Source organism: Antechinus flavipes, chromosome 3, assembly GCF_016432865.1.
Source record: "Antechinus flavipes isolate AdamAnt ecotype Samford, QLD, Australia chromosome 3, AdamAnt_v2, whole genome shotgun sequence".
Taxonomy (NCBI): domain Eukaryota; kingdom Metazoa; phylum Chordata; class Mammalia; order Dasyuromorphia; family Dasyuridae; genus Antechinus; species Antechinus flavipes.
The window spans coordinates 494390516-494534694 of record NC_067400.1 but is presented as its reverse complement, the minus strand read 5'-3'; the positions used below and the strand labels follow the sequence as shown (position 1 = coordinate 494534694).

At 33.4% G+C, this 144179-nt stretch overlaps 1 protein-coding gene across 2 annotated transcripts; it reads left to right on the top strand.

The window, feature by feature from the left end:
* The first annotated feature begins 55715 nt into the window (after positions 1-55715).
* Positions 55716-143909, top strand: PGR (progesterone receptor). Of its 2 annotated transcripts, XM_051986850.1 has the most exons (8): positions 55734-60967; positions 62350-62501; positions 90317-90433; positions 122033-122338; positions 134864-135008; positions 136543-136673; positions 142808-142965; positions 143367-143909. In XM_051986850.1, exons 1-8 carry the CDS (start codon positions 59256-59258, stop codon positions 143520-143522), a joined length of 2877 nt encoding a protein of 958 aa, XP_051842810.1. In that variant the 5' UTR covers positions 55734-59255; the 3' UTR covers positions 143523-143909. The 2 variants fall into 2 exon arrangements, with proteins under 2 accessions (XP_051842811.1, XP_051842810.1); XM_051986851.1 differs by lacking the exons at positions 142808-142965; positions 143367-143909 and having other exon boundaries at positions 55716-60967; positions 136547-136634.
* The last annotated feature ends 270 nt before the right edge of the window (positions 143910-144179 follow it).

The following is a 144179-nucleotide window of genomic DNA, read 5'->3' as shown; positions in this document are numbered from 1 at the left end:
CCTCTAAAATCAAGTAGATGATAGCTGTAATACTGGTGTGTAAAGAAAGACAAAAGAGATATATGTGCGTCCAGAAAGTAATGATTATTTGTCAAATGGTAAAATATAGAAAAGTTTGTTGTATATTTAACACCTAGAATACACTCACATATTTGGCCTCCAGAAAACTATTCCACATTTTAGTATGGCATGTATTATCATTCACTAAAAAAGATTATTTGTGAAATTCACTGATGTAATTACTTTTATTAGTCATAGATAAGAACATCAGTTAAAAAAAAACAAAGTAAAAAAGATCCCCCTATAAACATGACACTCCCTTTTATATTACCACATCACCAGTGGAGAAGAATAGAAACAGAGAATATGTGTGATCCAAACAATGCACATACCTATAGCTCAGGTGGTTCCAGAATACATATGAACAGAGAACATCCAAATGCACTAAACTAGAGAATAGTTAAAAGTTCTCTGGTGATGTTATTATCTACTTTCTACTGTTTTCTACTGGACCGTGGCATACTTTGCTGATCTCTAGGTGCATCATCTGTGCTAAGTACTACATTTCTTTGCATTAGGAATTGCATTTACAATTTCCAGTGGGTATTGCCTTGTTTCTTCTTGTGTTTCTGTTGCTAAGCTAATACTTGCTACTAAATGTGAGTTCTATTTGGCTATTCATAGATTCTCTGGTTTTTAGTTGGGCAGAAAAAACAGGAAACCTTTCTCTGGGCAACCTGGAGAGATAAACTTTTTTTAGTAATTTTAGATTCAGATTATCTCAGACTCTACATCAACACATCTGACCAGGTATGCAACAAATTCTAATCAGACTATTATGGACTAATATTAAATCTATCTTTTTGGCAGCTTAAATCTGATGATAACTTGACGTTCATTGTACCAGACAGCTATTTGATTTGAGGTTAGAAAATTATTTATAATTATACTTTAAATTTATGATTAGGAATCCTATACCTCAAAAATTCATTTTTAATAATCTACCCCCCAAAAAACAAAAGAAAACTACAAATGTAAAGTGGCATCTGGCAGTACAAAGCTTACCAAACTCTTAAGAGCCTCCCAATCATAATGTGAAAGAGACTAAGCAAAAATTAAAGCTATGCAAAGAGGATAAGACCATAACCTTCACCATGATTTACCTCCATACCTTTCTTAAGTACATCCCCAGAAACAAATCCATTTTAGCTTTTATACTGTATGTTTTCAGTTGTTTCTTACTTGTACACAATAAATAAAAGAGCACAGTAAAAGAAAGGAATAAGACAATTTTTTTTAAATGCCGGAGAAGCATAAAAGTAAATTAGACAAAGATTATTAGAAGATGTGGACTTTAAAATAAGATTAAAATAACAGGAAGGAAATAGTTTGACAGGCTAAAGGAAAATATTTCATTATCATTATCATTATTCCACATCACACTTTCATACTTTGCAATTTTCAGAGGAATTTTACATTCACTGTCCTATTTGAATCAAATTACAACATGGATGGAGGTGATGAAAGAAACTTAAATTAAAAATAGTGGAAATACATATCTAAAAAGAAGATTCTACAGAGTATTGAAGAAATTTCCTAAAAGTTAAGAAGGGAGGAAAGAACAATCAATTATTTCACTCTGAAGGGTGTTTGTCTTACTAAATTTCTCTTCTTTCAGCCTAGTAGATCCTTTTCTCTTTCTTTCCTTTTCTTATTATATTGGACTTAGAAAAGGGAGAAGGAACAGGAAAAATCTATTATTTCTGCTCAGCAGTACTTTCTATTGGCTAGGTCTTTAGCTCACCACCATCCATAAGACATGTGAGTTCCTTGAGAATAGGCAGAAAAACAACTACTATCTGGAATATTGGTATAGATTACATTGTATTTTTATTTCCTTTTTAAAAAAAGCTTTTTATTTTCAAAACATATGCATGGATAATCTTTCAACATTGACCCTTACCAAGCCTTTGTTCCAAATTTTCGCCTCCTTTCCCCCCACCCTAGTTGGCAAATAATCCAAAATATTTTAAACATGTTAAAATATATGTTAAATCCAATATATGTATACATATTTATACAATTATCTTGCTGCACAAGAAAAATCAGACCAAAAAGAAAAAGAGAAAGAAAACAAAATGCTAGCAAATAACAATAAAAAGAATGAAAATACTATGTTGTGATCTACACTCAGTTCCCACAATTCTCTCTCTGGATGTACATGGCTCTCTTCATCACAAGATAATTGGGACTGGCCTGAATTATCTCATTGTTGAAGAGAGCCATGTTCATATAATTGATCATCATATAGTCTTGTTGCAGTATATAATAATCTTCTGGTTCTGCTCATTTCACTCAGCATCAGTTTATGTAAGTCTCTTCAGGTCTCTCTGAAATCATCTGGCTAATAATTTCTTATAGAACGATAATATTCCATGACATCCATATACCTTAATTTATTCAGCCATTCTCCAGTTGATGGGCATCCATTCAGTTTCCAGTTTCTTGCAACTACAAAAAAGACCGCCACAAACATTTTTGCACGTGTGGGTCCCTTTCCCTCCTTTAAGATCTCACTGGAGGAAGAAGCCAAGATGTCGGAGAAGAAACATGCATCATTCTAAAGGGAAACTTACCTCACTACTGGTTACCAAATACAGCCTCAGAAATAGTGGACTGGTAAAATCCATGAATATTGGGAGTACAACAGATCACCAGTGAAGATAATCTGGAAGATTGCCAGAAAAGGTTTGTCTTGATTGGCGGGAGTAGGTCAGCACAGGCAGGGAGGCAGAACACAAAGGCTAGCATACTGAGCAGACAGGGGCGTGGGTGGTCTCCATGGGCGGCAATTTTGCAGGGAGGACTCTCCCACAGGTTAGCTGCTCTGCTTCGGTTGCAAAGTAGTAGATCAGCAGAGAAGTTAAAGACAAAGGTAGAGAGTACTCCAAAAAAAATGCCAGAATCTAACAGGATCTGGCTATACCCACCCAGCATGGGAAGTGACTTCACACAGACCACAGAACAGCTATGCAGCCACATTCTGCAGCAAGGGGCTTTGCCCAGGGCAGTCACAATTCTGCACAGCTGGGGGGTGGGGGGGGGAAGGCAGCCACAAATCTGCACAGCAGAGGGCTCTATTCAATATTGTGTTAAAAATGCTAGCTTCAGCAATAAGAATTGAGAAAGAGATTAAAGGAGTTAGAATAGGTAATGAGGAAAACAAATTATCACTCTTTGCAGATGATATGATGATATACTTAGAGAACCCCAGAGATTCTACTAAAAAGCTATTAGAAATCCACACCTTAAGCAAAGTTGCAGGATATAAAATAAACCCACATAAGTCATCAGCATTCTTATATATCATGAGCAAAATCCAAGAGTTAACAAAGAGAAATTCCATTTAAAGTAACTACCGATAGTATAAAATGTTTGGGAAGCTATCTGCCAAGGGAAAATCAATAACTATATGAGCAAAACTACAAAACACTTTCCACACAAATTAAGTCAGATCTAACCAATTGGAAATACATTAAGTGCTCTTGGAAAGGGTGAGCAAATATAATAAAGATGACAATGCTACCTAAACTAATCTATTTATTTAGTGCTATACAAATCAGACTCCCAAAAAACTATTTTAATGACTTAGAAAAAATAACAAAATTCATCTGGAAGAACAAAGGGTCAAGTCTTTCAAAGGTACTAATGAAAAAAAAAATCAAATGAAGCTAGCCTAGCTGTACCAGATCTAAAACTATTATAAAGCAGTGGTTACCAAAACCATTTGGAATTGTCTAAGAAATACACTAGTTGAGCAGTGGAATAGGTTAGGTTCAAAGGACAAAATAATCAATAACTTTAATAATCTAGTGTTTTACAAACCCAAAGACCCCCAGCTTTTGGGATAAGAATTCACTGTTTGACAAAAACTGCTGGGAAAATTGGAAATTAGTATGGCAGAAAGTAGGCATTGACCCACACTTAACACCATACACAAAGATAAGGTCAAAATGGGTTCATGATCTAGGCATAAAGAATGAGATTATAAATAAATTAGAAGAAGATAGGATAGTTTTATCTCTCAGACCTGTGGAGGAGGAAGGAATTTGTGAGTAAAGAAGAACTAGAGATCATTATTGATCACAAAATAGAAAATTTTGATTATATCAAACTGAAATGCATTTGTACAAAATTAATGCAGACAAGATTAGAAGGGAAACAATAAACTGGGAAAACATTTTTATAGTCAAAGGTTTTGACAAAGGCCTCATTTCCAAAATATATAAAGAATTGACTCTTAATTTATAAGAAATCAAGCCATTCTCCAATTGATAAATTGTCAAAGGATATGAACAATTTTCAGATGAAGAATTGAAACTTTCTAGTCATATGAAAGAGTGTTCCAAATCACTATTGATCAGAGAAATGTAAATTAAGACAACTCATGAGATACCACTACACACCTGTCAGATTGGCTAGGATGACAGGAAAAGATAATGAATGGTGAATGTTGAAGGGGGTGTGGAAAAACAGGGTCATTAATACATTTGTTGGTGGAATTGTGAACGAATCCAGCCATTCTGGAGAGCAATTTGGAACTATGCTCAAACAATTATCAAATTGTGCTTATCCTTTAATCCAGCAGTGTTACTACTGGGCTTATACCCCAAAGAAATCTTAAAGAAGGGAAAGGGATCTGTATGTGCACGAATGTTTGTGGCAGCTCTCTTTGTAGTGGCCAGAAACTGGAAAGTGAGTGGATGCCCATCAATTGGAGAATGGCTGAATAAATTGTAGTATATGAATATTATGGAATATTGTTGTTCTATAAGAAATGACCAGCAGGATGAATACAGAGAGGCTTGGACAGACCTCCATGAACTGATGCTGAGTGAAAAGAACAGGATTAGACCACCATTATATATATATTATATACTTCAACAACAATACCATATGATAATCAATTCTGATGGAAGTAACTCCCTTCAACAATGAAATGAACCAAATCAGTTCCATTTATTCAGTAATGAATAGAACCAGCTACACCCAGCAAAAGAACTCTGGGAAATGAGTGTGAACCACTACATAGAATTTCCAATCCCTCTGATTTTGTCTGCATGCATTTTTTATTTCCTTCACAGGTTGATGGTACATTATTTCAAAGTCCGATTCTTCTTGTGCAACAAAACAACTATATGGATATATATACATATAATGTATTTAATATATATACTTTAACATATTAAAATGTATTGCTTTAACTGCTATCTGGGAGAGAGTATGGAAGGAAGGAGGGGAAAAATTGGAACAAAAGGTTTTGCATTTGTCAATGCTGAAAAATTACCCATGCATATATGTTGTAAATAAAAAGCTATAATAAAAAAAGGAAAAAAAAAAAGATCTCATTGGCATATAAGCCCAGTAGAAACACTGCTGGATCAAAGGGTATGCACAGCTTGATAACCCTTTGAGCCTAGTTCCAAATTGTTTTCCAGAATGACAGGATCCATTCACAACTCCATCAACAATGTATCAGTGTCCCAGTTTTCCCACATTCCCTTCAACATTTATCATTATCATTTCCTGTCATCTTAGCCAATCTGCAAGGGGTATAATGGTACCTCAGTGTTGTCTTAATTTACATTTCTTTGCTTAATAGTGATTTAAAGTACCTTTTCATATTTTTAATTTCTTCATCTGAAAATTCTTTTTTTTCATATCGTTTGACCATTTATTAATTGGAGAATGGCTTGAATTCTTATAAACTTAAGTTAATTCTCTATATATTTTAGAAATGAGACTTTTATCAGAATTCCTAAATGTAAAACTGTTTCCCCAATTTACTTCCCTCCTCATCTTGTCTGTATTTGTTTTGTTTGTACAAACACTTTTTAACTTAATATAATCAAAATTATCCATTTGGTACTCAATAACGAGTTCCAGTTCTTCTTTGGTCACATATTCCTTCCTTCTTCATAGATCTGAGATCTAAATTATCCTATGTTTTTTTCTAATTTGCTTATATTATTCTTTATGTCTAAATCATGAACATCATTTGACCTTATCTTGATATATGGTGTTAGGTGTGGGTCAATGCCCAGTGCCTTCCATGCTACTTTCCAATTTTCCCAGCACTTTTTGTCAAATAGTGAGTTCTTATCCCAAAAGCTGCAGTCTTTGGGTTTGCTAGTTATTGACTATTTTGTCCTGTGATCCTAACCTATTTCACTGATTAAATACTCTTTCTCAGCCAGTACCAAATAGTTTTGATGATTGCTGCTTTATAACATAGTGTCAGGTTTGGCATAGCTACATTCATTAGCATTTTTAAAAATTCTCTTGAAATTCTTGATTTTCTTCTTTCAGATTAACTTTGTTATTATTTTTTCCAGATCTGTAAAATAATTTTTTAGGCGTTTGATTAGTAAGGCATTAAACAAGCAGATTAATTTAGGTAATATTATCATTTTTGTTATATTTGCTTGTCTTACCCATGAGCACGTGATATTTTTCCAGTTAGGTCTCACTTTGTTTTTTGTGGAAAGCGTTTTGTAGTTGTGTTCATATAGTTCATGACTTTCCCTTGCCATATAGATTCCAAAATATATTATTGACAGTTATTTTGAATGGAATTTCTTTTTGTATCTCTTGCTGCTAGACTTTCTTGGTAATATAAAAAATGTTAAGGATTTATGTGGATTTATTTTATGTCCTGAAACTTTGCTAAAGTTGTGGATTATTTCTAGTAGTTTTTTAGTTGATTCTCTAGAGTTCATTAAAAATACCATCATATCATCTGCAAAGACTGATAATTTGGTTTCTTCTTTACGTACTCTAATTCCTTTAATTTCTTTTTCTTTTCTTAATGCTAAAGCTAACATTTTTAATACAATATCAAATAATAATAGTGATAGTGGGCAACCTTGTTTCACCCCTGAACTTATTGGGAATGGTTCTAGTTTGTCCCCATTATATATGACATTTGCTAGTTTTAAATAGATGGTATTGATCATTTTAAGGAAAGTCCATTTATTCCTATATTCTCTAGTGTTTTTAATAGCAATAGATGTTGGATTTTGTCAAATGTTTTTTCTGCACCTATTGAGAAAATCATATGATTTTTGTTAGTTTGGTTATTGATATAGTCAATTATGCTAATAATTTTCCTAATATTGAATCAACCCTGCATTCCTGGTATAAATCCTACTTGGTCATAGTGTATTATTCTGAGAATGACTTTCTGTAATCTCATTGCTAATATTTTATTTAAGATTTTTGCATCAATATTCATTAGAAAAATTGGTCTATAATTTTCTTTCTCTGTTTTCACCCTATGTAGTTTAGGTATAAACATCATATCTGTGTCACAACAGGAATTTGGTAGGAGTCCTTCTTTCCCTATTTTTCCATCAAGAGATTACTAATTTCAATTTATCCACAACTTCAACATTTATCATTTTCCTTTTTTTTATATTAACCAATCAATTAACCAATTAACCCAACTACATGGGGGAATGGTACCTCAGAGTTGTTAATTTGTTAATTTGTATTTCTCTAATCAATAGTGGTTTAGAACATTTTAAAATATGATTATATACAGATATCTTTGATTTATTTGACCACTTGTCAATTGGGGAATAACTTGTATTATTATAAATTTGACTCAGTTCACTTTATATTTGAAAAATGAGGACTTTACCCAGAGACAGAGACACTCATTGCAAAAATTTTGTCTACTTTTCTGTTTTCCTTCTAATTTTGATTGCATTTGTTTTAAGCAAAAATTTTTGATGTTTTATAATCAAAATTACCTATCCTACATTTTCTAATGCTCTATATCTTAATTTGCTTCTGGCATTATCCCTTATTGTAGTGGGCTGGAACTCTGGAAAGGTGTACTTGAATCAAAGACAGCAGAGTGCTTATAGTTAAACACCTACTCAGTGTGAGACAATGGTTCTCTAGTTAAACATATACTTAATGTGATATAATGATGTAATCACTCTAGTTGGCATATACTTAATATGATATGATAACGTAATGGTTACAATTGACACATGCTCAATTGCTGTAGTAATGTAATCATACTGAGGTATTTAAAGGCTGAGAGGACTGGGAACTGAGAGTCTTAGCCACAGACACAAAGATGACTCAGGACTCCATCTTTGACCATCCTCGTGGTGGCTCTCCTGCCTTCACCACTTCTCCACCTAAGACCAAGGTCCATCCAGAGATTCTTTAGAAAGGTAGTCTGCACATTTGGAACCCAAGAGGTGAAGCCCAAGATGTAAGGCCCTACACTCAGAAGTTCTACTGAAGTGATCTAAGCTCAGTGGAGAAGTCCCTGTGACCTGGAAATAGGGTGAGTACAAAAATAAACAAACAGGAAACTTTGGTAAGGTCTAAACTAGTTAGTCACTTTTGTTTTTTGGCTGAAGTGGGACAACTACTAAGAGAAGAGACTCCCTCACCCTAAGGAAAGTATATAGCATGAATAATTAAATTAATAGAGAAGCAAGGTTTATTGGAACTCAGAAGCAGATCACTGGACTCTTAAATATATTAGAGTGCATGTCCCCTTGGCTTTCTAAGGAAGAAAAATTAGAGCTAGATATGTGGGAAATAGTGGGAGAGCAACTAATTGAATATTACAAAGCTATGAGTCCTGATTCAATTCCTGAGGAAACATTCCTTGTGTACAATATAATACAATTGGCTTTAAACAATCCTACAAGTTCTAAAAAAAAGGAAAAGTTTTAAGGTAGACAGCCAGACAAGTAAGTATAAGGAGAAAAAGAAGGAGGGGGATGGTTTTGACAAAGCAGCTGAAAAGAACAGAAGTGATGAACTTAAGGGGTATGGTGCTTCTGACTTTCACAGCTCAGTTTCATCTTCCCCTACATCCCAGCAGGTGCCCTTAGGGCATTCCCTATCTCTTGAATTTTCTTTCTCAATTTCACCTTTGTGGGTGAAAGGAAGAGGAGGAGGGAGGAAGAGCAGTGATACCATCAGCACCATCTATGCAGCAGCTTTGTCCACATGCTATGACATGATTAGAAAAGGTACTAGTTAAATAAAGCTAAAGAGGAAGAATGGGATATATCAGATTTGAGAATAGAAGCATACCCTGTGATTCAGATCAAGAGAGGAGAAGATACAGTCCTTTTAATCTGGAAATTTTCAAAGATCTGAAAAAGGCTTGCACTGTTCATGGGTTTACATTGTCTTATGTTAAGATGGTATTAGAGAATTTGGCTTTTGAAGTTTTAACTTCTAATGATTGGAAATCTATAACAAAGACATGTTTAGAAACTGGAGAAAGCTTGTTGTGGCTTTTGGAATATAGTGAACGCTAGAATACAAGCCCATTGAAATAGGCAAACTGGATTTAATATACCAGTCACCTTAGATCAACTAGCAGGTTTAGGTCCTTATACAGACACTTTAGCGCAAATTACCCTTTGAGTATTACCCTTACCATATGAGCGAATTGCTTCTACTGCTATCAAGAGATAGTGCTACCCCCTTTGAGATGGCTATTTGAAGGTGAAGCAGGAGTTTTTACTCCTTCTATAATTGAAAAATCCCCATCAATCTATGGGGAATAGACATCTTATAAGATGGGGAAGAGACATATATATATATATATATATATATATAAATTTAGTACTTCAGCTTTTTATGCAGGGCTGCTGTTGAAGGCCTGCGTCCATTTTCACCTGTTCCCATTCAAAGGAAAACCGATACACCAATGTGGGTAGAACAGTGGCCCTTACAAAGTGAAAAAATTTAGGTCTTATTATAGTACAGAAACAACTTGAAACTCAAGAGGCTTTGAGAGAAGTTGAACTGACTTTATCCAATGTGGTTGAAAAAGTTACTCAAAAAATCCTTGGAAATATCAGTTTTTGTTACACAAGAGGCATCCACGGCAGTCCTTCATCAAGGACTCAGTATGATAGAGTGGGTGACCCTCCAAGCACAATCAGAACAAAGTCTTATTCCTTACCCAGTGCTTGTGGCTAGAATTTTATTAAAGACCATTAAAGTGAATAGTATAATTATCTGGGATAAAACCTGACAAGATATACACCATACCAATGCACAAATTAATGCATGCTGTGAAACCATCCCAGAGTGGCAAATTTTATTGGCCACAGCTGCAAGTGTTAGATACGGGTCTCCATAAAAGATAGCCCAACTATTACATAATTGGCAATGGTTTTTTGAAAAAAAGGTTTCTAAGGTTCCTCTTAAAGGACCAACCATCTTTACAGATGCATCCAAACAAAATATTTGTGCTGTATACTCTCATGACTTAAATATAAAGAGAATAATCAAAACTCCTTTTCAGTCAACTCAATAGAATAAATTATATGCTTACTTATTACTTATTATCCAGGAGACGTAAAAATAATATCTGATTCAGTGTACTCAGTAGGTGTGGTACAAAGAATTGCCACAATCCAAATTAAATTTATAGCTTCTAATATGTATCAGCACTTCAAGGAATTTCAAGAGCAATGAGAAAGTTTCCAGGTAAAATTTATATCTTGCATGTCCACTCTCATAGTGGACTTCCAGGTCCTATTTTTGATGGAAATTCAAAGGCTGATAGCCTCCTAACCATGTTAGCAATACTTCTTTATTTCAGGTAGCCCAAGAATCTCATTCTAAATATCATCAGGCTGCTTGAGCTTTATGTTTGCAATTTAGGATAACAAAAGAGGAAGCAAGGAGCTTGCTTTCCTTTCCATGCTCCTACACTCCCTCCAGGGAAGAACCTTCAAGTGCTTTATTGGTTTGAGACTCAATAAAATTTGGCAAATGAATGTGACCCTTTATAAATCTTTTGGCCATCTGTCTTCTATCCATGTAGTAGTAGACACCTTTTCAGGATTCACTTTTGCAATGACAGCAACAAAAAAGACTGCCCGCGTGGTCACTGAATTCCTTATACAAGTTTTTGCAATTATCAGTGTGCCACAAGCAATAAAAACAGATAATGGACCTGCATATACTTCTAAACATTTTGCACACTTTTGTGCACAGATCAAGATTCTACACAACACTGGCATACCCTTTAATCCTCAAGAACAAGCAATAGTAGAGAGGAGAAGCAGAGACATCAAGATGCTCCTCCAAAAACAAAAGAAAGGGGGAGCCACAGGTAACCCTAGAGAACTTTTAAATTTAACTCTTTACACTATTAATTTTTTTGATTTTTGATAAAGATGCACTGGCTCTGGCAGACAGGTTTCATAACCCACTGGAAGGGCAGTGTCCAGTGCAAGCAGTTCCACTATCTTTAGATAATCGCCAGGTGATGTGGAGAGATTCAGAAAGTGGTGAATGAAAGGGACCAGATAATGGGGGAGAGGGTTTGCTTGTATCTCTACAAATGGAGAAGGAATCAGGTGGACGCCAACAAGCTTTATTCTCCTTGTCCATTGGGAGAGAGACTGAGCAGACCCTTGAAACAAAGGAAAAGACCCAAGAAACATTGGGTGCTTCTATCTCTAACTACATGCGCCACTGAAAAAACATGGCTGTTAACCCTATGTATATGACAATTGACTCATGAACATCAAAAATTATCAATAAGACTGTTGCAGGACTTCAAAATCTGCATGAATTATTGGGTTCCCTGACACATCTAGTAATAGACAATAGATTGGTTTTGGACTACCTCTTGGCTGCTGGAGAAAACGTATGTGTGATTGTTATTTATATACCCTCCTTCTAGGACTTATGAATGTATAATTCCTCATGTTGATTTATGATGCTTGTTACATCACTACTAGCCTGTGTTATATTACTATGTGCTTGTGTAATACCTTCCATGCTGATGGATTCATGTATACCTGTTTCAAGATAGACCCTTCAGCCCAGAGGAAACCTGCTAACAATGTCTGATTTGATTCCCAATTTCACTTTGGTGTTTTCACCTCTCTTCCTGAGAAGTCATGGAGAGCGTGACCACCTGTGTTCAAAAACAAAAGAAAGTGGGAGATGTAGAGGGCCTGAACTCTGGAAAGGTGTATTTGAATCAATGACAGCAGAGTTAAGCACCTACTCAGTGTGAGTAATGAAATAATGGTTCTCTAGTTAAAACATATATTTAATTTGATCTAATGATGTAATCGCTCTAATTGGCATATACTTAGTGTGATATGGTGATGTAATGACTCTATTGTTGGCACATGCTCAGTTGCTGTAGTGATGTAATTGTGTTGAGGTATTTAAGGTCTGAGAGGACTGGGAACTGAAAGTCTCAGACAAAGACACAAAGGAGACTCAGGACTCTATCTTTGACCAGCTTCATGGTGGCTCTCCTGCTTTCATCACTTCTTCACCTAAGATCAAAGCCCATCCAGAGATCCTACAGAAAGCTAGTCTGGACATTACATCTTATATGTGAAGCATGCACCAATTTTTATCTTACCTTGGTATATGGTATGAAATACTGAGTTTTTGTCATGCTGTTTTCCCAGTTTTCTCAGCAGTTTATATCAAATAATTCATTTTTATTCCAAAAGACTAGATCTTTTGGCTTATTATATACTAGATTACTACAGTCATTATATTATATTACAATGTATATTGTATATGTGTATAAAGGTACATGTACATATATGTACAATGTATATTACAGTACAATATATTATAATATAATATTCTATTTCACTGATCAACCATTTTATTTCTTAGCTAATAGTATATAGTTTTGATGATTACTGCTTTATAACACAGTTTAAGATTTGGCATATTTTCCCCTTCAATTACCTTGATATTCTTGTTTTTTTCTTCCAGATAAATTTTGTTATTATTTTTTCTAGCTCTTTAAAATAATTTTTGGCACTTAGTTCGGTTTGTCACAAAATAGATCAGTTTAGGTAGAATTGGAATACACATGAGTAATTGGTATTTTCTAATTGTTTAGTTTTGAATTTATTTGTGAGAAAGGTGTTCCTATATTAGTCTTGGCAGATAGACTCCAAGTATTTGATGTTATCTGAAGTTATTTTAAAAAGAACTCCTATCTCTAGCTTATGGATTTTGTTGCAAATATATAGAAATGCCTTTCCAAGCATTTCTAATACAATTGAATAATGTATTTGATAGAGAGCAACTTTGATTTGTTCAGCTTCTGGTTGTATTGAGAAACCTAGATTATTCCCATTATAGAAAATGCTTGTTGATAGTTTTAGATAAATATTACTTATAATTTTAAGGTACATTTCATTTATTCTTATGTCTTCTACTGTTTTTAATAGGAATGGATATTATATTTTAATGAAAGACTTTTTTTGCTGCATCTATTGAAATAATTATATGGTTTTGTTATTGATATTGTCAATTATAAATAAGAGGAGAGGGAAAAGACTGAGGAAAGGATGCCAGAGGCAGAGGATACCGATAAGATGTGAAATTCAGTACTGCTAAGATGTGCAGTAAAGAAGTGTCTGGGGCATGATTGAGAATTCCTGCGGATTGCAGCCAAGTAGAAAGTATGCTTACAAAGCCAATATCACTAATGAAGTAAATTAATACTGATCAAATATTCACCTTCCAGATTATAGAGCAAGATATAGAGAATTTTTTAAACAACCTAATTTCAGAAGAAACTGAGAAAGATCTGTATGAATCTGTAAAGGAAAAAAAAATAGATCATGGTCATTCACAAATGAATTTGATTAGAGATGCAAAAAACAATGTCAATATTACAGAAATACTATTCAAAAACAACAATAGAAAACATCTTATCTATTTTTTCCTCTGATATGATCCTGACACATAAACCATGAGGAATCAAAACAGCAAAAGATAAAAATAGAAAAATTTCCCTAACGAACACAGATACAAAAATTTTAACCAAAATGTTAGGAAAGATGTGAAAACAATGCCATATTGGGTTGGATTTATGCCATGAATTCGGGTTGATATAATATTAGAAAATTGTAAGCTTAATTTCCATGTTAGTAATAAAATAAATCATAAGCTTATGTCAATTGATGTAGAGAAAAGGTTTTTGATAAAACCCAACATCCACTTCTGTTAAAAGTGCCAGAATGCACAAAAATAAATTGACCTTTTCTTTAAATTCTAAATATTACAAATCTAAAGCCAAGAGCTATGTAATGGGGATAAATTAGATTCATTTTTAGATTCAGAGGTGAAATAAAGGTACCATTGTGACACAGTATTTAATATATTAGAAGACACAATAACAATAAGAAAAATAAACTGAAGGAATAACCATAGATAAAGAAGAAATAAAATCACTTTACAGATGATATAAGAGGAAACTTAGAGAATCCTGGAAACTCAACTAAAAATTAAGTAAAACATTAACTTATGCAAACTGGTAAAATAACTCAAATCCACATATGCCATTTGCATATAACACCAGTAAAATATAGAAAGATCTAATTAAAAGAGAAATTGTTTTTAAATTTAAATAGTTTTATTTATTTTGTTAACCATACTCAATCAAATGTAAAATAATTCTAGCATTCATTTTTTATGTTAAATTCCCCATTCTTTTTCTTTTGCCCTCCCCTCACCCCAATTATTTGAGAAGGCAAGCAATATGATACCTATTATATAGGTAGTCATCACAAAATATAGTTATATATTAGCCATGTCATAAAAGAAAAAAAGCCAAAAAAAAAGTAAAGCTTAAAAATATACTTGAATTTACACTTATTGTTCATGAAATCTCTCTGGGAAGTTGGACATCACTTTTTATTATGGGTCCTTTGTCATTTTCTTAGGTCATTTTCCTGATCAGAATAGCTATGTCTACCTGTCAAGACAAACCCAAAAAATTTATCAACACAATTACAAAACACTTCTCACACAAATAAAGTCAGATCTAAACAATTGGGAAAAAAATGTTCATGGTTGGACCAAGCTAATATAATAAAAATGACAGTTCTGCCTAAATTGGTCTACTTGTTCAATGTCACACCAATCAAACTACCAAAACATTATTTTATAGAACTAGAAAAAAAATAGCAAAATTCATCTGGAGGAACAAAAGATCAAGAATATCAAGGGAATTAATGAAAAAAATACAAAGAATGGTAGCTTAGCAATACCAAATCTAATACTATTTTATAAAGCAGCAGTCATTACAACCATTTGGTACTATTTAAGAAATAGAGTGGTGGATCAGTGGAATAGATTAGATACACATGACACAGTAATCAAGGCCCATAGCAATATAGTTTTTGATAAAGCCTCATACTCCAGCTTCTGGAATAAAAACTCATTATCTGACAAAAATTGGGAAAACTAGATAATAATATGTCAGAAATTCAGTATAGATCTACATCTCACAACACATATCAAAATAAGGTCTAAATGAATACATGATCTGGGCACAAAGGATGATACCATAAACAAATTACAACAAGAGTTAATTTACCTATGAGATCAGATCTTCAGAGAAAGGAGGAATTTATGACCAAAGAAAAAGAGAGAGCATTATGAAAGGTAAAATGGACAACTTTGATTACATTAAATTAAAAAGGTTTTGGAACAAACAAAAGCTACAGAAACAAGATTAAAAGGGAAGTAAGTACAAACCGGGGAAAAATTTTTACAGCCAGTATTTCTGATAAAGGTCTCATTTGTAAAATATATAAAGAATATGTCAAATTTATGAATACAAGTGATTGATAAATGGTCAAAGGATATGAAAAGACAATTTTCAAATGATGAAATTAAAGATATCTGTGGTTATATGAAAAATATTATAAATCACTATTGATTATGAAATTTAAATTAAAACAACTCTTAGATACCGCCTCACACTTCTCAGATTGGCTAAGATGACAGGAAAAGATAATGATAAATGTTGGAGAGAAAATGGTGGAGGATGATAAATAATAATTGTTGGAGAGGAGAGTATGAATATGAATGTATTCTAATTGATAACATCAATTAAGGGGTAGAAAACGAATTGTACTAGGAGAAGAGGAAAGGGGAGGTAAAATTTTTTAAATCTACTCCTCTATTAAGTTAGCTTTTAAAGAGCTATATCAGAACAATGTTGTGACTAATCTGAATTTCAGAGGACCTAATGTTAAACAGTCCTTACTGTCATATATGGCCAATGTGTTGGTTTATTTTACTTCATTATGGAGGGTCAGATGGAAAACACTGTGAGAAACATCTATTAAAACTTTTTCCCTCTATAATTGGACTCAATTTGATATATAAATTCTGGTATGCTTACTTTTAAAAATCAGTTACCTCACTATATAGTCCTTTCTGGTAATAAACACATTTTCACTATTCCACACTGTTTTCTTTAATTATACTACAGAACATTTCTCCTCCCAAAGTTGCTCTCAGCAATTGAAGACAAGATTTTTTGGAAACTGAAAAGGATAAATCTCAAATCAAAGAAATAATTATTAGAACCATTCACATAGAGAAAGCTTTGTGAAGTATTCAGAATGTGAGGACCAAAAACCAAAATAAAACAAAAACAACTCCTATATTCAAGAAGAAAATAGTATTTTGTTGAAAGTTATGTTATGAGCAAGCAACAAGATTAAAGGCATACTGTATTTGAGTACCAGTTCTATCATTCATTTGGCATACTAATGGACCAATACATACTTAAAAGTCATTTCATAGAGAGGGAAAAGCATGTTATGTATTAAATAAAGCTCTGATGGAAAGAATCCACTTCATGAATGCACACACACACACACATTTAGAAGAAAAAATTATAATAAAGCAATTATGTAGAGAAGAAAAAAAAAAAAACACTGATTTTGGAACCAGATCTGTATTCAATTCCCACTTAATAATTTGAATAGACACCTGTTCAACATCATTTTGTCTCATAGAAATCTTTTTATGAATTTATATGATGTTGAATTCAAAAATGTAAATGTAATTTCTCTATTGTCTAACAAGTGATGTGAATTTTGAAATAAATTATATAAGACAGTAATAAATTAGCATAATAGGGAGGTGAGAAAGTTGAAAAGCCATTAAATGAGTTTGTTCCTGAATGCTATGTAAGGTCATATATATGTGGCAAGCTAGTTCATATAAATGCACATTCAACCATGCAGCACAACTCTTTTTTATTATTTTATTTTTTATTAAAACTTTTTATTTATAAATATGCATGAGTAATTTTTCAACACTGACCCTTGCAAAACCTTTGGTTCCAAATTTTCCCCTACTTCTCCCCACCCTCTCCTCTAGATGGTAGTCAGTCCAATATATGTGAAATATATTAAAATATGTTAAATTCAATATATGTGTACATCGTTATGCAGTTATATTGCTGCACAAGAAAAATAGGATCAAGAAGGAAAAAAAAACCTGAGAAGGAAAACAAAATGCAAGCAAACGGTAACAGAAAGAGTGAAAATGCTATGTGCTAATGCCGAACTTAGGGCAAAATCTCATAGGAATACTGTTGAATGCTATCTACAAATGTCATCCTTTAAGAGTGCAAGTGGCTTCATTAAGATTGGTAGCCGTTGCTGCCTTCTTGATCTTGCATCCCAATTGTCTTGACTTCTTTACTGCTATAACAATTTCGCTCTGCCATTTACTATCTTGGGAAAGAAAGATGGAAAGAGACTAAAATAGTTTCTCTAGTCATGGAACAGGGACTTACTTATTCCCAAATCCAAACCTAGAATATCTTTCATTCTTTATACCTTTTAAAAATATTTATCTTAATTGAGAACTGTTATCTTTTTATGAAAAGTTCAACATATCGTTTCAACTTGCACAAACACAAACCAAAAAGTCCCTAAAATAATAAAAGAAAACAAATGAGTTGCCACAGTCAGATGATACCAGTGAACAATTTTATAATTATGACTATTTAAAAGTAGGCCTATCATATTGGTCTGATCAGCCACATTCATAGACATTATAACTCAGTTCTAACATAATGATGTCATTTTAGTCTCCTTCCAAAATGGGCAACAACCAGAGCAATTTTAATTTGCATTTCTCTAACCAATAGTAATTTGGAGCATTTTTTCATATGAGTAGAAATAGCTTTAATTTCTTCATCTGAAAATTGTCTGTACATATCCTTTGACCATTTATCAATTGGGGAATGGCTTGTATTCTTAAGAATTTGATTCCATTCTCTATATATTTTAGAAATGAGTCCTTTATCAGAAGCATTGGATATAAAGTTTTTTACCCAGCTTTCTGCTTCCTTTCTAATATTGGCTGCACTGATTTTGTGTGTGCCAAATCTTTTTAATTTAACGTAATAAAAATTATCCATTTTGCATTTCAGAATGTTCTCTAGTTCTTCTTTGGCCATAAATTCCTTCTTTCTTCAAAGATTTGATAAACTATCACTTGCTCTCCTTATTTGCATAAAGAAATACAACTTTGCAGAGCCAGGATGGTGGAGAAGGCACACGTGACTTTCTAGGTTTTCTGACACTCTCATGACCAACGCTTAATTCAGCCTCAAAAATAGTGATTGGCGGGTAAAATGCAGGAAGAAAAGAAGTACAACAACTCACCAGCGGAAGATAATCTGGAATTTCGCCAGAAAAGGTTTATCCTGAGGGGCCAGGTTGAAGATCAGCACAAGCAGGGAGAGAACTAGAGGCTAACATATTGTGCAGACCGGGCAGGAGTGGTCTCTGTGGTTAGAAAAATTACAGAAACAACACTGGCATAGACTGATTTCTCTGCCCTGTTTACAAAACAGTAGATCAACAGAGAATTCAAAGCCACTCTTAAAAAATGCCACATCCTAACAGGATCTGGCTTTACCCACCCAAAACCAACCGGAAGTGACAGCACAGATCACAACACAACCTTACAGCCCCAATCCCGCAGTACAGGGTTTTTCCTTGGGGCAGTTGCAAACCTGCACAGCAGGGGAGCACAGCCCAGGGCAGCCTCTAATATGCACAGTGGGGGATTCGACCTGGGGCAATAGAACTTACACAGGGCGATTTGCTTCCGGGCAGAGACACTTCCTGTATGATACAGGCTATTCCCTGGTCAACTACTAATACCTACAACCCCACAGGGGGCTTTGGCTTTGGGTAGTGACAGTTTCACTGCTTAGTCTCTAACCTTAGGGAAATTCTAAACCTCACAGTGGGGTTCTCCACTGGGCACTTCTGTAGCTGGGTTGTGCTGAATCACCTCCGGTTGGGGGAGGGGGAAACTTTTATCCAGAGCACTCCCATACCTATAAGTCTGAAACCTATTTACATCTTTTCCCGGCTTGCAGAGAAAGCTGGTAACCCCCAGACCCTAAAGGCTTTAAAAAATGAGTAAAAAAATCAAAAGGATGATGGATAGCTTCTATACAGAAAAAGAGCAGGTTTGCAACACCAAGGAGACTAACAGCAAACAGTCTCCAGACAATGCCCCAAAGAGGAATGTTACCTGTCTCCTTTTACATGAGGCTCTCCTAAAAGAGACCATTAAAAGTTTCAAAAGAGAGTTAGAAGAAAAATGGGGAAAGGAAAGAAAACCTTTGAAAGAAAGTAACAACTTGCTGAAATATGAATGGGAAAAAATAAAAAATTTCCAGGAAGTGCCGGGTAACAGAATTTGTGAATTGGAAAAAGTAAAAAAAAAAAAAAAAAAATCAGGAAAGTAAGAATTATGAATTGGAAAAGATAAAGAATTTACTAGAATATAGGATTTATGAATTGAAAGACAAAGAATTCACAAGAAAGTAGGATTTGTGAATTGGAAAAAAAATAATTCACTAAAAAAAATTTGTGAAATGGAAAAAAATTCCATAGAGCAAAACAACTCATTTAAAAACTCAATTGGACATATGCAAAAAGTAAAAAAAGCTAATGAAGAAAATAACTCATTAAAAATCAGAACTGAACAAATAGAAACCAATGATTCATTGAGAGAGCAAGAATCAGTCAAGCAAAACCAAAAAAAAAAAAAATGATAAATTGGAAAAAACTATGAAATATCTACTTGGAAAAATGACAGACTTGGAAAATAGATCTAGGAGAGATAATCTGAGGATTATTGGATTTTCTGAAAATTATGATGAAAAAAAGAGCCTAGATAGTATTTTACAGGAAATCATCAAGGAGAACTGTCCAGAGGTAATAGAATCAGAAGGTAAAATAGGCATTGAAAGAATTCATCGAACACCTTCTGAAAAAGACCCTAAAATAAAAACTCCAAGGAATATTGTAGCCAAATTTCAGAACTATCAGATTAAGGAAAAAATATTACAAGCAGCTAGAAAAAAACAATTCAAATACCAAGGTGCCACAATAAGGATCACCCAAGATCGGACTGCCTCCACATCTTTGGAAAAAACTGAATGGAGACAGAACGGAATATACTTTCGTCTCAGCAGTTCATGGAACCGATACAAAAACTGACCACATGTTAGGACATAAAGACCACAAAATTAAATGCAGGAAGGCAGAAATAGTAAATGGTTTTTTTTTCATATCACAATGTGATAAAAACTACATTCAACAAAAAGTTAGGGATAAATAGGCCAAAAAGTAATTGGAAACTAAACAATCTCATCTTAAAGAATGATTGGGTGAAACAGCAAATTATAGACACAATTAATAATTTCACTCAAGACAATGAAAACAATGAGACATCATACCAAATTTGTGGGATGCAGCCAAAGTGGTAATAAGAGGAAATTTTACATCCTTAGAGGTTTACTTGAAAAAAGTAGAGAAAGAGAAGATCTATGAATTGAGCCTGTAACTAAAAAAGCTAGAAAAAAGACCAAATTAAAACCCCCCAATCAAATACTAAATTTGAAATTCTAAATTAAAAGGAGAAATTAATATTGAAAGTAAAAAAAACTATTGAACTAATAAATAAAATTAAGAATTGGTTTTATTGAAAAAAGCAATAAAACAAATAAGCCTTTGGTAAATCTGATTAGAAAAAGAAGAGAGGAAAATCAAATTAGTAGTCTTAAAAATGAAAAGAGAGAACTTTCCACCAATAAAGAGGAAATTAGAGAGATAATAAGGAGTTACTTTCCCAACTTTATGCCAATAAATTTGATAACCTAAGTGAAATGGATGACTATCTCCAAAAATATAGGCTTCCTAAATTAACAGAGGAGGAAGGAAATTGCTTGAATAGTCCCATTTCAGAAAAAAAAAATTAGAACAAGCTATTAATCAACACCCTAAGAAAAAATCCCCAGGACCAGATGGATTTACATGTGAATTCTACCAAACATTTAAAGAACAATTAGCCCCAATGCTATATAAATTATTTGATAAAATAGGGAATGAAGGAGTCCTACCAAATTCCTTTTATGACACAGACATGGTACTGATACGTGAACCAGGTAGGTTGAAAACAGAGAAAGAAAATTATAGACCAATCTCCCTAATGAATATTGATGCTAAAATCTTAAGTAAGATATTAGCCAAAAGACTACAGAAAATCATCCCCAGGATAATACACCATGACCAAGTAGGATTTATACCAGGAATGCAATGCTGGTTCAATAGTAATAACCAAATTAACAAAAACCATATGATCATCTCAATAGATGCAGAAAAAACATCTGATAAAATCCAACATCTATTCCTATTAAAAACATTTGAGAGTATAGGAATAAATGGACTTTTCCTTAAAATAATTAGTAGCATTTATTTAAAACCATCAGTAAGCATCATATGTAATGGGGACAAACTGCAACCATTCCCAATAAGATCAGGAGTGAAACAAAGTTGCCCACTATCACCATTACAATTCAATATTGTATTAGAAATGCTAGCTTTGGCAATAAGAGTTGAGAAAGAGATTAAAGGAATTAGAGTAGGCAATGAGGAAACCAAATTATCACTCTTTGCTGATGATATGATGGTATACTTAGAGAACCCCAGAGATTCTACTAAAAAGTTATTAGAAATAATCCACAACTTTAGCAAAGTTGCAGGATACAAAATAAACCCACATAAGAAATCAGCATATCACTGACAAAATCCAACACTCAGAGTTACAAAGTGAAATTCCATTTAAAGTAACTACTATAGTATAAAATACTTAGGAATCTATCTGCCAAGAGAAAATCAGAAACTTTATGAGCAAAACTACAAAACACTTTCCACACAAATAAAGTCTGATCTAACCAACTGGAAAAATATTAAATGCTCTTGGATAGGGCAAGCAAATATAATAAAGATTACAATATTACCTAAACTAATCTATTTGTTTAGCACTATAGCAATCAGACTCCCAAAAAACTATTTTAATGACCTAGAAAAAATAACAATAAAGTTCATCTGGAAAAACAAAAGGTCAAGAATTTCAAGGGAATTAATAAAAAAAAATCAAATGAAGGTGGCCTAGCTGTACCAGATTTAAAATTATATTATAAAGCAGTGGTCACCAAAATCATTTGGTATTGGTTAAGAAAAAATTAGCTGATCAATGGAATGGCTTAGGTTCAAAGGACAAAACCGTCAATAACCTTAATACTCTAGTGTTTGACAAACCCAAAGACCCCAGTTTTTGGGATAAGAACTCATTGTTTGACAAAAATTGCTGGGAAAATTGGAAACTAGTATGGCAGAAACTAGGCATTGACTCACACTTAATACTGTACACCAAGATAAGGTCAAAATGGATTCATGACTTAGGCATAAAGAATGAGATTACAAATAAATTAGAGGACCACAGGATAATTTACTTCTCAGACCTGTGGAAGAGGAAGGAATTTATGATCAAAGAAGAACTAGAGATTATTACTGATCACAAAATAGAAAATTTTGATTATATCAAATTGAAAAGTTTTTGTACAAACAAAACTAATGCAGACAAGATTAGAAGGGAAGCAATAAACTGGGAAAACATTTTTGCAGTCAAAGGTTCTGATAAAGGCCTCATATCCAAAATATATAGAGAATTGACTCTAATTTATAAGAAATCAAGCCATTCTCCAATTGATAAATGGTCAAAGGATATGAACAGATAATATATAGATCTAGCCATATGAAAAGATGCTTCAAGTCATTACTAATCAGAGAAATGCAAATTAAGACAACTCTGAGATACCACTACACCTGTCAGACTGGCTAGAATGACAGGGAGAAATAATGCGGAATGTTGGAGGGGATGTGGGAAAACAGGGACACATACATTGTTGGTGGAATTGTGAATACATCCAGCCATTCTGGAGAGCAATTTGGAACTATGATCAAAAAGTTATCAAACTGTGCATACCCTTTGACCCAGCAGTGTAACTACTGGGTTTATATCCCAAAGAGATCTTAAAGAAGGGAAAGGGACCTGTATGTGCAAGAATGTTTGTGGCAGCCCTCTTTGTAATGGCCAAAAACTGGATATTGACTAGATGCCCATCAATTGGAGAATGACTGAATAAATTGTGGTAAATGAATAATATGGAATATTACTGTTCGGTAAGAAACGACCAACAAGATTTCGGAAAGGCCTGCAGAGACTTAATGAGCAGTATCAGAAGATCATTCTATACTTCAACAATAATACTATATGATGATCAATTCTGATGGACCTGGCCAAGTTCAGTAATGAGATGAACCAAATCAATTCTAATGGAGCAGTAATGAACTGAACCAGCTATACCCAGTGAAAGAACTCTGGGAGATGACTAAGAATCATTACATCGAATTCCCAATCCCTATATTTTTGCCTGCCTGCATTTTTGATTTCCTTCACAGGCTAACTGTACAATATTTCGGAGTCTGATTCTTTTTGTACAGCAAAATTATGGTTTGGACATGTATATTTATTTTGTATTTAATTTATACTCTAATATATTTAATATGTATTGGTCACCCAGCCATCTAGGGGAGGGGGTGGGGGAAAGGAGGGGAAAAATTGGAACAAAAGGTTTGGCAATTGTCAATGCTGTAAAATTACCCATGCATATAACTTGTAAATAAAAAGCTATTAAAATTTTAAAAAATAAAAAAAGAAATACCCCTTTACTCCTAAATCACCTACCTATTTTGAACTTATTTTGATATGGGGTGTGAGATGCTAATTTTGTGACAAACTAATTTTCAGTGTTTCCAGAATTTTTTGTAAAATAGTGAGTTCTTATCCCAGAAGCTAAAATCTTTGAATTTATTAAACAGTAGATTAATAAAATCATTGATTATTGTGTCTTGTATTTCTAACCTATTCCACTGATCCACCACTCTATTTTTCAGCGAAGATCAGATGGTTTTAATGACTATTGCTTCATAACATAATTGTAGGTCTGGTACTGCTGGGATACCATCTTTTGTATTTTTTTTTCCCATTAATTTCCTTGATATTCTTAACCTTTTCTTTTTCCAGATGACTTTTATTTTTTTCCAACTCTATAAAATAATTAGCTGTTTGATTAGTATGGCACTGAATAAGTAGACTAATTTGGGCAGAATTGTCACTATTATATTAATTCAGCCTACTCTTGAGCAATTGATATTTTTTAAATTGTTTAGGTCGGACTTTGTGTGAAAAGTGTTTTGTAATTGTGTTCATATAGTTCCTAGATTTGTTTTGGCAGGTAGACACCCAAATATTTTATCTATTTTAAATTGAATTTCTCTTTCTATCTTTTCCTACTGGGATTCATAAGTAACATATAGAAAGGCTGATGATTTATTTGGATGTATTTTATATCTTGCAACTTTGCTAAGGTTGTTAATTGTTTTAAATAGATTTTAGTTGATTCTCTAAGTATACTATGACATCATCTAAAGAGTGATAATTTTACTTCCTTATTGCCTACTCTAATTCTTTCAATTTCTTTTTCTTGTTAAAGACAACATTTTTTAGTATAATGTTGAATAGTAATGATAATAGGCATCCTTGTTTTACCCCTGATCTTACTGGGAATACATCTAGCTTCTCCCCATTACATATGCTTGCTGATGATTTTAAATACATGCTGTTTATCATTTTAAGGAAAACTCAATTTATTCCTATAATTTTTATTGTTTTTAATAGGAATGGTTTCTATATTTTGCTAAAAGCTTTTTTCTGCATCTCTTGAGATTATCATATAATTTCTGTTAGGTATATTATTGATAATGGTCAATTATGCCAATAGTTTTCCTTATATTGAGCCATCCCTGCATTTCTGGTATAATTGGTTATTATCCAACTATTAAGTTGCTGTAATCTCATTGCTAATGTTTTATTTAAATTTTTTGCATCAATATTCATTAGGGTGATTGTTCTACAATTTTCTTCCTCTGTTTTGGTTCTTCCTGGTTGAGGTATTATCATATTTGTATCATAAAAGAAATTTGGCAAAACTCTTTCTTTACCTATTTTTCAAATAGTTAACATAGTATTGGAATTAATTGTTCTTTAAATGTTTGGTAGAATTCACTTGTAAATCCGCTTGGTCCTGGAGATTTTTTTCTTAAGGAGTTCGCTGCTGACTTGTTCAATTTTTTTTTCTAAAATGGGTTTTTTTAAAGTAATTTATTTCCTCTTTTGTTAATCTGGGCAATTTGTATTTCTGTAAATATTCATCCATTTCAGTAAGATTGTCAGATTTGTTGCCATACAATTGGGCAAAATAGCTCCTAATTCATTTCTTTTTCATTGGTGGTAATTTTATCCTTTTCAATTTTGAGGCTTGTAATTTGATTTTCTTTTTCTAATCAAATTAACCAAATTTTGTCTATTTTGTTTGTTTTTTTCCTCATAAAATGTTTTGTTTATTTTTCAATAGTTTTCTTTCAGCTTTATTAATCTCTCCTTTAATTTTCAGAGTTTCTAATTTGATATTTAATTGGAAGTATTTATTTTGGTTTTTTTCCCAAGCTTTTTGAATTGCATGTTCAATTTATTGATCTCCTCTTTGTTTTCTTCCTGGAAGCATCTGGAGATATAAAATTTCTTCTAAAAACTGCATTGGCTGCAGCCCATAAGCTTTGGTATGTTGTCTCATTATTGTCATTGGGTTAAATTGTTAATTGTTTCTATGATTTGTTGTTTGCCTGTTCATTCTTTAGGATTAAATTATTTAATTTCCAATTGGTTTATAGTCTGTCTTTCCCTGGTCTTTATTGAATGCAATTTTATTGCATTGTAATGTTAAAAAAATTTTACTATTTCTGTTTTTCTGCATTTTATTGTGAGGTTTTTGTGCCCTAATATATGGTCAATTTTTCTGTGTTGGTGCCATGTACTGCTGAGAAAAAGGTATATTTCTTTCTATTTCCATTCTGTTTTCTCTGGAAGCCTATCATATCTAAGTTCTTTGAGACTTTATTAACCTCCCTAACTTCTTTCTTGTTTATTTTGTGGCTTTTATTTTTGCTAATTCGTGACTTTTAAAGTTGAGCTCTGCTCCTGGGGCACAGGAGGTTCTATGCCAATATTTCCGTGCAGCTTTCAGCATTGGCTTTGAGAACAGGGATCTCTTGTGTTTGGTGTCTTGTTCACAGTATTAGGGATAGCTCGAACTAGTTCTACTTGTTGTTGCCTGGTTTCCAGAGATGGTAATTTGCTTTCTGTGCTGAGATTGGAGGCTGATATTGTTTTACTAAGCCAGGATAGAGTGTCTTGGCTGATGATCCACTGTGATTAATATCCTTCCTATGGCTTTCCCCTATAATATCTGACTGGGGCTTCATACCCTGTTCACTCCAATGACACTGACCTTTCTTTAAGTCCTTCCAACATATTTTTAACTGGAAAATTGTTTCTTTCCATCTCTTTGTATGCTCTGTCATTCCAATTTCTATTCTGAGGCTTGGTTTTATGTGATTTTCAAGGGAAATTGGGAAAGTTTTAGAAGCTTCCTAGTTTCACTCCATCATCTTGGCTCTGCCCCTGGAACTTCCTATATCTACTTTCTAGATTCTACTAACTTCATAAGCCATCCTTTATTTCTTTGACTTTTGAATACAAGTGAAGCCTCTTCTTTGGAACTACTGCCCCAAGTTTTATTCAGACTAGCAGATCAGCTCCCCAGAGTTCAGCTGATGTACCCCTCTTTATGGTTCTAGCTATAGTCCTGGAAGATTAAAAAGGTTTTCTAAACCTATAACTCATAAGACCTCCTCAATGTATTATCTGCTATGATTTTCAATATTAATTAGTCCAATAATTAATTAAAGATTTAGCTTTTAGGGAGGTGATATAATAAAGGTAATAAAACAATCTCCCTCCCACCAAAAAAAGAAAATGTTTTTCTCTAAGGAAAATGGAACTAAGCTTAGAAAGCACATATACCTAAGGGATAATTACCAGCTCTTTTCCCCTTTTCACCGATGAAAATCTCCCTTAGAGTCTTGAAGCAGCCTTGATTTTCTTATTAGCAATTTGGAGAATTTTTATGTATTTATGAATATTTTGCATTTATTTTGAGAAGATGTATATGTACGTGTATGTGTGTGTGTTTGTAGAAAGACACATAGAGAATTTATCTTTGATACCAAACTCTTACCAGAGAAATTTGATACAAATATTTTTCCCATTTCACTTTTTTCTTGTCTTAGATGCATTAATTTTGATTGGGTTGAAATGTTTCAGTTTCTGTGATAGAGAGATGTTTCTAATTTTTATAATATTATCTTTAAAATTAAGCCATAAATCCACTTAGAATGTATTTTGGAACACGGTGTAAGGTTTTGATCTAAACCTAATTTCTGTCAGACTGCTTTGTAATTTTCTCAGTTTTGATGAAATAAACTTTTTCCCTAGGAAAACTAGGGAAACTTTTTCTTAGGAGACTCATATTCTCCATTTTATCAAATACTGGGTTACTGAAGTCTATTGTTTCTGAATCCCCCTTGGCTAGTCTTTTTCACTAGTCTCTCTTTTCCTCAACCAAAACCAGTGGCAGAACAAGCATCCTTGTATCTCCCTCCAAGTCTCTCACCCAGTTAAGTTAATGATAGTCTATTTCAAGTGTTAAGTCCTTTAGGAAAGATTAATTAATCCCCTACCACTTAAAGTGTCTTGATTGGGTGGGACACTGGGGGTTGAACAAGTAAAGACTGAAAGAAACAACTCCTGACCTCCCTGGATATAGTAGTGAGGAACGGAATCCTAACCTATGTCACTTTCCCATAAAACATGACATCAACATACCTTGATCCTGAATGGACAAGTGATCCTTGCTGTGCTCATTCAGGAGAGTGACCTTCATGGAGGGGCTGAGATCTTCCAACAACACTACCTCCACGACTACTATCACTAACCACAGAAAAGCTGCCACCTTTGCAGTAGTCAAAATGGGAAGTAAACGATTAATGTCATGGGCCAGAACTCTGAACTTGAAACAAAGTCTTCTTATAAGGTGCTAAGTCAGTGGAATTGATAGAGACAATGATTATTCAGCACAGTGCTTAACAGTTCTCTAGTTCAGTACATGTACTTAGTACTTAATATAGTTCTACAAGATTCACACCTTTGATAAGAGAGCACATAAGCTCAGACAAACTCAGCCAGAATTAGAACTAGGGAAGATAGAAAAGTGGTGGCAGGCTCTTCTTCTCCGCTTCTCCATTGAAACCAAGACTCTGGAAGGCCCCCAGAAAACTAGCCGAACCCCAAGTAAAGGAGACAAGACTTTGAAAGAGATAATAAAGGAGTTGGACTTTAACACCTGGCTGCATTTGTGGTGATTACTGAACTGAAATGAAGGCTGCCTCCAGAAATCCCAAGAAAACTTCAACAGAGAATATTACATTTTAGAGAGAATATTACATTATAATCTGTGAAAACAAGCAAACAAAGCTTGACCCTATGTACCTCCATCTGATGAAACAATGTAGCCTTCTATCCTCCCTGGGATTCCCAGATGAAATCTCCCTTGATCTGCTCAAGCAAGAAAAAGTCCAGATTTCTCTACAAAGGGAAACAGCACTTCCCTGCTCAGAGGATATAGATTATGCCCAAATGATACAAAACTCTGAGAACAAGAAATAAGACTCTCACTTGCATTTGGGAGTTATCTTTCTGGAAGCAGCTCCCCAAAGGACTTTGGGCCAAGTTCACAGCCTACAATGCTTATAGCCCTTAGAGGAATGACTCTATACAAAAATTGAAGAGAATTCTGGTTGGTGCAGTGGTCAGCTTCTACTTGATTTGAAACCCAGGCAGATCCGGGACCAGGCATCTATATCACTCCCAGCCAGGTAACCAGACTTTCTCTATACCAAATATCATCAGCCTCTTACCCTCAGTGAGGCTCCATCCCAAGGCCATGAAAAGACTCATCTTTAACACTAGAATCTGGCCCCTTCCCCAGAAGTCTGTTCCAATGCTGATTACCTTTATGTTATTGACCTAATGTCCCTGACCTAGTCACTTCCCTTTTCTTAGCCGCAGGGTTCTTCTCTCTATACTGAGAGGCTTCTACTAAGTGATCTTTGAGGTCTCCTTACTGTAATCCGTTGTAGTTCTTTTAAAATTGGAAAATAAATGGACGTTCTCATGGAAGAAAAAGAGTTTGACGTAATTTTCCTGTGACTTTACCAGGTCATCTGGGTCAGAAGTGTCACATCTTGATAGTGTCTTTACAATAAGATAGATTTTCTTTTTTGAGACTGAGTTATTTTAGATCTCTAGTCTTTTGATAGCTTTGATTTTTTAAATTTTTGAGAGCAATCCTCTATTTCTTTTGTCTTCCCAGTTTTGTTAACTAGAATGTTGCCTAATGTGTTCTGATTTATTATGACTTTTCTATGATTTCACTTTGCTCATGCGGCTATCTTTTCTGCTCTTATTTTAGATTAGCTAATATTTTTAGTCTTTACAAAGAACCAGCTTTTTATTTTTTTCATTTATTTTTTTTCTAAGTTATCTACTTCTCCTCTAACTTTTATTACTTTTTTTGTGCTCAGTTAAGGCTTATTTGTTGATTTTCTCACTTTGCAATATGTTCAATTCCTCAATATCCCCCCACCCCCCCTTCATTTTTTAATGTATGATGGTGAGGATGTGATTTTCTCCTTAGAGACTTATTTAGCTACAACCTAGAATTGTTTTTTCATCATTATCATTTTCTGTTATATGGTTATTATTTCTATGACCTGTTCTTTGTTCAATTCTCTATTCATTCTTGACTCTCCATTTAGATCTGTATTTTGCTTACTCTTTTTTATAGTTCTGTATCTTTCCTGATCCCTGAGCCAATTTCTATTTTTGTTGCATTGTATAAAAATGATGCATAATCTATGTTCACCCTTTTTAACATTTGTTTGCAAACCTCTGTCCCCTTTTATATGGTTGATTTTTTGTAAAATCTTTCATATAGTGCTAGATATATACATTCTTTTGCTGTTCTATATAAGACAACTCTTCTTCAGAAACTGTTTACTTCTATATTTTTCCTTTTGTTAATCTTTCTGTTGGACTGATTTTCAACTGATATCAGTCTCTTGTCCCTACTGTGCTAATATTTGTTTCCTTGGAGCTTGGATAATGTTTTCTTTATGAATTGGATGCCAAAATATTTGGAACATATATGTTCATTTTATTAACAATGGTTTGTTATCTATGGTTTCAGATAATTTCCTTGTTAATCTATTTTTCTATATGAACACTTTTATTTTGATTTTTTGATCATCTGATTTATCTGATAGCAAAATAATAAGGTCTATTTTTTGGATTCACTGATGCAGCAGTAGTACTTGCTTGGCACAGTAATCCTATCTATTGCAACGTGAGGCAATATCTTATTTGCTGCTGTTTGTTACTGCAAAGCTTTATCTAGCATTTTGATAGATCTTCCAAACATCCTTATGCATGCCTTATTCCTTTTTAACTGGTACATTTCTAAACTTTGCTAGAATATGGAGAAGGGGGTGGCAGTATTTCTAGCCTCCTGTAACATGCTGCCATCTCTCACGGCCCTAACACCCCAGATATTTTTAAGGATTATTTCTGACCAATTTTCTCTCGTATAAACGATCTTCTCACCTACAGCCTCTTTCATTATAATCTAATCTGACCTAATCAACATCTTTTTTAAAATTTTCATTTATTTTTCTCAATTACATCAAAAAGAATTGTTTTTTTTATAATTTTGAATTTCATTTCTTATTTTCCCCTTTTATCATTCTAGCCAGTTTAATAGATGTAAGATAGTACCAGAAGGTTGTTTTAATTTGTCTTTCTCTAATCAATAATGATTTGGAGTATTTTTTCATATAGTCAATTTTAGCATTGATTTTTTCTTCTAAAAACTGCTTCTTTATATCTTTTGACCATTTATCCCCTGGGATATGACTTGTTCTTTTAAATTTGACTCAATTTACATCTTTTTTATCTGAAAAGATTACCAATAAAAATTTCTCACTATTTTTTGCTTTCATTTTAAACTTTTCTATCTTAGTTTTGTGAAAAACATTTTTAAAAGGTATTTTAATCAAAATTAATCATTTTATGAAATGATTCATGACAATTTCAATAGACTTGTGATGGAAAGAGCCATCTGCATCAACAGAGAATACTATGAAGGCTGAATGTGGATCCCAGTATAGTATTTTCACTTTTGTTGTTTGCTTGGGTTTATTTTCCTTTATCATTTTCCCCTTTTGATCTGATTTTTCATGCACAGCATGATAAATGTGGAAATATGTTTAGAAAAATTGCACATGTTTAACCTGTATTTGATTACTTGTTGTCCAGAGAAGGGTATGGGGAGAGGCTAGGAGAAAAATTTAAAACACAAGTTTTGGAAGGGTAAATGTTGAAAACTAACTCTGCATGTATTTTGAAAAAAAAAAAACTATTAAAAATTGTTCATTTTATATCCCACAGTACTCTCAATCTCTTGTTTATTCATAAATTCTTTTCCTATTCATATACCTAGTAGACATGTTCCATGTTCTTATTTACCTATATCTCTCTTAATAACTAAGTCATATATCCATTATGACCTAATCTTAGCAAATAATATGAGATATTGGTCTATATCTATTTTCTACCAAACTGTTTTTGTTTTCCCAACACTTTTTAGCAAAGAGTTCTTACCCCACAAGCTTAAATTTTTGTGTTTATCAAATACAATGTAACTATAATCATTTACTGTTGTATAGTGTTGTATAATACTGCTTAAGATCCCCTGATCTTTTTTATACTTTTTCATTAATTCCTTGGATAGTCTTTTTTTTTTTTTTGGTTCTTCCAAGTGAATTTTATCATTTTTTTCTAGCTCCAATAAATAATTTTTGGTAGTTTAATTGGGAAGGCACTAAATAGTTTATATTTTTTGTTATTTATGTGTGATTTATATTTATTTACTTATTCGTCATTATATGTGATTTCATTTGTATAAAATAGCTTTATAATTATGTATATATATATGTACACATATATGTATATATATGTACACATACATATATGTACATATATATATATATATATACACATATATATATGTGTATATATATATATATATATATATATATATATATATGTAGTTTCTGGATTCATCTTGGAATGTACCGTGTTTCCCTGATAATAAGACACTGTCTTATTATTTTTTTTGAACAGAAAGGCTTATTTCAGAGGAAGGCTTATTTTAATGAACATTGACAGAAATTTTAATAAATAGGTAAATGTGAACAAAAAAAAGTATCTTTATTCAATAATGATCATGTCATCTTCTTCAGCAACATTATCATAAGTGTCCGTACCCTGAATTCCATCCTGGATGTCTTGCGCCTCTATTTCCTTCAGAAAAAGTGGACCCAATCTGTCATGTCCAGCAATATAGCTCTCTTTAAATGAACATGTCTTGTCCAGGTAACCTGCTCGTAGTGCCTTGGCGACACAGCTGTCAGTAATTTTATCCCATGACTTCTTCACCCAAGTCACGACTTCTTGCAGACAGGGCTTCACAAAGTTTCCATGCTGATTTCTTTCCATTCTATTTTCAATGTAGTCATTGACTTCCATGCGCAAATGGTCCTTGAATGGCTTGTTTATTGCAATATCAAGGGTCTGGAAATAGGTAGTCATTCCTGCAGGAATCATTACTTGATCTATTCTTCTCTTTGCAAGGAAATTCTTCATTTCTTTAGCTCGGTGAGTGCTGGCTGAGTTCTTCTTTTATCCTCCATCATGCCCCCTGAGTTCTTCTTTTTTCCTCCATCATGCCCCTTTTATCCTCCATCATGCCCCCTCACTCCCGCTTACATACCAGGTTTTTATGTTGTCCTGCCTCAGCTCTCCTCAGCAGCACTGCTCTCAATGGCGCCAGCAAGCAAATCACTGGGGAAGAACAGGATGACGCGCTCACTGCTGCAGCTCTGATTGGATGCAGCTCAGGGCGTGGTGTGCATTTCACCCGGGGGCGGGAGGGGGGGGGAGGTACAGTGCATACAGAGGGTACCGTAATGTAGCATGTAGCACAGGGGATCACCTTCACTACAGTAGCAATATCAATAGGACTTATTTTCAGGGGAGGGCTTATTTTAGAGGAAACTTACACAGTAAGGAGAGGGCTTATTTTCGGGATAGGTCTTATTATCGGGGAAACACGGTATATATGCCAGATATTTTATATTCTATGGTTATTTTAAATTAAATAACTTATACTATTTCTTCTTGCAGAATTTTATTTTATATAGAAATGCTGATGACTTATTTTTTTTATCTCACTTTCATAAAATATCAACTGTTTCAACTAATGTTAAACTAACTAATCCTAACTAATGTTAGGATTTTCCAAGTATGTCATTATATCTTCAAAAATAATTTTGTTTCCTCATTGCTTATTATGATTGCATTCATTTCTATTTCTTCTTTTATTCCGCTATGCTTAGCATTTATAGAATAATATTAAATAATACCATTGATAATGGAGATCTTTGTTTCACTACTGATGTTATTGAGAATGTTTTCACCTTATCTAGCTTATTAAAATAATTCTAGCTAGTAATTTTTGAGACTATTTATCATTTTAAAGAAAAATTCATTTATACCTATGCTTGTCAAAAGCTTTCTCTATATCTATTAAGATAATCATATGTTTTTGATGCTTTTATTTAGACATAATCATCAGTTAATAGCTTTCCTTATATTCCTTATATTGAACCAGTCTTACATTCCAGATGTAAATCCCATTCAGTCATAATGTGTAATCTTTGTAATATACTATTGTTATCTCTCAACTAATGTTTTATTTAAAAATTTTACATCAATTTTCACTCATCAAATTGATCTAGAATTTTCTTTCTAAGCAAAGAATAAAAACAAGAGGAAGAAAACAAAATAAAGAGCATATTAATCTCTTAAACAAATTTTTAAAAATTTAAAAGCTAGAAAAAAAGAACAAATTAAAAATTCCCAATTAAATACCAACTTGGAAATTTTGAAAATTAAAAATGAGATTAACAGAATTGAAAGTCAGAAAATCATTCAGTTAAACTAGGAGTCGGTTTTATGAATCATTGGTTGATTTGACTAAAAAGAGAAAAGAACACCAAATCAATAAAATGAAAAATGAAAAGGGTAAATACAATCTTAATGACAAAGCAATTTTTAGAAATTATTTTGCCCAATTATGTGCCAATAAATATAACAATTTAAATGTGATGGAAAAAATATAAGCTGCTCAGATTAACAGAAAACAAAACTGGATATCTAGATATTTTAGAAAATAGAAATTGAACAAGTCACAAATGAGCTTCCCAAGAAAATGCATCAGAACGAGATGGATTTATAGGTGATTTCTAAAATCACTTAAAGATCAACTATTTCAAAGACTAAATAAATTATTTGAATAATAGGAAAAAAATGAGTCCTTCTAAACTTCTTTTTTTAAAAAAAATAAATATGATGCCATATTGTTTAGGTCACAGTAATATTTCTTTTGCTTTTTAATATAAAGTGTTCCAAGACCTCATGTTTTTTAATGCTGCCAATACTTATGTGATTCTAACTCTGATTTTGCCATATTTAAATTTTCTTTTCCTTGCAGCTTATAACATTTTCTCCTTAATCTGGATCTTAAGTTATTAAAGATAAAAACTATACCAAAACTTGGAACTTGGAACACACTGTATATCTGAATTCATTCCTTATATATATTGAACATCAAATTTTAGACAAATAGGTTTCAAAAATTCTTTGCAAGACAACTGTTTCTATTCTAACTGAATTGATTTAATTTTTGTAAAGATTTTCAATTTTATGCAATCAAAATTGTCTGTTTAATCTGTAGAATCATTTTTGTTTAATCAAGGAATCTCTGTTTCTATACCATTGTGAAAGATAGTTCAATTCATTTTAATAAACCTTAAATACCTACTTTTGTGTCAGACACTGCACTGAACACTAAGGATAAAAACAGAGACAAAAGATATTTCATACCTACATTTAGTTTGCAATCTAAGAGGAGGAAGGAGAATGCAAATATATACAAAGCAAGCTACATAAAAGTATAAAGTACTGGATTAAGATGCTTTGGGAAAGTCTTCCTACAAATGGTGAGAACTTATGTGAGATTTAATGGAAACTAGGCAAGTCAGCAGATAAGAATTGAGGAGGGAGAACACTTTCAGTATGGGGAATAGCCACGAAAAAAAATGCAGAGCCAAGAGACAGGATTTTTTTTTTTAATGGAACAGCTAGGAAATCAGTTCCAGTGGATCAAAGAATGCATGGCAGAAAGAAAGGTATAAGAAGCCTGAGGGAGATGTTATGAAAGACTTTAAATGCAAAGTAGAGTATCTTTATTTGATCTTGAAGGTAATAGGGAGCCACTGAAATATATGAATATGACTGAATTTACACTATAGGAAAATCATTTGGCAGATTATTGGAATAAGTAAAGAGTTGTTGCAATAATCCAAGCATAAAGTGATGGAGGTCTACACTATAGTAGTAGTAGAAATGTCAGAGGCGAAGGAGGTATATTTGAGACATGTTGCAAAGGTAAAATCTACAGGTATTAGTAACAAAGAATATAGAGAAATCATGGAGAATCAGAAATAAGAAAAGGCTACTGTACTGTGTTTGATAACTAAGTGATTACTGATAACTTTAAAGAGAAGTGTTGCTAGAAAAACATTCAGAAGTCAGATTGCAAGAGGTTAAAAAGAAAGTGAAAAGAAAAAATGGAGGTAATTATTATGGCCTTTTTGAGTTCAGCAGACTATATGGTAATGGGATGGAAGGATCTAATAAAGGACTTTTTGAAGTTGAGATATGGGCATGTTAGTAGGTACTGGGGAAAGTCAATAAAGATTGAAAATAAGTAATGGATTGGAGATGACAAAGAGGAAAATCTTTTGGAACTGATGAGATGGCAGGGAATTTTTTGAACAGATAGATGGGTTAGCTTTGGTAAGGATTAAGACTATAACATATGAGATAGGGTTGAAGGAGGAGATAGTGGCAGAGGACATCTGAATCATAGGAGATGAGAAAGAGGAAAAGAGAGCTCACAGCAAATGATCTCCTTTTTTTCTGTAAAATATCAGTTGATAAGAGTAGGAAAGGCTATCATAATAGTTTGAGGAAAGATGAAAATGTGAAGAATAGCCATTATATAGAATAATATTGTTCTATAAGAAATGATCAGCAGGCTGATTTCAGAGAGACCTGGAGAGAATTACATGAACTGAGTGCTAATAAGTGAAATGAACAGAACCATGAGACCATTATACACATCAATGAGATTATATGATGATCAGTTCTGATAGATGTTGCTATTTTCAACAATGAGGTGTTTCAGGGCAATTCCAATAGACATGTGATGGAGTGAGCCATATATATCTGGAGAGAGGAGTGAAAGTAGATCAGAACATGGTATTTTCACTTTTATTGTTGCTTTGTTTTTTCTTTCTTTCCTTTTTGATTTGATTTTTCTCATACATCATGATAAATATGGAAATACATTTAGAAGAATTGCACTTGTTTAACCTATATTGGATTATTTGCTTTCTAAGGGAGGAGGTGGGGGAAAGGAGGAAGAAAAAATTGGAATACAAGGTTTTGCAGGGGTGGATGTTGAAAACTATTTTTGCATGTATTTTGAAAAATAAAAAGCTATTATAAAAAAGATCTTTTGTAAAGAATGGGATAGTAATAAGTAATATTAAAAATATAAGATACAGTAGGATTGGTTCTCAACAATGAGTTCACAATTCAAGTTGTTAAGCACAAATCTGTAATGGAACCAATCAGAATAATTTAGTGATTTTCTGCTTCATGTAGCAGCATGTTATATAGAAGCAAACGTAATAAACAATGGGAACATTCCAAAGTTGAGGTTTGGCAGAGTATAAGAAAAAATGATGAGGGGCTAGGGATTCAAAAGAGGACTGAGGACATTTTAATTTGATTACAAAGCACAAAAATGGAGAAAAAAGGAAGTGAATAAGGCAGGGAAGATGGCTTGGAAAAAAGCTGAGGAGTCAAGTGACCAGAGATCCCAAAATAGATGAAGAATAGAGATATATAAAGAGCAGATGGGAAGAAAAGAAAAGCCAATAGTTGTGGTCAGAGAAGGGGACAGAAGAATTCTTGGACAAGAAAATGGTTCATTTGCAAGTAATAGTAAGATCAAAGGTATGAACACTTTTGTGTGTGGCTAAAGTGGGATAGAAGAGTAGTTCATGGGAAGGGAGTAAATTCAGGAATTGAGTGGTCACTGTGTTTCAGAGAGTGTCAATTTATATGTGAAGTCTCCTAATATGAGGCTAAGGAGGTGGGGAGAACAAAAAATTATGAGAAATATTCTAAATTTACTGATGGAGGAAAAAGAGTGGCATGTAAATCTGGAGACAACAGCTACCAAAATTTTGAGTGGTATAGTGATATATATAGTATCAGCCTCATAGGAAGAAAGGTTATTGGGTGGTAGAAGTAAGGGAATAATCTGAAAGTAGCACCAGGGAGCAAAGAATACTCCAACTCCCTATCTTAACCAGTCAGCTATGGAAAATCAAAGTGCAGCCAGAACTGGAGAGGATAGCTAAAGAGACTGTGTCATATGGAGGAAGCCAACTTTCAATAAAAAACAAATTAATGGAAGAAGTGGTGTAGAGAGCCTGAACTCGAGAAGTATACTTAAAACAAGGTGTTAACTCAGTGGAATTATAATGTCCAGGCTAACTCCCTGGAAGGCCTCAGGATCAGTCAGAGTCAGGGTCAAAGTTTTTGGTCTTTACGGAGAGAAGTGAAGGAGCAGGCAAGCTGCCACATGGCTTGCCAAAGATGTATCTTTGATTCTGGAGTCCTGAGTCTCCAGCCTCTCTCCTCCTCCTCCTCTTGCCAAATGACTCTGACCTCTCTCCCTCAGCCCCCCAATCCTTGCCTATGATTACTGCACCACCAAACATTTAGCAAGCACCAATGATGAGGAGAGCCATCACATCACCATCTCATCTAAATACATTTATATAGAGCCATTATCTCTATAGGTAATTAGCTTTAAGTGCTCTGCGATTTCAGATTCAAGTACACTTTTTCAGATTCAAGCACACTCTACAATTAATGAGATAATGATTCTCTAGTTCACATATAATCAGTATGCTGTAATGATGTAAATACAATAAGGCAAGGGTTCTCAAACTTTTTAAATAGGGGTCCAGTTCACTGTCCCTCAGAGTGTTGGAGGGCCGGACTATAGTAAAAACAAAAACTATGAACAAATTCCTATGCACACCACATATATCTTATTTTGAAGTGAAGAAACAAAATGGGAACAAATACAATATTTAAAATGAAGTAAAGTTAAATCAACAAACTTACCAGTATTTCAATGGGAACTATGGGCCTGCTTTTGGTTAATGAGATAGTCAATGTCTGGTTCCATATTTGTCACTGCTAGTCGTAACATGATGCAAGTGTGCATCCATTAGTCTTGATCTGGTTGGAGATTTCAAATGTTTCATTCTAGAAAAAGTCTGTTCACAGGCATAAGTGCTGCCAAAGATGACTGCCATTTTGAGTGCATGGTTCCTGAGATGAGGATATGTCTCAAAGGGGAGAGATGCATAGAAATTATGAAGGCTGCTTGACTTGAATGTGTCTTTCAGAGAGTCACAATTCTGCCGTTCAGCCAGTTCCATTTGGTAAATTGTATCCACATTTTCAATGTCAATAGAAAATGTGTTACAGAAAAGCTTTATGTTCTGTTCATGGAGAGGAAGCTCTTTAAATCTAAATTGGAACTCCTTTTGCAATTTTTCCAGTGAATCCACTCATGTTTTGTTTGGGAATGCAATCAGCGGTTTTTTTGCTAACAGATTTTAAGTTGTGGTGAGATGGCAGAAGTTTTTCTCCTTCACTTCTTTGATGAGGAGGCCTAATTTTACTTCAAATGTTTTGACATGTGATTGCATAACTTTCTTTGAAGTTGCATATTGAAATTGTCGAGTAGCTCTGTTACATCTGTCAGAAAGGCAAGGTGCCATTTCCGTTCTGCATCATCGAGCTCTGTACTTCTTTGTTTTTTGAAAGCAGAAAAGTCGTAATCTGTGGAAGTGCGTCATAGAAACGTTTCAAAAGTCTTCTTCAACTCAGCCAATGGACTTCTGTGTGATGTAGAACATCTTCATGCTCAACATTTAGCTCAGACAGAAATTCCTGAAATTGTCTGTGATTTAGTGCATTAGCTCTAATGAAGTTAACACAAGAGACCACAATTTTCATAACAGAGTACCACTTTGGTGATTTACTACACAGCGCTTGTTGGTGGATGAGGCAGTGTATGGCTATTGGAGGAGAATGGTTATGTTTGTCCATCTCTTAGTTAATGCGAGCAATTACTCCTTTCTTAGACCCCACCATGCTAGGAGCACCATCAGTTGTCACGCTGGCTAGTTTAGCCCAGTCCAGCTCCAAAACCATTCATAGTTTGGTAAACCTTTTCATAGATATCCTCTCCTGTAGTTGTTCCTTTGGTGCTTTGCAGGGCAGCAAGCTCTTCTATGACTTCAAAATAATCATTCCTCCCACGAATAAAAATTAGAAGTTGTGCAGAATCACGAACATCATTGCTTTCATCAAGTGCTAAGGAAAAATATGAAATTTTTTTTATGGAGTTTTGCAAATGCTGATGCAGATTGTCTCCCATTTCTTCAATCCTCGGTGTAATTGTAGGTCCTGAAAGACTCACTGTACTAAATAAATTGGCCTTCTCTGGACACATCTCTTTGGCAACAGAAAGAAGGCATTCTTTAACAAATTCCCCCTCCACAAATGGTCTGCCAGTGCGTGCTATTAGCTTGGCAACTTGAAAACTTGCTCGCAGTAATGAAATATTTAGCTGCTTCTGCTTCACAAAAGTATTTTGCTGAGTTGTCAATGTATTTTTCAGTTTTAATACTTTATCTTTTCTCACTTCTCCAACCAAACAATCATATTTATCTTTATGTTGTGTTTCACAGTGTTGACGTAAATTATATTCTTTGAACACAGAATATAGTGTCTGGCATATCAGACATACAGCCCTTTCCTTGTACTGCATGAAAAAATAATCATAAATCCACTGTTCTTTGAATATCCTACACTCTGAGTCCATTTTTCTTTTTCTTGACATCATTATTTCCTAAGGATTTCAAATCACTATTAGTAAAATACATACATATATATATATATATTGTTTTTGTAGCGATGTATATATATATATATATATATATATATATATATATATATCGCTACAAAAACAATATACCAGCTATAACTTTGCCCACACGGAGACGTACATACTGCAATGTCCAACTTCCTCCAAGCTGCCTCTGTGCTGTGAGCCTCCATTTCCCACACTCTCTCCTGCTCTTCGGCTCCTGCTTCTGACCTTCACTGCTGCAGTACATTCCCCCTGCAGCGGCCCTGACATGCACAGCATGCACTGTACATCCCCTGCGCCTATCTGTTGTGGTGGCTGCCATTACTGTACAAGGCCGCAGGCCATCAGTTCTCCATCTTCTGCGTCTCTCTCCCTTCCCCACACCACACACCCCGGCCTGGGAACTCACCTCACCTCGGTATCGCCTCACACTGTCTCTGTTGCCTCAGCCCAGTGCTGGAAGTGTGCGTTCCTAATGGGAGTTTAGGTCGAACATCATTTCTGGTCTGATTAGGCCGCACCAACATCCTCAGCCGGGCATCTGACCTGTGGGCTGTAGTTTGAGGATCCCTGCAATAAGGCATATAAGGGCTAAGGAGGATTGTAAGAGAGACATTCCATCTTTGACCAGCTTCATGGTGGCTCTCCTGCTTCCTGAACTAAGACCAAGACAGGGCCAGAATAAAGAATCTAGAATCTATTCCTGACCATTCTCATGTGAATATCCTGCTGAGATCAAGGCCCTTCTGAAGGACTTCCAAAAAGCTAGCTTGAATATTACAAAGTGGGAGAGAAAAAAAAATTAGAACGAATGGTAGTCTGTTCTTATTTAACAGGTATTCCAATGGATACAGAGGAAGGAATAATGTTTAGCTGAAACTTTGAGAGGAAGAGAGGTTTGAGGTATTTGGGAATAAGGAATGTGATAATTGTGATGGATAATTGAGTTTAGAGGATGAGCTACAGGACTTTAGAATCACTGGGAAATGAAGGGGATGGCTACATCTAAGAATGCCCAGTACTCAGTGGAGAGTACCATACTTCTTAATGGAAGTTATAGCTTAGGCTAGAGGTAAGTACAGTATGAAATAGAAGGAACTTAATTCCAGGGGTGGAGCCAAGATGGCAGAGTAAAGTCAGGAAGCTGCTCAAACTCTCCTACTTTCCCTCAAAAACCACATGAAACCAAACTTTTGAACAGAGTCTGATGGAAGGAAATCCTCTACAACTCAAGATAGACTGGAAAAATTTCAAGAAAGGTCAGTCTTACTTGAGTGAAAGGGGTGCCCATCCCTGTTCAGAGAGCCTCTGGCAAAGTTGGTGAAAGGGTCTTAATCACAGCAAATCAGTATCTAAGACCCTTAGCCCTGGTTCAGTAGAGAAGTAGATCAGTGGGGCAGCTTCCAGCTTAGAAAACAAACTCTGGGAAATCAGGCTGTTTTGTGAACAGAGCAGGCAAAGCTAAACCTGCAAACAAAGGGGCTCCTGGGCTCAAAACCAAGGCTCAGAGATGCATAGGAAGCTTGGGAGGGCATCTCATTTACCCCTAGGGCAGAGCTCATCCTTAAAAGTAAAAATAAAAAAGAGGAAATACCAGAAAAAAAGGAAAGAAAATGAGCAAGAAACAGAAAAAGAACTTTCACCATAGAAAGCTACTATGGTGACAACACCCACTCAGACAAGGACAGAATATCCACAAAAGAAATCTCAAAAAGTGAGATAAATTGGTCTGAAGCCCACAGAGGCTTCTTGGAAGTGCTCATAAAAGATTTCACAAAAGGCAAATAAGAAGAAAAAAATAGAAAAGAAATGAGAGGTATGCATGAGAGAGTCAACAGTTTGGAAAAGGAAGGGAAATTTGAAGACTATTATTTTATTTTGGTTTTGTTTTTTTAAGTTTTTTTTTCAAAACATATGCAAGGATAATTTTTCAACAATAACTCTTGAAAAACCTTGTGTTCCAATTTTTCTTCTCCTTCTCCCTACCTCCTCCCCTAGATGACATATAATCCAATATATGTTAAACATGACATATATGATAAATCCAATAAAGGCATAAATATTTATATAATTATCTTGCTGCACAAGAAAAATCAGATCAAAAAGTTTTAAAAAAAATGAGAAACAAAATAAAATTCAGGCAAACGATAGCAAAAATAGTGAAAATGCTATGTTATGATGTACCCACAGTCCTCTCTCTGGGTGTAGATGGCTCTGATGTGTTGACATCAAAGAAAAATTCATTAAGGTATAGGAAAAGATCTGTACTGGAAAAAGAGGAAAGGGGAGGTAATAGGGACAATTAGATCACATGAAGAGGTACATAATATCTATTACAATCAAGGGAAAATAGGGAGAGGGAGGAGCATTGTCTGAATCTTGTTGTCAACAGTTTTGGTTCTAAGAGGGAATAACTTAATCATTTAGTTGGGTATAGAAATTTATCTAACCCTACAAAGAAGTAGACAGAGAAAGAGAAAAAGAAAAGGGAGGGATCGGATAGAAAAAGGGCAGAAACACTAAGGAAAAAGGGAAGGGGGAAAGGATTACAGAAGATAAAGAAGTGAGTGGGGTATATAAAAACACAGTTATTAAAGAGAATGTGGAAGAAAGAACAAAAGTATAACAGGGGAGAAAATTTGATGGAGGGAAATACAGAGCTGGTAATCCTAAGTGTGAATGAATGGGATGAACTCTTCCATAAAACAAAAGCAAATAGCAGAGATTCTATTAAAAAATAGAATCCTACAATATGTTGTTTACAAGAGACACATATGACACAGAGAGACACATATACAGAGTAAAAGTAAATGACAGGAACAGAATTTTTTATGCTTCAGCTGAAGTTAAAAAAGCAGGGGTAGCAATTCTGATCTCAGATAAAGCAAAAGTAAAAAATAGATCTTATAAAGGGTGATGAGGGAAAATATATCTTTATAAAGGGTACAATAAATTAAGTACTAATGATACTAAATGTGTATGCACCAAGTGGCAAATCAGGCAATTTCCTAGAGAAGATTTTAAGCCAGTTATAGGAAGAAATAGACAGCAAAACTGTTCTAGTGGGAGACTTCAACTTTCCCCCCTCAAAATCAGATACTCTAGCCACAAAATAAATCAGAAAGACACTAGGGAAGCTAATAGGATCCTTAAAAACCTAGATATGATAGATCTATGGAGAAAATCGAATAGTGACAGGAATATATTTTTCCCTGAAGTGCATGGTACCTACACAAAAACTGACCATATATTATGGGGCATAAAAACCTCACAATCAAATGCAGAAAGACAAAAATAGTAAATGCTTCTTTTTCAGATCACAATGCAATAAAAATTATATTCAATAAAAGACCAGGAAAAGATAGACTAAACACCAATTGTAATTTCTTTATATTAGCTTAATTATATTAGATTACTAATATAATTTTGTTTGGATCAAACAAAAAATCACAGAATCAATCCATAATTTCATCCAAGAAAATGACAATAATGAAACAACATAACCAAAACCTATGGGAAGCAGCCAAAGCAATTCTTAGGGGAAATTTTATATTTCTAATAAAATAAGGAGATCAATGAATTAGGCATGAAACTAAAAAAGCTAATAAAAGAACAAATTAAAACTTCCAATTAAAGATCAAATTAGAAATTTTAAAACTCTAAGTAGAGATCAATAAAATAGAGACTACAAAACTATTGCACTAATAAAACTGAGTTGGTTTTATGAAAAAAAAATAGTTGTGTTTGGTTAATTTAATCAGAAAAAGAAAAAGTTAAATAAGTAAAAAGTGTGAACTTATCACCAATGAAAAAGAAATTAAAGCAAAAATTAGGAGCTACTTTGCCCAACTCTAGGGCAGCAAGTGTGACAATCTAATGAAGATGAATATTCAAATAAATATAAATTTCCCAGGTCAATGGAAGAGCAAATGAAAACTTAAATAGTCCCATTTTAGAAAAAAGAAATTGAACAATGAATGAACTACCTAAAAAAAAATCTCCAGGTCTAGATGGATTCACAAGTGAATTCTACCTAACATTTAAATAACTAATTCTAATACAGTGTAAATTATTTGGAAAAATAGGTAAAGAAGGAGTACTGCCAAATTCCTTCTATGATACCAATATGACACTGATATTTAAACCAGGATGGGCCAAAACAGAGAAAGAAAATTACAGACCACTCTCAATGAATATTGATGCAAAAATTTTAAATAAAATATTAGCAAAGAGATAGCAAGTAAGCAGAATGCTATACTATGACCAACTAGGATTTATACCAGGAATGCATGACTAGTTCATATCAGGAAAATTATTACCATAATCAACCATATCAATAACAAAACCAACAGAAATCTTATCTCAATAGATAAAAGGTTTTTACAAAATATAGTACCAATTCCTATTTAAAAAAAAAAGCATAGGGATAAAGGGTTTCCTTAAAATGATATCTAAAACCAACAAAAAGCACTATTTTTAATGGAAAGAAGCTGGATGTATTCCCAATAAGATCAAGGATTTAACAAGGATGCCCATTATCACCATTATTATTCAACATTTTACTAGAAATGTGAGCTTTAGCAATGAAAAAATGAAAGGAAATAGAATAACTGAGAAATTAAAACTATCATTCTTTGTAGATATGATTAGAGAATCTGAGAAAATCATCTAAAAACCTACTGGAAACAATTCACACCTTTTAGCAAAGTTGCAGGATATAAAATAAAACCACACAAATTAGCATTTCTACATATTACTGACAATACACAGCAACATGAGATAAAATTCCATTTAATATAACTGTAGATAAAATATTTAGATGTCTACCTGCCAAGAGAAACCCAGGAACTATAGGAACACAATTACAAAACACTTTTCACACAAACTCCAATTTAAACAATTGGAAAAATAACAAATGCTCATGGGTTGGCCACGCTAATATAAAAATGAAAATTCTGCCTAAATTGGTTTATTTCTGCAGTGTTATACCAAACTACCAAAAAATTATTTTATAGAATATGAAAAAATAAAATTCATCTGGAAGTGCAAAAGGTCAAGGATGTCAAGAGAATTGATGAAAAAATAAAAAGAATGTTGGCTTGACTATACCAGACCAAAACAAAGCAGGGGTCATCTAAACCATTTGGTACTAAGAAATAAGAGTGGTGGATGAGTGGAATAGATTACATACAACTCAATAATCAAAACATATACTAATCTAGTATTTGATAAACCTCCAAACTTCAGCTTCTGGGATAAGAACTTGGAATCTGACAAAAATTGCTGGAAAACTGAAAAATGTCAGAAATTCGGCATAGATCTATATCTCACATCCCATACCAAAATAAGGTCAAAATGGGTACATGTTTGGGCATAAAGGAGGATACCATAAACAAATGAGAACAAGGGCTACTTTACCTATCAGATCTTTGGAGAAGAGAGGAATTTATGACTCATAGAACCAGAGAACCTTATGCAAAGCAAAATGGACAACTTTGATTACATGAAATCTAAAAATTTTTGCACAAACAAAACCAACAAAAAAAAGATTAAAAATACAAAGCTAGGAAAAATCTTTACAGCCAGTATTTCTCATAAAGATCTCATTTCTAAAATACATAAACAGTGCCAATTTACAAGAATACAAGTTGTTACCCAATTGAAAAAGGGTCAAAGGATATTAATTTTCAGATGATGAAATTAAAGTTATCTGTAGTTATATGAAAAAATGCTCTAAATCACCATTGATTAGAGAAATGCAAATTAAAACAACTCTGAGGTACCACCTCACACCCTCTAATTGGCTAAGATGACAGAAAAAGATAGAGGGGATGTGGAAAAACAGACACTAATGCCTTGTTGGTAGAGTTATGAGATGATATAACCATTCTGAAGAACAATTTGGAACTATGCCCAAAGGGCTATAAAACTGCTTACCTTTTGACCAAGCCCTGCCTCTACTGGGACTGTATTCCAAGGAAATGAGCTAAAAAGACTCACATGTGCAAAAATATTTGTAGCAGCTCTTTTTGTAGTAGCAAAGCATTGGAAAATGAATAGATTCCCATTAATTGGGGAATGGCTGAACAAATAGTGGTATATGAAGGGAACGGAATATTATTTTTTATAAAAAATGAACAAGCTTTTTATAGAAAGGCCAGGAAAGATTTTCATGAACTGATGCTGAGTGAAACAAACCAAAACAGGAATATATTGTACTCCAAAATGGCAAGAATGTACAATGATCAGCAATGAAAAGACTTGATCCTCATAATTCAGTGATCCAAGGCAATCCCTATAGACTTGGGATAGAACATGTCATCTACATCCAGAAAAAGAAATATAGAATTTGAAAATACAGGCCATATTTACTTTTTCCTGCTGTTTTTTCCTGCTGTTCTGATTTTTCTCTTAACATGATTCATAAAGCAATGTATTTTAATTTTTTTTACATATAAAAACTTATTCAATCAACTCAACATTTTTAAAAGCATTTTCATTTTTCTCCCTTTCCCTCCCTCCCATGTGTGTGTTGAAAGTGGGAAGGAAAATTGTTGGTTTCTTATATTCACCTTTATGTTTCTCTTGATCCCCCAGAATAACATTTCAGATTTTCTACTCAGCTCTGGCTTTGCTATGTAGAATTCTTGAAATTTTCCATTTTATTAAAAGTTCATATTTTTTCCTGAAGTATTTACTTAGATTTGCTGATTAAGCTATACGAGGTTGTAAGCTGTATTATTTGTTTTCTACAATATTGTAATACATGTCTTTTCTTAAAAGTAGGTAAATTTTGTGTTATCCTGACTGGTTCATTTCTAGAATTTTTAATTTATACTAGCTTTAGATTTCAATTATGCTACTTGAATTTTCATTTGGGGTTTTCTTTATGGTGGTTATTGGCGAATTCTAGTTTTTGTCTTATGCTATGATTCTAATGGTCAAGAAAATTTTGATTTCTTAAAATATATGTGGGTGATATGTGGGTGGATGATTTTTTTTGCTGAGGCAATTGGGGTTAAGTGACTTGCCCAGAGTTACTTACACAGCTTGGGTACCAGGCAAGGAGACAGAATGTGAAGGAATTTGGACTTTATCCCTGACTATTCTCATGATTACTTTGCTGAAATGAAGGCTGGTCCAGACTTTCAGAAAGCTAAACCAGAACACTACAGGAAATAAGACTGAAAGAATGAATTTAAAGGCACATGTTCATAATAAAGCTATTATAACAGGGATACCCAAGACATATACCTAGAAGAGGAAAATAGCTGCAAAATATCTATAGATAAAACCTAAATAGTGTCTATAAAATCAGAATTGCTAGAAATGAAACATTTTTTTCAAAAAAGAAATGACGGCTTTGGAGAAGACTTAGAATTATGAGCTTTATTCAAGAAATATCTAACAGTATTTCCTGTAGTGTTCTTTCATCAGGAAATATGTAGTCTGCCCTAATGCATCTAGTCTTATTGCCTTCCTGTACTCTTTAACACATTACCTCATTTTTTCATAGCAAATTTTAGTACATTGTTTTATGAATCATGTTGTGAGAGAAAAAAATCCATTGTAAAAGAGAAAAACCATGGAAGATATACAACAGAAAAAAGTGAACATAGCATTATTTACATCTAGTCTCCTTTTTCTTGATGCACATGGCATTTTCTATTCAGAGTTGATTGAAATTGCCTTGGATCACTCAACTACTGAATAGAACCAAGCCTTTCATAGTTGATCATCACATATTCTTGCTGTTGTGTATAATGTAGTCCTGATTCTGCTTATTTCCCTCAGCATCAGTTCATGTAAATTCTTTCTGTAGGCCTTTCTATAATCAGCTTATTCATTTTGTTCAGCCATTCCTTAACTGATGGGCATCATGTTGTGAAAGAAAAATCTGTTCAGATTTCTGTTCAGAAGGAAAAAACCCATGGAAAAGAAAAAGTGAATATGACATGTGTTGACTTCAAATTCTGTAGTTTTCTAGATGTAGATGACATTTTCAATCCCAAATCTATTGGGATTACCTTGGATCACTGAACCATGAGAAGAACCAAGTTTTTTCATAGTTGATTATTGCACATTCTTGCTGTTATTGTGTACAATGTATTCCTGTTTTGTTTTGTTTAGCTCAGCATCAGTTCATGCAAATCTTTCCAGGCCTTTCTATAATCAGCTTCATTTTTTATAAAAATATTCCATTCCCTTCATATATTACAACTTATTTAGCCATTCCCCAATTGATGGGAATCTATTCATTTTCCAATGCTTTGCTACCACAAAAAAAGCTTCAAATATTTTTGCACATGTGGGTCTTTTTACCTCATTTCCTTGGAATACAGATCTAATAGAGGCAGGGCTGGTTAAAAGGTATGCAGTTTTATAGTCCTTTGGGTATAGTTCTAAATTGCTCTCCAGAATGGTTATATCATTTCACAACTGTACCAAAAATGCATTAGTGTCTCAGTTGTTCCACATTTTAACTTTTTTTCCTGTCATATTAGCCAATCTGAAAAGTGTGAGGTGGTACCTCAGAGTTGTTTTAATTTGAATTTCTCTAATCAATGGTGATATAGAGCATTTTTTCATATAACATTTTATATAACTATATAACTATAAACAATTTTTCATAGATTTAATTTCATCTGAAAATTTTTTATATCCTTTGACCATTTATTAATTGGGGAACAACTTGTATTCTTATAAATTTGACAGTTTTTTTATGTATTTTACAAACGAGACTTATCAGATTTTTCCCCAGCTTTGTACCTCCCTTTTTATGTTATGTTAGTTTTGTTTATGCAAAAACTTAATGTAATCAAAAGTTGTCTATTTTGCTTTTCATAATGTTCTTTCGAGTCATAAATTCCTCCCTTCTCCAAAGATCTGATAGGGAAACTATCCCTTGTTCTCTTAATTTGTGTTATCCTTTCTACCCATATCATGTATCCATTTTGACCTTACTTTGGTATGGGGTGTGAAATGTAGGCCTATGCTGAGTTCTTGACATACTTTGCAATTTTCCCAGCAATTTTTGTCAAGTAATGTATTCTTATTCCAGAAGCTGCAGTTTGAGGGGTTATCAAATATGAGATTGCTATAGACCTTGATTATTGTATCATGTATATCTATAATCTATTCCATTTATCCACCACTCTATTTTGTAACTAGTGCCAAATGATTTTGATGGTTGCTGCTTTACAATATAGTTTTAGGTTTGGTACTGCTAAGCCACCATCCTTTGTATTTTTTCATAATTTTCTTGATATTCTTGACCTTTTGTTCTACCAGATGAATTCCTTTTCTAGTTCCACAAAATGTTTTGGCAGTTTGATTGGTATGGCACTGAATAAGTATACTAATTTAGGCAGAATTGTCTTTTGTTAGGTTGCCTAGTCATGAACAATTTTTCTAATTGTTAAGATCTTATTTTGTGTGAAAAGTTTTTTGTATTTTTGTTCATATAGTTTCTGGTTGTGTCTTGGGAGGTACACCCAAGTTTTTGTCTACAGCAATTTTAAATGGAATTTATCTCTTGCCGATGGGCTTTGTCAGCAATATACAGAAATGCCAGTGATTTGTGTGGGTTTATTTTATATCCTGAAACTTGCTAAAAACTGTGAATTGTTTTCAAAGGTTTTGGGAGGATGATTAGGATTCTCTATATTATATCTGCTAAGAGTATTAATTTAATTTCCTCATTGCCTATTCTAATTCCTTTAATTTTCTTATTGCTAAAGCCAACATTTCTAGTTCAGTGTTAATGGTGATAATGGGCATCTTTGTTTCACTTCTGATCTTATTAAATAATGGTGATAATGGGCATCTTTGTTTCACCTCTGATCTTATTGGGAATGTATAAAGCTTCTTTCCATTACAAATAATGCTTGATGTGTATTTTACTTATTTTAAGGAAAGCTCCCTTTATCCCTATGCTCTTTAGCAGTTTTATTAGAAATGGGTTCTGCATTTTGTCAAAAGATTTTTCTGCACCTATTGAGCTTATATGATTTGTTAGTTTTATTACTGACATGGTAGATTATGGTAATGGTTTTCTTGATATTGAATCAGTCCTGCATTCTTGGTATAAATCTTACTTGGTCATACTGTATTACCCTGATAAATTGCTGTGATCTCTGCTAATATTTAAAATTTTTGCATTAGTCTTCCTGTACTTTCAAAGTTCCAGACAAGAGTTTGGGACCAGGCAGTATCACAGCAGATTTATTCCTGAATGGCACTTCAGTAGATGATTGCTGTTTCCAGATAATGATTAACTAGAAAGTTCTGCATATTCTTGACTGAGTTGCTGGTTTATCTTTGCTCAGAGCCTGAACGTTGAATATAAGATCCTATATATCCTATCAATTTTGCTTTTCCGTCTATTTCACAATTCCTCTCATAGTCTTTCCATGAGAGGTCTTTTTTCCATGGATTAGAAAAAATATTTTTAGATTTCTCATTATTTTGTCTATATTCTACTCAAGTTTGACTTGAAAATATGTTGAAAGCAGTTGTGAAAAGGCCTATTTTGCTTCTTTCCACTCCATCTTGCTTACCTGGTTTCCCATGGTACTAATGTGTAATGTCCTTTTCCTTCCATCATTTTTCTTATGTCTTATATCTTATAGGATTCTCAGGAATCTAGTCTGAAAAGTACTATTTATGCAGTTCTAATTGCACAATGCAGTGAAAAGTGAATATAACCCCACTGGGGAGAGAAAACAGATTTTGTCACTTCCTTTTGATGTTATGCAGTTATCCCTTTCAATCTATGAGTATCTGATTTAACTCCCTTTATACTTTCCCAGATTCGTCATCTTTTAGAATTGAGATAGATAACACTGACTTCCTAAGGTATCCAAATCTGCCCTTATTCCCAGGGCACAATTCAATTTTTTCATGATGGTTAGCACAGAATGAAAAACTTGAGAATTATGTAGACTCATGCTCAAATTTTTAGATACTTAGTTTTTGTCAAGTCATTTGACCTCAGGTCCTCATCTTTGAAGTTAACTACATAGCTTTGGCTTCTAAGGAATATTTTCACTCAACATTTATGAACATGATTCTTTTATATCTCTACTCATGTTTGACTGTTACCTGATCTCTCTTAAGTTCAGTATATCTGTTTTATACTCTTCTCCTCGGGCAGTACCCCTCTACTTCAGTCCTTACATTCCTACCATAGAAAAGAAATGTTAATCCTCTCATTCTTTTTGAATTCTCAGAAATCATTACCTGTGACTGATACTGTCTCCTTCCCAATGAAAAGGCATTCCTTTGAATTATATTACTTGTGATATTCATGAAATATTTTTCTTTGAAATAGTTACTTCCTACATATTTTCTATATATTTTACTCCTAAGGTTTTTAAATTGATGCAGTTTTTGCCTATCCAAAGTTACTCAATATTGTTTTTAACTTTATTAATGAAAAACAATCAAAAATCCGTGTCCCACCTATATTCATATTCTCCTCTAGCTCCATACACATGAAAATAAGCATTTGATTCCTATAATCTTTATTGCTATGCCACAGAATTTATCTTCCAGCTCTTTTGTCCATTGCATATTCAGTCCCTTACTCCCTGAGATAGATTGAAAGAACAACTTGGTTTCGTTTAACATCTAGTTATTTACTTTGATGTTTGGCCTTAGCTTTTTATTTAAAATTAAACATAAAAAATAAAGGAAATTTTACAAAAAAAATTATGTATCTCACAGAATCATCAGGGAGAATTCAAATATGTAATGAATTGTCATTTCAGTCACGTATATAAGAGATTATATTCATGATTCTCCAATTTTTGCTTCCTTTTGTTATCTTGGTTCTCTGTTGTATACTTTTTACTTTAAGCTTTTCCCCCCTTTCATCTCCCCCACCTCCCTCAAGCAAGTTGTGTGTGCGTGCACATGCATGTATGCACACCAGCACCTATACTTTATCTGTGTACATAAATACACACACCTACATGCATAATACATACATATGCAATAAATGTATAATTACATATGTAAAATGCACCTAAACCATATATGGTTGACATAGAATATAGATTTCTCTCGATTGAATCTTTATATTTTGATTTTGTCAAAAAAAACCAAACCTACTTTTTAAAAATTCTACTCCCTGATCCTTATTTTTGCATTTGTCTATTCCTGTCCTTTTTAATTCTACTTTAATTCTGTTCCTTAACTTGCCTTGCTTAAACTTAAACTCCCCATGTATCTCTCCTTTTATCTTTTACCTTCACCCTTTCCTCTTTAACCCAATCCTCATTAATCTACACTTCATATCCCACTGTTAGTTTTAGCTTTCTAACAATATAAGTTCCACGTGGATACAAGATCTAGATATACAAGGCCACATTATAAAATGGGCTGCTATGTATTAGAGTGGATGAACTGCCAGTCCTGGGATTCAGGAAGACTCATCTTGCTGTTTACCTTAGTTTCCTCATCTGTAAGCTGGGCTGGAGAAGGAAATTGCAAACCACTCCAGTATGCCAAGAAACCGCCAGTGGGATCAAGAAAAGTCAGACACAACTTAATATTATTTAAGAAATTAAAGAGAAGAAAGGAACATGGTATCTTTTCTATCTATAGAGAAGTGATAAAGATGATATAAAGTGGAAAGTTTTGATATAAAATTAGAAAAGTTTTGCACTAACAAATCTAATTAGTGTCAATTGAGTGGCATAGTAGATAAAGAGTGCTGGCTGTGAAATCATGATCTGAGTTTAAATTCTACTTCAGACACCTACTAGCTGTATAATCTGGTTGATCTTGGTTTCCTCAGCTGAAAAAATGGGGTTAATAATAGCACCTCTCTTCTAGGTGGCTCAAGCATCTGTCTCCTAAAGTTATTGTGAAGATCAAATGAGATATTTTTAAAATACTTAGCACAGTGCCTAGTATGACATTTTAGCTATTATGATTAGCATATAATTAGCAAAAATCAGAATTGGTAAGGTGGGGGGGAAATCTTAGCAGCAAGTTTTCTCTGTTTCAGTTCTCTTATCCGAAATATATGAAAGTGATTCAAATTTAGAAAACTAAATAAAATCTATTATTCAGTTGGCAAATGATCAGTAGATATGAACAGGAAGTTTTCAAAGAAAGAAATGAAACAAGAATAAAACACCAAAAAAAAAAAATACTCTAACTCTATCAGTAATTAGAGAAATGCAAATCAAAAAAAAACTTTGAGATTTTACTTAGGAACACTTATCAGTTCCTAAAAGATGACAAAAGAGGAAAATGATTTATAAAGAAAAGAGTGGCTGTGAGAAAACAGGATATTAGTGCACTGTTGTTATTGATATTAATGGGATCAATCATTATGGAAGCAATTTGGAAGTTTGGCCCCAAATTTCCTAAGTGTATAAAAGCTTTGACTTTCCAACTACTATGTCTATATTCTCAAAGAAATCAAGGAATGGGGAAAATGTATTTATAACAACTTTTTGTGGTAGCCATAAATTAAACATAAAGGAGAATCCTGTTGTAATTAGATTATGGTATATGAATGTAATAGATTATTATTATACTATTAAAAAAAACAAAATGGACAGCTAAAAAAAGAAAAACTGGCAAGACTTCCATGAAGTCAAGCAACTATATTTTATATTTAAAGTAGGCACAAAATATCTTTTCATTTAGTTTTATTTCATCATTATTTTAGAAAAAATAATTAAATGAGTCCTAGAACAACTACTTACACAAACCCTGTGCCCTAGAGTATATGTCAGGGCATATACACCAATGTGTAATCTAGCAGCTATTTATGTTAGTATTAGAGATTAATTTATCTTTGGGGCTGTCACAATATTTTTGAGCAATTTTCATCTTTCAGGAGTACCATAGCTAATCATTTTATTTATCCTGACATATTATAGCAAGTATTTGTGTATTATCATTAATGAATGTGGAATCAGAATATGATGTGCTTTTACAAATTAAAGATCCTTTAAAATACAGGTATTAAAAATGGCAAAATAGATTAGACATTTCATTGACCTCAAAATTGTCCATGTTTTCTTCTTACACTTTGAAAAGTTAAATGTTACATATCATATATTAATATCCCTTGATCTTTACTATACTGGATGACTTTTGTTTTCAGACTCAAATAGTACATAGTTATATGGAATTGGATCTGAAGTCAAAAGACCAAAATTTAAATTACAGCTTTACTAATACTTATTACCTGTGTCATCTGAAGGAAGTCACTTAAAAGTTGATGCTTTTATTTCTTCATCTTCAAAATTAAAAATTTGGACTAAATGATGTCTAAACATTCTAATTTTAAATTGGTTTTCTATGTTTTATATGAATAGTTTTCAAACACAAAAAGAAACCAGATTCCTGCTGTTCACAAAATAACTTAGAAAATCCCAACATTAATGAACATTATATTGTATTTTTATTTTTGTTAAATATTTTCCAATTACATTTTAATATGGTTTTGGCCTGCAGGGGAGTTCAACAACTCTGTTTTACATCATTATCAACATGTAGTCCAAAAGCTAAGATTGTGATTGACTTAAGTGATTATACTATAAGTTAATGATATTACAAATCTTTCATAATTTCTTTTATATTAGGATTTTGCAAATGTTTGCTAATGCACTGATTATAGTTACCAACCACTTTTACTTGCCTTTAACTCAATTTTCTGACAGCTGATTTTTTTCTTTTTTTGCTAGCAACACTGTGTGTGTTGTGCTTCAGGTGGCCCTTTGCATCTGAGCAGAACTCCTGCCATACTTAACTTTCCTCCAGACTATCTAGAACTCCATCCCTGCCACAATTTCCAGTTCTGGAACCATGAACAAATTAATTCTGCCAATGTGAGATGTGCCAAACCAAACTTTTATCTTTCAGTTCACTATTCCCCTCTGTATTGTCTTCCCCATTAGATTGTGGGTTCCTTGAAAGAAGAGAATTCTTGTATTTGTATACCAAGTACTGGTTACAGTGTTTGTACATGTTTACATAACATAGAAAAGTGCTTAATACTTTTCTCATTCATTCATAGTAATGACAATATCATCAATGTTCATTTATGTTTTCAATTACATTGAAAAGATCTGGTATGATTCTTTGATTAGAATGCATGTCAAGCTTCACAGATATGTATGTGTGCATGTGTAATATACATACATACATATATATATATATATGTATGTATGCATATTAGTACAGGCTTCTTCCAAATGCATGAATGAATACAGTAATTTTTTCTTTAGTATCTTTTTGTTCTATTTCTTGAAGGATTCTAACAAGGAGATTGTCATCTTAACATGCAGAGCCTTACACAAATTGTCATCTCCAGTTGTTACAAAGTATCATTACAGTGAGCCAAAATCTTCTTTGCAGCTACCCATTGATCCTAGTTTTAGGCAACAGAGCAAGACTATTCCTCCAAAATTATTCATCTATTTGAAGACAATTATATCTCCCTTCATATTCACAAAATACCTTCATAAACAGAAAGACATTAATAATGACTTTTAAATTTTTGGCTCTTAGGCTTTTAAACAAGCATGATTTCTTTAACCTTTTTTCACGGGGACTATTTTTCAACCTTGTTGATTTCTTTAGTCTTGCCTTGATGAGATCCAAATGCTAAAAAAGGTGGTGTGGTATGGTAGAAAGAAGAATGACCTGGGAGCTAGGATCTTGACTTCCAGTCCTAGCTGCTGACTTGCTTATGACTTCTTATGGCATTTACATCTCATTCTACACTTCATTCTGTCTTGTGTTATTATTTGTGTGTATATCTTACTTCCCCTACCACAGTTAGCCTTACTAAACTGTAGACATTAGTAAACTGTAAGGAACTAGGCATCACAGAAAATAGCCCTCGAATCAAGAACAGCTTAGTACAAACCAGAATTATGACCTTGCTTAACTTCTGTTTGAATCATTTTCTTCATCTATAAAATGGAGTATCTATCTACCTTTCAGGATTGTGGTGAGGATCTAATGAGATATTGTAAAACTCTTAGCAGAGTGCCTAGAACATAGTATTTAATAAAAGCTTGTTTCCTTCCTTAAATTCTTCAAAGCCCCTTCATATTCTCTAAGCATATGAGAATACAGTAAAAAGTGCTCAAGACTGATAGGTAAATTAAGAAAGGGCTTTTAAGCTTATTTGAAATCATGGGTGAAAAGAAATTATCTCTAATTATATCTAGGTTAGAGAAAATTCACGTGTACATGAGCCACAGTAGTATGAATTTTTAAAACATTAAGAATATCAATACACACAACTGAAAATAAAAATGCAGCCACAATACCAAGTATTCCTTGGACAAAAGATCTGTCTCATGTTTTAGATTGAGAGAGGATCTCCAAGCTAGTTAGTACCTGTTTTGCTATTAACTTGTTAAAATGTCCTTTTGAAATTCACTCTGGGAGTTGCTTTATCTTTCTGGACCTTCCTATTCATCTATCTATATAAAAAAGGAGAAGGTTGAATTGCCTGATCACTAAAAAGTTTTTCAAGTTACAAAATGACATGAACTTAAGAAACTGTTTGGTGTAGCGCTTCAGTCCCTGGGGCCCAGTAAAGATTCTAAATGTTAGCCAGATATAGATGAAAGTCTACACAAAGAATTAGGATCAAGAATTAGAAAGTTATTTGTAAGAAGGCCAGTTTGGTTGTCAAGTTGAGTGAATGAAGGAAATTTACCTGAAAAGAAAAGAAAGCTATATTCAGATTACCAAGGGCTTTAAAAACCAAAGGAGTTTATATTTTATCCTAGAAAGGAGAGGCAATAATTGAAGAGTGTGATCTGTACTGAGATCAACTGAGCTGCTGTGGGGAAAAAGGTTGAAAAAGAAGACGTTCAGAGTCCAATTAAGAATATAATCCAATCATTAGTAATATAGTTCAGTCAAAACATGCTTAGGGTTGTTCAAACTTAATTGTTCAAATTAAGATATATGAGTGGAACAAGAGGGGGAGATGAAAAATAGATTGTAGAGGTATATGGAATATAACAAGAAGTGAGTGGATTTGTGGGGCAAAAAAAGCAAAAGCCCAGGATGACTAGCATGGTAGAGCAAAAATTGGACATAAAGACAAAATTTCCTGAAAGTACAGAGTCAAATTTTGCATTAATTCGGGACAGAAACCATTACAATTAATTGAACTTCTTGTGTAAAATTCGAATGACATTAGCAACTTCTTACATACACGTTGTTTTACAATTAACAATTTCTCCACAATTCCCCTTTGAGAACAATTATTTGTGTAATAACCTCAATGGTAAAAATGGGGAAACGGCTGAGAGTGAAAACCATTATTGGGCTTCCACTTCCAAATTCCACAGTCACTTCCTTTTCTCTTCGATTGCAATGAGAATGAACATTAATAGGAGGATACCACTCTCCTCCAGATAAAAGTTATCTGGTAATGAATGGTCAAGTTTTATAGAAACTTTGATGTGGGTGGGGGGGAGTCAATTATTTTTAGATTTTAAGACAATGTGCCCTTGAGAATACTAAATAAGAGTCTTCTGTCCACTTCTCTATAAATTTTAACTGTTTGTGTCTATGTCGTAGTTGAATAATTTCTGAGACTCGAAATTGTTGCATCTCACAGTGTTTTTTTCTGATTTATATGGAAAGGGGAAATTATTTGTCAGCATATCCGACCAGATAACGTCGTAATTTGTCCATCTGACTTCTGTGAAGTGAAGATAATACCTCTAGTTTCTTAGGCTGTGGGAGACGTCTGGATACGAACCGAGAGACAGTGAGCTCTCCCATAATTGGCTGGAGGAAGGGCCTTAGGCGGGGCTACACAGGAGGAGATCGGTGGTTGCAACCGATCAGAAAACTGGAGCTACTCCAGGTGGATAATCTTCCAGCCTTTTTCTACCCAATCTGAGAGTACTCCAGTGAGGGACAGCACACACTCCCTGAGGCACTGTGCCGTAGAGAAGGATATAAACTGAGGAGCGAAGAACGCATTTCACTGAAGCGACTACTACCTTTCACCCTAAGTTGTTGGACTCTATGCAGAAGCAGCAAAGACTGCGGCTTCCCCGAATTTAGAGCTGGGAGGTCTCTCCTGCTCTTAATTCAGTGGGGGCCGGAAAAAGGAACACCTAGCCGACCTTAAAAGGGCAGAGGCGTTTATTTTCTTTTAGTCCTCGGGGCTATCCTGCTGCAGCCAGATTTGACTCGCATCAGGACTTCATATACAAAACGAAGCTGGTCTCGAGAAAGGGACCGAGCCCTAGTTTAGGTTCAGTGGCTTGGATTCCGATGGGTTTAGCAGCCGAGGAAGGGAGACTTCCTCAGGGAAATCTAGAGATTTGTCCAGTCTTAATACTACGGTGGTGAATCAACCAATCGTGCCAGAACTATTGGCAAAAAGAGGAGCCGTCTGAGTTCTCTCCGCTGGAATCACATTAACAAAAAGATACCCCCATAACTACTTTCTCGTCCATCTCTTTCCCCCCACCCCCCATCTACAAATCTGGGAAAAACCTCCAGCCTCCTCCCCTTCCCAGAGGATGGAGGATCAGTGTAAAGAGTGACCAGCTTCCGCCCTTTTTAAGCCTAGAAGATTGACCATCCCCTCGACTTGGCCAAAGTGAGCTTTTTCCCCCTCCCCTTCCTCTCGGACATCTCCACCCCTCACCCCCCTTCTCAATTCCCTCCCTCTGGACGAGGGCGGAGGAGAGGAGGGGGTGTCCTGGTCGTCATGACAGAGCTGAAGGCAAAGGATCCACGGACTCCCCACGTGTCGGATGGTGCACCTTCCCCCTCCCAGGTTGAATCGCCCCTTTTGGGTCACCCAGACCCTGACCCTTTCCAATCCATCCAAAACTCGGAAACCCCTCCGGTGGTTACGGCGCTCCCCATATCCTTGGACGGATTGCTCTTCACCAGAAGCAGCGACGAAGAGGAGCCACCGGACAGGAAGGAGGAAGGAGAACGGGTGCTGCCCGAGGTGGACTGCGTGTATCCCGTTTCAGCAGGATCAGACGGGGGAGGTGGAGGAGGAAGAAGTAGCAGCGTCCGAGCTCCAGGTAAGGACAGCGGGCTGCTGGACAGTGTCCTGGACACGCTGCTGGCGTCCCCGGGGCCAGGACACGGTCACGCCAGCCCCCCCGCCTGCGTCGCCACCCCCTGGTGCCTCTTTGGAACCGAGCTCCCTGAAGACCCTGGGGCCGCCCCCTCATCCCAGGGGGCGCTGCCGCCGCTCATGAACCGGCTGCCGGGCAAGGAAGAAGTCTCAGGTGCTGGAGCCTCGCAGAAAGTCCCGCTGGGAGGGCCGCCCTCATCACGGCCGCCGCTGGCGGCCAGCCCCCAGTGGCCCGAGGCAGCCGCTAAGCCGCCGCCACCGTCACGGGACGAGGATGGGCCCGAGAGTTCGGCGGGACACCTCCCCAAGGGCAGGTCCAGGGCCTTAGCCGCCGCCGGCGGCGGCGGCGGCGTGGCGGCAGCGGCGGTGGCCACAACCCCGACCCTTCAGCCAACGGGAGACGTGTCTCAGGCGCCCAGGGACGAACTCCGCTTCTCCGCTCCCAGAGCCGGCCCGGCTGCCGAGCTGGAGCCTTCGACGGCCCCGGGGCGCTCCTCATTGGCCGCCTCGCTGATGGACTTCATCCACCTGCCCATCCTGCCGATCAACCCAGCCTTCTTGGCGGCCCGCACCCGGCACCTGCTGGAGGTGGAGGGCTTCGAGGGCGGCGCCGGAGCTTTCGCGCAACCTCGGGACTCGCCTGCCTCCTCGTCCACCCCGGGAGCCGGGGGCGACTTTCCCGACTGCGCCTTCCAGCCGGACTCCGAGCCCAAGGAAGACTCATACCCGTTGTACGGAGACTTCCAGGCCCCGGCGCTGAAGATTAAGGAGGAGGAGGAAGGGGAGACCCGCTCGCCGCGCTCTTACCTGTTGCCCGGCCCCACCCCGGCCGCCGGCCCAGACTACGCGCTGGGACCCCAGCTGCCCCAACCCCAGCCGCCGCCGCCGCCACCGCCCCAGCAGCGGGCACCCTCTTCTAGACCGGGGGACTTGTTGGTAGTCCCTGCCAGTGCCTCCGCCAGCGTTTCCTCCTCATCCGCGTCCTCATTGTCCTCATCCTCCTCATTGTCGTCGTCTTCGTCGTCTTCGTCCGCCTCATCGGCCGCCGCCACCTCGCACTCTACCCTCGAGTGCATCCTTTACAAAGCGGAGTCGGCTCAGCCCCAGCCCGGTCCTTTCGGCTCCCTTCACTGCAAAGGGCCAAGCGGAGCCGGCTGCCTTCTGCCACGGGACAGTCTGCCCTCCACCTCGACCTCGGCTGCCGCTGGCCCCGCCTCAGCCCTCTACCAGCCGCTCGGGCTGAACGGGCTCCCGCAGCTGGGCTACCAGGCAGCCGTTCTGAAGGAGGGCTTACCTCAGGTCTATCCCCCCTATCTGAACTATCTGAGGTGAGTGGGGCAGAGGAGAAGCGGACTAGGGGCAGCGGGTCTGCCTGCGGTAACGTTCTGGAATTCGGGTGGGGGAGGAGGGAAGCAAAAGTGCTGAGGTGGGGGAGGTCGGGGTGGTCGGGGAAGGGAGGTGGAGGAGGAGGAGAACTGGTATGGAATCCAGCGGTGCCACTTAGAACATTGTGAGAAAATAACGGTCGCAACCTCGCGTCTCCTTCTTGACCCTATTACCAGGGAGGGTGTAGGAGCTGTCCTGGAGGTTGGGCTTGGAGAAGGGAGGAAATAATAGATTGCTTTCTCACCCCCCCCCCCCTTCCCCTTCCTATGCTCCCCACCTGGCGTTTAGAAGTTAGCGTCCGGGAAAGGGGCTCGAGGGTACCTGGGGACCCGAAAGGCCGTGGTAAAACTTTGGAGCTCAGCTAGAACCTGCCAGCACCACGTCACTCTCGTTGGGTCAAATCTAGGTGGCAGGGTGCAGAAGCGGCCGCAGGGATTTGGGAGGAAGGAGCGAATTTTCGAGGACTGTGGTGGGGTTTTTTTTGTTTGTTTTAAACTTGGGGCTTTTCAGTTTCCTATTAGAGTTGAGTTAATGTGAAGAGCGGCACACCAGAAACGAAAGCAGAAAAATATTATGCTAAAGAAGCATTTAGTTTTCCAGCTGATCCTAAAAAATAAAATCACCCTTCTGAAGTTAAAACTTTGCATCAGGCATATGTGTGTCAGTTAACGCCCTGCTGGACCATTAGTTTATTTAAACTTGTCAAACAAAACTACAAAAATTCCCAGTTACATGAGCCTGAAAGCACTTATAAAAGTGATAGTTTTATGTACTTTATATCAGTTGGTTATGTATCAGTTGGTTAGATAGGTGCTATTGTGTAAATACTAAAGTCTATTCGGCTTTTCCTTTGTGTCCTACAAGTAAGTATCAAGTCTCAGGGGTAAAGGAAAGAGCACATTTCAAAGAACTCTTTGGAGTTTTATAAACCTTTTATCCGTATTAAAAAAGAAAAAAAAAAGCAGATTAGGATTTCAGCTGACAGCTCTGATTTAAAAGTTTATTAGTAAAGAATTCATTTTTGCTATGGATATTGCCTTTCCCAGGCATCATGTCGTCTTCACTCATCTGTTGGCCTGCAGAGTGCTACTGATTGACTAAAAAGTTTGTCTGTGAAGAATGTTAGAAATGAATAGTCTATTTATAAAGTTTATAAAGACAAGGGAGTTTGAAACTTTATCAGTACATTTTAAATTAATTACATTTTCTTTGGAATCATTTGGACTTTTGTTCTATGTTTAAAAATTAACACTGAACTCAAAAGTTTAAAAAAGTTCACTGTTGAATATTGATAATGTCATCATGCTTTTTATTTAATTCAAAGGCCAGATACAGAAGCCAGCCAGAGTCCTCAATATGGTTTTGAATCATTACCTCAGAAGATTTGTTTAATCTGTGGTGATGAAGCTTCCGGTTGTCACTATGGAGTCCTCACCTGTGGAAGCTGTAAGGTCTTCTTTAAAAGGGCAATGGAAGGTAAGATTGTTTAAATTTTGTTGTTAGACTAATGGAAATGGAAACAATCTTCATTTCAGAATTCTAAATATACTTGTCTTTAAGAAGATAAAATCTAGTTTAAAATATTTTGGGTATTTATTTTAGAAATTTGGTCTTTACCATTAAAAAAAAAGAACCTAGTATAAGTTTTATACCACTTGATACTTTAAATATTGAATATGAAGCATTATTATGCTGGTAGAATTATTCCTAATTAAAATTTGATTTTAGCAATCCAAAGAAAACATTTTTATTTAATCCATATTTTTCCTCTTAACACTTACATTAAATTTCTCATGAATAAAAGTTTTTAATGGCTGATGGGATCCTATGGCATGTAATATTTTAAAATAAGTTAAAATATTAATTGCTAAGGTGGATTTCATCAATTATTTTATGTTTTGCTTTTTCACTGCATTAATGTACTGTCTTTTTGTGTGAAATATGCACAATAAAGTCATTTTTTAACACCTTGAAAATTGTTTCCTTTTTATAGTGCAGATATATAGAATACTTTGTTTTGATATGACTTTACACATATTAACTCGAATTAAGATAAATTTGTTTGCCAAGGGAAGAGATATCATTATAGAGTTGTTTTTACTGTAAATTACATGTGCTATTTATTTTGTAGTGGTGAACTTAAAAAAGAAACAACTTCAAGTTCATTGAACCAGTTATCATTTGGGAATGTATCATAGACTTTTAGAAAAAACATTTTAAGTTTTCTTTGCACTTATACTCTAGACAAACACATTTATATTTAAAACCAAGATATTTTTGCAGCTAACAATATCAACAGCAATAAAACCTTTTTATTTTTAATCTGTTCATATACAAAATTTGGAATCTCCACAAAGAATTGGAATGACTAAGTTATATAGCTCAAGAGAATTATATTTTATCCCTAAGAGTTCTGACCCATTTCTCTCTGATCTCAGCATTCCTTCTTCCCCCCTTTTACTTGAAGGCAGGAATTTCAGGTTTAAGAGACTTCATAAAAAGAAAGGAAGTAAAATATGGTAATTTCTTGATGCTTTCAAATGGGTTTAAAACATTTTATTCACAGAGAGATGTAGTGGCTTTTAAAAATGCATTTAGTCATAAAATAGGCTGTGGGTACCAAAAGAGAATTGAATATTGAAATTGTGAGACGCAAGATATTTATCAATATTCATGTAATATTTATGTATTTTTAAGAAAATGGTTTAATTACATATTTCTAAGCCATGATCTATTTCTGCAATTATAAGGAAGTACAAAGCCCTTCACCTATTATTATATGTTAATAATATTTATCAAAATTTAACAAAAGAAATATTTGTATGAGAATTCATTCACTTATACTAATTTAACATTATTTCCCAACTTTTAAAAATGTATTTATAGGTTAGATTCTCTTGAGGGTTTAACACTATTTTTCTTAACTTTTATGCATAAAACTCTCAAATTCTTAAAGTATCTGGAGGTTTCTCCCTTTATAATATAACCATTAATGAAAAGGATGCTTTTTAAGTGAGAGTATTTCAAAAGTATAAAGTATCATTTTTAATTATCACCTGTATATTTTCATTCATCTTCCCTTTCATTCCTACTTTCCTTGTTTTTCACTTCTTTTTCTCTTATTTTTAACCTTCGTGTTCTATTATTTATACATCAATACTCTTACCTTTGCTCGTTCCTTAGCTGAGTCAGATCAATCACCCAAATGCTAGGTTATATTCCATTTTCTTTCTTCCTATTTTTAGTATCCATATGTTGTTAAAGACAGTCACAAAATTCTCTTGACTAAATCCATAATAAATTCATACTACTAATCCACCTCTGGTCTTTCCACTATAAAACATTTTACATATAATGTCAAGTTAATTTTCCTATTATACAGATTTGGTCAAATGATTCCCCTGTTTGAAAATCTTCAATGGCTGCAATCAGTGCATCTCAAGGTTAGAGATATATGACTGGAAGATCTTAGATCTGTAACAAAAAAATATCTTAGAGATCATCTACAATTCTATGATCCTATGAAAACAACTATATATGAAATACTTAATAATTTTGTAGTACAGAATTTCATTTTTAAAAGAGAAAAATTAGTGTGTTGGAATGGCAGGAAAAAACTTCAAATGGCACTTGCCTTGAGAAATAGAATTTACATAGAAAAAAAATAGTAAAAGATAGCTTTTAAAGTTAGGCATATCATAAGCAAAAGTGATAGACTGGGCCAGATATGTTCAAGGGACTATGAAGAAAGATTGCTCTGGCTCTCTTGTTAGTGATGCATGCATGATAAAGACTAACCCATACTGAGTGACCCTATGCATGCATAAAGAGTACTCGAAGTCAGTATTTAAAAAAAAAAAAAAGGAAAGAAGCAAATCTTCCTAGATAGAAGAGAGGTGGGAAGAGACCAATTAAGAGGCTATTATAGAAGTCCAAGCAAAATGTGCTAAGATCCTAAGATATAGTCAAAGTGATGACATTGGAAGTATAAAGATGATTCTGAAGTATATGAATATGGCCAAGGATATAAGAGATAAAACAAGAGGGAAGTGTCAAGGATAACGGGGTTCAAACTTGGGTGACTTTTCTAGCATGATAGCTTAATGCTCAGAATACTACCTGGCCTATAACAGGTACTTAAAATGCTTGTTGAATGGATATATGCATTAATAAATGAATGGAAATTTGGTGATACCATTAAACAAAGAAGGTAAATTGAGAAAAGAAATAAATTGAGTGAGAGTTGATGAAATACATGTTGAATTTGAGATTCCATTGAGATAGCCAGTTGTAAGCACTGAATAGCAAAACTGGAATTTAAGAGAAAGATAGGTACTGGATATAGAGATTTTGGAGTCATCTGCATGGGAGATGATAATTAAACCACTAGAATCAGTCAGTCCATAAGCATTAAGGTAAAACTATATTCCAGATACTGCCAACCTGGGAATACAAAGCAAAACTCAGTGAATTTATATTCTAATGGATGATACAACTTGTGAAGATGCATATAAATTAGAAAATAAACTTAGAGGAATAAAAGTAATAGCAGATGGAGGGACCCAGAAAATATTTCCTTCAGTTTGTATTTCAGCTGACTCTTGAAGGCAGCCAGGAATAAGAAAAAGCATTGATGAAGTGGGCAGGCATAAAGATCATTACCAAAGCAAAGGCAGTGGAGACCATGAAATGAGTTTCAAAGAAGGAATGAGAGAGCTCAGAGTGGATAATTTCAGTTTTCTCAAGAAGGATGTAAAATCATGATCTGAGAAGAGAGAGATAGTTTGGAGTTAAACTTTGATTCAATTCAACTTAAAATTTATTAAAATTATGTTTTTGTGTAAGGCATTGTGCAAGGTACTGGGGGAATAAATAAAATATCTTTGATATCATCAGCATTTAGAAACAAGTAATATCCCTCACTGAGAGAGATTCAACTAGGCTATGATTTAGTAGAGAATTCCTAGGAAGTTGCACATGAAGTTTAGTGACTTGCCCATTTGACCCTCGGATTTCCTATCTTTAAGTTCATCAATCTATCCTTTTATGCCATAGTATCCTCTGTGAGATACAAAGAAAAGAAAAATTCTGTCTGAGGAGCTTATTTTCTTGGAGTTGTGGATGAGAAAAAATATAAATATGTCAATAAGATAGGGTAATTTGAAGAGGATAAAAGCATTGACTGGAAGTGTTAGGTAAGGCTTAAGGGAAAATACTAGTTGAGCTAGTGACAGGGAATTTTAAAAGTGTAACAGGATTTCAATACAACACAAAAATTTTAGTGGCTTTGGGCCACATGATTTTGTAACTTCAACAATGTTCATTGACTAAGGAATAGGGACAAAAAAAGCTGAATATAAGAGATAGCATACATTGTTGAAGATTGGCAGAGCATAAAAAGGGAAGGACTTAACAAGAGAGAGTTATGAAAGAATGAAATTAAAGATAGATAGAGCAAGAGTTACAAACTAGGAAAACAGTAGAGAACTGATTTCACTTTTAGTGAACACCAAAAAAACATTTAAGTGTATCAGAGAGAGAAAGGTAAGGACGTTCTTTATTATCAGTTTCATGATTCAAGACTGACAAGAGGCAAATGAAGACTTGTAGTAAATAACTTCCATATAATTTTTGTTCAGTCATTTGTACAATCATTTGATTGTTCATTCAATTGAACAAAATTGAATTTGTTCAATAATGATTGAATCATCATGTTCAATCAACATAAAATTGAATTTATGTTCAATCATATCCAACACTACATGACCCCTTTGGGGGATTTTCTTAGTAAAGATACTGGAGTGCTTTCCCATTTTTTTTCTCCAGTTCATTTTATAGATGAGAAACAAAGGCAAACAGAATTAAGTGACTTACTCAGGGTTTGAGTGTCTGAGGCTGGATTTGAAATCATGAAATTGAGTCTTCTAACTAAAGGTCCTAAATACTTGTATACAACTAGAACTGTCTAAAAGTAGAATAAACTTACTTAGAAAATAATGGATTCCCCTTCATTGCATTCAAGTAAAGGTTGGATGATCACTTCTCATTTGTGTTGTTGAAGGAGTTCTTTAAGGGCTTCGATTAAAGTTAAAGGTGAGAATTAAGGTACTAAATAACCAGTGAGGTCACTTCTAATTGAAATTCTGTGATTCTGTGATTGTTCTGGTAGATGGAACAATTTCAGATTATTATAAGGATTAAGATTAAATATACACTTAGGTGGGTGGCTAAGAAAAACAGAAATAGAGCTTATAGGATTTTAGGATGATGAATTTCATATAGTCAACAATGTCAGTCCTCAAGTTGTCATGAATGAAAGCAGAGTTTGGGAGTAGGAAAAAAAAAAGAACTGTGAACCATTTCCTGTGTGGATGATGGGAAAGTGAACTCAAAGTCAGTAGTTGATAACATAAGGATCCAGACAGGATTATATACTCAAATGGAATAAAATTCAAAGAAAATTTTCTTGATGGACTTGTGTGGTACAGGGAGATTTTGGAAATATCAAAGAGCAAGAAATACCCCAGATCTTAATATTGGTCCATGTATGTTTCAGGTAGCATGAGAGGAGTAGCCAATATTTATTTGAAGATGAGCCAAGTGATATGTGATTAGATGAGAGTCAGATTTCAGTAATCACTTGAAAACAGAAGCAGTATGAGAGAAAAGTAGGATAAAAGGTAATTTTGTTAAAAGTAGAAAAATGGTTTCAGAGAGCAAACTGAATAAACGGAATTAAAAAGTATAGAGACTGATTAGAGTAGGACTGATCAGCTAAGGAAAGGAATGAAAGTAAAGGGAGAGATAGTAGGAGAATGGAGATTTGGTATAGGCAGATAACCATTATCGATCATGGGGTTTAGAGAAGAAAAAGATAGAAAATTTCTACATTAAAAAGAAAACAAAGTGAGGAGGAATATGTAGATTAAGTTGACTCATCAGTCTTACTAAGGTACCTTTAAAGAATTTTCTCTCAAATGGAATTCCTTTAGTTGGTTGCTCCTAAAAAAGAAGTAGTAAAAGTCTTATGGCAGTTGAAAGTTATTGTTATTCCACTCAACCTCCTTGAGAGCAGGGAATTATATTTTATCTTTATGTTCCCGAGTAATCAGCACATTATCTGGCACACAGCAGACACTTAATATAATGCTTCTAGCTTTGATTTGAAGGTACTGGTATAAGATCGAGTTTATCCTACATGAATCTCCTCACCTCCACTAGTCTTTCTCACAAAGTCCAGCATCACTAATTTTTTCTTCTTCCTATTGATCACAAGATAAGTATATCTGTTCTTTACTTAAGGTTAATCCCTTTAAATGTGCCCTTGTTTGATTTCCCTCCTCCCTCCTCCAGTACCGTATTCTAGTAACATTTTCTCTTTTTACATCAATCTATCCCTCTCCACCAGCTTCTTATCTATCTACAAATATCCTCAAATCTACCCAACTCTAAAAAAAAACAAAAACAAAAACAAAAACAAAAACAAAAAAAAACTTTGAATTTTAAAAGATTTCCCAGGAATATCATACCTCCACCTAGATGTAGCTCTGTCTCTTTCCTTTCCACTACCAAACGTCTTGAAAAAATACCTTCACTTTCTTGACATCCATCTTCTTCATATCACCTAGCAGTCTGGCTTCTGTCTTAACACCTCTAAAATTGCTTGCAGAGGTCATAAAACTAAATCCAGTGACTTTTATTTCAGACTTTATCTTCCATGACCTTCCTGTACTGAATAATCTCTACTACCATATTCTTTCTTCTCTTGGATTCAGAATAATTGGCATTGTCTTGATTGTGCTCTTGTTTCTATATCAATTCTTACTCTATCCCTTTCATTAACTCATTATCTGTCTTTTTCATGCCTTAGGATGGTTTCCCCAAGTTTTATTCTTAGACTTTTTTATTCTCTTTCCATTGGCAATCTCATAACTCCCATAACTTTAACTGGTATAATTAGTTAGATAACTCCCTATTCTTGTTAGCTTAAAATATCAGGCTTCACCTGTATGTCCCTTCAGATCTCTCAAATTTATTTAACATGTCTAAAACTGACCTTATTCTTTTTCTCTGTAAACTTTTCATTCCTTATAATTTAACTGATTCTTTCACTGGTAGATATTCTGTCTTCTACATAAATACAAGTAACAGAAGATGCACAAAAAAGTGTGGTATGAACTTATAGAACTGAGATGAATGAAGAAAGAATGGACAAAAAAAGAGTTTAGCATTTTGTTTCCTATATTCCCTATCAACAGAATAATGATAATTAAAACAAATATTATTCATATTAATTTATATTATATCCTCAATTTATTAACATGGTTCTGTTTTGTCAAAACTAGTAGTCTTTCAGTTGAAAAGACAGAACACATAACTAATAGAAAGTTAATACCCAAGATGAATTAAGAAGATAGTAAGAGAGTATCTGGATGCTCTTTATTTGTTCAAGTAACCTGGTGCCAATAAGTTTTGTCCTTGCAGATTGAATGACCTTACAGATATGATGGCTTAATTCTTGTTAATTATCTTTGAAAGTTCCTTGAAAGTGGAAGAAGATTGGGCAGATGCCCTGATTTTTTAAAAAAGGGCACAAAGGAGTAGGGTCTGAATCCTGCCAATCATAGATGAATGAACTTGACTTCAATTAATTCCTAACAAAATTCCAGAACATTATTAGAGAGATGGTTAGTTGACATCTAGCAAAGGAAAAGAAAAAGGTTAATCATAAAAAGCCAGAATGGGTTCACCAAGAACATATTATGTCATCAAATCTCACCATGTTTTTGTCACAGATTGATAGCGGAATGGGATAGATATAGTTTTATTTTAGTTTACATTTAGCAAGTATTTGGCAGTCACTCATGTTATTCTTGTTGGAAAGATGAAGAGATGTAGACTAGACAATAGTTTAATTAAGTGGTTTCAAAACTGATTGAGTGGCTATACCTAAATGTAGTCATTAATGGTTTGCTGTCAGCCTGGAAGGAGGCCAACGATTTGTGCTAGGCCCTACATTGTTTAACATTTCCATTGATGCCCTGGATAAAGACATAGGGTGATATGCTTATCAAATTTTCAGATGACATAAAACTAGAAAGAATAATAGCTAATGATACTTATAACAATCATGGTCGCATAAAGATAAGAAGAATGAGAAATAATAGTGTCTGATTTGAACCTTACAATGAGTCACTGGTGTAAGTGCTGTTTATTATTTTACAAATAATAAAATTAAAACTGAAAGGTATGAAAGGGTCATACAACAGAATCCAAGAGCCAGGTCTAACAAATATATCTACTGTGCCATGTTGGTGGAAGAAGCAGGATCCAAAAAGAATTAGTCATTTGAAAAATTCACAAATACAAGATAGGTGTAGTGGAGGTGGGGAGGATAGACAGCAGTTCATCTGAAAAAAACCTGCAGATTTTATTGGATGTAAAGCTTAGTATAAATCAACAATGTGTTATGCTAGCCAAGACATTTATTTCTTTACTAACTTTTGACAGCTGTGGTTAGGAAATGTATTTTCTTTTCTTTTCGTTTTTATTTTTCTAATGTATTTATTTAAAACTTAAATACAAAATAAAAAAATCAAAAAGAAAATTGTAATGTGCACAGCAAAACTTAAGGATCAAAATATGTAATAATTTCCATTTCCAGAAAACATATATAATAATAGTACTCATTGTATTCAGAACTATCCTTTTTTTTTTTTTTTTTTTTTTTTTTTTTGCTTCCTTTGGGGTTTTCTGTTGTTCTCTGATATGCATTTTTTACTTTCTTCTTTTTTCTCTTCCCTTCCCCCACTTCCTCCAAGCAGGCTACAGTTAAACACAAGTATATTTATATATGTATAAATATACACATACACATGCACACACACACATATATATACATACTCGTATATACACACATAGACATATATATAGATATTTATAATCATATGTAAATATATGCATATACATTCATATACATCTATGTAAGGTTGTATTTATGCTTGTTTGTCCTCTGCTTGTCTGAAGGTCTCTGATATCATCCTTCTTAGTTCCAAGTTCTTCCATATTTTTCTAAATCCTTGAACTCTTCATTTCCTGTGCCACAGCAATATTCCAAAATTATACTATTACTTGCAAAACAGTTATTTAAATGAGGTTTCATTAAGAAAGGCATAATATCTGGGAATAATTAGATGATAATTTTCTTATTTGTCCTGTTCACTTCATATATTAGTATTTTCTCCAATTCTTGGTGCCACATTGTTAAAAGAACTTTTTAAAGCTGGAGAGCATCTTAAAAGAGGACCAACAAGATGGTAAAAAACATCTAATTCACATCATACAAGAATTAGTTGAAAGAACTAGAGACGTTTAGCCTGGAGAAAAAAAAAATTAGGGATCTATTTAAATGACTGCAGGGTGGAAGAGGGTATTCTTAATTGTCTCAGAAGCAGAATCAGGAACAGTAGATAGATAGAAGTTACAGAGACAAGCTTAGGTTTGATTTGAGGGAAAATCTTCCAAGTATTTAGAAGTATTGAGAATGCCGCAAACTGTTAGTAAGTTAAAAAAAAAAGTTAGTAGGTTCCCCTTCATTAGATGCCTTCATCAAGACCTGTATGACCTCTAGTCAGATTTGTGATAGAGAGGATTCTTGTTCAATTATAAGTTCAGTAGTTGGCAATCAGATAGGCCTTCCAGACCCTCAGAGCTGCTTCTTACACAGTCCTCACAGCCATCATCCTGGGAGGCAAACCCTGCAGAAAAGGGGGCCAGGCAAGCTAGTCCAGCCAGGTACACTGAGGGAGTGACAGGAGGCAGCATGTGCTAGGGAAGTCCAAGTCATTCTCCCTGCGACCCCCCCTCCCCGACCCTGACCACCAGTCTAGATCCTTATATGGCCGGAATACCATTTTTCAGGGAAGCAACTACCCGGGGATAACATTTAGCAATTCCTCCTATTGGAGATTCAGAAAAGAAAGTTCTGGCTACCAAAGCCCTTGGCATCCTTCACAGAGGATTCAACAGAGGTAACTAGATAATAGAGTGAATAGAACACTGGGCTTAAATTCAAATCCTGTATGAGAAATTTGTTAAATTTGTAACCCTGGTAAAGTCACTTCTTCTGCCTCAGTTTCCTCAACTCAATAATAACAAATACTTCTCAGGGTTTTTGTGACAATCAAAGAGATAATATTTGTAAAGTTTTTGGAAGAGTGCCTGGCACATCACAGATAGGTGCCTAACAAACAATTGTTTCCTTCCTTTAAAACCAGTTACTGATAGCATTAAAGAGAGAGTATTAATCATCTATTTTGCTTGTGAATCCTAAAGACCATGGAACTTTACTATTTTACTTATAACTGAAATCATGCATATATTTTGTTTCTCCTATTAAAATGTTACCCCCTCAATAGCAGGAACTATCTTCTTTTTCAATCTCTATTTTCAGTATTTAACATTGTTCTTTGTATAAAAAGAGAAGTTAATAATTAATACTTTATTCATTCAGTGCTTCATGACTTTTGAGGTTCTTTCCAGTGGTGAGATTAGATTTTGTTTGATAATTCATTGTAGAGATGGCAGCAAGCTAATACTTTATTGAAAGGCTCTGAAGACTATCATCTTCCCCTTGCTGACAGCTTGCTAACATTGCACTTTTCTTAGTATAGAAGAGTTTAAATTTTTCCTTCATACTTCTCAATAGTAGAGAGTCAAACCCTTAAATAATATCTATGACATGTTTGTGTTAAAGTTAAAATATGAAGTAGGTTGCATTTCACAAACCCATGTGTTTAGTAGTAGTTAGTAATTAAATATTTCTCAATAGATCATATACTATATTGGAAGAAAATAATGGTAATATTGTCTATGTAACTAATATATCTTTCCAAAAATAACATAAAATAAATATATTTGGAATTTATTGACAGATTTCTAATATTAACATAATTTATAGAATGTTATTCTAGTTATAGTAATTGGATAAAGTCTCATCCTATGCCCTTCCCAAAAGGCCAAAAATGATTCCTATTTATAAACCACCAATTTTTGTCTTATTCTCAGTTACTTTTCCTAATTACTTTGTGTAAAATGATATAGTAGTTATTTAACTTCTCTTTTATTTAATATTTAATCTAATAGTAAAAGAAGCGCAAAATTTAGAGAGAGAATATCTGCAGAACCCACTGCTGACAATTATATTGACCATGGACAAGTAACTTCTTTGAAATTCAGGTTCTTCTTCTGTACCATAAAAGGTTTGGAATAGATAGACTTTAAAGTCCTTTCCAGATAGTTTTATGATCTTGTGGTCCTAATAAAAACATACTGGGGTAGGGAATGGTCAACTAGTTAAAATTCTTTCTGATACAGTAAAATGTTAAAAGGATTTGTCAGGTTATTCAGTTGAGCCAAATTCAAAATGATTTAATTCAAATTATAATGCTATGCTAGGTATTATGAAGGATTAAAAAAATTTATTTCTTGTTCTTAACCCTCAAAAATCTTTTGTATCTTTTAGGAGGGTAAGACTCAGAAACATGAATTTTCTAGTTGCAAAGATATAAATTTAAATTTGGTATATTATAACTCAGCCTTTTTTGTTAAAATTATAAGAAATACTAATTGCTTGAGATATTTCAGAGACAGTGCTTACATTTATGTCACAAAGTAAATTATTGCCATAATATACAATTTTCTGACAGCCTTATTAAAGCCCATTGGCAATTATAATTACTAATTTTTTTTAGCGATTCAGAATTAGATTTTAAATAGCATGTTTGTAAAGTACTATTCTCATTGTTGTAATTCATTTAACTCATGTATATATTTATATGTGTAACATATGTATCGCTTTCCCCAAAATAATTTTTTGAAGTAGATATTACAGTATTTTCATTTCCATTTTTAGGTGACAGAATTGAGGTACAAGGAAGTTAAAGTTATTTGCTCAGATGTATGCTAATAATTAGTGCCAACTATGGATAGTATAGCTGGTGCAATGGATTGGGTCACAAAGTCAGATCTAAATGAAATGACTAAACAGCAAGTTAGTGCCAAATTTAGAAATCAGAGTTATCATCAACTTCCAGTGCTTTTTTCACTGCATCACAATTTCTTTAAGTTTAGCGCAAATCCTCACAAATTGAGGTAATAAATATGGATATATATGTATATGTATATGTGTGTATATATATATATATATATATATATATATATATATATATATATATATATGATAGATAATGCCATTCAGTGGCTGCCATTCTGAAGTTAGTTGTATAGACTTTAATTTAATATAAATATGCTTCTGAAAGATTGCTGTTGATACTTCCTGGTTTTCTTTTTTCTATTTTAGGGTATTCTCTTCATCAAAAACAGTTACAATCCTTCTATGATTTGGTAGATAGTCTTTTTGAATGTTTGTAGGCCAGTTTTATCATCTTACAACCAACCTTATAAAGAATGAGCCTTTATGAACTTAACCAGTAGGATGTTGCTGGAATCATACACTGTCTCTTTATAAATCAGTTGCCTTCAAGAGCTATGGGTCACTTCTATACCAAAATAAAGCTTTAGAGAAGAACTTTAGTGGACAATACTATGAATGTACTTATAACTGCAAAAAGTAAGGGATATTTTAAAATAGGAAAATAAATAAAGAAGCATGCATTAGAGAAATTCCAAAACCAAACTAAAACTACCAGTTAATATTTTTATACAATTCTGTGGTTTTATTAATGTGGAGAATTCCGAATATGGAAACTCTACCAACAGTGTAGCTAGGCATCCATAATTTATAATCTTAGAGTGTTGCTTAAGGCAATTAGAGGTCACTTTCCTAGCCATGTCAGATGAAAGACTTGAATCCAGATCTTCTGGCTCAAAAACTGTTCCATCCACTACAGTCAATCACTCAACAAACATAAAGTAAGCATTGCCTGTGTCCAGGAACTGAATTAAGCTCTGGGGTTTCAAACACAAAAATGAAACAATCTTTGTCTTAGAGGAATTTGCATTCTTATTTCACAAAACAGCACACCCACATAATACAAAGTTTGTATAAAACAAATACAAGTGAGAGTAAGAAGCACTAACAGCAACTAGGGACAGGGGCCAGATCAGGAAAGGTCTAATATAAGAGGAAGAACTTAAACTGAGCTCTAAAAAAAGCCTAGGGATTCCAACAGTCATAAATGAGAAGAGTCCTGATTTATTGTAAAATAATGAAGACCAGGAGATGGAATGTCATGTGTAAAGTGCAACAAAAAAACCAAAGTGGTTGGAAAATAGAATGGAAAAGGAGTGGTGATCAGAATAGAGGAATGGAAAGAACACTCTTTCTATAATCAAAGACTATTAAGTTCAGATGCTACTTCAGATGATTACATTGTGTGACTTTACACAAGTTACTGAATCTCTGTGGATCTCAGTTTTTCTCATCTGGAAAATTGGGTTATCCCAAATGATCTTTGAGATCTCTTCTAGCTCTATATTTAATGCTGATGGAGGATATATTTGCATTTTATTCTAGAGGCAATGAAGAGCCATTAGAGCCTTTTCTGGAGAAGAGTGATATGATTAGAACTTTTAAGACTATTTTGGAAGCTGTTTAAAGAATGGAATCAAAACAGGAAAGATTTTCAACAGAAAAAAACATTAAGATCTTACCTCTCAGACTCTATACATACCAGTGTAAAAATTTTAGATAACATATGTAAGTTAAAATGGATTCAAGTTTATAAATGACATAAAGATTATAATTTAAATGTATATAACATTTTACATTTTTCAGTCATGTCTGAGATAATTGTGGTTCTGTAGGTACTAAATAATAAGTTGGTACAAATACTACAATGTCACATATTTTAACTGACCTGACCTTTGACAGTTTAAGATCTTTTTTAGTTTGTTTTTCCTTACTATATTAGGAATTTAATATGTTTAAAACTCATGCCAATTTTTCATTATCAGGAAGTTTTTCCCTTAAACTTAGTCAAAATCTGCAACTTCTACTCATGGTTCTTAGTTCTTCCCTCTAAAGCCAAGTAGGATTTGCCCACTTCCCTTTCTCATCTCCTCGAATACTTTGCTACTTGGTTTCTTTAACAATGCTATCTTTTGGTTCCTCTTGTAAAACTCTTTTGCTAGGTTATTATCAGTCTTCGCAATTTCTCAGACTGAGTGTCCCCCAAATTTCCATAATGGAGACTATAAATAGAAATTATAATTGAACTAAAAACAAACAAGATTTTTAAAAGAGAGAGGAAAAATAAGAGAGTTTAAGATAAAAACACATAGGGAAACATGGATGATGAAAAATAAATTGAGAAAGTATGTTGAGACAGATTGGAGGAAAACCTAAAAGCACTTCTCACATAGGCCAAGGGATGTTATAATGTTTAGGAAGTACATGTGGTCAATATTTCAGAGACATCAAATAGAATGAAGACTTTTAAAAGTTCACTATATTGAAAAATTAAGAGATTGTTGTTATGCCTGAAGAAATTTGATGCATTTATCAAAATCTGAGAACATGAATGTTATTATTGGCACCTTAGGGGAATTTTCTAGGAATTTTTGGGTATTTCCATAGCCATTCTTTATGGCTAGCTTAACAGCTTTATATGTGTGTGTATACATATATGTGTGTGATTTCTTATAGAAGTAATTTTTTCCGTTTATTCTTTTTCTGCTTAAAGTTGTTTTTATTGGATCCATAAGACTTCAGGCAAATAGATTACAACCAGATATGTTTAGGCATAGTCCATCATTCTCAATGAGTTCATCATTCTTATATCTTAAGTCTTCGTTCAGAATTCAAAATCAATTTCTACAATGCTACTTTTATCCATAATTTCATTTCCAAATCTGCCTCTCTTTTGAAGGGTATCCATTCATTTTTCAGTAGTGATGGGAAAAAAAGTTATTCCCTTAAGGTCTTCATTTTCTTGTCTTAGGCTTCATAGATCTTAACAATGTTTTTCAGAGCCTGTCAGTATCTGTAACAAATAATCATAAGTGGGTAGCTTCTGGCTTTTGCAAATATGAGATTACCAAATTTCCAGAAAAATAATATTTTTTTGTTGCTTTTGAATATAGAAAAACCCAGCTTCAACAATTTATGAACTTTTCTTCCATTTAAATTTTCTTTGTTCTAATGACTTCTTGTACTGGAAGAATTTATATAATTCATTTTCTCCAACAATATCATCTTTTGTTGGTTACTTTGACATGGATTTTGCATTTATGTTACTAATGGCTGAGTTAATGTTTATAAATGAAAATTGTGTGATTTAAGTACTGTAGAACCCCTTTTCCATTACCCTTGTCACCATCATTGCAAAAGCAGAACTGGGGTTCAGTTTTTTCATTTTTTCCTATTTTAGGTTTCTACAAACAAATCTTTAATCAAGTTTCCAATCTAATGCTGAAGAACCTTTATTTAGCTAGTATGATTCCAAAAGCTTGTATAGTCTAATCTTAAAACCGTACTTAAAATCATATAATCTACCAGAGCTTACACTCTGCTTGGTATAAAAAAGAGAGAGATGCAAGAGACAATTTTGTATTTTTAACTATTGCAAGAGACAGCATGACCCTTTTGGCCAAACTTCTGATAATGGACTTCTCTATACTTAATAGATTGATACTCATACATGAAATGCATTCTATAACATATTCTGTATTCAAAAAATTTTTTTCCCAATTGATAACTTTTTAAGGTTTCCTTTATCTGTAGAAACTGGCAACCTGGTATTGCTCTTCAGAGAAAATGTAAAATCAGAGTAAAAGATGTATGTAGGAGGAAGTTAAATTTCATTTTATAGGATCAAAGAAAGTTTAGGTAATTGTTTAAGAAATTCTTTTTTGTAAAAGAAAAGGGAAGCTGGAGCTAAGATAGTAAAGTGAGAGAAGGACCATTAGAATCTAGCTCACCCTGCCACTAAATTCACACCTATATCCCTACTCTGTGAAGATCTAGAGAATACATCAGACTTAACTGTCATCAGAAAAGGCAATAAAACATTACAGAGTAATCTTTCCAGTTCAGGGAGGCTTAAATAGATGTACCAAGGAATCTGCAGATACTGGGAAGAGAATTGGATCAAAAATACAAGAGGTGGAGAGAATAATTTTAGAGCCCAGGTAATGAAGGCTGAGACAAGGTGATAGGACAGAAAGCACAAAGCAGAGCTGTCAGGGGATCCTTAATTAAGTATAGAAGTAAGTACTATATGGCAGCTCTGTCTTCCATCACCCAGTTTCAAGTCACTGATCCGGAGTAGAGAAGGATTGGTGGTAATTGTGAATCTTAGCTATTTACTGAGCCTGGAATAAGTTCTGGATAGCTCTGTGACTCTAATTCCAGTAGCCCAGCAAAGCATTCTAAATCAAAGGGAAGCCAGCAGTTCAGTTGCAGAGCCTATCATTGAGCTCAGTTAGTCAAGCAGCAGTTCACTGAAATTTCCAACCAGAAATAAACCCATAGAATCAAATTTAGATTAAGAACTTAGAGCAAGAGGTCAGTGAATAGATTTCCCTTCCATCACACTTTCCTACCCCATCCTCCCCTAAAGTGTACATAGCATAACACTAACTCTAAAGGCAAGAAGTTGGCTGGAAACATGAGTGAGATAAATAATCCAATTATAAAAAGCTATTTTAAGAGGGACATTACAGACACATCAAAGAGAAGGACTACATATATACATATACATACACACACATATAAAATATGTATACTTAAATTGAATATTTAGATATATATATATATACATACATATATATATATATACATACATACTATATATATACATATATATACACACATATATGTATATCAGGGCCAGAATGAAGCTTGGATAAAAGACCAATAAGAATTCCTAGAAGAGCTAAAGCAAGAGTGAAAGAGGCTAAAAAATTTAGAAAACTAAAAAAAGCTGTAGAGAATGGAAAAGAGGCAATTGCTAGGCTTAGGGGAAGCCTTAAAGAAGAAAATAATCCCTTGGATATTAGAATTGGTCAAATGGATGATAACTACATGATATATCAAGAAATAGAGTCAAAAGGGTAAAAAAAAATGTGAAATATAGAACTGTGAAAGCAGACAAGGAGAGAACTAAATTTTAAGAAAAAATGGACTACTTAAAATCTATGAATAAAAAAAAGCCTAGACATATTTCAACAAATAAAAGAAAACTGTCCAAACAGCTTAGAACAACAAGGCAAAGTAAAAACTGAAAGAAGCCATAAGTTTCTTCCTGTAAGAAATCCCAAAATGAAAATATTTAGGAATATTATAACCAAAATCTGGAGTTCTGAGGAAGAAAAAAATATTTAATGCAGAAAATTTATTTTTTAAAATTTTAATAACTTTTTATTTACAAATATATGCATGGGCAATTTTAAAGCATTGACAATTGCCAAACCTTTTGTTCCAATTTTTCCCCTCCTTCCCCTCACCCCCTCCCCTAGATGGCAGGATGACCAATACATGTTCAATATATTAGAGTATAAATTAAATACAAAATAGGTATACATGGCCAAACTATTATTTTGCTTCATAAAAAGAATAGGACTCCAAAATATTGTACAGTTAGTCTGTGAAGGAAATAAAAAATGCAGATGGGCAAAAATATAGGGATTGGGAATTTGATGTAATGGTTCTTAATTGATGCAGAAATTAAAAAAAACTAAGCATTCCTGATGAAAGGCACTGAGCTGAGTATAGAGCTTTATATAAACACAGAAGTCTGGAAAGTAAAAGGTAAACTTGAGAGAACTGACTAAACAGTGCTATATTGTTTATATTCTTTATAAGGGAAAATGATAATTAATCTGTTAGAACCTTATCTGTAGGAGTAAATAATAGTCAACCTACTATGTGCCAAACATTAGTAATGAAAATAAGAAAAAAAAAAGATAGTCTGACCTTGTAGAGGGAGTCTAATTAGACAAAGGCCTTTGGTGATTCTGGCGTGTGTATGAATGATCTCAAAGAGTGAAATGGAAAGGGAAGAGGAAATGAAAAAGGAAGAGAAAAAAACAGGAAAATTATTTCACATAAATGGGATGTGCAAAGAGGACTTTGTGAAATAAAGACAGTAATGATAGTAGATGGGAAAAAACTGAAGATAATTGAATCTTACTCTCACCTGAACTAGTTGAAAGAAGAATACATATCCACATTTGAGTACAGAAATATACTTTACCCAACAGAAAAATAAGGAAAGTGGTTAATGGAAAGGGGGAAAGTAGGTTAAGGGATACATTAGATTTATTATAAATTTTCCTTTTTGATACTAATAATTTGGTTTTCCTTTTTAAAAATCAAATAAGCATTAGCCAGAAGCAAAACAGACTTTTTGAGAGAGAAGGATAAAAGGTAAGGATAGAAAACAATGATGGGAAATACACAGCAGTCACAACTGGGAAGGAGATGGACTCACCCATTTAAAAAAATAGATTAGAAACCAGATTTCAACAGTGTTTATACACCCTTAAAAACACACAAAGAGTTAAAATATTTTAATCAACTAATTCCTTTAAAAAAAAAAAAGCTCAGTTTCATTAATTCAATTTTTTAAAAAAATTGTTAATATCCTCAGGATTTTTACTTTTTAAACCCTTTTAATTTTATGTTATTCTAGTTTTTAGCTGCATGTATAATGTTTTGATGAGTTTAGAGGAATGAATTTTCCCACAAAATAATATATCCTACAAATTTTGATATATTGTCATATTGTTTTCATGCATCTCTAACTTGTTTCCGTATAATGATCTCCTGCAACATTGAGTCCTTACCTCAAAGCCACCTCTAGTATTAGTGGGGAGAAGCATAGAATACTGTGTGGTATCATTAATAAAATCACCATACTCTATTTAGACTTGGGCAGGTTGGGCAGGCATGGATGGGTTGCATTCCATATGACTCTCTATAAGATTACAAATCTGTTTTAGTTTTTGAGGATGCATTCGACATACTATTTTAAGATCTTTTAATGTTTTTAAATTTCTTTTAAATTGTTCATATCCAATTGTCATTTACAAATTAGATAAGCATGTCAATTATAATTTTATTTAATTCACTGATAAACATGTTAACAGCTAAGACTAAAGTCATATTCCTATGTCAGATGAACTAAAACTTTAATTTATTCATTAGCTCCAGTCCTTCAATTTCTATTGAATGAGCCTAATCTGTTATCTAAGTTGCCTCTTTTCATCTTATCTACAAAGAATAGTAGAAGAGACTTTGTCAAAAATGTTTTATTGATATTTAGGTGACTAATTCTTCTAATCTACCCAGGCTAGTAATCCTATCAAAAAATGAAAATGATCCTAGGTTTTTTTTTTTTTTCTTTTGACTTTGGCTTTTAAGGGTCATCACTTCCTATCCTAAATGCTCATAAATACAGTAGTAGCAGGATCAGAAAAAAACAGGGCACAAATATAAAAGATAGTCCAAAGATAGAATTTATAATATCTCTTGGGAGTTTAAATTTCTAGTAGTGTGAAACAACTCTTCCTCAGCTACTACAAAGATAGTGAAGAACTAAAAACAAAACCTAGGTTGTGAGCCTGATTGACTGGAAGCATTGTAATGCCCTCAAAAATCTTGGAGAGACAATTAAGGAGCTGAGTTTGAGACATGTTGATTTTAATCCCACTTAAGATTTCCAAGAAAGATGTAAGAAAAAATAGAGAGGTTAGGGATAAATAGATGAATTTGAGAATCATCTGCATAATGATAATTTAATCCATTGGATCTGATAAGATTAACAAGCAAAGAAAAATAAGAGAAAGCCAATAACAGAGATTTGAGGAATATCCATGATTAGAGGGAGTAGTTCAAATAAGAAGACAACCCAAACAGAGCAATGTCATGAAAACTAAGAGAGAAAATTAGTTCAAGGGAAGAGAATGATTGACAGTGTCAGAGGCTGCATAAAGATCAAGAAGAGTTAGGCTTGAGAAAAAGCTATCATATATGGCAATTGAGAAATCACTGGAGAAACTTTGGAGAAAGTAGTTTTAGTTGAATAATAAGGCCTAAAGTCAGATTATAGAGATTTAAAAAGAGGGTGAGAGGAACAAAAACCAAATCACTAATTGTTAGTAGCCTTTGAAAATAGTTTTAAGGATGGTAGAAATATGAGTTTCTTTATAGGCAACAGGGAAATGGCCTGTAGACATTAAGAAATAGTAAAGAATAGTGAAAGAAAGGGGATGATGGGAGGGGGCATTCTGTTGGAAAAGATAGATTTGAATGGGGTCGCTTTTGTGTAATTGGAGATGTTTGCCTTGACATAAGGAATAGGGCCAATTCTTCTTGTGAGAAAATGGTGAAGGGAAAAAAGTAGAGAAAGGCATCTGAATGATATGAAAAAACAGGAGAAAAGGGAACTTTTGGTGAAGGCCCTTAGTTATTTCAGTGAAATATGAACTTTGAAGTCATTTCTAATTTTTAAGATATTACTCTATTAGAATGCTGATGTTATATGAGTAATATAAGGAAAAGGACTAATGATCCAAAAAATGGTAAAAAAGAATTATTTTTCTTTTTATTGCAACCCTCTTCATTTACATCCATTTAAAATAATATCTGCAGGACACCTTTAACCTTTTATATATAAGGACATTTTTTTCTTATTTCTAGTGATATTTGAAAATACATATTTCAGCTGACATTATTTTCAAATTAAAGCAGATTCTGCAAGCCCCCAAAGCTTATTTTACATTGTAGAAGTTTCTGTTTTAGTGATTCATTTCAGCATTTTGCTAAGGACATATAGTATTAAGCCAAAGCATGTTTGGGGTGCATATGTTTTATGTGTGTATGTGTATTTATCTATTTGTATACACACAGGTATTTACTGATATCCCCTAAGAGTAGATTTTCCAGCTCTGCAGAAAAAATTATTAAAAATAATTAAAAATAATAATAAATAATTAATTTAATTAATTTTTAAAAAAATTTAATTAATTATTAAAAATTATTGCTAAATTTGAATAGGTGATTTGGATGCAAAACATCAGCTTAATAGGAATTATGTTATAATGTATACAGGTTACATATGTGAAAATTATTAAAACATAGTATTATATTATGATTTCAGATAAATTTAAACTCTTACCACCACCCTTTTAAAATCAAATCTTGGCTTTCATTGACCCTACTTCTATATCTCCTTCTCACTGTTTAGCTCTTGCCTTCACAAGTGGCTTTTTGGGGTGACCCAGTCTTTTAGAGCTGTGACCGTGTTCTGGTTGCAAGCAATAACAAGGTACAGTACAGAAAATTTTTTCTGCAGTATTGTCAGTTCTTACCATAGCTTCTGCTGTTCTCATTTTCCTTTCTGAGACATGGTTTAAAAGTGATGCATAAAAATTTGTCACTTAAAGCATTATGGTATAGTGGAAAGCATTCTGGTTTTGGAGGCAGGACATAACTAGTTTTGTATTCTTCTTCAGATACTTATTAAGAATATCATTGTGGTCAAGTCACTTAACTCCTCTGAACCTTATTTCCTCATCTTTAAAATGGGGATAATATTATCTGTTATAACTATTTCACAGAATTATTATGAGGATGAGCTAAAATAAGGTGTATGAAGTCTTTTATATAATTGTAAAGTTCCGTATCAATGTCAGCAGTCATTATTATTGTAAATTTGAAAAATCCAAAAATAGTACACCAACAGTTTCTCAGGCCCATACTTTGATATTTTAAAAGTTCTGTTATTTTATTAGTTTGAGATGATTCCTTTTGCTAGCACAAATCATAGCTCTTCTGTATTTTCACAAGTTGCCATAGTTGAAAAATTAATCACTTAATGCAAACCTCTTCACATTGATCAGACTGGTCATTGTACAACTAGTGTGCAGTCCCTGATCCGGTCTATATGTTAAAAAGCCTTTTCTTAGAGCTTCAACTTTGTTGATATAATTTTAGACAACCCATGATCAATTCCTGGGAACAATGAAGAAAAAAAGTATTATTTAATGTAGTTCTTAATTTCATGCTTAAAAATACATATAAAAACATAATTTTCACTGAAGATCATTTTTCTGTTGTTGTTGTTTTTAATATGTCCATTTTTCTTGTCATTTCTCTGTATGCTTCTTCCTGCTTTCCAAAAGAAAGCAAGGGAAGTGCTTAACTTCTATTAAATTCTATGAAACTCATTTTCCTGCACTGATGATGAGTAACTGGTTGCTAGGAGCCATAGCTACTACAGATTTTTAATGATTGGGAAGTGTCTAATCCTTATTTGTCTGCAAGATATTTAAGTTCAGTTACATGTTGAATAATTTTAAATTTCAGTTGTAGTTTAAAAGTGATGGAAGTTACTAAGCAAACAAAATAATCTAATCATAGAATTGATACTGTATTTTTATGGTAGACTATGATCTTTTTTAACAATGATATTGTGAAATTCTTTTGTTAATTTTGAATAAATGTTGGATTAACATTTAAGAAATTCTCATTAACACTTCATGATGTGTCTATCCTTTCATGGAAGGTTGGGCTAAAATGCTCAATGGGATAATTACATTTTTAAAAGCTATGTTTTTGGAGATAGGTGGTTAAAATAAAAATATTGTTGAACTTAATGGTTGTATGTAACTAGTAACAACTACCTTGTGAAGAACAGAGATAGCCAAAAAAATCAAAAAACAGTTACGATGCATAAGACTGAGAAAAATAATTATTACGAATTAAATAGTTATAAAATTTCAAAAGATTTTTTTTGAAAAATATGTGGGGATAGCTGTAGAGTAAATTCCATTTTTGCCTTGAAAAAGAATGGTAATTAATGGAATGTAAGCGAGACAGCATCATTATTCAATCCCCTTTCTGTTACTTCTGAGGCACATAGCAAGTGATAAATTTCGGGTGTGATTTCCTATTTCTTAAAGCATACCTGCTATCCACTAAGAAGACTGATACTGAGAAAGGTAAGGCAAACTTCTCTTATTTCAAGGTGTGGTAAATATCTGTGAAGAGTCGCCCCCTTCCCCAAAATATAAAAAAAAATCAACCTATATCAAGTTAATGAATAAATCAAGGCAAAATACCTTTTCTTTTTTAGTGACATTTATATAAATGTCAGAAACAGAATGACATAGGAAAGGGAGACCTCAAAGCTGATTTCAGATTCTGCTTCTGACATAGCCTTTGCTCTGTGCAGCTTTCATTTGGAACAAAGCCAACTTGCATTGGAAGAAAGACTTTCACCTTAGAATTCCCTAAACCACTGAAATCACAAGTCCAACTCCAATTCTATACATTAAAAACATCATCATTTGCAACACTTTAAGAAATGAAATAAATCTGGACATTGCTAAGATTCCTTGAAATCTGTGTTTTTCAGTAGAGTGCCCAGGTAAGAGAATTAATGTAATTTAAAGTTGTGCCTCATCTGACTGATAGTAAAATTCAATAGTAACTACATATTCAGCTTCATCACTCTTAAAATTCTAGTTTCTGTCAGTTGTTAGAGATTCTAAGAAGCAACAAGTCATATGAATCAGCCACAAAGAAAATTAATCTTTCTGCTCTATGCTTATTTCATTTTGTTTCCTGTATTTTATTTTCATGAGTTTGGGTGAAGTTGCCACTGATACAAGAGTCTCTACGATATATTGACAAAGTAATTGGAATATGGAAGCCTCCTTTTGTTATGTACTATTGTTGCTTTTGCCAATTTGGATCCATAAGGCCCAACAGTATATGTGGTTTGAGTAAGTTTGTGTATATGTGTGTGTTTGTCCATTCTGAATACATTATTAAGTAAGAGAAAGCTGCTACACAGGAAGTTAGTGGTGCCTTGTCCAAATGGCTGTCTTACAGATGAATTTAACTGAGGGGGCGGGGACAGTAGCAAAATATTAATAAATTGAAAATTATAAAACTTCAGTATCATACGATTTAGAGCTAGAAGATATGTTAACCATTTGTTCAGATATTTAATATGCATCTATTATATAAGCATATAAATAAAGGATTCAGTTTGGACAAGATTTAATGAAATTGGAATACAGGTATAAAATTAGATACCTTAGTAATACCAATTGCCATATATTACTATAATGATTATATTATCATAATTAAAAATGTTAATTTTATTTTGGCTCCACTTCTTCAAGGTTTATGTAGGAATCATTTGTTGAGAATTTTTAAACTTAAATTAAATTTTTTTTTAGCTTTCCTCATTCGGTTGGACTTTAGCAGCCTTACCCAGTGCCAAGACCCCATTGCTTCCCTCCTACTATCAACAATCACCCAATCTATAGGTATTAACTTATAAAACACAAGATATGTTAATTGTCTTTTTATAAATCATCAGAAGATAGCTGATTTTCTCTTTCAGGCACCCAAAACAGAATAATATGAAGATTTGTTTTACATGAAGGACTTTGAATTATTTTCAACTGTCAGAAGTTTTTCTTCATTTGAACCACTTTTCTAATTTTTTTCCCTTTTAAAAAGATCTCATTTTAATTCCACTCAATTATCTGTATAAATACATATGCTTAGATAGATAACACATATTTTACTTATAATTGTTCCCCTTATTAATCATTCCTAATTAATAAAAATAGAAATTACTTTCTATTAATGGTTTGTAGTGTTTTTCATATTTTAAATATACTAGAGAAAGGGGTCAAAAACTGTGGCCATGGTTCTTTAGTCTTAAAACAGGTTAAATGTAGTTGATAAATATTTAATAAAAGTTGAAATACAGTAAAACATAAATAATGTTAAGTCAATATAAATTGGCAAAATTCTTACATATAGTTTAATGGCCCCTGTTTCTGCTTGTGTTTAACATCCTTGTATTACAGCATTACTTTTAAAATCACAATGAAATGGAGCATACTGAGGAATATAAATTGGTTCTTTACATTACTCTTACAACTTAATAATAAAACATTAATAAATTCTAACTACAAAATGGATTGTGTGTTTTTTGTAGCATGCCAGCATTTGGATCAAAAGGGGAGCTTTAACCAGAACTAACTTGTAGGTTAAGAAAAACGAAAAAGCTAACTTTTTCTTTCTGTGCTCCCTATTCAAGTTTTACTACAACTAATGGAATTTACTGTTTTACTTGGAGAAGTCATATTTTATTATCTTGTTCATAAATGATAAAAAAAAGCTTTTTATCAAGTAATGCGTTAAACAAGTTTAGTATATTTTATATTATTCCTATGTTTTTTAAAAAATACAAGCTTCATTTGACCTTACATCAGTACTTCAATCTACAATTTATTAATTTAGTACTCTCTCTACTGATACACACACACACACACACACACACACACACACATTATAAAATAGATCTTTCCTTGCCATAGAGGACTCTTTATGGTGGCTGAATTGTAGAAAATTCATCATATGATAGTCAATTCTCTAAGAATAATCCTTTCAGAAATTGGCTAGTCTGATAATAGACACAAATTCTATTAGTAAGTCCATTGTAACCCTTACTAGATTGGTAGGAATTGCCAGAATTTATGCTTCACTCATATAATTTTAGAAAATCCAGCATCACTTTAACTGTATAGGTTTGAAAGACTTCAGAGCAAAAAGTTACTGGAATTAGTTTGCCATTAAAAAATACATAACAGTTTGCTGGATTAAATGTCATTTGTTAATTAAATCAATTTTATTTGGGTAAAAGAAAATGCAGTGTGGTAGAAAGAGCTTTGAAATTAAATCAGATGACTTGAGTTCTTGTCCTAACAGCTATTGACTAGCTGTGTGATTTTAGACAAGTCATATAAAATTTCTGGGCTACAAGATTCCCACTCTAAAATGAGGATACTAAACTGTTTTATTTATAATTAAATATTCATCTTAATTTGTCTCCCTTTTACATCTGAAAAGGAATTACTATTGTGGACATAGGGAGATGAGTTTTTATTCTGCTTCCTGGTTCATTAGGAGTGCCAGATTTATGTGTGTAAATTGAGAAAAGCATTCTATTTGTAGACTTTCTATATGAAAAAACCAACCCAACCAACCAATGTCTCAGAGAGAAAGTAATTAGAAATCGAAAAGCTATGACAATTTCTCTTGCTGTTCACCCAGAAGAAACAATTCTTCCATTCCCTGCCCTGTCTTTTTCTAGGTCTTCATGACCCAGAAGCAGATAGGTGCAACAGATTCCTTTCTTTATTCTCAGGATAAATACACATTTTTACATAGGTAGTTGATATTCCTGTTATCTATCTAAGAGAGTTTGATGTGCTCTGTTTTTATATTTTTAATATTTGGACCCATTTCTTCCTTAGGGAAAAGGCAAACTCTTGTAAAACACTATTGTCACAATTCACTTTTTACAAATTTGCATTAAAAAGAGAATTCACTTTTCACTTTTTTTTAAGATATGCATTTTGTTGTTGTTTTCAGTCTTGTCTGACTCTTTGTGACTCCTTTTGGGAGTTTTCTTTGCAAAAATATTGAAGTGGCTTGCAAATATCTTCAGCTCATTTTGTTGATGAGGAAGTTAGGCAAATAGCATTAAATAACTTGCCCAAAATCTCACCACTAGTATCTGAGATTGGATTTGAACCGAGTTCTTCCTCGCTCCAGTCCTGGAACTAAGTGCCCTGCACCACCCTAGTTGCTCCTACATACACAGTTCAGTAATACTAATAGTAGCTCGTTATATAGTGCTTTATCATTTATAAGCACATTTAGTCTAGGAGTACAGTAAGGCAGGTAGTGCAAATGCCTTTTCCTTCATTTACAAATAGAGTTAAGTAACTGGAGCCCTGCCCTTTTAGTTTCCACTCTTGTGCTTTTTGTGTTACACCATGCTGCTGCTTGTGTAAAATAGTACTAAAACCTATCTGAACAAAACTTGTAAATATCCCAATTGGGCTAACCTAGTATGAAGGTAAAAAAAGATGTTTGCCCATTTTTTGAAGTCTAGTGTCATCTCTATATTCTTCTTCAACCATTCAAGCATTAGACTTATACATAGTTTGTTTATTTATCTGACCTTTATGTTAAGTATGAATGAAATTTCAGGAATATATAAACCAGGGCTATTTGCTAAAAATAAATGAATAAAGAATAGTTGAAAGCTCTTTGATGAACTTTGGAAAATTGGAGAATGTTCTTCTTATAATTATATTATTTGCCTTATATGCCAACATGTCTCTGATTAAGCATCTTTTGGTGTTTGACAAATTGCAGAAATTCCTTTGAAGCCAATAGTTTTGTATTTTGTCTTTTACTTTCTTAATTAAACATTCATTGAAGGTGTCTCCCAACCTCTAGTATATTTGCTGCTGAAAGAATCTGACAATCAAGTTTGTTAAATTAATAGACCATTTTACATTGTTCTAAATTATTAAATTCTGAGAGTGTCTGATAGTCTTATTTGTTATTTTGTTCCATGTCATCTGAAGACTATGCTTATTTCCATGTTCATGGCTGCTGTAGATGTTTTAGGTTATTAGACACAGGGCCACAGGATAAGTTGGACACATTACTATCCACTTAGGAAAATAGTAACTAAGCAACTGCCACTGCAATTAATCCAGAAATTTTAGGTTTGAAGAGGAAAGTTAACCCCGGGTTATTTAAAATATTCTTTAAAAATGGTCAGAGGAATTTTGAAGAAGCATTGTGATTTATATGTCAATAATTAGTTAAACCAAAATGTGAAGACTTTATTCAAATTGGTCAGTGAAAGAGAAATGTGAAAAGCAGAGCAGCCATTCATCTAGAGAAAGAAGGTGATAAATGGCAATCACGACAAAAAGCACTGACAATGGTAGAAGAAAAGCTGAAATTAATTAAACAGGAATTATTTTAAGGGTGTTTTAAGGTACTCAATCTGGGTCTTATACTTACATGAATGGTTAAATATAATGTTCATAATGATGACCATGAGATCTATTTTGTGATTCTTAGTCATAATATATGTACATATACATATGTTTATATAAATGTATGCATACATACACACATTATTTTCTGCATTAAAGAGGGCAAAAAATGGAGTGTGATTTTAAAACAGAAGTTAATATGGGTCCAGTGGTCACAAAGTTACTTTACTGAAAAATTAAGTTAACCAGAATATTGCATTCAACAAGATTTGCAAGATTCAAAAAGAGCTGTTTCTGTTGTAAAATGCAGTGATATCAATGTCAAAAGTTTGAGCTAATGTTATTGAAAAAATATTTTAAAATTTTTTAATTACTATTTTATAAAAATTTTAAGTGTTTTTGAAATATCAAAAATAGCTTTTCTTTTATTTCAGGACAGCATAATTATTTATGTGCTGGGAGAAATGACTGCATAGTTGACAAAATTCGTAGAAAAAATTGTCCAGCATGTCGTCTAAGAAAATGCTGTCAGGCTGGCATGGTCCTTGGAGGTAAAATTATTATTTTTCTATATCAGAATTTATATTGTATAATCTTCTTCTATAGTATCTGTAATTTATTGCCTGATTTAGTGGAGGATTACTTTTGTGTCTATTAACTAAATAAATTACCATAATGCTATTAACTTCATAGATTTTTAGCATTTTTCAGTCTAAACAATTAATTGAAGATCTGTTGGGAATCTCAGAAATCATCTAATACAACCCATTGCTGATCTAGAACTTTTCTTCAATACCTGTCAAGTAGATTAACTTTTGTTTGAAGACTTCAAGTGAGAAGAGAACCCATTATCATCTAAGTAATAGGGAAAGGGAATAGAAAACTTTTCATCTTATATACATGTTTCTGGTGCTAAGCAAAAAAGTCTATCCCATTATGTATAAAAACCCTTCAAATTCTTGAAGAAAGTCACTGTTCTTCAGTACAAATATCCCCAACTCATTCAGCTGTCCTTCAAGTGATATGTTCTTTATGTAGCTAAGAGACACATTAGATACAGTTCTGGTCCTGGAATCAAGATATACTCTTAGACACTATTTTTGTGTCCTTGGGTAGGTCACTTAAACTCTTATCTGCTTCTTTTTCCTCAACTATAAAATGGCATAGCAATAGTAACTGTATCTCAGGATTGTTGTGAGGATCAATTGAAATAATATTTGTAATGTTTAGCTCAGTGCCTGGCACATAGTACTTAATAAATTCTAATTTCTTTTCTTCTTTCTTCCTTTTCTTTCTTTCCTTCCTTTTTTTCTTTCCTCCCTTCCTCTCCAACTTTCTCTCTGTATTCTAATTACCCTGTTGATGTACTTCAGATTTTTAAATATATTTTTAAAATATAATGTCCAGAATTTAACACAGTTTCCAGATGTGGCCCTAGTAAGCAGACTGAAACATAACTATTACCTCTTTTTTCTGGATCCTTATTAAATTTCATCCTATTTCATATTTTTGGATCCAAATCATCATCTAATATGCTATCCATCCTTCCAACATTCATATCATCTGCAATTTGAAAAGCATTCATCTTTGTTGTCATCTAAGTAATTGATAAATATATTGAACATTGGAAAAAACAAGGACAGTTTGCAGAGATACAGTACATTGACATCTTTTCATTTTACCATTGACCCCCGTTTGACAACTTATTGGTTTCAATCATTTAATCTCTTTCAAATCCAACTAATTTTACTACTATCTAATCTTTACCTCTCAGTTTTGTTCATAATATGTTCAAGTGTTCCATGATCTAAAGTTTGAAGAATCCAGCTTCATCTACTTTTTTTTTTTTTTTGTGGAAGCAATTAAGGGAAGTGATGTGTCTGGGGTCACCCAGCTAGAAAGTGTTAAGTGTCTGAGACCAGATTTGAGCTTGGGTCCTCCAGATTCCAGGGCTGGTGCTCTATCCACTGCGCCACCTAGCTGCCCTTCTCCTATTGTTTTTGAAAATTGTTATATTTAATCCTTATGCAGTTCTCTAGCTTCTCTTCCATTTAAAAATCACAAAAAAATTAGTCCATATTCATATCTGTCTGTCCTACTCTAGAATGTAGTTCAACCAGGACTGATGACTCACATCCATAGAGGTAAAGCAAATGCCATCTTAGTATATGGCATGATACCTTAGAAGTGGATGAGACTTCTACAGATGAACGAACTGAGATCTGGAAGACAAAATATTTATACAATTTATACGAGAACTAGATTCCCCAACTTTTCTGGGATTTGTATTACATCCTACCCAATTCAAAGTCTAATCAACTTGGAAAAGAAAATAAATTTAAATTGCATTATTCAGTTTTCTCACCAATGCCTGTAACTATCTTCTCATCCCTGCCACACAAAGCAGTTCTATGCCTTTTTTTTATTCTCTTATTTCTAACATATAAAGAAGAGCTATTTTTCATACCAAAGATTCATCATCAGCCTTACCTTATTATGGTATTCCAGACTTTCATCTTCTGTACATATCTTTTAAAAAAAGGACTTAATTGGTATAATCACTTCAGTCTCTCCTTAGCTTCCTTATCTCATTTGTGTTGAAATAATTTCTATTTGTGTTTTAAAATTTTACTTCTTAAAGACCTCTCATTCTTTTACATTGGGAAAACTTAACCTTTTCCCTTGAACACTTTGGAACTTGTATTCTCAAAATCTAGGGCCTATCAGATTATACCTTGTTTTCTCTTCCTTCATTTATAACTCTTATCTTATGATTATTCTGTCACCAGTTCTTCCATGTTTATTCAAAATCATTGTTATTTGTTATTCTTTAATTGTTTGCAGTCATGTCTGAGTCTTTGTGAGCCCATTTCAGATTTTCTTGGCAGAGATATTGCCATTTCTTTCTCCAGCTCATTTTACAGATGGGGAAACTGAGGCAAACCGGTTTAGGTGACTTACTCAGGGTCACACAAATAGTGTCTAAGGCCAGAATCAAACTCAAGAAGTAGTCTTGCTGCCTCTAAATCTGGCACTCTTTCCACTGTGCCATCCAGCTGCCCATTGTAGCAGAGTAGTTCTCCCTGTTACCACCTTTATGTTTTGAAGGAAGAAATTATCTTTTAGGGAAGCCAAAGGTTTATCAATAACTCTGAATTTTGTAGAAAGGGAGCTCCAGCAGTAGATATCCTGTGATGACTGCGTATTTAAAATCAGCCAGAGTCAGGAATTCAGATTAAGGGAAAAATTTTCAATCTTTATTCTCAGTAGAGGTGAGGGGGGATTGCGATAGCAATATAGGCAGCTGTAACAGGAAGCCAGTTAGCAGAGATGAAGGGCTGTCATTTTAGCAAGGTGAGCAGCTGTGTCAAGACGCCACCCAGCAGTCTCTCCTTCCCCTTCCCTTTCCATTCCCCTGCCTCCACCCACCAAAATCGTCATTTCCTATATAACACATCAGGACTTGCACAAAGAGTAGTCAGGGACCATTCTTTCTCCAAGCTTATATATTAATAGAGTATGATCCAATTACTATTTAGCCTCACGTGCTTGGGACCTCAGTGCATCAACTCAAGCCTCAGCCCATTACAATATCCAAATAATTAAGGTTTCCCATCTCTAAATTAATGCTAGTTGTTAGCTATTTCCCAAACTGTCCATTTAATCCCCACTATCCATGTCATCTATGGTAGACTTCACCAAAAATATTACTTGTATTTTTTTCTTCCCTTGCTCTTCAGCCGATTTTTAAAAAATTCAGTTTCCTAAGTTTCTACATACACGAGTATTTTCTTACTATAATTGCTATTCAACCTACTCTGCTCACAAAGAGAGAGCTACTCTGCTCACAACTTTTATCTTTCTGATTCTTTTTTGAATATAATATATCTCTATATGGACAAATTCTAGCAATAAGCACTATCCTATCCACTCTCTGAGATCTCTGAGATTATATTTGTTTCTATGTATTGGAATCTGTAATTCAATTTATATTTTATTGATACATGTTGCTCAATATATAATTGTATGAGTGCATTTTATTCTGATTTTTTGTGTGTATTGTTTCTGGGAATGTTGGTTCTCTTTTCTTCTATTCTTCCTCTTACATTGTATCTGCTGTACTTTTAGTATAAGTCTTGGCAGTTCTGTGTTATCAGCTTTCTGTCTTCCAATATTCAAAACCTTCTTGATCATTTTTCTAAGACTCCAGGCCATTGTGTTTTTGATGGTCATTTTAGATTAAGACATCTACTTCTAAAGGTCCATGTGCTATATTTTATATCATGGTTCAGAAGTCCCATTCCTCAGCATAATATTCTTTCTTTCTTTCTCTTCTGAATCCTTAAAATGACAATAGTGACCGCAGAATCTTCAGGATTTTTTGCCCAAAGTAATTGGTTTTGCTTTATAATACGCATAAATATTTTAGGCTCTTTCTGGTGATATTGTCTACATATGAATTATCAGGATTAAACAGATTCACATTTAGCTAACAATAAAATGCCTGAGAAAACATCAGATATTTCTGTTTTTATGTCAAGGTAACAAATATGCCATTACATTCCCCATCATAGAATCCACCATCATCATTGTAGTTCAACTATCACTTTTCTTTTCTTTTCTTTGACCATTATTGGACGATTCCTCATCTGATAAATTGTGATACCTTAAATGATACCATACCTGATATTGTTTCTTTCACAATCAGTTCTTTTTTTACCATTTATAGAAGCCATGTATCTACTAATTATAAATGCCATATAAATATGTTATATTTTTCTGCCCTTCAGTATCTAAATATAAACAAGAATTGCCCCTTTCTCTTTCATATTCTTTTTCTTGTTTACTCCATAAGATGAATTTCATTCTTTCAAGGAAAATTTCAGTCTTCTTCAAAACCTGGAAAAGTAGGATGCTATCCTTTTAAATATTTCATTCTCTCTTCATTCAACTTGTATTTTGTTATTAAATGATGTATTAAATGATGATGGCTGACACATAAGCATACTGTACTTCCTAAATTTGCAGCACACTTTTCCTTGCTCTTTATACTTGTCTGAAGCAAGTTTTATCATCCTTTGTCTTCTTGTTGATTGCTCTCTTATCTAACACCTTTGGCTGACTATGAAATGTGAAACTCATACAACTAAAATAAGATCCATTCACCTCATTTTACTTTACCACTAAAATGCAGAATATTCCCACTACTTTCCTAAACCCTAAGTTTTCTTCTACAGAATTATTTAATTCTTAGGAAAAAATACTGCTCTGAGTTAAATGATCTGGCTTGTAGTTCTAGTGTTGTATTAACAAGCTGTTTTGATATTGGATAAGTCAATTTATATTGTTGTTTTATTTTGTACAATTATTAAAATATAAATTTATATAATCATATTGCTGATTAATTTGAATCCGTACAGTCACCTAAAGAAGTCATAAACTTCATAAAATACCATGTTTTCTTCATGGAACTAGCAGAGAATTAGGAAGTCACAAGAAAAAGTTTCAAGTTATTAGTCTACTATTAGTTAATGAAATATAATATTTGAAAACTTATTTCTGTATCCCTTAGGTTTCTCAGGATTTCATTGGGGTGTTGTAAAAAGTCATACATACCATACCAGAAACATATCAAGATAAGGAAAAACTTCCATATTGTATGTTTCATAATGGTAGTATTTCTGTCCTTGAAAAAAAATCTCTGAAAGTGAAGAAAAGTTTTGGAAAGCAATGAAAGTGGCCACAATTGAAATTTGATTATCATAAAGATGGATAAATTGATTTCTGTGGCACTTAAATTCCTTCCCTGTATTCTTGTTGAATATAAAATAATGAAATTGGCTCCATATTTCCTACCATGAATCAGTTGCTTCCATTTTTGCTTTCCTGCAAATGACCTATGGAAAGGAAATCTTGTTCAATTTCCAACTTGTAGAGGGCAAACTCTGGAGAAGTGTGTTTGAAACAAGAATACTTACAACAAGGTGTTAACTCAGTGGAATTGATGAGATGATTGTTCTCTAGTTTACACATACTTAGTACTTAGTATAGTGATATAATGGTTCTCTAGTCCACACATATTCAGTAGGCTGCAATGATGTTTTTGTAATAGAGTATTTAAGGGCTGAGAGAACTGGAGACACAGTCAGTCAAAGTGAACAGACTGTGAAGGAGTCACCCTGTGGCAGACACAGACTGTGATGGACATAGACTGGGTCAGACTGTGATGGACACAGACTGTGAAGGAGACAATAAAGACTTTAGATTCTATCCCTGACCATTCTCATGGTGGGTCTATCCTGCTGAGACCAAGGACCTCCAGAAAGCTAGCCCGAACATTGTATCAACTGTTGCCACTTTAGAGAGTAAAAGCATAGCTTACAGAATTGGACCATTTAATGATCCATAAAGTGATCACTAAATTTAACAGTTCTACTGATCTTATAAGAATCTATGGTATTATATCATTTCCTTCTCACTTGCATTTTTATGTAGAGTACTATGGTTTCTTAATTAATTTCATTAATAGGATGACATATCTAACATACATTCATTTCATTAGGAGAGACTTTCATTGTCAATTCTAGTAATAATATGTTAGAATATAGATATAGTTTTCCTGAAATAAAATAAGTATAAATATGTATGTATCAATATTACACATGAGATATACATATATGTATATTTATATGAATGTCATATTTTTCAAATAAAAGCTATATAAAATAATACTTTTAAATGTTCATGAATTTCATTTTTTCTTATTATTTTGTTTTTACTTGACTTTTGAGCAGCTGTAGTATAATTAGGAGAGCACTATATTTGGAGTCATAAAAATATCAAAAATGAGCACTTTGTATAGAGTCAAAGAAACTGGATTCAAAACCAGACTCTGACATTAATTACCTGTATTATCTTGGACAGTCATTTAACCTCCTTGAGCATCATTTTACAGGGTTTGGATCTGTTGACTTGTAAGGTTCCTTCCAATTTAAAATCTATGTTCTTCTGATCTGGGCTTGGGTACTGGCCTGGCCACTTAGTAACTTTTATAACCTTGACAAGTAATTAACCCCCTCTAGTCTTAGCTTTATTATTCTCATTTAAATTAGCATTATAACATGTGTAGTACCTCATTCTCAAGACTATTTTGAGGACTTAAAATGATATGAAGCATGTCATTAATAATCAAATCTTATGTGTAAATTGTTAGTTTAGCTAGTTACTTAAAACACATTTTAAAATATTACTTAGATGGAGTAATGAAAATTATTGATGTGGTTGATAAGTATTTATAGACTCCTAATTTGGGTCTTGAAAAACAGGAAGATTATGATAGCAGTTAATAAGAGGCTAGGCTAGTACTCAAGCCTAGGTCAGAAGATATTCTGGTCAAGAGAAATAGTTCTTCCTCCTCGTCTGTGCTCCTTGGCTATCCTGGATTTCTTCCAATCTCAGTTAAAATTCTACCTTGCACAAGAATCCTTTCCTGATCTCCATTAATGCTAGTGCTCCTCTCTGTTGATTATCTTCAATTTATCCTATATACATCTTATTTATACATAGTTATTTCATGTTGCTTCCCCCATTAAGCTGTGAACTCCTTGAGAGCAAAAACTGTCTTTTGCCTTTGTCTTTATTTCCTGTGCTTAACACAATGTTTGTTGGCTGACCTTCCAAAATTGAACTATAGTGCATTATCTCTGACTGCCCCTGTCCTGCCAAACTGAGAATGACAGATGTTCTGCAAAGGAACTCTGTCTCTTCTGAACCCCTTAATAGTTGTAGCCTTTGTGCATGTGCAAATAAGTCCCTTCTAAATATTCACCAGGTCAGAATTTCCTCCTTTTGCTATGGTTAATAGAAGTTTTCTTTCCCTAGTAAGCTCTTACTGCTGGTGCTGGTGCTGTCACAGATTCCCCCAGAAAAGACAAAAGCATAGTGTATAGAGAGTAGTCATGTTTAATTCCCATTTCACCTAATTTTCAGTGTCTAATTGAAGAGTCATCCTTCCTTTGTTTAAACTAGTCATTCCATATTATTGTTCTGTAAGGAATGACCAGCGGGATGAATACAGAGAGGACTGGCGAGACTTACATGAACTGATGCTAAGTGAAATGAGCAGAACCAGGAGATCATTATATACCTCAACAATCATACTGTTTGAGGATGTATTCTGATGGAAGTGGATCTCTTCGATGAAGAGATCTAACACAGTTTCAATTGATCAAGGATGGACAGAAGCAGCTACACCCAAAGAAAGAACACTGGGAAATGAATATAAACTGCTTGCATTTTTGTTTTTCTTCCCGGGTTATTTATACCTTCTGAATCCAATTCTCCCTGTGCAACAAGAAAACTGTTCGGTTCTGCACACATATATTGTATCTAGGATATACTGTAACCTATTCAACATGTAAAGGACTGCTTGCCATCTGGGAGAGGGGGTGGAGGGAAGGAGGGGAAAAATCGGAACAGAAGTGAGTGCAAGGGATCATGCTGTAAAAAATTACCCTGGCATGGATTCTGTCAATAAAAAGTTATTTAAAAAAAATAAAATAAACTAATCATTCCAGTCCATAGTTCTATTTAAATCTAATTTATACAAATGTACTACAATATGCAGATACTTTTGAAACTTTCATTTTCTCGAATATTCTCAAACTTCATTTGTCAATAAAAGTTGGAATAAGAAAGAAAAGCTAATAGCATTTCATTCAGGAATCTGTTTTCTATGTTTTTCCTTTGACTTCCTTGATCAACACACAAGTCATCTTTGACCTCTATCTACTTGCTTCTAGGCCAAAGATTCTTAAAATTTTTTTGCATGTGTCATTGACCTCCTTGGCAGAATATGCACTTTTTTTCAGAATGTTTTTAAATACATAAAATAAAATATTTAGAAATTTAAAGGAAACCAGTTTTATTCTTATCAAAATATTTTAAAATAATTCATGAACATCAGGTTAAGAAACTCTGAACTCTTACTCTTCTTGTGAAGTACCTCTGAGAATATCGCGAAAGTTTAAATTTTGAATAATCATCATCAACAATAGTCTAAAAATATTCTAGAAATATAGTGAAAATATATTCATCTTTGGTATTTATTTATTTTTTCTTACTTGCTTCAGTGGTAATGATTTGATTACAAGAAATATGTCCTACATTCTTTTTGCTAATCAATCACTTTCCTTACCTTTAGCAGGTTACATTGAACTATTTATTCTGTTCATGATTGTTTGAAATAAGGATATCCTACAGGGTAGCAATTTATAATATACTGAAATTTAGAAAGCTTGCTTTTATTAAGGATTATGTGTACTTTGTGATACATGATAGTGTTTCATCTTAATGGAACATTTGTATTTGCAAAAAAAATGTTAAGCTAAGTTCTGCTTACATTAATAGTCTTTTAAAAATTCAGTTAAGCTCAGCAAGCATTAAGTGATAATAAAGGACTAATTAAACATGAAATTATACATATATATAGAGAGAGAGTCTGGTTTTATAGAAATTTTTCACCTTCTGTAGAAAGCATTTCCAATTGAAAAAAATTCACTGAGCCAAAAAACTCCACCCTTCCTTCCTAGTTTCCCTTGGCAAGGAGATTAAAGACAATTTCATTGGCCTTTTGATGAAGTAAAAAAGAGGGTGAGAAATGTTTTTAGCTTTCCTATTCTCAAATTTAGAGATACCTTAAGCAAAAACTTAACAGAATGAGATCCAAGTGGTACATAACTGTAGATATTGAAGAGAAAAAAAAAGCATACATTTTAAAAAATATATTTGCTAACTTCACTTTAAAATCTCTTGAAGGTTTTTCTTTATGTGTATAAATGTTTTGTGTTTGTTAGTCTAAACTTATTTAGATTGGTCAAAAGTATCCAGAGGCAACTAAGTGACTAGGTAGAATATCAAGCCTGAAGTCAAAAAGGCTATTAATCTTCCTGAGTCCAAATCTGGCTTCAGACATTTATTAGCTGAATGAGCTCATTTAACCTTGCTTCAATTCCTCATCTGATAAATGAGCTGGAGAAGAAGAAAATGACAAACCACTCCATTCTCTACTCCCCCCACCCCCCCAAAAAAAATACAAATGGGACATGACTAAAAAAAAAGACTAATAAAAAGGTGGCTTCAGTATCTCTAACTATTTGTTTCTCCATAAAGAAATGCAGTTCTCCAAAGAAGCCTAAAAATACAAACAGACTAGCTAGAAATTCTTTGCATGGTGGTGACTGATTTCAGATGGGTCTCAGCATCTTAATGAACTACCAGTTCCTCCATCCAATTGAAATTTACATATTTTCCTCACAGTAGCTTTGTGTAGCTGAAAGATGTAGCATTATCTTCATTTTACAAATGATTAAAAAGTTAAATAACTAACCTATAGTCATATAGCTTATAATTGAAAATGCCAGGACTCAGTCTTTTGATTCAAAATCTTCATCTTGATTCACTGTACTCATGACTAATGACCTAAAATTGCCTAAATAAAATTCATTATCTTTCCCCTAAGACTCAATGATCTTTTCAACTTCCCTGTTACTATAAAGGACACCACTGCTTCTCAGTCACCCAAGCTTGCAGCCTTGGTGTTAAATCAATTTCTTGCTCACATTCACCCACATATCCCTTCAGAGCCAGTCTTTTTTTCCTTTCTATGTTTATGCTATTTCTTACATAGCTCCCCTTCTCACTATTCACATCGTCACTATCTTGGCACAGAACCTCATTGTCTCATGCCTCTGCTATAGCAATTGCCTTCTGGCTAGACTCTCTGCCTCAAGGTTTTTGGCCCTCAATTTCATTCTCTATTTACCTGCAAAATGTTCTTCCTAAAGAAGAAATCTGTCACTTCCCTATTCAGTGTACTCTAATGGCTCCCACAACCTATAGGACCAAATATAAAACCATCTGTTTAACATTTAAAGCCTGAACTTTTCCTGTCTTTCCACCGTGGAGCAAGTAAAGAAAGTGTAGTTTAAATAGCATTCAGAATTCTTTCTGTGAAAGTGGATAGCATTTTTTCATCACAAGTCTTTAAGAATTGTCTCCAATTATTGTATTGATAAAATAGATAGCTCTTTCAAAGTTGATCATCATTATAATACTATTATTTTATACAATGTTCTGGTTCTGATCACTTCATTTTGCATCAATTCATATACATCTTCCCAGGTTTTTAGCACTAATTTTTACAAGATTTTGAGGTCTAATTTTTCTCACCTGCTTCTTCCTTGTCTTCCAAAGATGATAGATATTTTGTTATAGTTTATATATGTGCTATGATGTAAAGCATATTTCCTTATTAGTCACAGTTGTGAAAGAAAAAACAAAACAAAAGAAAACAAACACAAGAATGAATAAAGTGAAACAAATATGCTTCAATGTGAAAAAAATATGTTTCAATCTGCATTCAAAGTCCCTCAATTCTTTATTTGTATATAGATAGCATTTATCTTCGTGAGTCCTCCATTTTTTGTGTTACTGAGAAGAACTGAATCATTAATATTTTGTCATCCTACATCATTGATGATATTATAGATGATATTTTTCTGTTTCTGTTCATTTCATTTTATATCATCATTTTATACAAATATTTCCTGATTTTCTGAAAGTTGTCTAATCATCATTATTTTATAGTAGTATTCTATTACATTCATATGCCACAGCTTGTTCATCCATTCCCCAATTGATGAGCTTCCTCTCAATTTCTAATATTTTGCCGCCACAAAATAGCTACTATAAATATGTTTGCACATGTAAGTTCTTTTCCCTTTTTTATAATATCTTTGGTATATATCAATAGAAGCATTGCTGGGTGGAAGAGTATGCACAGTTTGATTACCTTTTGGGTGTAATTCAAAATTGCTCTCTCAGAATGCTTGGATCAGTTCACAATTCCATCAGCAATGTATTAGTATTCCAATTTTTCAACATTTTCTCCAACACTTATCATTTTTCTTTTTTTGTCATATTAGCTAATCTGATAGATGTGAGATGGTACCACAGAGTTGTTTTAATTTGCATTTCTCTAATCAAAAATGAATTAGGACATTTTTTCATATGCCCATAGATATTTTGATTTTTTTTTATCTGAAAACCTGGTAAAGATTATTTCTCAGCTTTCTATTTTCCTTCTATTTTTTTGCATTGATTTTCTTTGTACAAAACCTTTTAAATTTAATGTGATAAAAATGTCCATTTTGTATTTCATAATTTTCTTTCTCTAGTTTGGTCATGAATCCTTCTCCTCCCTAAACCATGCACCCATTTTGATTTTATTTTGGTACTTGGTGTGAAGTGTTAATCTATACCAAATTCGTGTCCTACTATTTTACAGTTTTCCTAGCAGTTTTTGTCAAATGGTGAGTTCTTTTCCCAAAAGCTGGGTCTTTGGATTTATCAAACACTAGATTACTATGGTCACTAAGTAACTATTATGTCTTGCATATGACATCTATTCCACTGATCCATTACTCTATTTCTTGGCCAGTGCAAGATAGTTTTAATGATTACTGTTTTATAATATAGTTTGGGATCTGGTTTTGCTAAGCCACCTTCCTTTGTATTTTTAAAAATTAATATCCTTGATTGTTTATTGATTTTTTGTTATTCCACATGAATTTTTTTGTTATTTTTTTTCTAGTCCTATCAGATAATTTTTTGATAGTTTGATTGTTATGATGCTAAATAAGTAAATTAGTTTAGACAGAATTATCAGTTTTATTATATTGGCTGGTACTACCCAAGTCAACTGATACTTTTTCAGATATTTAGGTCTTACTTTATTTATTTGAAAAGTGTTCTATAATTGTTTTCATATAATTCCTGGGTTTGTTTTGGTACATTCCCAAATATTTTAGATTGTATCCATTTTTAATGGAATTTCTCTTTCTATTTCTTGCTGGCTTAGTTGGTCATATAAAGAAATGTTGGTTATTTATGTGGGTTCATCATATCCTGAAACTTTGCTAAAGTTGACCCTATTACAGATAACACTGATGGCTTTACATACATACTGCTTATAATTTTAAGGAATGTTCTCTTTATTCCAGTGCTCAATGGTGTTTTTAATAGGAATGTGTACTGTATTTTGTTAAAAGCTTTTTCTGCATCTATTGAGATCATCTATGATTTCTGTTGTTTTTTTGTTGATGTTGATAATTTTCTTGATACTGAACCCAACCTCTATTCCTTGTATAAATCCCATCTGGTCATAGCACATATTACTTGTGATATATTGCTGTTAACTGCCTTATTACTATTTTGTCCAGAATTTTGGCAGCAGTATTCATTATGGAAATTGATCTATAATTTTCTTTCTCTGTTTTAGTTCCTCCAGCACCTATTTATGTCATAAAAGGAGTTTGATAAGATTCCTTCTTTGCCTATTTTTCTAAGTAGTTTACATAATATTGTATTGATTGTTCTTTATGTGTTTGGTAGATTTCATTCATGAACTCATCTGATTCTGTGAATTTTTTCCTACAGTTCATTAATGGCCTGTTCAATTTCATTTCTAAAATGGGATTATTAGGGGTATTTATTTCTTGATATATTAATCAAGTTAATTTGTGTTTACTTTTTTAGTAAATTTATTTATTTTGAATACATATTGCTTTATGAATCATGTTGGGAGAGAAAAATTAGAGCAAAAGGGAAAAAGCATTGGAGAGAGAAAAAAAAAACAGAAAATAGAATAAACATAGGATGTGTTGATTTACATTCAGTCTCCTTAGTTCTTTTTCTGGATGCAGATGGCATTTTCTGTTGCAGTCTACTGGGTTTACATTGGATCACTGAACCATTGAGGAAAAACAAATTCTTTCATAGTTGATTATTGCATAATCTTGCTCTTACTGTTTACAATGTATGCGTGGTTCTGCTTGTTCCCTCAGCATCAGTTCATATAAATCTCAGTCTTTTCTAAAATCAGTTTGTTCATCATATTTTATAGAAAAATAATATTCCACTTCCCTTTATACACCACAACTTGTTCAATCATTCCTCAATTGATGGACATCTAATCCTTTTCCAGTTCTTTACTATCACAAAAAGAGCTACTATAAACATTTTTACACATGTGGGTATTTTTCCCTCCTTTATGATTTCCTTGGGAGACAGACCTAGTAATGGCACTGCTGGGTCAAAGGGTATGCACAGATTTATAGTTCTTTGGACATAGTTCCAAATTGCTCTCCAGAATGGTTGAATCATTTCATAATTCCAACAACAATGAATTAGAGTCCCAGTTTTTCCACATCCCCTCAATATTTATCATTTTATTTTCACATCATCTTAGCCAATCTGAGAGGTGTGAGGTGGTACCTCAGAGTTGTTTTCATTTGCATTTCTCTAATAGTAATTTAGAGTATTTTTCATAGAACTACAGATGACTTTAATTTTGTCATCTGAAAATTGTCTTTTCATATCCTTTGACTATTTGTCAATTGGGGAATGACTGATTACATTAAATTAAAATGTTTTTACACAAACAAAACCAACAAAAACAAGATTAAAAGGGAAGTAAAAAGCTGGGGAAAAATCTCTACGGCCAGTGTTTTTTTGTTTGTTTGTTTTTTATTATAGCTTTTTATTTGCAAGTTATATGAATGGGTGATTTTACAGCATTGACAAATCGCCAAACCTTTTGTTCCATTTTTTCCCTTCCTTCTCCCCACCCCCTCCCCCAGATGGCAAGTTGACCAATACATTTTAAATACGTTAAAATACAAATTAAATACAATATAAGTATACATGTCCAAACAGTTATTTTGATGTACAAAAAGAATCGGACTTTGAAATAGTGTACTATTTAGCCTGTGAAGGAAATCAAAAATGCAGGTGGATAAAAATATTAGGATTGGGAATTCTACGTAATGGTTCATAGTCATCTCCCAGAGTTCTTTCACTGGGTGTAACTGGTTCAATTCATTACTACTCTATTGGAACTGATTTGGTTCATCTCATTGCTGAAGATGGTCACGTCTATCAGAATTAATCATCATATAGTATTGTTGTTGAAGTATATAATGATCTCCTGGTCCTGCTCATTTCACTCAGCATCAGTTCATGTAAGTCTCTCCAGGCCTTTCTGAAATCATCCTGCTGGTCATTTCTTACTGAACAATAATATTCCATAATATTCATACACCACAATTTATTCAGCCATTCTCCAATTGATGGGCATCCACTCAGTTTCCAGTTTCTGGCCACTACAAAGAGACTTGCCACAACATTCTTGCACATACAGGTCCCTTTCCCTTCTTTAAGATTTCTTTGGGATATAAGCCCAGTAGTAACACTGCTGGATCAAAGGGTATACACAATTTGATAACTTTTTGAGCATAGTTCCAAATTGCTCTCCAGAATGTACAACCAGTGTTTTTGATAAAAATCTCACTTCTAAAATATATAAAAAATTGTATCAAATTTATAAGAATACAAGTTGTCCTTGTTCTCTTAATTTGCTTATGGTGTTATCCTTTATGCTCAAATCATGTGTCCATTTTGACTTAATTTTGTTATGGGATGTGAGATGTAGGACTGTGTCAAATTTCTGACATTATTTTGCAGTTTTCCGGCAACTTTTGTCAAACAGAGTTCTTATTCCAAAAGATGTAGTTTTAGGGTTTACCAAATACTAGTGTATTAGAGGCCTTGATTATTGTGTCATGTGTATCTAACCTATTCCACTCATTTACCACTCTATTTCTTAGCCAGTACCAAATGGTTTTGATTACTGCTACTTTATAGTATAGTTTTAGGTTTGGTACTGCTACATCACCATCCTTTGTATTTTTTCCATTAATTTCCTTGATATTCTTGATTTTTTGTTTCTCTATATGAATTTTATTGTTATTTTTTCTAGGGATTTAAAATAATGTTTTGGCAGTTTGACTGATGTGGTACTGAACAAGTATGCCAATTTACATATAATTGTCATTTTTATTATATTTGCTCAGTCTGCCCATGAGCAATTGATATTTTTCCATTTGTTTAGATCTGACTTTATTTGTGTGAGAAGTGTTTTGTAATTATGTTCATATAGTTCTTGGGCTTGTCTTGGCAGATATATTCTTCCAACCATTTTATTTTGTCTACAGTAATTTTAAATGGAATTTCTCTATCTCTTGCAAATGCCAATGATTTGTGTGAGTTTATTTTATATCCTGAAACTTTGCTAAAGCTGTGAATTATTTCCAGTAGATTTTTGGATGATTTTCTAGGATTCTCTAACTATATCATCATATCATTTGCAAAGAGGGGATGGTTTTATTTCCTCATTGCCTATTCTAATTCCTTTCATTTCTTTTTCTTTTCTTATTGCTAAAGCCAACATTTCTAGCATAATAGTATAATAGAGTATTAGTGGAGATAAATGGGCATCTTTGTTTCATTCCTGATCTTAATTGGGAATGCAAATAATTCTTGCTATTGGTTTTAGATAGATAGCTGCTTATTATTTTAAACCTCCCTTTATGCTTTTGCTTGCTAGTGTTTTTAATAGGAATAGTTCCCGTATTTTGTCAAAAGATTTTTCTGTATCTATTGAGATTATCTGGTATCTGAGAGTTGTTTTTATTTGCATTTCTCTAATAGCAATTTATACCATTTTTTCATATGACTATAGATGGCTTTAATGTCATCATCTGAAAATTTTCTTTTCATATCCTTTGACCAATTATTAATTGGGGAATGACTTGTATTCTTATACATTTAACAGTTTTTTATATATTTTAGAAATGAAGACTTTATCAGAACTCTTTACAGATTTTTCCCAGCTTTGTGTTTCTTTTTAAATCTTGTTTGTGTTGGTTTTATTTGTGGAAAAACTTTTCAATTTAATTTAATCAAAGTTGTCCATTTTGCATTTCATATATTTTTACTTCTTCTTTGGTCATAAATTCCTCTCTTTTTCCAAGACCCCTTGCTCTGCTAATTTGCTTATGGTATCACACGTTATAGCTAAATCATGTACCCATTTTGACCTTATTTTGGTATTAGGTATAAGATGTAGGTCTATGCTAAATTTCTGACACATTATTTTCCAGTTTTCCGAGCAATTTTTGTGAAATAGTGATTTCTTATCCTAAAACTGCAGTTTGGGGCTTATCAAGTATTAGATTACTGTAGTTATTGATTATTCTGTCATATGTATCTATTCCACTATTCCACCACTCTAATTCTTAACTAGTACCAAATGGTCTTGATGACTGCTGCTTTATAATAAGGTTTTAGGTTTAGTACTGCCAAGCCACTGTCCTTTGTATTTTTTTTTTCATTAATTCCCTTCATATTCATGATCTTTTGTTCTTCCAGGTGAATTTTATCATTATTTTTTCTAACTCTATAAAACATTATTTTGTCAGTTTGATTGATATGGCACTGAACAAAAAGACCAATTTAGGTAAAATTGTCTTTTAAAAAAATATTAGCTTTGCCTACCCATGAACAATTTATATTATCCCAGTTATTTAAATCTGACTTTATTTGTATGAGAACTAGTTTGCAATTGTGTTCATATATTTCCTGGGTTTGTCTTGGCAGGTAAAAGTCCAAATATTTTCATTTGTCTATAGTTATTTTAAATAGAATTTCTTTTTCTGTATCTTGCTGTTGAACTCTGTAGAGAGCATAGAAATGCTGATGATTTGTGTGGATTTATTTTATATCTTGCAACTTTGCTAAGGTTATAAATTGTTTTAAGTAGCTTTTTGGATGAATCTAGAATTCTCTTGAGTATATCAGAGTGATAGTTTTAATCTCATTGCCTATTTTAATTCCTTTAATTTCTATTTCTTTTTCTTTTTTATGACTAAAGGCAACAGTTCTAGTACAGTATTGAATAATAGTGGTGATAATTGGCATCTTTGTTTTGCCCATAATATTATTGAAAATGTGATTCTTCCCAATGCAGATAATGCTTGCTGATGGTTTTAGATAAATGCTGCTTACCATTTTAAGAAAAACTCCCTTTATTCTTCTGCTTTCTAGTGTTTTTAACCGTAATGTGTGCTGTATTTTGTCAAAAGCTTTTTCTGTGTCTGTTGAAATTATCACATGATTTTTAATTTTCTTACTGATAAGATCAATTATGGCAATAGTATTGAACCAACGTACATTCCTGGTCTAAATCAAACTTGGCCATAGGGTATTCTCTTGCTCATAAGTTGTTATACTCTCTTTACTAATATTTTATTGAAAATTTCTCCATCAATACTAACTAGGGAGATTGTAATTTTCTTTCTCTGTTTGACTTTTCCTGGTTTAGGCATCAGCACTATATTCGTGTCATAAAAAGAATTTGGCAGGATTCCTTCTTTACCTATTTTTCCAAATAGTTTACATAATATTTAAATTAATTGTTCTTTAAATGTTAGGTATAATTCACTTGTGTATTCATCTGGCTCTAGAGTTTTTTCTTTAAAATCAACTCTTAGTTTTATTTTTTAGTTCAATAGTTTGTATGACCCCTATAAAAACATTACAGATATCATTTTCCTATCTAGGGTTTAACTTTTAAATAATATAAACATTTAAAACATTAAAATAATGTATTTAAATAAGTAAGGAAATTATACATACATACACATATTTTCCCCCATTCACCTTTCCATGATTCTCTTGAGTTCTGTTTTTGAAGATCAATTTTCTATTTAGTTGTGGGTTTTTTGGGGTTTTTTTTTATAGAAATGATTGAAAGTCTCTTACTTCATTGAAGGTCCATCTTCTCCCCTAAAAGATGTGTGCAGTCTCACTGGGTTGTTGATTCTTGGTTGTAACCCCAGGTCCTTTGCCTTCCAGAATATGCTATTCCAGTCTCTGATTCTTTATTGTTAAAGCTTCCAGATCCTAAGTAATTGTGACTGTTACAGTAAAATTCTGACTGTTACAATTGATACTTGAGTTATTTTTGTCTGGCAGCTTGCAGTATTTTATCCTAGAGATTATAGTTTAGGACTTCTATAACAATGTTTTTTGCAGTTTTCCTTGTGAAGTCTCTTTCCTGAGGCGATGGATGGCATCTTTCAGTGCTTATTTCATCCTCTAGTTCTAGTATTTCAGGGCAGTTTTCAGGGATGATCTCTAGAAGAATGCTAAGCAAGCTCTTTTTTTGGTCATGGATTCAGGTAGATCAATAATTTTTAAATTGTCTATCCTGATCTGTTTTTTAGATCAGCTATTGTTCCAACGAGTCATTTTACATTTTCTTCTTTTTTTTTCTTTTATTGATTCTTGATGTCTCAGAGAGTCATTAACTTCTATTTGCCTGGTTCTAGAGTTTAATGTGTGATTTTCTTTAGTTAGCTTTTGTATCTCATTTTCCATTTGATCAATTCTACTTTTCAAGGTGTTGTTTCCTTTAGTGAATTTTTTATTGGTTTTTTTTTTTTTTTTTTGCATTTGGTCTATTGTGTTTTTTAAGGAATTGATTTCTTTAGTGGATTTTTTTTGCATTTGATCAATTTGCAATTTTAATACAATTGAAATAATTAATTAATTAATTCAGACAATTTTTTCTCCATTCTCTCCAAGCTGTTGGCTCTCTCTAGCTTACCTCTTGCTTCTTTTCTCATTTTTTCTCCTATTTCTCTTATTTATCTTTTTAAATCTTTTATGGGCATTTCCAAAAACACTTTGGGTTTGAGACAATACATATTTCTCTTTGAGATTTCCACTGTGGGCATTTTGTCCTCATCTGAGTTGGTATTTTAGTCTTCCCTGTCACCATAATAGCTTTCTATAGTTAAAAGTCTTTTATTTTTCTTGTTCATTTTCTTTCTTTTTTTCTATTTTGTGACTTTTGAGGTTGATCTCTGTTCCTGGGATATAGGGGTTGCTGTCCTAAGCTTCTTTTACAGTTCTGAGCCTTGGCTTTGAGCAAAGGGGCCCCTTGTTTTTGGTGTCTTGCTCACAGCAATGTTTAATTGTATCTGCTATCTTCAGGAAAATCCTGATTTCGTAAATTGGCAGTTTGTCTCCAACCTGTGACTGGAGGCTGATTATTCTGTTTCAGTACTGAGCCAGGACTGAGGGTCTCAGGTGCTGATCTACTGTGACCAAGACCCTCTCAATGGTCTACCTGAACATCCTTCAGAACTGACCTGAATACTCCTTTCACCCTGGTGAAACTCTCCTTTCTTGAAGTTCTTCCAGTCTGTCTTGAGCTGGAGAGTGGGATCATTCCATCAGACTGTTCAGAGGCTTGATTCCATGTGGTTTTCAAGGAAAACTGGAAAAGTTTGAGCAGCTTCTTGACTTTACTCCACCATTTTGCTTCTACCCTCTGGTAATTTGTGTTTTCTTAAATATTCATCAGTTTTGCCCAGATCATCAGATTTATTGGAATATAATTGAGAAAATATTTCCTAATGATTGCTTTAATTTCTTCATTACCAGTGATTTTACCCTTTTCATTTTTAATACTAGATATTTGGATTTTTTAAATTAAATTAACTTTTTTCATAAACCCATTTTCAATTTAATATTTAGTTTTATCAATTTATTTATTAGTTCAATAGTTTTCATTTTGTTGTTTTTTAACTTTCAATCTTATTATCTTAGTTTGGATTTTCAGGACTTTCAATTTGGTACTCATTTGGAGATTTTTAATTTCTTTATTTTCAAGTTTTTTTTGTTTTGTTTTTTGGTTATATGCCCATTTTGTTAATGTAAGATTTAGGGAAATAAAATTTACCCTAAGTACTACTTTGGCTGTACCTTGTAAATTTTGGATATCGTCTCATTGTTGTCATTCTTTTTGATAAAATTATTGATTATTTCTATGATTTGTTCTTTGATCTAATTATTCTTTAGGATTGGATTATTTAGTTTCCAATTAATTTTTAATTTATCCATCCACATCCCTTTGTTTAATGTAATTTTTTTGTGACACAAAAAGAATATATTTAATTTTTTTGCAATTCTACTTTTGATTTTGAGGCTTTTATGTCCTATTCCATGGTTTTATTTTTGTGTAGGTGCCATGTGTTGCTGAGAAAAAAAGGTAATGTTTCTATTTTCATTCAGTTTTATCCAAAGGTCTGTCATATTTAATTTTTCTAATATTCTATTTATATCTTTAGTTTCTAATTTATTTTCGTTTGGATTTATCAAATTCTGAGAGGGTTCAATTGAGGTTTCCTCCCTGCCCCCCAGTACAGTTTTGCTATCTTCCTGTATCTCCGTTAACTTCTTTAAGGAGATGGTTATTTTACCACTTAGTACATATATCTTTAGTGTTGATATTGTCTTTCATATCTTGTATCATGATGCAGTTTCCTTCCCTATCTCTCCTAATTAGGACTGTTTTTGCTTTTGTATAGTCTGAAATTAGGATTGCTGCCCCTACTTTTTTTTAAATTTAGTTAAAAAACAATAGATTCTGCTTCAGCCCCTTTACTCTATGAGTTTCTCTGCTTCAAGTGTGTTTTTTTGTAAGCAACACATTGTAGGATTCTGGTTTCTGATCCATTCTTCTATCCACTTCCATTTTATGAGAGAGTTTATCCTATTCATATTCACAGCTGATTACCACCTATATATTTCCCTCCATCCTATATATTTTTTTCCTATTCTTTGTCTTACCTTTCTTGCATCCTTTCCCTCCTCACCTGTGTCCCTAGTAAAATTTCTCACTCTCTACCCTTCCTTTAGTCTCCTCTCCTACTTTCCTGTCAGATAAGATAGCATTCTGTATAAACTGATTGTGTGTTTTATTCCCAGTATCTGCTAATACTGATGAGCGTAAGATTCAAAAGATGCTCCATCACTCACCTTCTCATTTTCTCTCCACTGTAATGTCTTTTGCACCTTTTCATGTGAAATAATTTACACAATTCTACCTCTGCCTTCTTTTTAAATCCAGTGTCTCCTCATTGCATCCCTTACTTATTTCTTCTATCATCCCCTCTAATTCACCCTTATACCTGTACTTTCCATTTATTTATTGGTGGACCAGTTTTACTTTTCACAATTCCCCTATATCACTCTCATTTTTTTTCAGTTTGTCTTCTACTTCTCTTATATAATTTTTAAGCTGCCTTTTTATTTTTTGAGGTCCTCCATGAATTTTTTCTGGGACTTGAGACCATTTCCTTTAACATTTGACATTGTTGTCCTCTTCTGAGTTTGTGTCTTGGTCTTCCCTGAGTTTGTGCCTTGGTTTTCCCTTGCTATGATAAGCTTCTTGTTATTTTATGAGCCTCCTCTTCCACTCTCTATCTCTGTGTCTGTCTCTGACTCTGTCTCCTATTTCCTTTATTTTAAGTTTGAGCGTTGCTTCCTGGCTGAAAGGCATACTTGAGGTTTTGTAAATGTCTGTAGGCCATAGTTCTTTACCTGGCCCTGCACTGGTGCTACTGTGAGGGTCACGGGGCACCCTCATACCTGTTTTAGTTTTGAAGGTGGGGTAGAAGGGTGGTTGGTGCTGCTGGAGGCTGTAGAGCTCTGGCAGATTACCTGGTGCCAAGTTAGTGATAGTCCTAAAGGTACTGTCTGGCATTTGTTGAGGCCAGGTGTGGGGTTTCTGTGTTTCCCAGAGGCTACCCTGAAGCATGTGGTGAAACATTCTGTGTTTTCCCAGGACTACACCAAAGCACATAGTGATTCCTGGAGCTTGTTTTGCCAAAATAAATGAGGAGTCTTAGTGTTGGCATTTGCCCTCTTCCCTACACTAGGGTTTAGGATCTCCTGTGGTTTGTTGAGATTGGACTTATTGCCTGCTGGCTGAGCAGCTCTCTATTTTGGACTATGCCCTTCCCCTTTGTATTAGTAAGGTGATCCTCTCCTCACTCCTGCCAGTGCTTCAAGTTTCCTGGAATAAAAGATTGTTTCATCCCATCTTCTTGTTGGTTTCAGTGCTCCATAGGTCCAGGGACCTATTTTATGGATGCTCAGAGATGAACATGGGAGATTTTCAACAATTCACTGCTTACTCTGCCATCTTGACTCCGGGAAGTAGAATCCCAAATCCGTTATTTTCTAATAGTTTTTTGGAGATATTCTTTGTTATTCCATTTTTCTTTTTATATTTCCATTTTGTAACTTTGTTTTCAGAACTCTCATTGTACAACTAAAATATTTCTAATTTCTTCTAAGACTCTTAATTCTCTCTGAATATTTCTAGAATTTCTTGACGTCATTCCATGATCTCTGAAGAATCTGAGACTTTTCTCCTTTATCAGATAATAATCCTTACATTTTTATGATTCTGTCTGTTGGTTTGTCTTCTTAAAAAATGGATATTATCAACTTTTCTGTCTTGATCTTTTGTTCTTTCAGCTTTTCTATTTCCTCACCTTTGGGATTCTTCCTTTATTAATTTGCTTTTATGATTCCTTCTCACATGTGATCTTTTAGGCTCCTACTGCTACATAGATCTCAGGAGTCTAGATTGCTATGTGGCCTCAGCTTCCTTATTGTGAGGATTTGGGGGATCAGCCAGTCTTAATCTTGACTTGAGTAATGTCAGAGAGAGTACCAACACCAGCTGGGTTTCCAATCTGCTTTCCCTCAGGCCAGACACTCTTTTGCCCAAAAAGACTGTGACTTTCACCACCACATATATCTTTCACCATCCCAAAGCCTTCTCCCTACTCTACTATTAAGTCACCCTTCTTTTCCTTACCAAATGCTTGGACAGGATCAGTTTATGTAACCTTTTGTGGGATCAATTGGGTTCAGACTGAGTAAATGTGATGGGAGACACTGACAGACAGACTCGAGTAACAAGATTACAATTTTCCTTGTACTTACCACATCAGTCACTGAAAGCACTTTGGAGGTAGCAAAAGTAAATAAAATATATGTGTTAAATTTCTCCTGAATTAATCCATTTGTATTTTAACTAATTTAGAACTTTTGATTTAATATATAGCTATCCAAGAAATATGATAGCACAGTGGATAGATTGCTAGACTTAGTTAGGAAGACCTGGATTAATAATACCCTGCTTCTGATACATTTACTAGTCTTGGCAAGCTCCATTATAATAGCACCTACCTCAAAGGGTTGTTGTGAGGAGCAAATGAGGTAACATATTATTCTATCAAGCCCAAAAATGGGGGGAAGTACTTATGGGATGATAAGGAGGAGTCATGGGATTCATTTGTTAGGCCTTGCCTTCTACTGATGTGTTGAAGATTTCATGTGCACAATATGATAGGGTAGCTCCTGACAAATTAGAGTCCTTCTGAGTACCTAGTTCATGCCTAAAGTAAGGACACCACAAAGGGGTTTTCAGTTAGGTCAGAGAAAACAAGCCCAATTTTTTTTTGGATATTCAAAGGGAAAGATCTCCCTGCCTGTAAGTAGAAAACTGTGATTAATCACACTTTAGTAAGGCTTACAGAGTATAGAGACATATGGTGCAGGAGTGGAGTGGGAAAGGGAGACAGACAGCACAAAACAGAGGAAGAAAAGGGGTACAGAGTCACATAAGCTGTGGGTCAGAGTTGGGACCACTTGGGCAACATGGACCCTTACCAATTGGAAAACTGCTCATGAGGCAGAATTTTGAGATTCTATTTTGAGAGGGTTCTAGTGAAAATGAGATGACCTAACGCTTGTCAGCATCCCTTTGATATTTGCTCCTTAAAATATGAATATCAACTCAAAGTTGTTAATGACAACTTAACTACACTGATTAGCCTAGTGTTTATCTGCTTTTACTGTGCATACCTAGGGTTTATCTGCAGCTTTCAAAACAAGGCTCATTTTTTGACTTCTCCTGATTAAGCACAGTCTCTACATGTAGCCTTAATTTAAAAGGAAGTTTTGGCAAATGGTTTCTGTTCCCCTTCACATGCTTAGTTCCTATTTCCTATTTATTGTTGCCTTACTCTGTTTACTTATATTCCTACTTATTTTACTCAATAGCGGGAAGTAGTTGGGGGAACCCTAACAAGATACAATTTCAACACGTGTATATGTAAAGCACTTTGCCAACTTTAAAGTTATATAAATACTAGTCTTTAATATTATTATTAGCTTGTGGTTTCATCTGTAATAATTGTCTATCTCTCTTGCATATTTTTTCTTTTGAGATTTGGAATTAGAAACAATTATAAAAACAACTTTGTCATCTTGCTAGTCATGTTTTATATACATGTTATAGAGGCTAGTCTAAATGGATAATAAACTGTGCCTAAAATTGAATAGGAGGAAGGAAGCAAGCTAGATTCCATTTGTGAAGTTTAGCAAGTTATTTTAATGATTACAATCTGCTTCCTGTAGCAAAATCTATCTTTTTAACAACTGTATCCTGCAAATGATGTTATAGTATGACTGAAAATTATGAACTACCATGAGCTCTGAAAAAGTGAATATTTTACAGATTCCTTGGAAAATGACACAAGGGAATGTAAGTAGATTGTAGTGCATTGCCAAGGAATATTCATATTCAAGAAGTAGCAAAAATGACATCAGCCAGGAAGGTGCCCTAGCCATATCAGATCTAAAATATATTATAAAGCAGCAGTCATCAGACTCATTTGGTACTGGCTAAGAAATAGTGTGGAATAGGTTACACACACAAGACACAGTAGTAAATGACTAGTAATCTATTGTTTTATAAATCCAAAGGTTCTAGTGTCCCTGGGATAAGAATTCACTATTTGAAAAAAAAAAACTGCTCAGAAAACTGTAAAATAGTATGGCAGAAACTAGACATAGACCAACATCTTTCACCCTATACTAACATAAGATCAAAATAGGGACATGATCTAGAAACTTAATGACTAATACCATAGGGAAATTAGGCCAGGAGAGAATAATTTACATGTCAGATCTTCAGAGAAGGGAGGAAGTTATGATCAAACAAGAAATAGCAAATATTATGAAATGCAAAATGGATAATTTTGATTACATTAAATTAAAAAGTGTTTGCACAAAGAAAACCCATGCAGCCAAGATTAGAAAGAAAGTAGAAATTAAACAATTTTACATTCAGGGTTTCTGAAAAAGGCCTCTGTAATGGCTGGGTCTCATTCAGTGCACTAGGAAGTAAACAAGTAATAATGCTTGAGGCCCTGGAAGTGATTTCTGTGAGTAAAGAGGGACCACCTCATGAACGGGAACTCTGGCCACATTAAGATCGCATCAACAACAGAAAGTGTCTCCTTCTCTGATTGGCTGCTTGTGTGACCTCATAGACCCTATTTAAGCAGTGGGACGAAGAAGTAGGTTCTCTTTGACCTGATGTTCATTTGGGAGTCAGCAGGATGTTAGCTAGGGGTAGGATGTGATCATGTGAATAAAAGACCTTGAGCTTGCACATGGCTGTTGTTGAGCACGCTGCCTTGTATCTAAACCAGTGTTCTTATGAAATAATGGCCAGAGATCTCTGAAGACTTCAGACAGAGGTAAGCTTGGTAAAAATGGCTTAAGCACTGCAAAAGTGACCAGAGATTTCTCTGAGGGCCTGGGAATTAGGAGAGACTGGCAATAGTAAATGCATAGTGGTACAAGGATGTTCACAAATGTAGTGAATGTCTAGAGTTAAGCATTTACAGGCCTCATTTCCAAAATATACAAAGAACTGAGTCAAATTTGTAAGAATAGATGTCATTCTCAGTTAAAAATAGTCAAATGATATGAAGAGAGAGTTTTCATATGAAGAAAGTAAAGCTATTTATAGTCACATAAAAATGCTTTAAGTCACTATTGATTAGAGAAGTGCACATTAAAGTAATTCTGAGGTACCACTTCACACCTTTCAGATTGGCTCTTGTGAAAGAAAAAGAAAATAATAAATGTGGGAGAGAATGTGGGAAAACTGGGATATTGATGCATTTTTGGTAGAATTATAAAGTAATTCAGCCATACTAGAAAGAAATTTGGAACTATACTACAAAATAAAGATAGGGCTATAAAATTACATCCTTTTGCTCCAGGTCTTTATCCCAGAGAAAAAGGGAAAAGAAACCACATATACAAATATATTTATAGCAGCTCTTTTTGTGGTGGCAAAGAATTGGAAACTGAGGGGATTTCCATCAATTGGGGAATGGATTAGCAAGTTGTAGTATACAATTATAATGAAATATTATTGTGTGATAAGAAATGATGAGCAGGCAAATTTCAGAAAAAATTGGAAAAACTTACGTGAATTATAAGAGAAGAAAAATCTTCCTGGTACAACCTAAGAAAGACCCCAGACTGTAATGTTTGGGCTAGTTTTCTGGAGGTCCTTTGGACGGGTCTCATCAGGATAGACACTACAAGAATGGTCAGGAATAGAGGCTAGAGTCTTTATTCTGGCCCAGTTTTGATTTTAGTGGAGGAGTGCAGGAGGCAGGAAAGCCACCAGGAGGATGATCAAAAATGGAATGTCTCATTTCCGGTCCTCTCAGCCCTTAAAATACCCTATTACAATTGCATCATTATAGCATACTGATTATGTGTGAACTAGAGAACCATTACATCACCATGCTAAGTACTAAGTGTATGTATATTAGAGAACTATCATCTCTCAATTCCACTGAGTTAATACCTTATCGTAAATATCGTTGTTTCAAGTATATTTCTCCAGAATTCTGGCCCTCTATACCAGACCTTGGGTTTAGAAATATAACCACCTCTAGACTAGTTTCAAAGAAACAACAGGTAGGGAACCCCAAGGGTAGCTTAGGTTTTGAGGGAACCTCAGTCTCCACTACAGGAACTTTAAATTCCCAGCAGGTTGGGAGTCGGGGTCTGAGTCCAGGAAGACTGAGGTAACCTCAGTTGATTAGAAATGTCAGGCTCAATTGTACTATAGACACATGGCCCTGGGTGAGAAAGCAGATCCGTGCAGAAGCAGTGGGGCAGGCCCTGCTGGCTGTGAACACTTGCAGGAGGGAGGGCTTTTGGTTTGGGGTTCCAGGTCAGAGGGAAGATCTGAAGGAAAGCCAGAAGCACCATCCCCCTCCATCCCAGATTAGATGAGTTTACACTATTTTTAAATTTTTTTCTTATTTTTAAAAAATGAGCTAGTAAAGAAGAAAAGAACCCAACCACAGAAACTTACTTTGGGAATACAGAAGACTGGACTTCATCTTCAAGGAACAGTGAAGAAAAAAAAAACCCACAAAAATCTTTTCTACCTCAAAGATTAATGTTAAATGGCTACCTGCCTAGAAATAATTTATAGAAGAATTTTTTTTAAAAAAGACTTTAAAACATCAAATGAAAGAGATTGAAGAAAAAAACTAAAAATAAACATCCAAGAAAAAAATGATTATGGAAAAAAGTCAACTAGCTTGAAAAGGAAATAGTCTTAAAGTAGAAAAGAATTCTTTGAAAATTAGAATTGGGCAACAAGGGGCAGCCAGTGGTGCTATAAGAGATCAAGAAATAACAAAACAGGTTATAAAGAATAAAAAAAGAATATAAAACATCTTAGCAAAAAAAAAATCTGTAGAATAGTACAAGAAAAACATAAAAATAATTGTACTGCCTGAAAGCTGTGACCAAAACAAAAAACAAACAGAAAACCACCAAACAAAACAAAACAAAAATTCTTGGCACAATAATACAAAACATAATCAAAGAAAATTGTCCTGGAGTTATAGAACATGAGGGGAAAGTAGAAATAGAAAAAAATTTACTGACTGCCACCTCAAAGAGAAACTACAAGGAAAACACATAGATATGTTGTTATCAAATTTTGAAACCTCAGCAACAAGAAAAAAATTTCTACAAGAAACAACAATGACAACAAAACCTAATTCAGATATGCTGGAGTTACAAATTAGAATTGTATAGGATTTATCAGCAACTACAATCAAGGACTGTGGGTTCTGGCACAATATATAGCGACAATCTAAAGAATTAGGCCTATGGCCCAAAATATCAAATCCAGCAAAACTAACCATAATTTTGAAGGGAAAAAAATGAACGTTCAACAAACTCACAGATTTTCAGGACTTTGTCTCAATCAAATCTGAACTTAATCAAAGATTAATTTCAAAGAACTCAACAAGGACAAATTGTTTATTTTTTAACATGGAAATATAAACCCAATCTTTAATTGGGGAGTTCAAAAGAAAGACTGAATCAGAGCTGAGTATGATCTGTCTAGGAAAATTGTTTAGGAAAAAGTAAAAATAGTAATTATGCTATATGAATGAGGTGTAGAGAAAGAATCGACAAAGAGGCATGGGTGGAGGGGGGAGGACTGGTAAATCTGAAAATCTACTCAGATGAGAAATGGGTTAAACAATACACTGGAAATATATACACCAAGAAGGATATAACACCCTCCAAAAATCTATAAAGAAATAAAGATGGGGAATGGGTTATATAGATTTATAGCAGTGAAACAAGGTATCTAGATTAATGGCAATGGAATAAAGAGGGAGGGGAAAAGGGTTGGGGAAGAAGATAATGGAGGGGATTCATTGGTGGGAGGAGGTTAAATAACAGTGAGAGAAGTCATGGAGTAGAATTAAAGTACAAGAGCAACAAGGGATATAGCAAACAACATATACATAAAATTTTATTGACAAAACATAAAATATTATAATAATCGAATATACTATTAGTGAATGGAATTTAGGGGGTCAGCTAGGTGGCCCAAGATTGAGTAGTGGGCCTGGAATCAGGAAGAACTGAGCTCAATTCCAGTCTCAGACACTTTAGCTATGTGATCCTGGGCAGATTATCTAAAACTATGCACCTCAGTTTCCTCATCTGTAAAATGAGCTGGAGAAGGAAATGGCAAACCATTCCAGTGTCTTTCCAAGAAAACCCCAAAAGGATTCACAAAAGAGTAAGACATGATTGAATGACAACAAATGATAAGAAAATAATTTTTAAAGGGTAAGAGTTCTCTTATTGGTATTCAAAGTTAGTGTTTCCTTGTCAAAATTAATTGCAAATGCTCATCTGTTAAGGATGGTGTTTAATGGGATTTTACATATTTCATGTTTGAAAACATCTTATCACCCAGACAGGTACTGCCATACTCTTATTCAGTTCACAAGCATGCGATTTTAATTGAACATATTCACTTGGAAAACATTTAGAGAATTCTGTTAGACTTTTCTTTTAATATTTGCTTTATATTGAAAAGTAAATATTTCCAGTTAAAAATTAGATGATTCTAATTTTCTATTCTAATTAAAAGGCTTCTGGAACTATAGTTTGAATTCAGAAAATATATCCACTACAAATTTTATGGGGTAAGCAAATTTAGCTTCTTGTCTTGTTTGAACTTTTGATAGCACAGGAAGTCTATAAAGCAACTTGACATTACTTATGAGTCAAACGATGTTAGTTAATTGTCATCTAACTAACTTTATCACAATATAAATGCACCTATAATTGCTGGTTTGCCTTGTAATTTTAGGTTGGATTCAATAAGAAGCATTATCAAGTCTGCAGTAAAAGCTAATTTCCAAAGCCTTTTACTGTTCAATAATAGAGATTGAAGATGTTTGTTCAGGAAAATTTCAGTCTTAGCCTTGAGCTCAAAAAAGTTATAATAAATATTTTTTTCTCTTTTCCTTATTTTGACACAATGTCTATGCATTAATAATTAAAAAATAAAATGCTGTGATACTTAACATACTATAGAGATATAAGCATCACTAATAAGTGCTAAACCATAAGAGCATTACATAAGATACTATTCTTCAAGAACATCTAAATGAATGAATGTAACTCTTTTCCAATAAAACTATATCTTAAAATGTAGAAACCATTTTTAATTTTTGGGCTATCCAAAAATAGGTAGCTGGCTGAACTTTTATTTTTTACCACAGCAAATGTCTTAAGAATTCAGTAGTTTAAAATACAATGATATCCACTCTAAATCTGTTCACTTAACACATTTAAAAAATAATACTTCCCATTTGTTCTCAATAATAATAATATCAATAATGATCCTAACTTTTAAATCAGTTCTTTGGCAATAGAATGGAATGCCAGGGTTCTAATTCAGACATATACCATTGCTAGCTCTAAGTTATATTAAAATGAAAAGTGATATGTCACAGCAAAATATCCTTCTTTAAAATCAGTCTGCTTGTGTCTCTACTGGGTCTCTACCCCAAAGAGATCATAAAGGAAAAGAACCTACATGTGGGTTTGTAGCAGCCCTTTTTGTAATAGGAAAGAACAAGAAGCTGAGTGGCTGCCCATCACCTGGGGAATGGCTGAATAAGTTATGGTATATGAATGTTAGGGAATATTATTGTTCTTTAAGAAATGATGAGCAAATTGATTTCTGAAAGGCCTTGAGATACTTACATGAACTGATGCTGAGTGAAATGAGTAAATCCAAGAGAATGTTATGTGATCATCAGCTGTGATGGACTTGGCTCTTTTCAACAATAAGATGATGAATTCAGAGCAATTCCAATAGACTTGTGATGGAGAGAGAGCCATCTGCAGCCAAAGAGAGAATTATGAGATCTGAATATGGATCACAACATAGTATTTTCATTTTTGTGGTTGGTTTTTTGTTTGCTTGCTTGTTTTTTTTTCTTTTTTTTCCCTTTTGATCTGATTTTTCTTGCACAGCATAATAAATATGGAACTATTTGTAAAAGAATTGCATGTTTAACCTGAATTAGATTACTTGCAGTCTAGGAGAGGATAAGAGAGGAAAAAAGGAGACGGATTTGGAACACAAGGTTTGCAAGGGTGAATGTTAAAAGCTATCTATCTGCATGTGTTTTGAAAAATAAAAAGCTGTTATGAAAATAAAATTAAATTAACCTTGTGCTCCAAAAAATATGGAAAAATAACAACTGTCCTAAAAAGAATTCTTGGATTGTGAGAGAATGATCAAAATAGTTATATAATCTTAGGTTATACTGCAAGACATTGTATTAATGATGGTTCTCCCCATTGCCCTGGTCAAGTTATATATTGATTTTTGTATTCAGTTTAACCATATTCTATTTAGGAGGGAAAAGAAGATTCAGTGGAATAGAAAGGAGAAAAAAGTAAATGGGAAGGAAAATATTAGTGACTTGGTGAAAAAAAAATAAAGAAAGTAATATTCCACCTAAGAGCTATAATTCTGTTTCTGTCAACTCAAAAAATTATCATGTACCATGCTATTTTTATACTTGAATACTTTTTGAAATGTTGTATTTTATATGGATTCAACTAATTACACTTTTAAATTTATATTTGTGTTTCTTTTTTAGGTCGGAAATTTAAAAAGTTCAATAAAGTCAGAGTTATGAGAGCACTAGATGCTGTTGCTCTACCACAACCAGTGGGCCTTCCAAATGAAAGCCAAGCTCTAACACAGAGAATCACCTTTTCACCAAATCAAGAAGTTCAGTTGATTTCCCCACTGATCAACCTGTTACTGAGCATTGAGCCAGATGTTATCTATGCAGGATACGACAACACAAAACCTGAAACATCCAGTTCTTTGCTAACCTGTCTAAATCAACTAGCCGAGAGGCAACTCCTTTCAGTAGTCAAGTGGTCTAAATCACTGCCAGGTAAAAATAATTTATATATAATCTAAAATTTGCTATGCCTGTTATATCAATAAATTGTTAAATAAAAAGTTTATGCAATCAACTTCATAATTAGATAATAGATGATAGATTTAATTAAGTAACTTATTATTATTACCTGAAGTGTGCCTACTACTCTACTGGATGTCACAATGGATATAAAAGAATGAGAAGGGGCCATCTTTGTTTATGAGTTGCTTACTATTCTGTTGGATGGTCAAGAATTATACATGTTATAGAGTAACAAGAGAGTAACATTAAGTAAATTATAATCCAGAGTCAGACTTTGTATTTCCACATTTAAGTGTGATAAAAGTTCAGGGAAGGAAAAAATTAATAAGAATCGATCACAAGTCTAAAAATTTTAAAAATTCCAGTTCATTAGGAGTTCACACTCAATTAGGTAAAAGTAGTTAAAATGAATTTAAATATGTACTTGCAAAACAAATTAAATATTTTCATAATGTACTAGGAGCTTTTAAAAACTAAGAAATGAAAACCAATAAAGAAAATTATTTCCTAAAATAAGGCAGTTTTTAAAACTTTAAAATGAGTCTTTAACAACTATGGCTTCAGTCAGATCTGTGCCTAAACAAAGAATAGAATAGTCCATCTGCTCCCAGTACTCTGAACCAGGTTAAAAATCATCACAATAAGAGTTTAAGTGCTTAATTTAAAAGTTTGTACTTAATCCCCCAACAGAGTCACAAAGGAACATAGTTGGTGAGAGAATCATGGCAGCAACAGCAACAGAACAGGTAGTTTTCTCCTGAATTGTTTCTCCTGCTTTATTTTGAACTGCATGATATAAAAAGACATAATGCAGTTATACTGTCCTTATACTTATACATAGAAAAGGAAATAAAAATTTTTCTAAATTCCTTCTTTCCTTCAAATATAAACTTTTAAACAAACCTGCTTCTCCTATGCCTTGTGCATAATTAAACCCATTAAAACACTTTAGATCCAACAAACTTTTGAATTTTTAAAAAAAAAATTTCAATCTAAAAACATAATTATTAAACATTGTCTTCCCGCAACACATGTTAACTATTATACCAGCATTCATCAAATGATGTGACCTAGAATCTTATTTTTCTGTACAATATGAATAAAAATAGTGCTAGAAAGTTTCTATGCTGCTGACATTTTTGACACATTAAAAAAATATATCTGTTAAAATATTTACACATGTAAATTTTATGTAACAATAACTTTGATTTTTCCCTACGTTCTTTCAATGTTCCTTACCCCTTTATATTCTAGGAGAATTCCAAACCCCTAAACTCCCTGGATCAGAATTAATGAAGTCAACTAGTATATTTCAAGGCCTAAGATGTCCAGGGGCCATATTAATTTGGAAAACACTAGAATAGATGAATTATTAATGAAATTTCAAGAGATTATCAAGTAAAAAGAAAATTGATATTTATATCAAATGTTTTTTAAAAAAACAACTCTTTATGGATTTTATTCTCATTTATAAAATCGTAGTTTAAACATACCTAAGAAATAAAGGTGAATGGAATTCAGTATTTTAATAGAGAAGTATTGTTTTCCTGTTTATAGGGTGACCAAAGTCAGAATTCTTCAATTCCCACTGCAACATTGTTATTAATAAGAACAGAGTAGGAAAGAATATATTTATTCATTTTTTCCACCTGAAAAGTAAGAATGATAAACAAATATTTGTAGAATGTTTTTGAACCCATTTATATTAAAGGTATCTATCTATGGTTGGTTTAAAAAAAATTTAAAAATGGAAATCAAAAGTCCTAAACTCTAATGCTTACTATCTTACTAATATCGGGCCTTGTCTAATTAGCTAACCTCTCAAGGCCTTATATTTTTATAATTTTTAAATGATTAACTAAAGTTATATGATTCTCACAATAATTGTAATTACCACAATACTAGTGAAATGTTTGAAAAATCATTTTCTCTTATTTACAACAGGTACTTATATTTTTGTCTTCCTTTTCTTTTTATTATTAGGGGATGTTTTTGTTTTTGCTGACATATTTCATAGATTTTGTTTCAGTGTTTACTTTTTTTTCAGTATTTACTTTAAAAAAATAAACATTAGTTTTCAGGTCAGTCTTAATAAAAATAATTTAGCTAAGTTTCAACTAAGGTGAAATTTTGAAATATGTATTTTTAAGATTAGAACAGAATTATATATAGTCTACCAAAACTAATGTAACTCATAGATGTGAGAAAGATACTTATGATATGTGAAAAAACAAATGTTTGGTATGTTCCTTGTCTAGAACCTTAAACTATTAACTGAAATGTATTCTTCCCCACTTCTAAATACTGTTTAAATAATAAAACTAAATTCATCAATGTATTCTATAGCTTATAGTTCACAAGTGCTTTTTAGAAAGAAATAGATATAAAAATAAGCAGATGTGGAAATACAGTTTAATTGCATTAAAATTTTAAAATTTTAAATCAAAAATAAAAATATTTCCTGCCTAATTTTAAAAATTCTATTTTGCTATATTATAATTAGTTTCTTTGTGACAAAACAATGATAACCAAAATTTTCCCACATATACAAATTAGTATTTTACATTATCTTTCATAGTCAAAGTAACATTGTTTTAAAATACAATTCAGCTATCCAGTTGAAACTGCTACCAATGCTAGTTACTAGAAAGTTCTATATACCAGGTTACTAGGATCTGAAAAGAGGTCACATGAAACACCAAAAACTTATCAAATGAAAGCAATGTTAAGTTATTAGCAACTTACATATGTATTTAAATAACCATATAAACAACTCTTTTTTTACTCACAACAACTGAAGAAAGCCTTGGCACATGAAAGTGATTCATGCCTTGGTACATGATAGTGATTTTTACAAAGCAATTTTTAAGCAATACAAAGTTAAACTAATTCTTTAAAACCCAGTAGATATAGCAAAATTACCATATAATACAGATGTAATAAAGAGAATTTTTCTTATTGCATAAGAAATGAAGAAAATGTTAGAGATTCTTGTATTTTGGAATTGAAGAATTATATGTACTGTATTTGTACTATTTGACTTATCTCTCATCCCTTTTTTGAACTCCTTTTTGGTATACAAAACCTACATTGGCTGAAGATACAAGGTGATCACTTGGCTATTCCTAAAGGTTGTTTATGAGAGTGTGTGTGTGTTTCATGGTGTAGGGGAAATATATCAAAAAGTAGCTTTTTAGATCATATGTTAAGGCTTGCTGAGTTTTTTACATCTATTATCTCCTTTGTTCCTTATAACAGTGTCATGGGTAGGTACCTACAGGTATTATTATCTGCATTTTCCTGTTGAGGAACCGAAGGTAAAGTAATCGAGATCATATAGCTTGTAAGTATGAGAGTTGTGGTTTGTACTGAGGGTTCTTAAGACTAAATCCAGCATATTTTGCATTATATCAAATTAGCTTAATACATAGACAAAAACTATGAAAGAGAATTTTATCAGCATAGAGTTCAAAGATGATTTTCATTAAAAATTATGTAAAATTGTTATCTAATTTTCATTGTTTCAGTCAATTTTAAAGTCTTATTGAATTATTTTGATTAGATCCAGTAAATTAAAAAGAAAAGTCCCAGAAATTGCTTAGAAATAAATTGTTAATAGCACACTGACAGCATTTTACTACCTTCATCCAAGTTGTTACAGATAGGTCCAGTCCTGAGAAATACCAGGGAGGAGAACAGTTTCGTCCCAGTGAATAACCTCACTTGACATTATCACAAGGATTATGTAGGAATTACAGTTTTTGATGGGCTGACCTCTTTAATAAGCAATCTGAAATATAGACAGCATGTTCCAGTATGCCATTTAAAGAAAGTTATGTCACATTCAAACTGTCTCAGTTCTTGTAGTCATTCTCAGAGATTTCCAGCCATGCAAGTCAAGTACAGTTCCACCTCCCCAGAATGTATTGGGGTGATACATATAGACAAGTATCAAAAGAGGTAAGCACACAGAAATGTATTGCATTGCCAAGCTTGTTTACTGAATGAATACAAGGAAAATTGAAAATGTTCACCCAAGCAGCTGGATAGAATTTGGAAAACATTATGTTTGATTTCTTGCCATATTTGGTGAACTATTTAAGCTAAACATCCTCCTTATACACTCTTTAAGGCACTTTTGTATGTTTGGTCAATGAGATGACTTATAAAGATTTGCCAGATTAATGTCCTTAAATAATAATGTACTATTTAATTTTTAGTCATATGTCAAATGACTCAAACTGGTGTATTTTTTTGCCTGTCAATGAGGCTTTCTTTTTCTGGTGATTATCTAAAGTTGAATCAAAATGGGGTGGAGGAAATCCACTCATTTTCTGTTATTCTCTCAGTTTTATCATTCCTAATAGGTCATTTTCATATTGAAGAATTTCACCAAGCACTTGAACTGTATTATCAATAGTAATTTAGTTCACCAAACATAAAGCTACTATTTGTTGTATATTGTAAGAGATAAAAAATTTTGTATTAAATATAATTTCAGTCCCTGTTGCGTTTATGGCCTGGTAAGAACATATGACAGATAGATAAATAATTATGATACAAAATAATATAAGATAAGCACATCAGAGAGGCCCAGAGTGCGTGTTAAGTCTATGAAGAAAATGTCATTATCTCCTTAGATGAAGCTGGAAGATGGAGAGGATTTTAGGAAGACAGAAATTCCATTAACAGAGCAGGAAAAGGTATATTTCAGACAGGAATTTATATGAGCAAAAGCACAGTGCCAGAAAGTGAAAGATAATCCTAAAGAACACTGATCAGTACAGTTTGGCAGAATCTTAGGCTATGTACAGAGAAACAGAAAAGGTAAAATTGGACAAGTAGATGTTAACATTGAAAATGGTTGGAGAGGGCAAATAGCTATTAAGGAAAGACATAGTGTTCCTGCATGTGTCCACAATTATTAATTATCCCCCTTGGGCTATTTAAAGAGCACGGCCCCTGACTGTGTTTGTAATAGTGTTTAGCAGTTAATGAGTGACACTGAACTAGATGAAGGTTGGTTGAAAGGAAAGAAATTGAGACAAGAGCATGGAATACTTATTAAGTACATTACACATTGGGTAAATAAAGATATTCAAGTACAGAATCTTAGAATTAATATTTGTTGAATGTTTATGAGGTAAATACATATTTATAACTAAGTTCATATGGGATATATGGAGAATGGACAATGACAGGAGGCCCCTATCCAGATAATTGGCTGGAGAGCTTGTGGATCTTGACTCCCAGTGCTGATCCCTGCTGAGTGCTTTCAATGTATTTGTTGCTATGAAAATCAGACCCATAGTACTAACAGATGTCGCTATGTGATTGCCTTGTTCTGAACTGCTAGTAATCTCCACATGGGAAAAGAGAACAGTTAGAATTATAGATACAGGATATGCAGAAGAAAGTTGGGAGATCTTTATCAGTAGGCTAACATCAAATTTCATAAATTCAGATTTATCACAGACCTTTGCCTCCCTGAATAAGAATAGCGTCTACCAAAAAGTATTCAAAATCCAGCTTTTTCTTGAAGATCTCTAGTGAGAGACAAGCCACTAACTTCTTCAGCAGCTCATTCCCCTTTTGTATAATTCTAACTATTATACAATTTTCCCACGTATCAAACCTGAACTTGCCAGTTTGAAAATGGTTGTTGTAAAGAGCTTTGAGTACCAGGCAAAGGCAAAAAGTTTGAATTATATTCTGAAGTCAATAGATGTCACTGAGGTGTTTGGGTAGGTTAGCAATGTATTCGTATTTCTGCCTAAGAAAACCATCTAGACTTAGTGTGAAGAATGAATTAGAAGAAGAGAGAACAAAGAAGATTTTTTTTTTTGAGGAGGCTGATGCCTTTTGGCATAAGTTGTTATTATAATCATCATAATCATCCTAGTTGTGTAGATATATTATGCCCAGTGGAGAGAATACTGGATTTGGAATTAGAAAGCCTTAGATTAATCTAGACCCTCTAATCTTTAAAATCACTTCTAGCTTTAAAATCTTGGGATTTTGTGATCATCAATAATTTTCATAGAGATTTAAGTTTTAAAAAGCATTGTTTTTAAACATTGTTTTTTAAAAAGCTGCATCCTTAAAGCAGCCCTTTACAGTAAGTGTTATTTTATTCACATTATATTGAAGAGACTTGAAGAGTTTGTGAATGCCCAAGAACATATAACTAGTGTCTGAGATATATATATATATATATATATATATATATATATATTTATATATATATATATATATATATATATATATATATATATATATATACATATATATATATATATACACATACACACACACACACACACACACATACATACATATAATCTGGGTCTTCCTGACTCCAAATTAGTAAGGCAAATTGTTATTCACTTTATCCACATTATCCATTGGGCCATGCTACCTTTCAGATCAGTAATACCCAAAGCATTTGCAAAACTACAGGGAAATGGCTGAAATTCTGGTATTCTTTCGAATATCTCTTATAAACCAAGTGCTATAGGTGTCAAGATGAAAATGTTCTCTTCTAAGAATGAGCATTGTATTTAGTGCTAATAATAATAATAATAATTCATGCTTATATAATACACGAAAGTTTACAAAATGATATCTTCACAACAGTTCTGCTAGATGACTCATACAAGTATTATTATCTCAACTTCACAAATAAAGAAGTTGAGGCTCAATTCAAAAGAAGTTAAGGAAAGTAGACCTGAATTAAACAGCTAGTATCAAATTGAACTTGAACATGGCTATTCTTGTGACTGACTTTAGTCGATGATTTTCTCTCTCTGTACTACATTTGGGGGAGTTTAAGAAGTTTCTTGAATTTGAAAAAAGCTTATGAGAATGTACAGAATTTCAAAACTTGGTGGAGGAGAGAACATTCCATATAGAATAATGGTAAGGAACTTGGAGGTAATAAACCAAATAGTGTTTGATGTGTTTGGAAAATACAGATCTTGTTTAAGCATAGGGGAACAATAAAAAGATGACTAGTAATTAGATCAAATTTTAAAGGGCCTCCAATGTGAAAGTAGATTTCTATAAATTTAGTAAATTAAATTCAACAAGGATTTAAGTAAGTACTTATCATGTGCCAGGCACTGGCGATTAAAAGACCTTTTAGATAAATGTTTAAAGCCTAATGGGTAAGAAGAAAAATGTTAAGGAAGTATAAATTTTAAAAATTGTCATAAAATAACTGGGGAATTGTTGCTTTACTAGATAGGAGCACAGGAAGAGGGTATTTGTATGGCAGTGGAGAATGTTTTGATTTTTTTGTTTTCCCCCCCAAATATTAAATAGATTAGTCCAAGGGATAATAAACAAATACTGAAAATTTCTACTTTCTATACTATACTTAGCGAATGAGAATGTTTTACTTTTCTGTCCTCAAAAGAAATTTTGATGTTCTTTCCTCTTGATGTTTTCACAAAGCTCCCTTCCAGGTGAATAATATCTGTTTGGGCTGTTTGCTTAGCCACATTCACAGTTATGTTTAACTCCAGAGCTAGACCCTTAATTTCCAGAACTAATTCTGTCCCCAAAAATAAAATATTAAAGCAAGAAAGACACGCTTAAAAAGAAGACATCTTGTTGGCTGCCCTATGTGGTACCAGTAGCTTGGAGGCAGATGAGGAAGAAGTAAAGGAAGAATGGAAGAAGAGGAACAAGGAACTAAAAATAAATCTGAATTTGAGTTAATTTTGAGCTCTTAATTGCTGTCATATATTCTTCTCCAAATATTACCACTTGACCTGTCAATGCAGATTAGTTGATTTTCAAAATTCATTAAAAGAGTTATGGAAGAATTGTTCTACTTTACCTGTATTATTTTTTCCTGTTTTGCATTGTTAATTCCTAGGGTTTGTACTAGTTTCGTAGACATTCTTATACCAATAAACATTTTTTCTCTTTATTCTTCCATAATTATATTTCTTTTACCCAGTTATAACACTCACTTATGTGATTCAAAAGAATATCCTCCAAGTGGTCCATCAATTGTGTTATCTTATCTTGATCTTAACTTAATGTTTAGAATATGACAGTATCCAAATTTTGTATCTTGATTGATAGAATGCTGTGTTGTCATGTCATGTTCTAGGACATGCAAATTCTACTCTAACACAAGAATTTATATGACCTAAGCAAATCACTTAATTTTTGTGTGACTCAGTTTTTTTATCTCTAAAGGGAAGATTATATAATCTCTCTGTATATGACAAAGTTGTCATGACAAAATGAAATAGTAATTATGGGGCAGCTAGATGGCACAGGAGATAGAGCACCAGCCATGAAGTCAGGAGGACCTGAGTTCAAATTTGGCTTCAGACACTTCACACTTCCTAGCTGTGTGATCCTGGGCAAGTCACTTTACCCCAGTTGCCTCAGCAAAAAAGTAAAAGAAAAGAAAGAAAGAAAAGAAATAGTAATTATGACATTTCATTGGTATATCATCAAAATCAGCACTAATATCTTCCCATTGTGGTGAAAGATTTTTAACAGTGGCAAATAGAAATCAATCAGGTAAATGATTTGTGAAACACTTTGCCTGGCTAAATGGATTCAAATGTTTGAGAGCTGCTATTCTGTTTAGAATCTGTATTCTCCTGAATTATCCCCAGTCATCTTGATACTTCAATGAGAACCTATAACTTGGCTAATTCCTAATATATCTTTTACATCAACCTTCTATCTTCTTTCTTGGCCTTATTTTTAATTACAGCACGATGTGCATGTGTTTATGTAAAATTATATGCAATAAATATCAACTTATAGTGACAACTTTCACTCATGATTTGGGTCTCCAGAGGGTAGCCACTATTTTGAGGTTCAAAGACACCTATGGATATCCTTTCTTAAAGCAACAGCTCCTCAGCTTCTACTAGTGTGTTTCCCATTAACAGTCATGCCAGTAGATACAATTAGATCAAAACAGAGCCATTCAATAAGAAGGCATAATAACAATTGTTGCAAAACATTTCCCTTAATAAACCTAAAATAGTGTCTGACATAAATGCACATATTCATCCATGGAAAGAAACTGTAGTGAATAGTGGAATACATGTAGCCAAGGCAACTCATAATTAAAGAACTGTAAAATTTTGATGTTTTTTCCTCTTAATGTTTTCACAAAGCTCTCTTCCAGGTGAATAATATCTGTTTGGGCTGTTTGCTTAGCCACATTCGCAGGTTATGTTTAACTCCAAAGCTAGACCCTCAATTTCCAGAACTAATTCAACTTTTCTCTTGGCAGGTAGATAAAAATATTCCACATGTGACATGGCCAAGGAATAATACCAAAAAACTGTTTTCTCATTTTGAGTGTTCCTTTGCTACTTTGTCTATGATCTCTTAAACATTGATACTCCTGATGTTTCAGGTCATGATCCATCTAGTTTCTTATCTGTTACTTTTCTCTATGTCCTCCTATAAATATTCCAAAGATAGAAATCAAATATACCAGAGACTTTGCATAATTATGTATTTATAATAAGAGGTTTTTCTGTCGAATCAAAAAATTTGAAATCATTCTAGAAAAAAAGAATCTTGAGTCCCTGATCAAAGTACCTTAAAATTCTTCTAAAAAATTGAAGTATTCCTATAATGTTGATAGAAATGACTGAAAAGCCATATATGTAATTTTATATATATAATGTTACATAATATGATAATTAATTAAAATATAAGTGGGATTTTAATATATTCTTTTCTTAACCTCTTCAGAAATATTTTTCTAAATAACATGATGACAGTTTCTGTTCTGCCTTAGATTACTGAATATCATCTCCCAATTACTGATCAACTTAACATTTTTCCAACCAGTTTTGATGACATGTATACTTTTGTTCTTCTTATATTTATTTCACATTTTTGCTACCATTTTTATTCATTTATGACCATAGCAAAAGCCAAAATTGTGAAACAATATCTTTTTGTTATTATTATGATTACTATTATTATTATTACTTTGAAATCTATAACTTATTTATTGGGCCTTAGCTATTGTTTACTTCGTAGCCATAGTTAATCAGGTACTCACATGTCAAAATACTCTTTTCATGTCCAGAACTTTACTTTATCCAACTTATGGTTTTCCAGAAACAATGCACTGGTAAATGGATAATCCAGACAATATTTGCCCTAACTAAATAGTATTTAGGCCAGTGATAACAGTAGTCCATGTTTTCCATATATGGGTGTTTACACATGGAAAACATACATGTACATATATGTGTATGCATACATACAAATAGAAATAATATGGGGGAAAATCACAAGTCATCTTGAGAATTGTATCTTTTAAAGTTTTTTTCTATAATCTTTGAAATTGGGTACTTTTTAACAGTGTTCCTTTCTGAAATTAACAGGTTAGATTACTTATGAAGAAAAGATATGTTTTTCTATTCATGGTTAAACAGTAGTCATTAATCACTTCTCCATATAAAGTCTTTTTACTTTAACCAGCAATCCAAATGTATTTTTACCTGATCATCTTCAAGGGAAATTTGATCTCAGTGTTTCCTTCTTTGTGTAGGTGTATAGTAATATATAATATTATAGTTAAGGGAATAATATGTTACTGTATTCGAAATGTTAAAGTCAATTTAGCAGTGCCCAACTTATCACTGGTAAATACTGTAAAAAGGAAAGAAGTTGCAGTAGTAATCATTCTATGCAATTTTGCAGATAAGACAGTAAATAGTGATAATTTGGAAATACTCAAAATTTATAGTACTTCAAGAAATTTTAGCTTTGCTGTTGTGTAATAAAAATTATTCTTATTTTAGATCTGGTGACCAAAAAATGCACAAAAATTTCAAATTCAATAAAGTGTAGAACATTTTCTAACATTTTCTAAAAATGTAGAACATTCACTAAGAACTAGAGCTATAGAAATTGGAAGACCTAAACACTGCTTACCATTAAAAGTATCAAATAATTCACCTCAATGCAAAAAAATAAAAATATATGTTAACTACAAGATAAGATATTTGAAAATTATGAAATCGTTTCCCATTGGGAACATTTTCAGGTAGTGTTATAATTGCTGATGATAAATAGAACCATTTTTGAAAGTAATGAATTTGTACCTGGTGGTATCAACAGACATGTTATCTTTAATAGTCTTCTTATTCAAATCTCACTTCCTATAATTATGTTAGTTTCCATTTAATATAATATATAAAAAACCAACAAAGGAAATAAATTATTAGTAGGGTAGAAAAAGCACTTGTAGTAGGAGGGCCTACATTCAAATCGTGACCCAGTTTCATGGTCACTGTGTAATATTTACCAAGTTACTTAATCTCCCTCGACCTTAGTTTTGTGAAAATCCAGAATTTCAAAACAAAGTTAAAAGGTACATATTCATTTAAAAATACCTTAGCATATTTTAAGGTTCAGCTTCCTTCTGGTGCTTTAAAATTTCATTTTACATTCTTCTTAAAGATATGTCTATCATGTAAAGTAAGATAAGCTTAGAGGGGAAAATCTCAATATTGTTTGGTTTCATATATATAAAGGCAATTTATACCATGTAAGGGGCAGCTGGGTGGTGCAATGGAGAATGCCAGATCTAGAGTCAGGAAGACTTCCTGAGTTAAAATATGGCTTCTAGTTTAATGATCCTAGGCAAGTCATCCAACCTGCTTTTCTTCAATTTCCTCATTTGTTAAAGGAGCAGGATAAGGAAATGGTAAACTATTCCAGTATCTTTGTCAGGAAAAATCCCAAATTGAGTCAGGAAGAGTAGGGCATGACTAAAAAGCAACTGAACAATAACATATGCCATATATCAAGATAGAATAATTGGGTTGAAAGCAAGATAAAGTAAGAAAGTCAAAGAAGTTGTCACTTCCATGAAATGCTATTGTATTTTCTGTTTCTGAGAAATTACTTCTTCCTACCCTTTTGAACTTTTTTTCTTTATATCCCAACTTCTTCCCTTTTGGATTGGATGTACAAAGAGATCCAAAACTCTTTTCTTCTTGTTTGTATGCCCCTTATCTAGAAATGGGAGGTATTTTAAATTTATGAATAGATACCAATAGTTCTTTCCCAGAGATCACTGCTTGACTGGAGATCTCAAACATCATCAAGAAATGAATCACTCCATTTTGTTCACCACTAATAGCTGGGTGTGGCAAGTTTTTGTTTTCTGAAATTTTGGGACAATACTTGGAACACATCTCTTGTAAATAGATTTGAACATTGAGTTTGCATAAAGTAATTTTAATAAACAATATAAATAAAATAATAATGACTAATTCAAAATTACTCTCATTTCTGTGTTTATTTTTCAGTTGGATTTATTAGTAATTGGCATTTGGTATTGTAATATAGTTTGTGACATAAGATTGATAATGTCTTATTGCTGTACTACTCATATAACTTGATAAGAATTCACAGTATTTTTTTAGATCTTACATAATGAAATTATTTTGGCCTATATTAATTTTTGCATTTGATTTCTAGGATTCCGTAACTTGCATATTGATGATCAGATAACCCTTATTCAGTATTCTTGGATGAGTCTAATGGTGTTTGGATTGGGGTGGAGATCATATAAACATGTCAATAGTCAAATGCTATATTTTGCACCTGATCTGATACTTAATGAGTAAGTATATAGTAGCTTGCCTGTTAAGAGTTTTTTGAAACAATTAAAGTTTCATATTGTTTAATAATTCTAAGTAGGACAGTTTGGAGATAGGGTTAGCTATCGCAAAAATAAAAGAATGCTTTTCAAGAAGATAATTTGAAAAACATTATGTCATTTTATTTATATCATGATGACCAAGAATTCTCCTTTTCATCTCTTATGTTTGAGCTTTAAGTAATTTTCTCAAAATATTTGAAATGTTAAAGACATAAGTCTAGTTGTCTAGTATTATTACTGAAGTTAATAATAATAGAAAAGGGAGTATTATATGTTTTTAAAAACTAAAATATAATTGAACATGAAAAGAAATAGATTTTTTTCCTACTGGAAAGAAAAATGAGAAAGAGCATAAGCAAACTAACTTAGTAATATAAATTTCTGTAATGCTTATATCTATCATGAAGAAAAATCTTGTCACAAAATAATTTTAATTGTTAAAATAAATTATAATTGGCAATTTAATCTTGCTTATTTCATTTGTTTTAATAGTGACCTTTCAAAATTATAATTACTAATGCTTATGTAAGTTTTAAGGTTTGCAAAGCACTTTTACATAATCTTATTTCAACTTCACAGCACTATGAGGTTGGCACTTTTATTGTGTCCACTTTACAAATGAGGAAACTGAATCTGAAAGAAGTTAAATTACTTTGCCTAAAATTATGTAATGAAGCAGGATTCAAACTCATTTCCTTCAGACTAGAAGTCAAGAACTATACTTCTGGATATTGAAAGGAATATTTAAATTCTAAAACAAAATACCATACATTTCAGAATTCTTATTTGATCTTACATGTTATTTTAAACATATTAGCCTATGCCAATTTAATTATTACAAAGTTACTTTGACAAAGTTTTTATAAGGTTAATTTTTGTAAAACGAATATTTTCCATAAAATTAATTGCAACACAACTATTAATATATGCAAACATTTCAACTAGGAACTGTGGGCCCCATATTGAAAATCCTACTATATAGTAATTTGTCAATTTCCTGACTCTTGGAACTCTACCATATTTATTGTACTCCTAAGATGTGAATTTTTCATTTTCCTGAACATCACTTCATTATTCACAATTCTTAGAATTTTACTCCCCTTCTGTTTTAGTCTGTGAATTTAAATTATGATTCAATAGAACATGTAATTGATGCCTTTTAAAATTCTTTGTATTTGTCTACCTTTGCAAAAACTTTTGCATTTACATTTCTAACTTTCTAGTAAGATTACCCCAATCTGAAAACCCTTTATCTTCAAAGCTTTAGGTAACATTAAAAACATTCTTTTCCTGCTTTATGAAACAAATTTTTATTGGACTTAAAGTTCAAATATTCAATTTATTTGTAAATGAAAGTACCTTGTATGCAAAAAATAGGCAAGATTGCTTAGTGATATCACATTCTCTGAAAATATTATAATATTCAGTTTTCTGAGACACTGTATTGCTGTTGTTTTATTTATTTATTTATTTTTATTTTTTGTGATGTTGCAAGACAGCGAATGAAAGAATCATCCTTCTATTCCTTATGCCTTACCATGTGGCAAATCCCACAGGAGTTCATGAAGCTTCAAGTTACTCAAGAAGAATTCCTCTGTATGAAAGCATTACTGCTTCTTAATACAAGTAAGTAATTAACTGTTAGGGTTCATTATTAAAATATAAGACAATATAAGGTTTATTTGGGGGCAGCTAGATGGCTCAGGAGGACCTGAGTTCAAATCTGACCTCAGACACTTAACACTTCCCAGCTGTGGGATCCTGGTCAAGTCACTTCACCCTAATTGCCTCAGCAAAAAAATAAAAATAAAAAATAAGGTTTATTTGATGATCATTTATAGTATCTGCTAAAGAGAAAAGCACCTGGTAATATGAGCATCATCTTGACATTTTTAGTTTAGTTTAATAAACACGGATTAAATAAGGCCAGGTATTATGCAAGGTGCTGGACAAAGAGACCAAAAATGAAAGTCTCTGCCTCGAAAACATAGAGTATCAAAGAGAAGCAACAGTTTTACAAATATAGGATGATGGGTGTTGGGCTGCAGGGGAATTCACTCATACCAAGAAAAGCCTAGCATTTGAGTTGTGCTTTGAAGGAATTTTAGAGAGTACTCAGATCATAGAGATAGTTTGGGATAATGCAGGGAGTAGGAGACCTCTGGGTGGCAGAGTAGAGCCTCAGCCCTCGAGGCAGGAGGACCTGAGTTCAAATTTGGTTAGACACTTGACACCCACTAGTTGTGTGACTCTGAGCAAGTCACTTAACCCTGACTGCCTCACAAGAAAGAAACAAAGAAAAGAAAAATACATGAAGTGGCAGAGCTGACATAGGAGAGTAGCAAGAAGCAGTACAGCCAGTTCCCCAACACTCTGCCCTCCTCTCCCTCAACAACAACAATCTCCAAACAAACAAAATTATTTGAAATACTCTGCTGAATGCTAATGAGGAAACTGAAGGAAAAGTAGCAAATTGTTTTTGTAATATAAGTCTGCACAGAAGACAGACCCAGAGGTCCAACCAGCAACTTACCAAGTGCATAGAACTCCAGTGCCCAGGAATAGGCTGTGCACTGGGCAAGAGGGGATCCCCGACTTGACAACAGGTACCAGCTGGCAGCTCTGTGGCCCATCATCTCATTCTGCACTGCAGGGTTAACTGAGGAAGGCTCTATGCCACCCTGGAATGCATATACAGTGAGGAGCAAGAAATAACCACAGTAGTGTGACTCAGATCCCAGAAGCAGAGCTAGGTTTTGGTTCCAGCTTCCATTCTAAAGCCTACAGAGGAATAAGCAAAATAAATATTTCACTCCAAAGAAAAGTTTGCAGTTCTGGAATTGAACTAGCAGAATTTCCAAAATAGCTGATAGTGTCTAAGTCCAACACCAGTGTACTGTTGACTCAGACCAATTTGGAAGTACTGGAAGTTTACATATCCTTAGCATGAGCTGTCCCTAAGATCTTTTGATAGGAAACACTTAATATCCCAAAAAAGCTGCAGCCAGAACATCCCCAAAATGCTCAGCACTAACACCAAAGTTGAAGTCAGAAAGTAGCCTGGAAGAATGAAAAAATAAAAAAGAACCCCAGTGTTTTAAAAAAAATACTATTATGGTAGCCGTGAGGCTTTAAAACACAACTTTAGAAAAAAGAGAATGACTCCAAAACATCTTCAAGCAAAGCATAGCTTTACTACAAAACAAAATAGAATTCCTATAAAAATAAAGTAAGATGTTTTGTTGAAGTTTTTTTAAGACTTAAAATGTTTTGTAAGTGAAATGTGAATGCTAGAGAAAAATAAAAAGAAATGAGAACTATGGAAGAAAGAACTGGAAAAGGAATCAATAGCTTAGCACAAGTGGAACAAAACCTTGCCCAAGCAACAAATCTCCTGAAAATTAGAATAGACTAAAAAGTATCCTATGATTCCAAGAAAATTTTAAACTGAAGATATGGGGAAATGTAAAGTAATTTCATGGTAAAAATAACTAACATGAAAAGCAGATCACAAAAGAAAAAAAAAAGAGAAACATCTAATTACTTGAAGCTTATGACCCCCCTTCCCCAAAGAAAACCTAGGCATTTTATTTAAAGAAATCTTAATCAGATCTCTTAGATTCCGAAAGCAAAGTAGAAATAGGAAAAAAAAAAACAAACACTAGTTATTTACTGAAAATGGTGAAAAATTAAAAGTCCCAGAAACATTTAATCCAAGTCCAAATCAAGACCAAAAGAATATTGCAAAGAATTTCAATACCAAGGAGCCACAGTCAGTATCAGTATCATATGCTACATAGTAGCCACTCTAGAAAGGAGCAGAGAGTTTGAAATGATAGTCCAGAAGAAAAGACTATAAGCTTACAAAAAAAAAAAAAAAGAATACATGACTCAAAAAATGAGTGTTATTCTACAAAAGAAAAATAATACTTTTAATAAAATAGAGGAATTCAAAGCATTCCTAATAAAGTACTAAAGCTGCCCTTCACTCAGTAGAGAAATAGGAAGAATAGGGAAAAAGGAAGAAGGAGGAATAAAGGGAGGAGAGATCGAAGGAAAGATTAATCCTAAGAAAAACAGACTCTAAAGATGTATAAAAATATGTTAAAATGTTAATAAAAATATGTAGAACTAATTTTTGAGGTATTAAAAAGGATAACCATAAATTAGGACATATAAATGTCCAGAAATGGTTCAACAATTTATGACATTTAAATGTGATGGAGTATTATTTTATTGTAACAAATGAAGGAAATGGTTTCAGAGAAACCTGAAAAGACTTGATTGAACTGATGCAGAATAAAGTGCGCAGAACTAGGAATATAATTTAAACAATAATAGTAATGTGGTAAGTACAAAAAATCTGCAAGCATTTAGGGCCTCTGCTCAGCACAATGACCAACTTAAATTCCAGAGGACTACTAATGATATGCACCATCCATCTCCAGATAGAGAAGTAAAAGGCTGAGCATATAGTCCCTTGATTTTACATGTTTGTATCAGGGTGTTTTTGTTCTTTTTTATTCTTATTTGAGGGGAACATGAGTAATAGAGAGCATATTTTTGCTGATTAAAATTTTAAATGAAAAATTTTATGTGTAAAAGTGTAAGGAAGGATCTTTGTTGCAAAGTACAAGAAAACCATATCATTGCTCTTATTCCATATCTTACCTGAGATAGAATAAAGTGTAAGAAGGCTAGAACAAGGAAAACACCAGTTTAAGAAGAACTTTAAAAGTAAGACAGAAGATTTCATTTTCAATCTTAGAGGAAATAGGGTACCACTGATTTTATTGAACAGGAGAATAATATAGTCAGACCTGTTCTTTTGGAGAATCATTTTAAAGGTCAGAGAAGTTCATATTTTATCATGAAAGCAGGAAGGAGATACTAAAACCTCCTGAAATGGAAAGAGACATCGTCAGGTTTGTATTTTAGAAATATTAGTTTGATAACTGTATGGAAGAGGGATTAGAGAAGGCAGTATCTACTAGAGGCCTAGAACCACTTAGAACAGAATACTATTGAATATTCAAGGCAAAAGGAACTGAATGAAACATTCCCCTTTCTCAGAAAAGAAGTGATAGATAATAGATGCAGAATGTTATACATATTGTTAGATATGATTAATCTGTCAGTTTGTTTTACTTACCAGTTTTTCATTGTTACATGGAAGAATTCTGGAGTTAAGAGTTATTGGGAAGTGAGTATTGTAAAACAAAACCAATCTTTCCCCCCAAAAAAAGAAACTACTACCAAGACCAAAAAAATTGTCTTCAATGTCTCACCATCATCTTTAGGATAAAATACAAACTCGTCAGACTTGCATTTGCCTCTCCACAGGTTGTCTTCAATCTATTTTTTTCAGATTCATTTTATAATACCCAATTCATAATAATCATAGTCATAGTATTCAATTCATAATTAAATTTGACATGCATTCCATCATTTTCTGTACTTCTCTAATTGGCATAATTGTTTTTTTCCCTGAACTTGATATTCGATCTCCTATCCATTAGCCTTTATGCCTTCACACAGGCCTTCTGTGATCCCCTAACATTTCTTTCCCTCCTAAAATCACCTCATTTTCACATTTATTTATTTGCTTATTTATTTATCAGTTTATTTGTTTGTTTTTGTTTATAAGTACCCCAGTAAATATAAGCTCCTTAAATAAAGGAACTTGTATTTTACATTTTATATGCTTAATACATGGCAAAGCATCTTGTGCAACAGTCAGTACACAAAAGACAAACATCTATTAAATGTTGATTATGCTGGGGATGCAAATGCAGATTTAAAAAATGACATTCTGTACTATCAAGGAGCTTGCATTCAAATGGGGGAAGACAACACATAAAAAAGGAGCTGAAAGGTAAGAAGAAATCCATGTAGGGAACTGGGTGGATATCAAGAAAGGGGGATGGCTTGTCTGTGGACTTTCCCCAAATTGAAAGTCTTGAGACAAAGTAATCAATTGGAGAAAGTCTTACAGGAGTGGTATTGGGAGACAGGTGAGGCATGATATCATAGTATACAGTAGCAGGGATGGTTGGTCAACTGAATTGAATTAATTGAATTGAAAGTGATAGAAATCAAAACTTGAATGTTAGCAGTAGAAAAAAGAAAGAGTTAGACATGAAAGATGTTATGGATCAAAACTAAGTTTGTAGAGGTTGACAAGAAAATAGTTGGCTACCAGGTAGCAAATTTTTAAGGCCTTGGAAGCTTATAAGAAGTGTACTTATCGTATATGTATATGTATATGTATATTTAGGCATCAAGCAGATTTTAATCTATATTGATTAGGAATGTATGGCAGTTCACACATCAATGAAATCAAGAATCATTTGAGGTACTGAAGAAATCAATACCCACTTTTCACCCCATATTTCATTCATCTCACTATCATTTTTATTGCATAATTTCTAGCTTGATACTTTTTTAGTTTTGAAGTTTAGATTGGGAGTCAGTTTTTGAGTAGTAGAGTGGAATGGATATAATACATTTGTGACAAACAGATAAAATAACAATTTAGATATACTTTTACTTCCATGATCATCATAAAAATTGTCACTAGGTCTAAGAGAAATTATCCCAGCCATTATGGACCTCTTTATTTTGGGTATTTGCATCACTTCTTAAAGGGTGCTTCTCTACATTAATGGTAGATCTCATTACCATTAAGATTAGGGAATCTTTAAGCTGTGTTGGTGTGTTTTTAGTAAACCGAATGGAGACTTAAAAACCTAGAACTTTTCTTTTAATAGATAAAGATAATAAAGGATTTCTCATAAGTGCATGTAATATTAGTCATTTTGTATGATGTTTTGAATCTTTCATTTAAAATAATTTTTGGAGTTGATTAAATATCTTAAGATATTTTGTGTTGAGTAGTTAACTATTATTTTTCAACAGTTATTATGAGGGTCAGTATTATTTTCCATTTTCAGATAAGGGTATTCATTTGCCTAAAGCAAGGTATTTAGTTTTATTTACAAAGGATACCATTTTAGTACATCCTGATTCACATCAGAAATTTGTTCCACTTATGTGTGCTAATAAAATGGGCTTAAAGAAGTAGTCTGTATTAAGCTTCTAAGGGCAGCTAGGTAATACAGTGAATAGAGTTTCAGGTATGGAGTCAGAAAGACTCATCTTTCTGAGTTCAAGTGTAGCCTCGACACTTAATAGCTGTGTGATCTGTGCAAGTCACAACCCTTTTTGCCTCAGTATCCTCATCTGTAAAATGAGCTGGAGAAAGAAATGGCAAACCACTCCAGTATATTTGTCACAAAAATTAAGTAGGTAACAAAGGGTCTAACACTGCTGAAAACAACTGTATCAACATAAGATCAAATATCTAAATATTTATAATCATATATATGGTTGAGTGGTTGAACTTTTTTCACCCTTTTATTGTATTTATCAGCATACACATAGAATATATGCTAATAAAATTAGATCACAGGACATGATCTTCTGTAACAAAACAGATAATTGCAGATTTTTATTGGGAATTGGATGTTGTGTAGACTTTCTCTGACTTATCTAGTTAGTTCAGTGCACTAAAAGAAGCTTTGCACATGTTGTCACATTGCCATGGAACACAGTCTTCACTATTAATTGGAATCAGTCTATAGTTAGATTTAAAAAAAAAAAAAAAAAAAAAAAAAGCAAATCATGACTAGACTGTCAAAAAATTTCTAAGGTACTATTTTCCCCAAGAAATGTTATCCACAATAATTATCTTCTTTTAGTTCCATTGGAAGGACTTAGAAATCAGAACCAGTTTGATGAGATGAGATCAAGCTACATTAGAGAGCTCATCAAAGCCATTGGTTTGAGACAGAAAGGAGTTGTGGCTAGCTCACAGCGTTTTTATCAGCTGACAAGATTTATGGACTCCCTGCATGATGTAAGTGTTTTTCTTTTCACATTACCAGTAACTGACTCCTGCATTTCTTTTTTTTAATTATTCAAACTTAAATTTAAATTTGCATGATTCCTTCAAAGTTTTTACGTATAAATATTGCAGAAAATATAGTTATTTATACCATGTTGCTGTAAACTTATGCTATTTATTTGTCACAGATGGATCAAAATAATCTTCTTAAAATCTTTATGAAAAAATTCATATATTGTAGAGAACATTTTCATTTCTGACTTTGAGAGAAATTATAGTACCACTTACCTAAAATGCTCCTTAATTATTCTTGCCTGTTAATAGTATATTATTATTTTTAAAAATAGTTACTCTGAGTATGTTGTGTCTTTTTTTTTTTTACCTATTTCTTATCTGTTTGTCAAACAAAACAGCTTGTGAAACAACTCCATCTCTACTGCTTGAATACATTTATCCAATCCCGGGCACTGAGTGTTGAATTTCCAGAAATGATGTCTGAAGTTATTGCTGCACAGTTACCCAAGATCCTTGCAGGGATGGTGAAACCTCTTCTCTTTCATAAAAAATGAATGTTGATTTTTTCTTCTTAAAATGGATTATATTATGTGGAATTTCTGTTTTGTTTTGGTCAAGATTTTGGTGTCTTAAAATTTTTAAATATTCTTCTCAGCGCCTTATACTTGTAATATAACATGCAGAGTAAATTTAAGAGAGAGATTATGGAACACAAATGTGTTTACTTTATAAAGCATAATTGGTATTTTGTAAGTGTTTTATGTACTCATATTTTCCTTTAAAATTCACAAGATTGGAAAAGTACTTTAAATTGAATGTTAAAATAAACTTAATCTGCATTTTATTTCATAGAATTTAAAGAGAACTTTTTTTTTCCCTTTTCATCTAACAGACTTCAACCTAAAGGACAATTGTACAGTCAATAAAATGTTCATTGCACACTTTGCTTCTATGTAGCTCTTTTTTGATTCCTCCTGTTTACCTACTACCTTCGTAGAAACTGTTCTTCCAGTTTAGTATTTCTCAGTCTAAGAAGCCATAAAATCTGGTGGTATTACACACACACAAATACAAAACACACACCCCAGAACTGTTGCTGATTCGCATCTAATTAGCTGTTTGGTGGAGTGATGCATGTGGCTTGTTACAAGTTTTTCTCCCATAATATCTGAACTCTTACTCTCTATTTTTACTCTGTCCTTTCTTCTTTG

What these genes read in the sequence shown, in the direction of transcription:
- PGR (XM_051986850.1), top strand. Translation starts at nt 59,256, where the DNA reads ATGACAGAGCTGAAGGCAAAGGATCCACGGACTCCCCACGTGTCGGAT. An exon ending in CCTGATCTGATACTTAATGA is followed by an intron (nt 135,009 to 136,542) that starts GTAAGTATATAG and finishes TGATGTTGCAAG; the next exon opens with ACAGCGAATGAAAGAATCAT. An exon ending in TTATGGACTCCCTGCATGAT is followed by an intron (nt 142,966 to 143,366) that starts GTAAGTGTTTTT and finishes CAAACAAAACAG; the next exon opens with CTTGTGAAACAACTCCATCT.